General features: G+C 50.8%; 33 protein-coding genes and 1 non-coding gene across 34 annotated transcripts; 17 read left to right on the forward strand and 17 right to left on the reverse strand.

Annotated features, from left to right (window-relative positions):
• Window positions 1-58: 58 nt before the first annotated feature.
• BDW47DRAFT_125960 (uncharacterized protein) lies at window positions 59-429 on the forward strand (the record flags this gene model as incomplete). Its single annotated transcript, XM_024816471.1, has 2 exons — window positions 59-258; window positions 333-429. 2 exons carry the CDS (start codon window positions 59-61, stop codon window positions 427-429), a joined length of 297 nt encoding a protein of 98 aa, XP_024671738.1.
• Window positions 430-1,111: 682 nt separating this feature from the next.
• BDW47DRAFT_33590 (Rer1 family protein) lies at window positions 1,112-2,293 on the reverse strand. Its single transcript, XM_024818777.1, has 4 exons — window positions 2,075-2,293; window positions 1,848-1,965; window positions 1,465-1,764; window positions 1,112-1,374 (listed from the first exon to the last, which is right to left on the reverse strand). The coding sequence occupies exons 1-4, from the start codon at window positions 2,141-2,143 to the stop codon at window positions 1,295-1,297; spliced, it is 567 nt and encodes a 188-aa protein (XP_024671739.1). The 5' UTR covers window positions 2,144-2,293; the 3' UTR covers window positions 1,112-1,294.
• Window positions 2,294-2,745: 452 nt separating this feature from the next.
• Window positions 2,746-4,048, forward strand: echA (enoyl-CoA hydratase echA). Its single transcript, XM_024812724.1, has 4 exons — window positions 2,746-2,980; window positions 3,064-3,201; window positions 3,296-3,841; window positions 3,930-4,048. Exons 1-4 carry the CDS (start codon window positions 2,833-2,835, stop codon window positions 3,977-3,979), a joined length of 882 nt encoding a protein of 293 aa, XP_024671740.1. The 5' UTR covers window positions 2,746-2,832; the 3' UTR covers window positions 3,980-4,048.
• A 102-nt stretch (window positions 4,049-4,150) lies between these two features.
• Window positions 4,151-6,698, reverse strand: BDW47DRAFT_106190 (putative MFS alpha-glucoside transporter). Its single transcript, XM_024812725.1, has 2 exons — window positions 5,692-6,698; window positions 4,151-5,587 (listed from the first exon to the last, which is right to left on the reverse strand). The coding sequence occupies exons 1-2, from the start codon at window positions 6,013-6,015 to the stop codon at window positions 4,205-4,207; spliced, it is 1,707 nt and encodes a 568-aa protein (XP_024671741.1). The 5' UTR covers window positions 6,016-6,698; the 3' UTR covers window positions 4,151-4,204.
• A 428-nt stretch (window positions 6,699-7,126) lies between these two features.
• On the reverse strand, window positions 7,127-8,021 carry BDW47DRAFT_106191 (uncharacterized protein). The gene is made up of 2 exons (XM_024812726.1): window positions 7,913-8,021; window positions 7,127-7,685 (listed from the first exon to the last, which is right to left on the reverse strand). The coding sequence occupies exons 1-2, from the start codon at window positions 7,944-7,946 to the stop codon at window positions 7,465-7,467; spliced, it is 255 nt and encodes an 84-aa protein (XP_024671742.1). The 5' UTR covers window positions 7,947-8,021; the 3' UTR covers window positions 7,127-7,464.
• A 550-nt stretch (window positions 8,022-8,571) lies between these two features.
• On the forward strand, window positions 8,572-10,201 carry BDW47DRAFT_117736 (protein kinase-like protein; the record flags this gene model as incomplete). The annotated part of the gene is made up of 6 exons (XM_024815115.1): window positions 8,572-8,637; window positions 8,707-8,954; window positions 9,002-9,333; window positions 9,395-9,693; window positions 9,767-9,932; window positions 10,014-10,201. 6 exons carry the CDS (start codon window positions 8,572-8,574, stop codon window positions 10,199-10,201), a joined length of 1,299 nt encoding a protein of 432 aa, XP_024671743.1.
• Window positions 10,202-10,245: 44 nt separating this feature from the next.
• BDW47DRAFT_33635 (gamma-glutamylcyclotransferase family protein) lies at window positions 10,246-11,362 on the forward strand. The gene is made up of 2 exons (XM_024818778.1): window positions 10,246-10,430; window positions 10,512-11,362. Exon 2 carries the CDS (start codon window positions 10,677-10,679, stop codon window positions 11,262-11,264), a length of 588 nt encoding a protein of 195 aa, XP_024671744.1. The 5' UTR covers window positions 10,246-10,430; window positions 10,512-10,676; the 3' UTR covers window positions 11,265-11,362.
• Window positions 11,363-11,382: 20 nt separating this feature from the next.
• On the forward strand, window positions 11,383-14,348 carry BDW47DRAFT_33666 (VPS9 domain-containing protein). Its single transcript, XM_024818779.1, has 2 exons — window positions 11,383-12,133; window positions 12,242-14,348. Exons 1-2 carry the CDS (start codon window positions 11,784-11,786, stop codon window positions 14,094-14,096), a joined length of 2,205 nt encoding a protein of 734 aa, XP_024671745.1. The 5' UTR covers window positions 11,383-11,783; the 3' UTR covers window positions 14,097-14,348.
• A 407-nt stretch (window positions 14,349-14,755) lies between these two features.
• BDW47DRAFT_117738 (uncharacterized protein) lies at window positions 14,756-18,199 on the reverse strand (the record flags this gene model as incomplete). Its single annotated transcript, XM_024815116.1, has 2 exons — window positions 14,756-16,399; window positions 16,880-18,199. 2 exons carry the CDS (start codon window positions 18,197-18,199, stop codon window positions 14,756-14,758), a joined length of 2,964 nt encoding a protein of 987 aa, XP_024671746.1.
• A 1,898-nt stretch (window positions 18,200-20,097) lies between these two features.
• BDW47DRAFT_117739 (uncharacterized protein) lies at window positions 20,098-24,000 on the forward strand (the record flags this gene model as incomplete). Its single annotated transcript, XM_024815117.1, has 4 exons — window positions 20,098-22,059; window positions 22,113-22,388; window positions 23,258-23,659; window positions 23,761-24,000. 4 exons carry the CDS (start codon window positions 20,098-20,100, stop codon window positions 23,998-24,000), a joined length of 2,880 nt encoding a protein of 959 aa, XP_024671747.1.
• Window positions 24,001-28,958: 4,958 nt separating this feature from the next.
• Window positions 28,959-31,740, forward strand: BDW47DRAFT_33702 (putative C6 finger domain protein). Its single transcript, XM_024818780.1, has 3 exons — window positions 28,959-30,258; window positions 30,309-31,102; window positions 31,158-31,740. The coding sequence occupies exons 1-3, from the start codon at window positions 29,167-29,169 to the stop codon at window positions 31,414-31,416; spliced, it is 2,145 nt and encodes a 714-aa protein (XP_024671748.1). The 5' UTR covers window positions 28,959-29,166; the 3' UTR covers window positions 31,417-31,740.
• A 1,010-nt stretch (window positions 31,741-32,750) lies between these two features.
• BDW47DRAFT_117741 (uncharacterized protein) lies at window positions 32,751-38,850 on the reverse strand (the record flags this gene model as incomplete). The annotated part of the gene is made up of 5 exons (XM_024815118.1): window positions 32,751-33,540; window positions 33,610-36,265; window positions 37,312-37,680; window positions 37,742-38,267; window positions 38,335-38,850. The coding sequence occupies 5 exons, from the start codon at window positions 38,848-38,850 to the stop codon at window positions 32,751-32,753; spliced, it is 4,857 nt and encodes a 1,618-aa protein (XP_024671749.1).
• A 1,093-nt stretch (window positions 38,851-39,943) lies between these two features.
• BDW47DRAFT_106210 (Yip1 domain protein) lies at window positions 39,944-41,595 on the reverse strand. The gene is made up of 4 exons (XM_024812727.1): window positions 41,340-41,595; window positions 40,822-41,230; window positions 40,584-40,736; window positions 39,944-40,514 (listed from the first exon to the last, which is right to left on the reverse strand). Exons 1-4 carry the CDS (start codon window positions 41,425-41,427, stop codon window positions 40,265-40,267), a joined length of 900 nt encoding a protein of 299 aa, XP_024671750.1. The 5' UTR covers window positions 41,428-41,595; the 3' UTR covers window positions 39,944-40,264.
• Window positions 41,596-41,789: 194 nt separating this feature from the next.
• On the reverse strand, window positions 41,790-44,631 carry BDW47DRAFT_106211 (pentatricopeptide repeat-containing protein). Its single transcript, XM_024812728.1, has 2 exons — window positions 43,812-44,631; window positions 41,790-43,736 (listed from the first exon to the last, which is right to left on the reverse strand). The coding sequence occupies exons 1-2, from the start codon at window positions 44,409-44,411 to the stop codon at window positions 42,033-42,035; spliced, it is 2,304 nt and encodes a 767-aa protein (XP_024671751.1). The 5' UTR covers window positions 44,412-44,631; the 3' UTR covers window positions 41,790-42,032.
• Window positions 44,632-45,722: 1,091 nt separating this feature from the next.
• BDW47DRAFT_106212 (uncharacterized protein) lies at window positions 45,723-46,735 on the reverse strand. The gene has a single exon (XM_024812729.1). The coding sequence runs from the start codon at window positions 46,140-46,142 to the stop codon at window positions 45,834-45,836; it is 309 nt and encodes a 102-aa protein (XP_024671752.1). The 5' UTR covers window positions 46,143-46,735; the 3' UTR covers window positions 45,723-45,833.
• On the reverse strand, window positions 46,286-48,963 carry BDW47DRAFT_33762 (putative C2H2 transcription factor (Con7)). Its single transcript, XM_024818781.1, has 5 exons — window positions 48,378-48,963; window positions 47,770-48,317; window positions 47,330-47,510; window positions 46,713-47,060; window positions 46,286-46,537 (listed from the first exon to the last, which is right to left on the reverse strand). Exons 1-5 carry the CDS (start codon window positions 48,412-48,414, stop codon window positions 46,509-46,511), a joined length of 1,143 nt encoding a protein of 380 aa, XP_024671753.1. The 5' UTR covers window positions 48,415-48,963; the 3' UTR covers window positions 46,286-46,508.
• A 7,619-nt stretch (window positions 48,964-56,582) lies between these two features.
• On the forward strand, window positions 56,583-56,994 carry BDW47DRAFT_106223 (uncharacterized protein). Its single transcript, XM_024812730.1, has one exon. It carries the CDS (start codon window positions 56,639-56,641, stop codon window positions 56,804-56,806), a length of 168 nt encoding a protein of 55 aa, XP_024671754.1. The 5' UTR covers window positions 56,583-56,638; the 3' UTR covers window positions 56,807-56,994.
• A 1,650-nt stretch (window positions 56,995-58,644) lies between these two features.
• Window positions 58,645-58,716, forward strand: BDW47DRAFT_t87. The gene has a single exon. It is a non-coding gene; the product is annotated as a tRNA-Ala (tRNA).
• Window positions 58,717-59,621: 905 nt separating this feature from the next.
• On the forward strand, window positions 59,622-60,712 carry BDW47DRAFT_106224 (MscL family protein). Its single transcript, XM_024812731.1, has 4 exons — window positions 59,622-59,903; window positions 60,006-60,206; window positions 60,306-60,450; window positions 60,524-60,712. Exons 1-4 carry the CDS (start codon window positions 59,767-59,769, stop codon window positions 60,587-60,589), a joined length of 549 nt encoding a protein of 182 aa, XP_024671755.1. The 5' UTR covers window positions 59,622-59,766; the 3' UTR covers window positions 60,590-60,712.
• Window positions 60,713-61,757: 1,045 nt separating this feature from the next.
• On the reverse strand, window positions 61,758-64,658 carry BDW47DRAFT_33827 (DEAD-box ATP-dependent RNA helicase DBP2). The gene is made up of 6 exons (XM_024818782.1): window positions 64,459-64,658; window positions 63,999-64,234; window positions 62,966-63,934; window positions 62,797-62,904; window positions 62,161-62,289; window positions 61,758-62,102 (listed from the first exon to the last, which is right to left on the reverse strand). Exons 1-6 carry the CDS (start codon window positions 64,503-64,505, stop codon window positions 61,891-61,893), a joined length of 1,701 nt encoding a protein of 566 aa, XP_024671756.1. The 5' UTR covers window positions 64,506-64,658; the 3' UTR covers window positions 61,758-61,890.
• On the forward strand, window positions 64,540-64,931 carry BDW47DRAFT_33848 (uncharacterized protein). The gene has a single exon (XM_024818783.1). It carries the CDS (start codon window positions 64,629-64,631, stop codon window positions 64,848-64,850), a length of 222 nt encoding a protein of 73 aa, XP_024671757.1. The 5' UTR covers window positions 64,540-64,628; the 3' UTR covers window positions 64,851-64,931.
• Window positions 64,932-65,063: 132 nt separating this feature from the next.
• Window positions 65,064-72,203, reverse strand: BDW47DRAFT_117744 (DNA-directed DNA polymerase alpha catalytic subunit POL1; the record flags this gene model as incomplete). The annotated part of the gene is made up of 14 exons (XM_024815119.1): window positions 65,064-65,191; window positions 65,280-65,495; window positions 65,566-65,674; window positions 65,741-65,806; window positions 65,864-66,014; window positions 66,081-66,625; window positions 66,688-66,770; window positions 66,824-67,005; window positions 67,080-67,206; window positions 67,619-68,549; window positions 68,603-69,343; window positions 69,405-69,965; window positions 70,017-71,744; window positions 71,814-72,203. The coding sequence occupies 14 exons, from the start codon at window positions 72,201-72,203 to the stop codon at window positions 65,064-65,066; spliced, it is 5,958 nt and encodes a 1,985-aa protein (XP_024671758.1).
• Window positions 72,204-72,530: 327 nt separating this feature from the next.
• BDW47DRAFT_106237 (uncharacterized protein) lies at window positions 72,531-74,766 on the reverse strand. Its single transcript, XM_024812732.1, has 7 exons — window positions 74,545-74,766; window positions 74,224-74,481; window positions 74,043-74,167; window positions 73,946-73,990; window positions 73,746-73,893; window positions 72,762-73,693; window positions 72,531-72,708 (listed from the first exon to the last, which is right to left on the reverse strand). Exons 1-7 carry the CDS (start codon window positions 74,679-74,681, stop codon window positions 72,665-72,667), a joined length of 1,689 nt encoding a protein of 562 aa, XP_024671759.1. The 5' UTR covers window positions 74,682-74,766; the 3' UTR covers window positions 72,531-72,664.
• A 257-nt stretch (window positions 74,767-75,023) lies between these two features.
• On the forward strand, window positions 75,024-77,116 carry BDW47DRAFT_117746 (putative DNA repair protein rad9; the record flags this gene model as incomplete). The annotated part of the gene is made up of 7 exons (XM_024815120.1): window positions 75,024-75,137; window positions 75,192-75,347; window positions 75,401-75,536; window positions 75,600-75,815; window positions 75,871-76,445; window positions 76,495-76,637; window positions 76,795-77,116. The coding sequence occupies 7 exons, from the start codon at window positions 75,024-75,026 to the stop codon at window positions 77,114-77,116; spliced, it is 1,662 nt and encodes a 553-aa protein (XP_024671760.1).
• A 1,751-nt stretch (window positions 77,117-78,867) lies between these two features.
• BDW47DRAFT_106247 (putative MFS phosphate transporter) lies at window positions 78,868-81,697 on the reverse strand. The gene is made up of 3 exons (XM_024812733.1): window positions 80,918-81,697; window positions 80,690-80,857; window positions 78,868-80,636 (listed from the first exon to the last, which is right to left on the reverse strand). The coding sequence occupies exons 1-3, from the start codon at window positions 81,232-81,234 to the stop codon at window positions 79,124-79,126; spliced, it is 1,998 nt and encodes a 665-aa protein (XP_024671761.1). The 5' UTR covers window positions 81,235-81,697; the 3' UTR covers window positions 78,868-79,123.
• A 7,335-nt stretch (window positions 81,698-89,032) lies between these two features.
• BDW47DRAFT_106254 (mannitol-1-phosphate 5-dehydrogenase) lies at window positions 89,033-90,667 on the forward strand. Its single transcript, XM_024812734.1, has one exon. The coding sequence runs from the start codon at window positions 89,263-89,265 to the stop codon at window positions 90,427-90,429; it is 1,167 nt and encodes a 388-aa protein (XP_024671762.1). The 5' UTR covers window positions 89,033-89,262; the 3' UTR covers window positions 90,430-90,667.
• Window positions 90,668-90,737: 70 nt separating this feature from the next.
• BDW47DRAFT_125988 (enoyl-CoA hydratase/isomerase family protein) lies at window positions 90,738-91,674 on the reverse strand (the record flags this gene model as incomplete). Its single annotated transcript, XM_024816472.1, has 2 exons — window positions 90,738-91,363; window positions 91,446-91,674. The coding sequence occupies 2 exons, from the start codon at window positions 91,672-91,674 to the stop codon at window positions 90,738-90,740; spliced, it is 855 nt and encodes a 284-aa protein (XP_024671763.1).
• Window positions 91,675-92,238: 564 nt separating this feature from the next.
• Window positions 92,239-93,951, reverse strand: adaB (chromatin-binding transcription regulator ADA2; the record flags this gene model as incomplete). The annotated part of the gene is made up of 3 exons (XM_024816473.1): window positions 92,239-92,307; window positions 92,358-93,752; window positions 93,859-93,951. The coding sequence occupies 3 exons, from the start codon at window positions 93,949-93,951 to the stop codon at window positions 92,239-92,241; spliced, it is 1,557 nt and encodes a 518-aa protein (XP_024671764.1).
• A 1,057-nt stretch (window positions 93,952-95,008) lies between these two features.
• Window positions 95,009-97,480, forward strand: BDW47DRAFT_33980 (serine/threonine-protein kinase). The gene is made up of 5 exons (XM_024818785.1): window positions 95,009-95,141; window positions 95,266-95,412; window positions 95,505-96,695; window positions 96,761-97,125; window positions 97,191-97,480. The coding sequence occupies exons 1-5, from the start codon at window positions 95,114-95,116 to the stop codon at window positions 97,386-97,388; spliced, it is 1,929 nt and encodes a 642-aa protein (XP_024671765.1). The 5' UTR covers window positions 95,009-95,113; the 3' UTR covers window positions 97,389-97,480.
• A 1,104-nt stretch (window positions 97,481-98,584) lies between these two features.
• BDW47DRAFT_106260 (coatomer subunit beta') lies at window positions 98,585-102,028 on the reverse strand. Its single transcript, XM_024812735.1, has 6 exons — window positions 101,811-102,028; window positions 101,643-101,705; window positions 101,569-101,590; window positions 101,478-101,509; window positions 100,155-101,423; window positions 98,585-100,098 (listed from the first exon to the last, which is right to left on the reverse strand). Exons 1-6 carry the CDS (start codon window positions 101,826-101,828, stop codon window positions 98,932-98,934), a joined length of 2,571 nt encoding a protein of 856 aa, XP_024671766.1. The 5' UTR covers window positions 101,829-102,028; the 3' UTR covers window positions 98,585-98,931.
• Window positions 102,029-102,212: 184 nt separating this feature from the next.
• BDW47DRAFT_106262 (complex I NDUFA5 subunit family protein) lies at window positions 102,213-103,422 on the reverse strand. The gene is made up of 3 exons (XM_024812736.1): window positions 102,788-103,422; window positions 102,617-102,721; window positions 102,213-102,555 (listed from the first exon to the last, which is right to left on the reverse strand). Exons 1-3 carry the CDS (start codon window positions 103,330-103,332, stop codon window positions 102,495-102,497), a joined length of 711 nt encoding a protein of 236 aa, XP_024671767.1. The 5' UTR covers window positions 103,333-103,422; the 3' UTR covers window positions 102,213-102,494.
• A 168-nt stretch (window positions 103,423-103,590) lies between these two features.
• On the forward strand, window positions 103,591-106,520 carry BDW47DRAFT_34035 (putative disulfide isomerase). Its single transcript, XM_024818786.1, has 4 exons — window positions 103,591-104,182; window positions 104,249-104,330; window positions 104,381-105,907; window positions 105,966-106,520. Exons 1-4 carry the CDS (start codon window positions 103,950-103,952, stop codon window positions 106,323-106,325), a joined length of 2,202 nt encoding a protein of 733 aa, XP_024671768.1. The 5' UTR covers window positions 103,591-103,949; the 3' UTR covers window positions 106,326-106,520.
• Window positions 106,521-106,979: 459 nt separating this feature from the next.
• Window positions 106,980-108,115, forward strand: BDW47DRAFT_106264 (cytochrome b-c1 complex subunit 10). The gene is made up of 5 exons (XM_024812737.1): window positions 106,980-107,066; window positions 107,267-107,334; window positions 107,608-107,661; window positions 107,754-107,901; window positions 107,959-108,115. Exons 1-5 carry the CDS (start codon window positions 107,064-107,066, stop codon window positions 107,965-107,967), a joined length of 282 nt encoding a protein of 93 aa, XP_024671769.1. The 5' UTR covers window positions 106,980-107,063; the 3' UTR covers window positions 107,968-108,115.
• An 860-nt stretch (window positions 108,116-108,975) lies between these two features.
• On the forward strand, window positions 108,976-111,215 carry BDW47DRAFT_34055 (amino acid permease). The gene is made up of 3 exons (XM_024818787.1): window positions 108,976-109,551; window positions 109,621-109,732; window positions 109,785-111,215. Exons 1-3 carry the CDS (start codon window positions 109,287-109,289, stop codon window positions 111,115-111,117), a joined length of 1,710 nt encoding a protein of 569 aa, XP_024671770.1. The 5' UTR covers window positions 108,976-109,286; the 3' UTR covers window positions 111,118-111,215.
• Window positions 111,216-117,637: the final 6,422 nt, after the last annotated feature.

Here is a 117,637-nt window from a genome sequence, read left to right on the forward strand (position 1 = left end):
CCCCCCAACCTCTCTCTCCCCCAAATCCACCAGTCACACTAACCACAGCCCCCAGATCATGGACTCCATGGACTGGTTCGACCCAGCCAGCACAGACGCCTCCATCCAAACCCAAAAGCTCAACCACGCCCTCAAAACAGGCGGCCGCATCTTACTCCGCTCAGCCAGCATCGAACCCTGGTATATCCAGCGGTTCGAGCAGAACGGGTTTGCGGCCCGCCGTGTGGGCGCTCGCTTCCCGGGGAGTTGTATTGATCGGTATGTTCTTTCTTTCCGCCCCTTTTTGTAGGTTATCTGGCTCTGTGAATGGTTTCTAACATGGCTGTTTACAGAGTTAATATGTATGCTTCGACGTGGATATGCACGAAGGTTAGAGATGTCAAGGAGACGCCAGAGAGGGCGATGTCTGTGGAGCATCTTGAGATTTGAGGTTCTTTAGGTTGGTTCTACGGGGTGGTTTGCGTTATAGGTCTTGTCTGTTTTGTGTGGTTATTCTTAGTTCGTGTGTTCTTTCGTTGGTTTTGATTCTTGGTTCTTGGCTCTTGGTTCTTGGTTGATGAAAAGATTTGATATCCCGATGAAGTTATGTTTTTGCTATTCTTGTTATCTACATGGTATTTTCCATTCATGGCGTATCTTGAGATCGGAATGAATGGTAGATGTCATGTACAGAATTCCAAACCCATGGTATAAAGCGTTCTATGAAAACTATCTCAGCCACGAGCTGAGATCCAGAAGACACAACCACGACATTGGATTTATAGCCACGTCAACACCGACAACTCTTCATTTTATAATACAGAGGTGTATGTCGCATCGTGCAGATCAATTTTGTCTATATCATAAGTATACTGAAACAAACATATATGTAATACAACAACCACATGACCCGCTCTCCTCAGAACCGCGAAGAACCAATCAACAATAAGATATAAGATATAAGATGAGATGAGCAAAACAGAAGAATAAAAGAAGGCAGGACTAAAAGTTCTGTACAGAGATAAATAAAGTAGTGTTCATGAGATAGATGGGTTGTTGAGTACACGATTCATCAGTAATTAGAAGCGTCTAGAGTTTGGTTAAGTTCCTTCCTCCACTCCACCGGTCAGTCAGTCCCCAGCCATTTGCGAACCGTCATTTGGGTGGGGCGGGTGAGCGGGTGGGCGAAAAAAGGTCGAAATGACAGCGTGGCGAGTCGTACAAGGTATAAGTTACCAGGTATAAGAATTCAAGAATAGGTCGGTTGGTTAGAAGGAAAGGACGGCTGGAACAGGGAAATGGATCCAGTCGACCATTATGCCTGACCGTACCGCGTCTTGCCGAACGAGAAGGGCACATAGCGGTACTTGATCATGTGCTGGATCTGGCGGCGCACTGTAAAAGGGATTATAGTTAGCAGCTGTCTCGAGTCATAGCCTAGATTGAAGGGCCCAGATTGGGTCGGGTTGAAGGGAAAGAACATACTGGTCAAGACGAAAAGGATGATCCAGTACATGACCAGAACAGGCCAGAAGACGGGGATATCGAAGAAAGCGAACCACGAGCACAGGAAAGCGATGGCGATGGCCCTGGTAGCCGAGTGCCAGAACTTGAACTCAGGCAGGCGGCGAATGAAGGGCCGGAACTCCTCATCCTGCTTCGTGGGAAGGCTGGCCGCGGCGTCGCCGTCTTCGAGGCCCTCGTCGTGCGTCAGGGACGGGTCGAACTTGGGCTGGAGGAAGAGGAGGAACAGGTTGAGGAGGTAGATGCCGAGCGTGTACGCCACTGTTTGTTTAGCCGTTAGCAACCCGTCTGGTTTCTGTTGACTGTCGGGTATTGTGGCGGGTAGGGTGTGTGTGAGTGCGTACCAATATACCATCCCTGGACCAGGACAATCCGCAAGAAGAAGATGAGAAGGAGAGCGACGGTGCCTACCCAACGGTAGGTGGTGAACGGGGTGGAAGCATCGAGGCAGGCTTGGTATTTCTGTGAACGAAGATCAATCAGTACGGTTTGTTCCACCCCCGACCGAGCCATAATATCCAGTCTCTTTGTCTGACAGCCTCGGACGCCATCCTCAGAAAGTGTAACCCACCCTGGTGATCTTCGATGTCTGCGCCGTCACCGCAGTGAACGGGGTCTGTTCGGGCTCAGGAACGTCCATTGTGAAGCGCGGGCGAATAAATGACCGATAACAAGAAAAGAACAAGTACACTCTGCTAACCAGCGCGCATGTACCGTATAGTAGACAGCGGAGGTTCTGAATCACAGAAGAAGGAGTAAGAGGAGGGGCGCGATAGATACTAGATAGATCGATACCTGGCGATGGAGTCCTTTCGCAGGAAAAGTGTCCACTGCAGCGGCCACGGTCGGCGTGATGACGCTAAACTCTTTTCAGCCCAAGGGGCAAGGCACCAATAAACTATGCATTGTTTGTATATCTTGTATGGTTTGCATGTCTTGTCTTGTTTGCATATATTATTACTAATTAATGACTCAGCTCCAGTCTAGATTCACGTGCATCCATTCTCCCGAACATGAATTGAAGCCATACTGTTGTCATGAAATTGAGATCATTGTGAAAGTCATGTAAATATCCTAATCATGTATAAGACATTCTATGATAGCAATCTGAAAGAAGCAAATGATCCAGGAGTGTCGCGACCAACCCACCATGAAGCAGCTCGGTTCCCGTCGGCGTGCGGGGAGCGTCATAGCTCGGTAGTTCCGCAACCCGCATCCGCATGCTACATATAGGGTGAAACCTTCCTTTCTTCTGCATCTCCTCGAGACCTTGTATTTTGACCGCATCTACTCCCATTAGCCTATCAATTGATTCTATATTCTCCCATCATGTTCGCCCGACAGTGCTCCCGTCTGGTGTCCTCCCGGACCGCCATCCCTTTGACCTCCTACCTCGCCCGCGCGAGACCCTACTCCTCCGCGGCTTCGAGCTACGAGCTCATCCTTACGTCGACTCCTAAGCCTGGTGTAGGACAGAGTATGCAGTGCCCTTATTGTGCTTAGTTTCATTTGAAGCACATTCTATGGGGTAGGAATTGAATACTTACATGTTCACGACAGTCACCCTAAACCGCCCCAAAGCCCTCAACGCCCTCTCCAGCCCCCTCTTCAAGGAAATCAACGACGCTCTCACCAAGTATGACGAAGATAAGGATATCGGCGCGATCGTTATCACAGGCAGCGAGAAGGCCTTCGCCGGTGCGCCCCCCTCCCCCTTCCCACATCCCACATCCCGCCCCTCAACATTACCTCGGCAATAGGACACCGGAAAGCTAACGCATCGGATACACAGCGGGAGCGGATATCAAAGAAATGGCGCCCCTAACCTTCTCCTCCGCCTACAGCTCGAACTTCATCGCCCCCTGGTCCCACCTCGCCAACAGCATCCGCAAGCCCGTCATCGCCGCCGTCTCCGGCTACGCCCTCGGCGGCGGCTGCGAGCTGGCCCTCATGTGCGACATCCTGTACTGCACGGAGAAGGCCACCTTCGGGCAGCCCGAGATCAAGCTGGGCGTGATCCCCGGCGCGGGCGGCTCGCAGCGGCTGACGGCCGCGGTGGGCAAGAGCAAGGCGATGGAGCTGATTCTCACGGGCAAGAACTTCAGCGGGAAGGAGGCTGGTGAGTGGGGCGTTGCGGCTAAGGTTGTTGATGGGGGGTTGGAGGAGTTGCTGCAGGAGGCTGTTAAGACGGCTGAGACTATCGCCAGCTATAGCCGTGTGGCGGTTGTTGCTGGCAAGGAGGCTGTGAATAAGAGTCAGGAGCTGTCGCTGAGGGAGGGCGTGGAGTTTGAGAGACGGATTTTCCATGGGTTGTTTGGGAGTAAGGATCAGAAGATTGGTACGTCTCCTTTCTTTTTTTTTTCAATACCCCCGCTTTCGCATTGCTTTTATTGTGGCCCATGGGCCAGTGCTGACTTTAGCTTCAGGTATGACCGCCTTCGCCGAGAAGAAGAAGCCCGAGTGGTCCCATGAGTAGATTCCGCTGGCGGATTGCCAGGAACCTGTTATCTAGCTGAATGAATACACACAGACTATGATATCTACTGCTTGCAGTGCTAACGTAGATAACGTAGAAACGCATGAATACACTCAAACAAACAACAGCGTGATCATAAAGCGTCAATCGTATTCGTTATTAGATATATACAAGAGTATTAAGTAATATTTCCCTTTCCCAGACAGTATTAATCAGGTAAACCCATCAAACAGCAGACCTCTTCTCCGAAGTCGTAACATCGACACCCTCCTTCTGCGCTAAATAATCCGGCAGCGTGGAATTCTCAATCGTCTCATCAAAGACATCCACAGAGGTGCTCGCGAACTTCCGCGCGCTGACATTCCGCTCGAAGAGCAGATCCAGCTCGGCAAAGGAGCGGCCCATCGGCTCAGGCACACGGAAGTAGGTGTACACGATGCAGCAGAAGCAGATGCCGCCCCAGAAGAAGCCGGCGTAGTTGCCCCAGTCCCACGCGTCCGGGTTGAGCATGTAGGGCGTGAGCACGCCGCAGATGATGGCCACGACGTTGTAGAGGTTGCGGCCGAGCACGACCGTCTTGATTTGCAGACGGCGGGTGGAGAACTCCGCGACGAGGGAGTATGCGACTGTGCCGACGGTAAGCTGGTAGAACATGGCCCAGATGAGCATCATGGAGCCGGTCGCGAGAGCGCTCTGGTCGCGGTGTTCGTCGGGGACGAGGCCGAGGAAGCCCATGACGATGAGCATGACGCAGAGGCCGCACAGGCCGTAGAGGTAGAGCGTGCGGCGGCCGAGCCCGATGGTCATGAGGAACCAGGCGCCGAAGACGCCCGCCATGTTGATGCCGTATTGGCCCATTGCGAAGGCGTAGGCCTTGGACGGATCGAGGCCGGCCTGCTTGAAGAAGTACGTCGAGTAGTTGGAGAAGGTGTTGCCGCTGAGGTTCTGGATCGCCCAAACCATGCAGACGATCTCGGTGCGGCGGCGGTCGGTGCCGCGGAAGCAGTCCATGTAGCTGGCGCCGTGGGTGATTTGCTTCTCGAGGGCCGTGGTGTGGACCATCATGGCGATGGTTTCGTCGGCGTCAAAGTCGGACTCGCGGTTTACGCTCGTCAGTCGGAGCAGGGCTTGCTTGGCTTTTTGCGCTTTGCCTTTGCGGACGAGCCACCAGGGGGACTCGGGGGCGAGGGCTATCCCGACGAGGAGCGGCGCCGGCCACATCCACTGCAGACCGTACGGGATGCGATACGCCCATTCGTCGGTGCGGGGGATCATGGCCTTGATCACTCCCACTCCGATCAGCTGTCCTAGACCCCAGCAGAAGTTGACATAGGTGGTCAGATACCCGCGTAGCGCAACGGGGCAGACCTCGGACGCGTAGGTGACGGTCAGCGTCTGGAAGACGCCCCAGGGGATACCCGCGAGGATCTCGGCGGCGAGCAGCGCTTGCACGTTGGGAGCGGTGAAGAAGATTGCGGTCCACGCGGTGATCAAAATGAGACAGGCGATCAGGGTGTAGCGGTATCCGAAGCGTTCCGACGCCCAACCGTTGATGAAGAGACCGATGATTTCTCCGACGTACGCACCGTTGCTGAGACCGGCTTGCCACTATGGTAGATGAGGAGTCAGCGAACAGTGTTCGTCCAAGCGCATCGCAATCCGGAATAGGGGTAGAGAGTGAAGGGAAAAAAAAAAAAAAAAAAAAGACGTACCCGTGCTGGCACTTCGTACTCTCCTTTCGACGTCAGTTCACCGTACTTGCGATTGAACTGGTCAAAGGCGTAAAAGTTGTTGACCAGACTAATGTCGTAGCCTTCCATGACAATACAGGTGGAAATGAGGACGCTCCAGGCGACGGCCTTGGGGTAGGTCTTGATCCCCTGTAACAGGGTCATGCTCCGTTCCTTTTCCGTGGCCGCCTTTGCATTTTCAATGACCTTGGCCACGGAGGAGGTCGAATCCCGACGATCTTTCGCAGAGGGCTGCGGCGAGTCGTACGCCGGCTGGACGACATCGTCCGCCTTGGTGGAAGCCATGGCGAGGGTAAATTGCGGTCCCCAAGCAGTGCGGAGGGAGAAAAGGAGACCGGGCTGGTGAGCGGGCGGGGTGGGCTCGAATTGAGTGTTCAACGGCCGTGTGGCTAGAAGATTGACCGAAAGGCTAGAGCCCAGAAAAAGAAAAGTAAAGAAGAGGTTGGCCCGGTCGAGTAATTCAATTCTTCGGAACCCGGCGTGGACAGAGTGGGACTGAGTTGCCAGACTTTCAAGATTTTTTATGGAGGCGGCGGGGCTTCTTTAATAGGGGAAGAGACCCTTCGTAGCGGAGTCTCAGAACCAGTCTCCACTTGCACCCAGGCACATCGTCCGCACGTTCCAGAGTCAATAACCGATGTATTGAAGAGTTCTCTGGATCCGACATTTGGACTGCATGGGCGCAGGAAGAGACGATGGGAGGAAAAGGAAAGGCTTGAACGCTAGTCCCCGACCCGTCTCCAATGCAACCCGAGCATCCGACACGAGGACTGGGGGTGTAGATGCGGGGAACGGGTTAGCCTATTGAAGACAGAAGCATTAGCCGTTAGTTTATTTTTGATTCTTGTCAAGTGACTTGGTTCGGGTGTCGAAGGTAGACGTCTGAATGTCTGGGTAACATGTCTGAATGTGTGAATGGGATGGTTAAGAGTATGACAGGATGACGGTGAAAGACAGTTGGAAGTAAGAAGTCATGCATGTCTCACCACTAAAACCCTTTCACTCCTTGCTTGCTTTTAGTTCAGTTGATTCCTGACTATCCCGACGGAGTTTTTCTCTCTCTTCTCTTCCATTCCTTTCATTTCCCTTCCTTTCTTGCTTTTCCCAAATAGGATGGTTGAGTGTAGTGGCAGCCTATCATTCCCAAATTCGCCTCAAACCTCGCTTAGAGCTCCTCGGGATGGAAATATACGACCGTGATATCTTCCACTGTCTTCTGCTGTCATATTAAACGTCTTCGATCTTATAGGTTGGGAGGGGATCTTCGGCAAAAGCCGAAACTCAGTCAGACCACATCTTGTGATTGTTGAAGTCGCACATTTGCCTCTTGACTATTTTACGAAGACACGTGCGACTCCTATTTCTTACAATATCTATAGAAATTCATCAACATATCTTTCGTCTTCTTCTTTTTCGTCTTCTTCTTTTTCGTCTTCTTCTTCTTTTGACTAGACATTCAAACGAGAGAGAAATCAGTAAACAAAAATCAAAATAGGGACGAAATGTAGTCCCCTATCTACCTATTACACCTTGATGTCCATCTCCATGCAGGATGTACTCCCTAGGATATGTCCCCTGCAGACATGCCCCAAGTCTAATACTGATCGACAACAGATGCAAGATTGTGTTCAAGATAAGATCGCATAACTGATAGACTTCAAAAAATCAAAAATGAACCCCCCTGTCAAATCCAACTAATCATACAGCATTAACATAACCACCCAGACAGGTCAACTAGTCTTTCTTCCCTTGAGCACCCAGGGTCTCCCCCGCCGATTTGCCCACGTTGCTGGACGTGTTGCCGATTCCCTCGGTAGCGCCGGAAACCGTCTTCCCCAGGTTTTCGGTCGCTCCACCGGCTGTCTTGCCTACTCCACCCACCACCGTGCCCAGTGTGCTTGTTGTGCCTTGGACAGTTTGGCCGAGCGTGTTTCCGAGGCCTCCCAGGAGACCGGCTAAGAGTTGATTGGGTTAGCGATGAACGATGACATCGTGTGGTTTGAGTGGGGTGTGTATGGGGGTAGGAGATAGTAGGGAAGTGGATATGCAAGGGATATGTGTATGACTCGTATGCTGATTACTGAATAAATGTGGACGGAAGATGACGAGAGAGTTTCTGGTGGTGGATGGGTGGATGGTGCATGCTGGATCGTATAGATACACTGGGTCAGTGGCTACTTACGGTTTTTATTATCGTTGCCGTTATTCGAGGACATTGTGGTAAATAAGAGTTTGAATTTTCGGTTCTCGCTGGTATTAAGAATGCAAGAATAGAATTGATGAAGATGGATCTTATTGAAGTGACTGTCTACAGCTTTGCTTCCAACTTTATATGGAACGATGGGTTATGATATCATCCTCCACTCTAACAGGGCAGCGTCACAAACAACCAATGGCATCCGACAAGAGACCAAACCATGGTTATTGATCAAATTGGGTGGCAATAACATGACTTACACTGCAGGACATACCTACCTATACCAGGTACCTAATAGGCTGATCCATTGGTTTGTTGATATTCTCACGCTGGTCAGCAAAGTGATCATCCCGTCTTACTCAGGTCGTCATTGGAAGAAACAGGAGATTGTATATTAAGACATTATCATAATGACGTCGCGGGTGTTACTACAGGAGAAGGACTGATGGTGATAACAGAGATGATAGGACGGCATTATTGTTAGAAAGAGGTCTTTTTACTTCGGCTTTTAATAGTTATAGTGTTGATTGTTCGAGGCGTTGTGGGTAACGCAGGGATGACGCATACTCTGGAGTGTAAATAATCACGGCGCGTACGACTACACTTGTTTACAACCCACAGACTGCCATGTTGGGTTCCTAACAATGACACCCTTGAGACAATTACCTATTCTAACAGTTGGCCTAAGACCGAGCAATATTTGCCCAAATGTACGTACTAAAGCTATTCTGTTTCGGAAAACAAAGGTGTCTTCCCCATGGACAGTGGTCACGTTGAAGCCATTCTCGACCCAGTCTTCTGTACAACCGACAGCGATAGACCCTCCAGAAAAGCCACGCGCACTTCCCATCACAGGCTTCAAAACGTTCGACATTGACCAGCCAGTCGAAGAGGAAGAATTGTCTGATTATAAAGCCGACCGATTCTATCCAGTCACGCTCGGGGAGGTTTTCCAGGATCGCTATCAAATCATCTCGAAGCTAGGTTTTGGGTCTTCGTCAACTAATTGGCTGGCTAGGGATCTGAAGTGAGGATGTATAAATCTGTTACATGATCCTTGGCTGATACGTGCAGATCTAATCTGTATGTCACGCTGAAAGTGTATGTTCATACCTCGTTAGTCCATCGTGAACTCGGCGTTTATGACCACATCACCCATCGTATGGCGGAAACCTCATACCGAGGACGAGGTAACATCCGGTGGCTGTTCGATTCTTTCGAAGTAAGTGGTCCCCAAGGACTGCATGTCGTCTCTGTCTTCGAAGCTGCGCAAATGAGCCTACGTGATATGCGATCGTTCTTCTTTCAACGAGATGGATTCTTTGAGGAATTTGTCCAGGGTGCAATTATTGAGCTTCTTAAAGCTGTAGATTTCCTTCATACCCATGGAGAAGTTGTACACACGGGTAACGCTTCTGATATCATCATCTTCCATAAATTTATGTCCTGTTAATATGTGCATTACAGATATCCATCCTGGTAACATGCTCCTTGGAGTTGACGATAACGAACTACTAAGGGCTTTTGAGGAAGGGGAGTTTTCGTCTCCAGTATCTCGCAAGCAAATTTCACAGACACGGTCTATATATCGCTCACGCATCATCCGACCCAAAGTAGGGCCGATGCTACTATCGGATTTTGGCGAGGCTAGGATAGGCCCAGGACCCCACGGGGGCGATATCATGCCGTTGCAATATCGGGCTCCTGAAACGCTTCATCGTCTGGGGTGGAGCTACCCTGTTGACATTTGGAGCGTCGGCCTTATAGTATGTTGTCGTCAAATTGTTGATGCTCATGGCCATATCCCTGTCCATCTCAAGCTAACAGTACTTGATACAGGCTTGGGACCTTCTCGAGTCCAGGAGACTCTTCACAGCACGGGATGAGGACGGAGATCTTTACGATGCTGCTCACTTGGCACAAATTATCGCAGCCTTAGGACCGCCGCCTCCTGAGTTTCTCGCCAAAAATCCAGAGAGAAGGGCCGACTTTTGGGACGAGCAAGGTACGCTACACTTGAATGAAGTCAAAACGATCGGCAAAATATGCCGTTTTTTCATGTCGATACTGACAATTGTTTTGACAGGAAACTGGCTGGGCCTTGCTCCCATACCCCACCATCGGACAATGGAAGCTCTTGAGACTCGGCTGGAGAATGAGACGGGCTTCCTACGGTTTATAAGAAGAGCTTTGACCTGGATGCCTGAGGAAAGGGCGACTGCCAAAGAGCTTCTACAAGACCCTTGGCTAGCAGGTAAAGTGGCATCCGACTAGCATCGATGTTACTTGCAAACACCCAACTGCAGAACGTAATAATTCATTGCAATAACCACCAGTGTAAGACTGGCATGAAACCCTTATTAATACTCTAGAAAACCAAATCAACCTGAATACCTCTCCTTAAACATATACTCCCTGACATGAACAAGTACCGAATCGGTCAGTAACCAAGCCGTATTACTGGAGAGTATATGAACCTGTTCGAGATCTAACTTTGACAAATGTGAGTGCGTCATGCAGTCAATCAACTCTGCTATAGCCAGACAGTCTCCTATATATTCTTTAGACCCTCTGACTATGACAGTTATTGCGGCAGGTCTGGGGGCTTGGCGGGGGCTACATCATACACGCACTGGGCAACAATAGAACACAAACCACCAAGTTGGGAGACCGAAGCTTCTATCCAGTTTACCATCCCTCAACTCTCACCTCCGTCTCATAGACCCCCTGTTGATGGTCAACCGAAGAAATGTCCGAAAACCAAAGAGACGAGGGAGCCGCTGGCTCTGCCCCCCCTCCTCCTCCTCCGCCCGAAGATCCAAGCTCTAAAGTCTCCCCGTTCATCATGAAACTGAGGTCTGCTTCGCCTGACTATTTCTTCCAGCCCGAAAGGCCACCGCCTTGGACAGATCCGTTTGCTGCGCCGACCGGCCCTTATTTCTTCTACGGCACCCTGTCCAATCCCTCTATGCTCCGTGATGTCCTTGGCTTAGAAACCGAGCCCCAACTTCGATCCGCCGCCATTACAGGCTACGAGTGCAAGCTATGGGGCCAGTATCCAGCGCTCCTCGATGCCCCTGAAAAAGTTGTTCGTGGCGCTGTCTATCATGTCCAGGCGGAGGAGCATGGGGAGAGGCTTGCCAGCTATGAGACGGACAACTATCGGGCCGATCCGTGCCGCATCAACTATACCGACGGGAATAAGCCTGTGGATGACTTTGGTTATGTGTTCAAATTTGTCGGCAATGTTAGAGACTTGAATGACGGCAACTTTGATCTGGGGACTTGGTTAAGGAGGTCGAAGAGGGTAGAAGAGGACGCATCAGGTGTTAAGTAGGTTGCAGGCAAGAAAGTCATGTACCTTGACTCCTACAACCATAAAGCATCACGTTATAATGAGGCAGCATATACAGTTGTTCCTGAAATCGAAGTATAAATACCAACCATGACCTTGAGTTATGTACTGAACCTAGGCGGCCTCAGGATAGACCGTTAGAATGCGTGATTACGTCAAGACCAAACGGCGGGCACACGTGACTCTCCCCAGTCGCGTTGACAGCGGGTCTCCATCCTACCGTCCTCGATACCACCCTGTCATAATTATGATATCTTATATTCGCCAACTCTCGTTATTAGCGTCACCTCGAACGATGCCCACTCTCATTCCCTAGCCCACCCCCCGGTCTCTCTTTTACTCTGCTATAGTCCAACGTGGCTCCTCCGGCGCAGTGGGGCTCTCCTGACCGTCACGCCGTGATCTGCACGCACCGATCAGCTGAACTTCCGTGGCGGGACACTAAGTCCGACTTAGGCGTTAAGTCCCATACAGACAGCAGACCCTCTCTCTCGCAGCGCCATGTCGTTGAATGGGTCTGGCATTGCGCCGCCACAGCCGCGTCTACACTCCACTCGCTCCTTTCCCAGGATGGATGATGGTTCAGACGTCAGCCCGCTCTCTCGGGTGAGGGCCAAGACGGTCCAGTCGATGGCGGTCCCTGAGCCTGTCGACGGGGATGCGCTTCCAATCCCCTTAACCGAGGACGATGCAGGGCAGGATGCTGGCCCCGACCTGTTTGAGAAATCGAGCTCCTTTGATTCTGGTACTGCAGATGACGGGCAACAAGGCGAGGAAGCTTCTGTGCTGTCGCGAAATGTTGAGGATGACCCGGAGGAATTACCCATTGAGTTGATTAGCTTAACAGACAGGTAGTGACCTTCTTTCCCTCCCTCTCTTCCTTGCTTTTTTTTATTCTTTCTTTCTTCCACTATTATCTCAGGTTACACAATCAATGGCTAATCCCTTTTGTCCACCAGATTTGTCAACTCGTTGACCGCGAAAGTACACGCTTCCCCTCCCAACATCGAACAAATCTCGAACCTCTTCCAGGAGTTCTACGAGCGAGCGGAATCGCACATCGCAACGCACATATCGGCTCTCGCGTCTCGTATACACCGTGACCCTTCTCCATACCCTCCCGACCAACGCTCCCGTGCTAGTACCCAGACCAAAGCGAACAAGGATGCGGGCAACACCCCCAGCCGGCAGATGCTGACCGCGTCGGAAGTGGCGGAGAGGAGAGCGGCGCGGAAGCTTCTTGCTCATAAACAGGTGGCTCTGGAGGAAGCTATCGAACGGAGAGCCTGTGAGAGCATTTACCACAAGCTTTGGAGGCATAAGAGCACCTTGGATGAGGCGCGCGATGAACAGCTACGCTCAAAGACGGCAGCCTTGCTTCTACTTGGAATCAATCTCAAGGATCTCGGAATCGATATCGACATCGCAGCCGTGGATGAAGTCAAACAGAAAGAGACAGACGAATGCCTGGCGGTGGCCCGGGATTTTCTTGCAAGAATGAACGACGACAAGTACCCCTTGGGAAAGCTACGTCACCTTGCATCGGCGCACAAGGCGATCGTTGATGCCTTGACCAAATTGCTCCCGTCTTCATCCTCGGCCGATGAGATCTTACCGACCTTAATCTACTCCCTCGTTACGTGTCCCACCGAGGGGATCAACGTTATTAGCAACCTGTTTTTCATACAGCGGTTCAGGTCGGCCAGTAAAGTCGACGGTGAAACAGCATACTGCCTAACCAACCTCGAAGCGGCGATTAGCTTCTTAGAAAATGTGGATCTGTCCGAGCTTCGCGCCGACGACATGCAGGACGGACAAGCCAAGTCGCCCAACGACTTATCAAAGCCCCTTGATCCAAAGATAGGGAACAAGGAAACGACAACGGTCACCGTCACGCAGGTCGCGTCGTCGCCTGAATTTTCGAAACCAGGCGGCACAGAGACAGCAGCAGAGACGCTCCCCAGGTCCCAGCTGTCTACATCAAGCCAACGACGTCTCAATAGCTTGTTCCAACCACCGTCAAAGGTGCTCGGTGCCGCCAACGATGCCGTCCGCAATACCGCCGACCAGAGCATAAAGAACATCGGCGCAACCCTCGATAGCAGCTTCAACTTCCTTTTCGGCCGCCTAAAAGAACTCCAATCCAGCGAACTTCCCGGCGGCGACGGAAAAAGCTCGGTAGTACCGAAGACGCTAGCCGACGCGCGACGCCTGATCACCTCCCCAGCTACCGACCAAGAGAATCAGCCCCCCAACGGACCCGCAGCGCCTCAGCTAAGACGGATCGGATCCAAAGCAGAAGACACCTTCCTGGGCCTAGTAGGCGGACAACGGACCCAGCGCGATCGAAGCGCAGACAGTACTCGAACCCAAGGCTCCAGGAAATCCAGCACGATGCCACTTCCAACGAAAGACGAGCCATCACCGAACCACTCATCGCAAGCATCCCCCACAGGCGCACCAATCGCACAAACCCCGCTAGACTCAGTCCGCAATTTCGGAAACACCCTCAACCCACTCAACCACATCCCAGGTATGATCCGCAGTTTCGGCCGCGCCACGCCTGAGCTTCCTGGAGGAGCATCAGCCGCCTCTTCCCCCTCGGAACGAGCCAAACCACCTCCCGCCTCGCGGGAAGTCTCCTCCTCCAGCCTCCCCGGCCCGCCCCGCAAACCAGATCCACCCATCCAGCGATTCGTCCAAATGCAGGATTTTAACGATCTCACGATCCGGGACGTGGCCGTCCTCTTGGAAGACTATAAGAGGATTGCGGCGGTGCTCCAAGAGCAGACTGCGGGACGGGGTTCTAAATAAAATGAGCGCTGCTGCTTGCGCTCTCATCCATAGTCTTTATCCTCAAGCGCACTTCCTCCCTTTCTGCTTATTTTTCCAAACAGGTGTTCTTGGGACTGCTATCTAGAGCAGTGGTGGCGTTGGTATTGGCATCTATGCATTATTGTTCTCCATATACCTCTTTGTTCATACCATTTGTCGATGTGATTCACCATGATATCTAAAGTTTGAAAGTTAGTTAATGAGGACTAATCTGGTATATACTAATACTACCTACTATCTATTCCTTACACTATAATATGTTGTTACCTAAAGAATGATCTCTATAATTATGTAGATTCAATACATAGAATAGAATAGAGATAAGACTACTTCTAACATAAGGGGTAAAACTAAGATAAATAAGTAAATAAAATAACATCGTAACACTCATTAAAACATCGTGAGTTTAAGCCTTGGTATCAGATCACTCCACGTCCACATCCACATCGGGATAAATATTCTGCATATGGATTAAAGATGCAATGCAATGCAATGCTGCTATCGATATCAACACCTGCGAATACGCCCCTAATCACCAGGATCAGGGAAATATACCTAGGCAGGTAGGCAGATACCCACCAGGTAGATAAACGAAATGAACGATCAACCACCAGCAAGCGATAGGAGCTGTTAATGCATCAAGGCGTCCGACCACGCAACACCTCCGCGCCCCCAGACCGCATCTCCTCAAACTTCCTCGACAGCTCCTCAGACTGCACCTCAACAGTCTCATGTCTCCTCTTGACCTCCGCCTCAAACACAGCAGCCGTCTTGCGACGCGCATGCCGCAAGTCCTTCATCTTCTTGAGCATGCTGCTGAACTGCTCGACGAGGACGTCGCCGCAGTCCTCCCATTCGTCCATGGTTAAGTTGGAGAAGTACGCGTCGCGGTCGGAGTTGGAGAGTCGGGAGAGGAAGGTCAGCTTGTCTTCCGGTGAGGTGTTGTTGGGGGCTTCGACTTCCTGGGTGGGGTGGAGTGCGCGCGCTGCGGCGGGGTTGTGGTCGAAGGGCTCGGATTGGAGTGAGTCGAAGGTTTTTTGGTGCAGTTCTTTGGGGGGGTAGTCTGCTTCGAAGAGGCGCTTTTTCTGGGCGCGGATTGATGATGATGATGGGTTTTTGCTGTTGGTGTGGTGTTCGTCGTTGTGGTTGGGCTCCACAATGCGCCGCACTGAGCTGCGTCTGGAGAATGGGTCGTACTCGTCGTAGCTGTAGTCGTTTTCGAGGCCGTCGAGGTTCGTCATGTCGAAGGCTGTGAGCGAGGGGTTGTTGCTGTTTCTGTTGAGGCCAAAGTCCATGGAGAAGGACCCCAGGTTGGCTTCGTCTCTGTCGGCGTCTGACGGGTCAGGTGCGGGCATGCTTGACTGTTGTCTGCTGGGCTGGGGCTGAGGCTGAGGCTGAGGCCGCGGACCGGAGCTACCGCGGGTGGGGGTGCGGTCACCGAGCTTGTCGAGGAGAGAGGGCTTGGGAGGGCTGAATCTCGTGCGTGGCGTTGTGCTCATCGTGTGCGGGAGAGCGGGCTTCCGGTTGGTGCTCACGGGGATGTGGCTGGTGATTCTGGGGTCCGACGACGTGGACCGGTCGAAGGCCGGGGTTTTGGACGGTTCCGGGTGCTGCTCCTCCTGGTGGTGGTCTGGTTGCGCCTGCGGTTTCCGACTGGCGTTCCAGAAGCTCTGGAGTCGTCTGCTCAGGGGTTCATCTGCGTGGCGGCGTCGGTGGAAATGGTCAGGGGATCCATTGGTGGCCTCTGATTGTTCGTCGTCGCCGGCCATCGACGTCAGTTGGCTGGCGTTGTCGTCGCCGCCGTCTTCTGAGGAGAAGCCAGCTGACTTCATGGCCTTGTCCCCGAGGTTGTCATACCACTGGGGATCAAATCCGTGGGCGCCTTGATGATACTGGTATATAGGCTGCGGGTCTATGCCCTGGCGTTGCGCCGTCGCAGCGGGCGACATTTGCGGCCGCAGCTCGTCGATCCCGAGAATGCTGGTGGCAGCGATGGTCGAGTCATCCACACCCTCAACATCAGTGTCAAACATGTCTCTTTGCTGGATGGTTTCAGCTTCTGAGTGAGGCGGACCGTCAAAGGACGCGGCCCCGTAATTGTCCCGCTGGAGGTGTCGATTGAGGGGCATCGGTGCCGGCGCAACCCTCGTCGTTGGTGGGATGTCGAATCTTGCCTGGTCCGCTAGTTGCTGTCTGGTTCGATGTGGCGGTAACTTGACAGATGGTCGAAGCTGAACCGCTTCTTTTGAGTGTACATAGTCCCCGACACCCATCTTTCTTGTCTGGAATGACGTGAAAGGTCGGTCAAGTGAAACGGGTGAAAAGAGTGTGATAAACCGTTCAACCGCTCGCTCAGCCAGTCTTCCCCGTGGATGTCTCGAATAGACGACCTTATCCAGCCGAACAATGGTCTCGGTAGAGTTGGGTAGTCACACGCGGGTGAATGTTCATCATGAGAGCTCGCGGTGGGAGAATTGGCCAATGGCGAGGCCAACGCGTGGATCGCTCCCCGACACACGATCCCGCCACGAGGTCACGTGCCTATATCATCGGAGTATGAACAGAAGCATCTATCTTCAGTTTCCAAACGCTTATGGATATGACTTTCCATGTACGAAGGTAGCTCGAGTATTAATGCTATTGTCTATGATGGTGCGATACGAGAAGTTCTCCCAAAGTAAAAGTCCAGCATACTAGGTAGTAGTCTCCAATTAAGAGATATTAAAGATGAATTATGTACTGTCATTATGGTCGTCCAAAACGCTGTCATCGTCGATATGAAAGTCCTTTAGAGTCGATGTCATACCCTTGCCACGTTTCTTCGCTTTCTCGAAGTATTCTCTGGATTTGCGCACTTCTGTCTGCCGTTTCTCTGACGCGAGCCTCCTTTCCCGTCTGTCCTGGACGGATTCCAGCGTCTCTTCCACAGGCATACGATCCTCATCACTACCATCCCCTTCATCAAGATCATGACCATGAACCCCTGCTCCTTGAGGTAGAGAATACACGTAAAGATCGCCGATCCAGAGTGAAATCATGCCACGAAGCTCCAACAACTCGGGCGAGTCCGAATACGGAAACGACATGAGAAGCTCATCCAATCTCGCCGCGATCTTCCCAGCTTCGTCCAATTCTCGGGCGCGCACCTCGGCCATGAGAGCTCTGGTCTTCTGTTTCGAGCCAGCCTGGCCGCCGATGTCCGATGCTGTGTCTTCTTCCTCCGAAAATCCACCAGCATCCTCGTGCTCAGTGCGGATTTCCTCGCGAGCGAATTTGCTCTCCTCTTGAGTAACATAAACCCAAAGGCCGAACATGGCCGGGTAGAATTGCATGGAGCTCACGGCATCCGGCGCAGACTTCCGGAATGGATGCTGGACTACCATCCTCTCGTAGTACTCTTTCGCTTCCTCGAACCCCTTTCGGGTGAAACAGAGTCCGGCCGGTCCACTGCCGCGGCCGGTATCATCATCTGGTGCTCTACCCGCCTCGTTCGAGATTTGACGGCCTCTTTGAAGCAAGATTTCGGCACCGATGCCCCATCGGCCTCCCGTGCGCACATCTACAGGGACACCACGGAACTCTTCGCGGATGATCAGACCCCACGCCCGGCCGGCGCGAACGTAGTCCCTTTCAAGGAGGCAGCGGTGCAGGATGTTAGAGAGAACCGAAATATGCTGAAGCCGCAGGTTCCCCCGGTGCGCTGCCGACTGCGGCGGGTAAAGCGGACTCGACAGTGACGATAATTCACGCAGGAGATCATTGTGTCTCGCTCCCTTGGCGCGACCCGCCTTGGCGGGACCATGGGGGAAATGGCCTCCCGGGATCTCCTGGTCAAATGAGAGGCCCGCGATGCGATACTGACGGGCCTCATCCGGAGATAGTGTCAGAGACGGCGCAGGAGGAGCTATCTCGGAAGCCGCATCTGTTGTTTCGCCATTGTCGTCGTCGTCCTCGTCGTCACTCCACCCGTCACGGTCCTTTTTACGTTTTCTGGACTCGTATTGAGCGGCGCGCACGCTGAGAGGTTGTTGCCATGATGGCAGGGGCAGGGAGAATGCGGATGCTGAGGGAGCAGATGCCATGGAGGCTTCAGCGATCCAAGAGGGATTGTGACTGCCTAAAAGATCTTGCTATAGTTTCCATGGATGTGCGAGTGGGATGCGCTTTTCTCAGTTCTTCTTGTCTCTATATTTTGCGTCCTTTGGTTTTTGACTTTTTTTGCTTGTCTTTTCACTTGATCCTGAGGTCGCTTTAAACACAACTCTTGACAAAGCCAATCAATGGAAATACAGATATTAATAATCTTCAGACACAAGAAAGACAGCCGGTAGTTCCACAGCGAAGAACCGAAGCACCCGAAAGAGAGAGGGAGAGAAAACGAAAACAGGTGATACTGCCGATCCTCAGGCCGCCGTCGGATCCACGGTGCCGTTTCCGAAAGGCGAATAAAGACCGATGATCTTTCTTTACTTCTACTTCAAGAGGTGTTCAAAGCCATTCAAATCCAGTTACAGAATGGATTAAATAATGCAATACATGGAAGGCGCATGTAATATGATTACCTTCGAAATGCGACCAGTGATGATAGAACCACCGGGATAAGTACTTGTCAATAACAATACTTCGTAGTCAACAGGGTCAGATGGCTGAAACAACCCCTCATGGTAGTCACCCCCATGGCGCCCAACGGAGATTACGGAACTCTCGAGAAACTTAGAGAGACAAGGACGGCAGCCAATATCTCAAGTGGAAAAGAATAGTAAAATATCACCCATTAAGTACAAGAGAGAAGGCTCCCTTGAATCCACCGCTAGTCCTGATTGAGATAGTCAGCCCAGTGTAGTGAACCCACCCGTGTAAGCAAGCCGCCCCGTTATCATTCTCCATTTCCACTAATGATCCCTCCGTCATCGTCCTCTTCATCAACCATCGGCTCCCGCACTGTCGAGTCTGGTCATCTTGAGCCTCACCCCAGGACATATCCTTGACGCGCGATCTTTCTGAACTTCCATGAACGACTTCAATCGACCTGTTGACTCTCCATCGTAAACGACCCTATCGGTGACAGGGTTGGCTGTCGTGGGGTCTATCCCCAGACGTCGTACGGGGCCAAGAACCTCTCAACGTCTGCCTGTCTTGCTACAACCACTCATTCGTCAATCCAGCACTTGATCCTACGTCTGTCAACTTTTGGATTCACATATTCTTGGATTCCACGCCGATCGGAGAAGAGCAAACCACGTCATTGTCGCTGTCAGTCGTGGCCCTTGGACGCCAAGCTCACGAGACAAGGTCTCCAAGGCACGCGATTTCTCCAACATCTTCGGCCATAAATGCTACTACGTCTTGTCAAAAACACACGGATCACCGCTGGGGACCGGTCAATTCTAGCTTTGTTGATTTAAATCTGTATGCTGGTACGTATGGCTTGATGTCGGGCGGTTTTCAGACGTCGCACCTGGGATGACTCGTGCTGTCTCAACCACTCGACCCCTTTTCATCATCTCCTTTCCTCACAAACTGTTCCCTTTCTACGCATCTCCCGCGGTGTTGAGCCTTTCCATTTGATTCAAAGATATTCTATCTGACTAATTCCTTGTTCCTTTAGTCATCATCTCGTCGATGGATCTAGTCAGCTTATAAAACGCCCATCGCCACCTTCCAGATTAGCACCGTTGCTACTATGGGCCAGGCTCCTTCCACACACAGAGACCAACGTCAAAGGATCCATTCGCAACACTTCTCCCCCCTCCAAGCACGTCGTGGTCGAGTCGATAGGCATGAAGATATGAACGACGGGCGGAACTTCGAGCTGAACTTCGGGCAGACGGGACAGTCCCAGTCCCCGTCGGGACCGTCCGGGACGGAGGGGAATCAACATGGGGCACAAGGGTTCCTACCGGGTCAGCCATTTTCAGCGCCGGGGAGTTGGCAACCCGGCGCATCTCCTTATGGCGAGCGATCGGCGACGACGGGACCCATGGGGAGTATTGATGAGGAAAGCAGTTCGCAATACGAACACAACCAGCGCGAGTACCGCTCTGCAACTTTTGCTCGCATGGCCGCTCGAAGGCAGTCCACAATGTCCCGGTTAGGGTCGAGAATTTTACCTAATTCTGTTATCCGCGGGCTTCTGAGCAGCGAGGAGGAAACACCTGCGGAGGGTCATGCTCATCGACACGGGGTGGTATCGAGGTCAATCCCGAGATCTGAAGTCACGCAAAGCAGCGGTCGCTTCAGTCCATTCAGCTCTCTTAGTTCCAGGGGCATTTCGAGACGACGCTCGCTCCGCGGCCCTTATTTCATCCCCCGCAATGAACCGTCACTGATGCCGAGCGTCACCGCCCCGTTCGATCCTACCACAGAAAATGTCCCTGATCCGTCTCGGGGGTCGTGGCGGCGAAGTGCCCGGTTGCACCGTGTCCGAAACTCACTATCAAACCCGATCTCTCAGATGTTCGGTCAGCCGAGCCACCACAACAATCGCAACGCACAACCGCCGACGCTGCCCCTGGGCTTGGGGTCCGATGAAGGAGCCACCGGTTATATTCCTCATCTGAGACCCATAGATACCCGAATGGATTTCGATGAGCCCCCGGAACTTGACTCGGTAAACCCCGCTGCGGCGAATACACGTCCCACCTCGCCTATGTCGACCCAGTCGGGCCACGGACGGTCTAGTCTCCGGCAGCTACCCGGTCTCTTGAGAGGGAGGCCATCTCGAGCTTTGCGACGGGAGGATCAGACCCCTCTGTCCCGTGTGCTGCAGCTAGCCGCTGCGGCCATCGCCGCTCAGCTTTCTGGCACCGCCGGTCCTGTCATGCCAAACATCCAGGCCTTGGGCAATGATGGCCTGGATGGTTCGTTGGAGAATTTCATTCAAAGTTTGCAGCACGCCACATCAGCACAAGCGACTCCAAGCGAGACACCAAATACTACGGGAGATACCGCGCCACCGACTCCGGTTAACTTTCTACGGGTTTTCCGGTTTGCCAACTCGGAGGGTATCAGTCCTTCGGGGCCACCAAATCGACCGGCGGAACCTGATGGTGTCAGTCTCAGAGACGGTATGGATATCGATAACGGCGGCGGCGGCAGCAGTAGCAGCAGCAGCAACAACATCAACAATAATAATAATAACACCAACACCAACACCGACGGCAATCATGACAATAATGGCGACAATCATGACAATAATGCTGACGGGCCAGTTGAAGGACGGACTGTTACCTTGGTCGTGGTTGGCGTGAGATCGGTCCCATCAGCCAGTGGACCCGGCGGTGATCAGCAACCCGGCTCTGGTGGCCTGGATGCTTTGCTTCGTCTGCCCTTCTTGACACCAGGAAACCTGTCTCGCAACCAAGATGGTGGGATTGGCTTACCACCCCGGCCCGAAGGTCGGCCTAGATTCGCCCCCAGTCGTCCTCAGCCTGGAGCTTCTGGCACCCTTTCTCCTAGTGATGACCTCCCACAACCAAGCCCCGGAAGCTCATCGCGCAGGCCATCAGATACCGGGAGTCGTGGCCCACTATCATCAGCGCCTTCCATCCTCTCAGAAAGTCCTCCAGGCCCTCACCCCCCTCCGTCCACGCCAGCAGAGCCCGGGATTTCAGCTGTCTCGTCGGGTGCTTCCACCCCCAGTCGGCGGCCATCATCTGCCTCCGTCATGTCTCCGGGTGTTTTGCCACAGCTCAGCGAAAACCGGCCCTCTTTTGAATCCCCCGATGATATCATCCCGCCCAGTACGTCTCGACAGCGACGTCGCAGTGATTCTGAATACGCCCGTCATCGGGACCTAGGGTCCGGGTCTGTCAGGCGGAACGGCGTCGTGGAACCCGACAATGCCACACCCCCAGCCGGTCGAAGCTGGCTGATCTACGTTGTGGGGACGAATCTTTCAGAGAATCACCCTGCATTTGCAACGCCAAGCCTCTTCACAGATGTAAGTTCATGCCCTGTACTTTGTCGATGGATTCGAGCTAATCCAACGACCAGAATCCGACATATGAAGACATGATATTACTGTCCTCACTTCTAGGACCAGCCAAGCCTCCTGTCGCATCACAGGAAGATCTCACTTCGGCGGGTGGACTATTCCACCTTGTGAGACAGGCTGACTCGCTGGTCGCAGCGGCATTAGACGGCACCATTACCGTCCCGATTCCTGATGGAGACCGCTGTTTGATCTGCCTTAGCGACTACGAGGTGACCGAACAAGTTCGACAATTGACCAAATGCCAACACGTCTTTCACCGTGATTGCATAGACCAGGTTCGTTCCCCCCCCTATAATTGGCAGCTTCCCAGTCGTCTGTACTAACTTTGCCAGTGGTTGACAACCGGTCGCAACTCTTGCCCGCTCTGTCGAGGCCAGGGCGTAGCCGAAACATCAAATCCACCCTCGGCACCCGAAATGCCAGACCCGGCCGCAGCATAATATGCCGCGCCACTATCGCTGCGACGATGTCGTCGCCATTTTGTTTCATTGACTTCCATATTACCCAGTATTAGCATCAGCGTCGATTTACGATTGGTTACTCTCTTCTCATGCCTTTATGGATATCCACTGCAGCATTTGTCCCGTTTAATGTGGTGCATATTCTGATGCTCTTCGAGTAGAATGCTCGTTACGGCTGTGCCGTGACTGTGTCAAGGGCTTGCATTCTTCCCGTCTTGATTTAATGATATATCTATCTGATTCTATCCTAGCCTGTATTCTTTCGTAGTGCATGCGTCTCATGAGTAGGACATGATACTGAGAACAACAGTAATGTATGATAGAGCGAAATCGGAGTGCCCCACTTCCGCTCTTCAACAGCGCTGACTCAGCGCACGGTTCGTGCCCCGCTCTTCATTCGGTGATTGAAGCTTCAGATTCGTCCCAGGAACGTTTACCATTTTTAGAGACTGTTTTATATTCTCGGCTGAAGTCTCATTCTCCGGTGATATTGGACGTGGAACACGAGCTTGATTGAATTGAACGAATCCCGCGACATCATATTTCAACCCGCACCCAATACCAACACACCCCACGTCTCACTTTTTCCTCCGCTCCGCAACAACCTCCGCAACAACCCTCCACAACCCCCCTCTACAACGACTCAAAACCCCCCCCTCCTCCAAAGGGAAACACCAAACAAGATGGCCCCAACCCGCCTAACAATCCTCATCTCCGGCAGCGGCACCAACCTCCAAGCCGTAATTGACAAAACCGCCGACGGCACCCTCCCCACAACCATCGTGCGCGTGATCTCCAACCGCAAAAACGCATTCGGCCTTGAGCGCGCGCGCCGCGCCGGCATCCCCACCCAGTACCACAATCTCGTGGCTTACAAGAAGCGACACCCGGACACGCCGGAGGGCGTGCAGGCTGCGCGCGAGGAGTACGATGCGGAGCTGGCGCGGCTGGTGGTGGCCGATGGGCCGGACTTGGTGGTGTGTTTGGGGTTTATGCATGTGCTTTCGGGGAGGTTTTTGGAGAATTTGAATGGGGTGGAGATTATTAATTTGCATCCTGCGTTGCCGGGGGCGTTTAATGGGGCTGTATGTTTCTTCCCCCCCCCCCTCTCTTTGGCGTTTTGCTCCGTTTGTACACTATGTGTGTATACTGCTTGTGATGGAAAGGGAATGGCTAACTGTTACAGAACGCGATTGAACGCGCGCACGCAGCCTGGCTCGAAGGCAAGATCGACAAAACGGGCGTGATGATCCATAAGGTGATTTCCGAGGTGGACATGGGGACGCCGATTCTGGTGCGGGAGATTCCGTTCGTGAAGGGCGTTGACGAGGACTTGCATAAATTTGAGCAGAAGGTGCATGAGATTGAGTGGGGGGTTGTTATTGAGGGGATTCAGATTAGTATTAGGGGTTTGGGGAGTCAATGATTTCGATGATTGGCGGTTGATGATAGGTAATAGGGAGCGGTGTGAGAGGGAGGTGGGGGAGGGGGGGTGTATGCTATAGAAATGACTACGACTACTGCAGCAAGGCGAGCTATACCCAGGTCATGGTTGACTATGATTTACGAATTGCATAGAAAAGAAATAACATATCAAGATGAAGGAAGTCTGGGCATGTTAGGTACTTACCTACTACTTGTGTTTTGTATGAGGTTCTTACTACGTAGTTCCGAGGAGAAGGTAGAGTAGATCCCTAACTAGGCAGACCAGCTTCGCGGGATTTGAACCTGCATCAATATCAGCAGTCCTGCAAGGGGTAGTCTTCATGTGGTGGATTGGATTGACACATCAGATGTCTGTGTCTGTGTCTTATCTGCAACGATCTCGCCATCGTGATACTCCGTCTTTTGCCTGGCCGTTTTATGTGGGGCAGGCAGGCTTTCTTGTCGTACAAAGGACTCCGTGATCTAGGTATAGATGTACGGTATACGTTGGTTCAAACAGGTCACAAGATGATGCTGTGTGACCGGCTACTGCGGGTTAGGAGGTTGTGCTGCCGTACAACTAGGGATATTTATACAACCTTATCTATACTTGTTTCTGTGTATCTATCCTGGGTGTCACCATCTTGGCATTGATAACGATAATGATAACATTATTCATCAGAAGAAAGGAGCAAAAAGTAGGCAATTTGGGATAAAGTATACAGGGGTGATGATCACCATTGGCGTCGATCTGTAAGATCGGTGGCATTTCATGGTAGGTCCCTAACCTAGGTACCTAGGACGACCAATGTCAGAAGACAATGAAACTCAACATGGAATAAGGTACGTCCCGGGTAGACAGCGGCAGTGGCGTAGTATACCAGACCGAGAAACTCCAAAATCACTACCTAGGCATCCCTTCCCAGAACTATTTACTCGGTACGTAGATAGTAGAAGTAGATAGTAAATACTATAAAGACTCAAGAAACCATATCATGTGACGGGTTACTATAAATTGCGGGAACGATTTACCCACTAGTAAATAGTAGCAGGCCGACCAAATTACCCAAATAGGTGAATGCACAGTCACGCCTGATCTACATCTGGCTTTCTCCCTTTTCTACGGGGTAACCTTGAGCGGGATTATCTTCTCTTGGCCGTTGAAGGCGTCAGCAGATGCGCCACGGGATCTAGAGTTACTATTGGACTAGTAGTCGTAGTAGTATTCTGTAGTAGCGATTGGTGGTTGTCTTCAGGAGTAGGAATTAATAGTGTCGAGACAATTATAGATATACGTGTACAAACTATCCACCATGAGGTAGTATTAAATAGTAGATACTAATAGTCAGAAAGAGCCTCCTCTCCCCCGTCTAGGTCCTAATAGAACCCGCAATCCTAGCCTTTTTGTGAATTTGGTGGAGGGATCCCAGTCAGCGCTACATTCTCAAACCGGGGGCTAAGCCACATTCATCTTTGATTGATCCTTGAATTTTGAATTTGTTGGGGGGTGTCGTATAAATGGCTAAGGGGACGGAAGTAACGTAGCTATTGTTTAGCCTCCTCCCATTTTTGCCTGACATGTACCTACTGCATGACTAGTACTACCTACAGTAGTCTAACCCCTTCAATTTCATCCGAGGTAGCCTGTGACAGACTACTAGACAACAAACAAACAGATGAACGTTTGGGGTTGAGGATCTGGATCCTACTACGTGGTAACTTGTAGGGAACGAACTACAGCACGGGATGTTGTAACACTTACACGGCTCCCAGTGTAGACAGTGGACAGTGGACACTACATAGTACGGAGTACGTACAGTGAACCATAGGCTATACCCCCTCCACAAAAGAATGGAGAAGGTGATGGTCACGGAATGAAAACCTTCCGGCCGAAGTGGAGATCTTTTTCCCATCCAGGGAACTGCCAAGGATCGACCCCCCACAGTACTAGCTTAGGGGGCACTCTAACTGGTTGACGGTTATGGTGTCTTCATCCACGGCCTAAGACTACTAGAGTGTTATTGTACCCAAGGTACGGACTCGGAGTAGTGTCGATTGACTGATGATTGCCGCGCTCACACAATAAGCCTGAGCCAATCCTGGGGGCTTGGTGGCCAACACTAACGGTCAATCAAGATACAGATAGAGCGATGGTTTATTGACTAGGGATAGTTGACTGTTGCTGTTGTCTTTTCATTGGTGATCCCCTCTGGTGATCCCCACTTTCTCCAGTCGCAGATTTAGGGAATCTCCTCAGATGCATCCATCCATCCCCTTTTCCTGGTATTCTGATACTGAGTATTATACAAAGTGTCGAGATGGGAGTATGAATCAGCGCGGACTCTGAGCCTGACACTACGAAGATAATGTCAAAACACCCAATGAAGATGACGATCCTCTGTAAAAGGTGAGGGCTGATCGACCATAATACGAAATCGATACGGTACGGACCCGTCATCTTCCACATTCAGCCCTAATTTCCCAAATTAAGTTCAGCCTAGGGTACCCTAGTATCAGTGGCCATTCACCAGCCTCATCAACAACTGTCAAAAATAAAAATAAAAATAAGATAATGAAAAACGAAAATGAAAAAAATCATCTGTCGATCAGGAACATCCGACACTGCCGGTTTCCTTTCCACTCTGTCCGTCGTGGAAAGGAACATTCTCGGCTTGAGGTTTCTTCTGATAACCATCCGTACTGGCTAAGACAATAATTAGGTAGGAGCTATGAGGTATGTACTGGATTAGGCACTGACCTAACCAGACTGCCCAGATCCACACCAAACGAACGTCTCGGCAATTTTTGCCTAGAAGAGTCATGGCTTGGTTTCAGATCTGCCGGTGTTTAAATGCAATCAACAATCGATACCTAACTATTATGGAGCAGGATCTTGACTATATTATGGCTTTACACGAAGGAAGTCAAGGAACAGGGCTATATGGTCAATATCATAGTTATATACTAGTTGAACCCTCAAGGTGTAGGAATCAATAATGCACTTTCATGGCCTGATGTTGTCCAGCTGTCTGTGGGATTTGCACAGGGATGGGACTTTTTCTTTACTCTCCCCTCTTTTGTTCTCCCGCCGGGCGATCCCTCGGGATTGAGTCATTGATATTGGTTCCGTGTGGAGCAGTAACTAGCTAGCACCTGAGGAGTGAGTAGTAGAATTTTGCCGGTTTGTAGATTTTGTTCTTTGGCATTTATGCGGTTGCATGGTAGGAAGAAATATACAATTATGAAAATATGAGAATCAACAAAAGAAAAAAAAGTAAGCATCAAGTAAAAGAAAAAAGAAAGAAAGAAAAAGATGATCTCTGAAGGGTGCCCTTCAGGAGCTCCTGGCAGGGTCAGGTTGATGCGTGTCGGGATCCACCCAGTCTTGGCTCTGGAGACTAGCATCGCCGGTGGGATTTGACTGGTCGAGCACGATGGATGGTCCAACCACGGGCGTTGGTTGCCTGTCCACTTGGATTTGGTGGCTTGGGGGATCCTGAGTGCAGGGGATTCATGGAGGGGATGGGATGTTCCACCTTGGGTTCTCTGAGTCTTGATTGTGTGGAGTGAGAGATCGGACCGGCAAGAATAGAGAAATAGGAAGGAAGGAAGGAAAGAAAGAAAGAAAAGGAGGATGAAAAGTTAAGAATGAAATAAAGACAGAAGTTTCACAGCAAGATCGTGTCCTGCAGACACGGATGAAGCCGTGGCGGTTGGAAGGAGGAGATTAACACAGCCGCTTCTTGGCCTTCCCTAATATTCTTTATATTTACTTATCATGATATTTGTAATTGTATTGATCATGTTATTCTACTCCATTCCCTCGTAACCATTGATGAAGATGATCATTATCAAATATGATTCTTGATTCTTGCATCGGGATCAGTATCCACACCCGCACATACCAACCCGCGGGGCCACTAGTGAGATTAGTGTTGGGGCTTGCGATGGATTGCTCTGTCTCATTGTCTATGCTGTCCTTTGATGAAGGGTCTCTCTTTGATAATAGATGGAGTTATTCCTCCAGCTGCTCCTGTATCATACTCCTAGTCTAGTCAACAACAGATAGGAATAGCGAATCTATCTGGATCAGGAGAGAAGAGAAAGGGGTCCAGAGATCTCCCATCAGATCAGGTCATCATCTCCGTGATGATCTCCGGGATTTTAAATATAGTTATTTAACCAGGGAGATCAGTGGAACATGGTCCTCAAAGACTAAGGACTAGAGGACTAAAAGGGGGAGAACTACCAGAGGCAGTAATGCGGAGTAAGCCGTCCAATGTGATTCATTCGACCATGGTTGAGGATGAAGTCATGTAGTGGGGAGACAAGAGGGAGAAAGTGATGTCGTAGATGGATGATAGCTCCAAATCTTTCCAAACAACTCTAATTTCCTCTTCTCTTCTTTCTCCCCTCACTCTCTCCTCGGTCCTCCCCATCCTCCTGACTCTGATCGATCGTCTCCACGTCAATCCGATTGCTCTTCTTGATGCTGACTCTCTAACCTTGGATCCCCTATGCTCTCTTAGGCTAGACTCTCTCTCTCTCTCTCTCCTTCTCTCCTTCTCTCATCCAATTCTCTTGACTCTCTTCTCTTTTAACTTTTTCTCTCTGTTTCTTTTCTTTTTTTTTTTTTTTGGCTTGACTATCTTATTTGTTCCCCTGCTCTTTTCTTTTTTTTCCTTTTTCCTTTTTAATTTTTCTATCTTTTCTATCCTTTCTTTTTTTCTGTTCTGATTTGATCCTATTTCTTACTTGTCCCATGCTGATGGACTCATCTCCCTTCCACTTCCATCCTCTTCTCTCTCAACACTAGTATTGGACTGATCTTCCTGATCTCCCCCTTCCTCCCTCTTCCTACTACCCTACCCCCTCTCCCCACCCTTTACTCTTTTCTCTCTTCTCTCCTCCTCTTTCCCTCCCCTCTTCCTCCCCTCCGACCCCCCCCCCCCCCCCCCCCTCCCCCTACCCATCACTATACCCTCCATCCACATCGTGGGTGCTCACCTTCGTCACTCCTCATCATCGACACCCCCATAACTAAATGATGCCCCTAGCGAGGGTCCTCCTCGTGTGGTTTCCCCAAGCCTTCAATTGATCGCGTCTACTGCATGCCGATCCTCTCCCTCTCTTGCGCTCGTTACATGCAATTCGCCTGGTGCCCACTATGGCGAACCCCTACCACCCGCCCCAAGCCTCCATGACCAGCTTCCTACAAAACTCCTTGCAGCATCCCCAGGATCCCGTCCCGCTATCCGCCTTCTCCATCCTTGACCCCGGTCAGTTCCCCGAGAGCGTCGCCTTCTGGCATGACCCCACCCAACCACCCCACGGCCTTCCCGCCACCTCCCCCTCCTATCCGCCCACCTCGAAGCCGCTCCTGCAGCCCATCTCCGACCAGAAGAAGCACCGTCGCACCCGCAGCGGCTGCTTCACCTGTCGCTCCCGCCGCATCAAATGTGACGAGACCCGCCCCGTCTGCGATCGATGTCGCAAGGGCAACCGCGATTGTGTCTACCCCTCTCCCTCCGCCCCGGGCTCCGGGCCGAAGCCGGGTTCGCGTCCGACCGCCAAAGCCCGCGGCACGCGTCCGCAGTCGCGTAGCAGTGACTCGCCCAGTCAGGCCGGTTCGGAGGACTTTCACGTGTTGGAACCTATTGCGGATGATGGGGAGGAGGAAGAAGAGAGTGTCGGGTCCCATCTCTCCCCGTCCGGGGCGTCCAGTTCGATGAAGTCCCTACCGGGAGGCGTCCCCCGAAAGCATAGTGTCCAGTCGCTCCGCCAGCATGGCGCCAAGCAGCCCTCCGTCGCCACGTCCGAGACTTCCATGTCGCACCTCGACACCAGCAGTTCTCCCTCCACCGAAGCCTCCTCGCGATATGAGTCCATGAGCGCACGGTCCGCCAGCGTCGGTTTATCCACCGAGCCCCTCAGTTTCGACCATCTCCCGGAGGATCTCCAGTTCTATCTCAATTACCACCGCGAGTTCTTAACCTTCCACCACTACTTCATGAAGTCGCGCGGGGATCCGTTCATCCATCGGACCCTCCTCGAGTTTGCGCTCCAGTACGAGCCGCTCCTCTACGCCGTCGTCGGGTTTGTCGCCTATCACCACTGCGTCCAGCTCGGCACCGGGAAACTTTTCTCGTTCCTCAAATACTACAATATGGCCTTGAAACTGTTACGGCGATCGTTGGCCTCGACCAAAACCCACGGTGAAGCGACGCTCATGACGGTGTTGGTGCTCACCAACTTTGAGGTGAGTCTGGACTATTCACCTTACCTTTCGTGCTCCGCTGATATCTCTAGGAATGCGTCGGGGACTGGGTCAATCTGATCGATCACCACCAAGCGGCCCATGCGTTAGTCCAGGAGGTATTGACGTTAGATTCCATCACAACGAATCCCCTCCATGGTCATATCTTCCTGTGGTATAGCCGGTTCGATCTGATCGCGGGCATCTTGGCGGGCAACGAGGTAGTCTTGGGTCGGGAGTGGTATGTCGCCAAAGAAGACCACGACGCCTTTGTCGCCGCCCGCTCGCCGGACGACCCCGACAAACAGCTGGCCCTGGTCGAATCAATCACACGCCGATTTGGACTCGAAATGGCCTCGTTATTCGCCAAGTTACGGCGGAACTTGATCCAGCTCGACGAGTTCAACCGACAGAGCAAGTATCTCGAACAGATGCTGGACCGGATACACGGGATTTTGGAACTACTCCGCGCGCCGGAGTGGACCGTCCAGGAGTATCCGCACCGGGTCCCCTTGACCGACGATGACGTGGTGGATCCTTACGTTCCGGGGGGCTTGCTTTACGGGCCGTACTGGGATGTCAATTACGCCTGGATCGAGTATCATTCCGTGAAAGCCATGTTCAAGTATCAGCTCTCGTCCCTGACGCATTCGCCCGTGGAAGAACTGAAAGTGATCGAGGTGGAGGTGTGTCGACTGATCGAGTCGATCCACCGATGGCCGGACAAAGAGAATGGGTACATGTACGCCTTTAAGAACTGCTTCGGTCTGAGCGCCATGCTTCTCCACGACAACCCCAAATATGTTGCGTGGAGCTGCCACAAACTCGCCCTATTGGAACAAAACGGGTATGTCACAGACTGTTTTACTTATATTTATTTTCCAGCACTAATGGACTTTCAGATATATGATTCCGCCCAAGTTACGATCAGGGCTCGCGGTGCTTTTTCAGATGCCGGAGATCAACCATTGGTGGCTTCCGAATGATGAAGGCTATCCACCGATCATCCGGGAAATACGTGCGATGACCGAGGAGCGAACGAACAACCCTCGGGATCACTTCCGGGAGAGCGTCCGCGATCTGAAGACGTTATTCTACAAGATCAACATCGACGATACCGAAAGCGAAGGCAGTCCCGCTTCCATGGGGGATAATCTATAACAGTCTTTGTGCCTAGACTTCGCAGTTTGTCTGGAAGATCTATGTCCGAACGATACCCACCAACCGTATACCACTACCCATATAACGCCTCGTCACCTCTCCCACCATCTCCGCGGCGACTCTCCACAGCGAGTGACCGGCTTTGAACCCCTGAACTCCCCCCTCACCATAAATTCCCATATTTAATACCGCATATACCCCTGGCTTACCCATTAACGATCTACGAACTATATACTGTTGCTGTGCTGTGACTTGTGATTGTGTCTGTGAACCTTAGAGTTGGATTAGAGGAGTGAACGATTGACGATTGGCGGGAGGCTTTCTGGAAGCGATAGCCATCAATATATGGTTTATACATATATTTACCACGTTCAATGTACTATTCTCCGTGTCTTCATGGTGGATATGTTAGATGTAATATTGTAGTCTATTCGCTGGCTACCTATAGCAGTATATACCGTCCTATCCAGGTACCTAGGTAAGAAAGTACTCCATATATTCCTGAGTTTTCATACCGCTCTAATCTAGTTGTAGAGCAAGCAATGTATAGAATCGTGTACAAGAGAGGAACATAGATCCTCGCCAGCTGCACATACCCATGAGTCACCGATAGTTACTACTCGACGCCCGTCATAGTTCCAGCTAAGCTGTTTGATTGTATACAAACAAGTCAGTAGTTATCAACAGTATATGACTAACCCTACTACAAGATCGAATATCAAAGCAGTGTCTAGTTAAATATCATTCATGTAAGTGACTGCAATCCATTGGCATATCAGAGATCTGATCGGCTCAGTTATGGAACATCATTTGAGGCACCCGGCTGAGAAGTATTATACACAGTGATTGTCTTGGGGCAATAGCTGGAGGGCTTTGTATTACATTATACAAAAACATATCGGAGAGAAGATGATAGCCATTACGGAGCATACAGAGTAGAGGAATATGTCAGTGACGGTGAAGAGCCCTGGACTGTCAACTTAGGCGGATGGCTTTGTGACAGTGCACCTTTTACTATTTGACTAAGGGGAGAGAATCAACTCACGTGGTGTACATAGATTTATCTATTGCTCTGGTTCTCCTATAATCAGCGTTCTGTCTTTCCTATCCATTATTCGTCATCTCAGAGCCAAAATATTGTACATGATCCCGTCACGCCCATTATCACATTACGCTTTGGGAAAGGCTCTTGATCGGGCGTAAGGAGAGATGGAAACAGGGTAGAAGAATCCTTCCGTCTCTTTGATATTCATGAGGGTTGCAGTTCTTGTTACTCCGTCCCAGTTCCCCCCATCTGCACTGAGCGTTCTTCGTCACCCATTGATTTCATGTGATTATTTGGATACAGAAGAAGAAGCAGCAGGAACCTCCCTCGCCAAAACAACAGTCTCCAACCCCCCAGCCAACTCCCCCCCACCACCACCATACTCCCCATCCGCCTCAGTCTCTATCCCCCAAGGCAACGAATCAACATCAACCTCCCACCCAAGCAAACACCGCAGCACGACCCCCGCCCCCGCCTTACTCATAACAGCATTCATCTCCTTGCACCGCTCGTAGCAAACACACTCCACGCATCCTTGCGGATTAAGACACGGACAGCCCTCTATCCTCGCCACCGCGCGCTCGAGTAGCATGTCGATGAATTCGAACGCTTTGGCTGCTATCCCCGACCCGCATGGTCCGCCCTTCGCGTCGTAGAAGGTTAGACGCGCCGGTCGTTGGCGAGCGGGTGGTTTTAACAATTTCTCCACATTATCTTTAAGATTACCCCTGGCAAAGCCAGGACGAGAAGAGGACTGTGAGGCGAGGCGCAGATTCTTACCCAGCTCCTTTTTCGCAACCTTGCACTCCGTGCGGACGTCGCCAGGGGAGGAGATCACGAAGGTTGGAAGCAGGGAGAGCACGGCGTGTTCGGCGGCATGGATGGCTGCTGCTGCGTTTAGGTTGTGCGAGGAGAGGATGGAGAGGGCGCGCGCTGGGATGTCGAGCCACATGCCTTTTGTGTGGATTTCGATTGGGGGGTTGGAGACGGGTACTGCGTCGAGGATTTGGCCGATTTTGTCGAGTTTGAAGAAGCCGTAGACTATGGCGTGGATGCGGACGGGGCCGTAGAAGGCTTTGCTGGGGTCTGAGTCCTTACTGTTGTTGGTGTCTTCTGGGGGTTGGTTGGTGGGTGGTTGTGGTGATGACGGCGATGGCTGTGGTGGAGAGGCTAGGATGGGACGCATCATCTCCGTCTCGATCGGGTCGATGTCCGTATAGTCGCGCTGCATGGTGGTCCAGCTGACGTGGACGCGGATAACGCGGGCAAAGTGCATGTCTGGGTTGAGCTCTTGCACTAGATAGGTCTGGCCCTGGTGTAAAAAGATCCCCCCTTCATAGATGGTGAAGAAGGCTCGCGAGGCCTCTACCTCTTCTAGGACCACGTTGCGCGCGTTGGTCGTGTCGATCACTGCAAAGTGCTGGTCCTCAGTATCGCGGATCGAGACGCTACGGGACGGCTGCGGCCGGAAGCGCTCGTGGCAGTGGTAGAAGCCTAGTCCGTCGCGGGTGAGCCGCGTGGTCGCGAGAGTAGGCAGCTGGGGCCCAAAGTAGACGGTGTCTTCGTCAGGGCGAATGGGCATCTCGAAGGCAGCGCACTGCACGTGGCCTTCTAGGATGAGCTCGTTGGCGAGGTCAACCTGCAGTGCACAGTTAGGCTGTGTGAACAGCTCCTCCGGATTGCGCATGTAGTACTGGTCGGTTGGGAAGCGGTCTCCGACCAAGACGGACAGCGAGTCCTTGTTGCGGCGGCCGGCGCGGCCGCTCTGCTGTCGCAGGTTGGAGATTGAGTACGGGAACCCCATTGTGATGACTGCGTCGAGCGAGCCAATGTCGACACCGAGCTCGAGCGCGTTGGTCGCTACGACGCCCATCAGCTGGCCTTCGAACATCTCTTTCTCGATCTGTCGACGGTCCTGCGCGCTGTAGCCGCCGCGGTAGCCCATGACTAGCTTTCCAACTTCTTCGCGCCGCAGGACCCGGAACTCGTTCCGTACGGCTTGCAAGAGGCTCTCGCAGAGGCGCCGCACTCTGCAGAATGCGATTACTCGCACGCCTCGTAGGATCAGTTGGCAAAATAAGCGTGCGGTTTCAGCTACGCTGTCTGCCCGTCCGGACGTCGGGTCGTGGGGATCTTTGAATGGCGTGTTCCAGCAAATGAATTCCTTCTGGCCTGAAGGGGAACCGTCAAAGTCAATCAGCTTGACATCGTCGACGCCGAATATCGCCTTCATGTGGTCTTCCGGGTTGGCGACGGTCGCCGAGCATGAGATGAACCGGACGTGTCGGTTACCTACGGCAGCACAGATCCTACGCAGCCGGCGCATGATAAACGCGACGTGGGACCCGAAGAGGCCGTCGTAGACGTGTAGCTCGTCGACCACGACGAATTTCAGGTTCTGCAGAAAGGAGCGCCATGCGCTTTCCTGTGGTAGAATCGTGATGTGGAGCATGTCGGGGTTGGTAAAGACGATGCGCGCTTCGTCGCGGATGAGGTTGCGGCTCTCCATCGGGGTGTCTCCATCAAAGGTCTCGACCATTGTGTCCTGGAAGCCGTCCATGTACTGTAGCAGCTCTTTCATGCTGCGTCTCTGGTCCTGTGCCAACGCCTTTGTGGGGAATATGTACAGTCCGCGACTGAGGTGGTCCTTCTCCAACTCATGCAGCATGGGGACCTGGTAGATCAACGACTTGCCGGAACTGGTCGAGGTGGAAATAATGACATTGTGGCCTTCATACAAATGGTTGATCGCGTCCGCCTGGTGCGAGTAGAACTGTGTAATCCCCTTAGTGTTATACAAGGCATTCACCAGGCCCTGTGACAGCTCGAAATTCAACTCCCCAAAAACTGCCTGCTGGGCATCGAACACCCGATGTCCCTCTGGGACGATCTGAGTCGTGTACCAGTCCATAGTCCTTATCTCCTCAATAATCTCAGCAATCGACTTGCGCTCCGTCGGTATGCGAGGCGGCGGCTTCGATTTGACCACCGCATTGCCGCCATCAGCAGCTTCCGGAGGAACAGGAACATAGGCATTCTTCTCTGACTCCAGTTCCTCGACAGGGTCCTTGCCTTCACCCTCGCACCGCACCAAAAAAGCATCAATAGCGTCCGCAAACTTCTTGTTCCGCTTCTCAATCAACGCCAGCATCTGCTTCTGGCTGTAAACAGGCATCTTCAAATCTTCATCTCTCATCTTCCGCACGGGTTTCGCAGGCTCCCCAGTCTTAGGCTGCTGCACCTCCCGCTTGAGAACACCATCCACAAACTCAAAAAGCAAGATTTTCCTCTCCAGTTCCTGGTTCTCCACATCCTGGGGCGAGTCACCATCCACAGATAACCCATTCCGCCCATACGTCTCCAGCACCTCCTTCTCGCCCGAATTCATGACCTCCAACTGAGACTCATCTACATACTCGAAGCGCACCGCGCGCGGGACAAGGGTTTTCACCCTCGCGATGTCCTCGACCGTTAAGCTCTCCCCACCCAGCTGCGCCTGAACGGCATTTTTGATATTCTCAAAAGTAGTGGCAAAGTGCTTCCGCGTGCAGCAGAACGTATACACGAGGTTCAGCGCGCGGTGGGTCCGAGATAGCTTCTTGAAGGGCTCAGGCCAGGCGCCCGAGGGGGTCTGTTTTTTGGGTGCGGCGGTGGGGACTTTGGGTTTACGACCGCGTTGCTTGGGTTTCTGAGTAGACTTTAAAGATGTTTCGTGAGTGCTGGGCGCATCGTCGCTGGTGACGTCGCTTGTTGCTGTATTTTGAGCTGATTTGCTTTGCTCCGGCTCGGGAGTGGCTGAGCTTTCTGTTGCTTTGTGAACCGAGCTATCAACTTGATTGTCTTCTTTGGTGGAAGCTCTCTTTCGCTTTTGTCCAGAGTATGGCAGTGTCGTGGGTGAGGCTGGGGTGGTCATCTTGATAGTGCCTCATGGTGTCTTTATAAGAGACCAGGGAGGCTCAGTAGGTACAAACTGCCTGGAGACGAGTCCATTGATTCCGATAACAGAATTTTAGTGTACCACAAGGTCGATTGAGTGTGCTCAAGAGGAGGTCAATATATCTTCATCTCTCACCGTTCGATGGTTGAAGAGGCGACAAGTATGATCGATCTACACCATGGGTCGGATTACAGGTCTAACCCGTTTTGGAATCTAAATCACGTGGATCAGTTGAGATATATTTGTAGGCAGCATGTAGCCTGTATTCTAGTTTACATCGAGATACGCTTTCAATGATTTGAGTTCGAGTTGGGCATACCACTGCCACGTCTGCAGATATTTATAATTAGGTACAGTTGGCAGTAAGCGTGCATACTGTGCGGGGGGTGGCTATGAATCAAACTAGAAACACCATCATAGTATGTACTCTACACAGTTCGCTATAGTAGATGAAAGCGAACATATAGACGTGCTATAACTGAAGACTGTACAGTGGGGCGCCGCAAACTCATGTATATTCATAAAGAATGGCGCAGCAACAAGAACAAAATGAACAGAATTAAAAAGCCAATATCAAGGACAAATAACCTTGATATCGACTACCAAACGCAGAGAGCCACACTCCCAAAGCCCTAGTCGGCACACACTCCTTGTATACTCCTCTTCCTAAATGCAAAAATCCTACGTCCCAGATCCCCAAGTCCCCCACTCCCGCACGCCAGAATTCAGGTGAGGGAGAAGCCTTGATGCTTTTAGACCGACGAGCTTCTCGGCAGGCTATCGTTGGCTTCAGCGAGGGCGCCCCTACAGCGAATTACAGACTGGTCGCGCCGTCTGTGCTGTGGGCCGGCTTATTGATGCTCGAGGAGGCTGCACACCACCTGGTAAAGCTCCTTGGTTTGTTCTTCGTTACCGGTCTGTGCTGGATTAGCTTTCCTGATTTCGATTCTCGTTGGTAAGGGGTTGGAATATACCCGTAGCAAGGTCGGGACGGATCGACCACTCTCAAGGCTGGCGAGATGGATCTGCTTCGACTTGGGCTCTTTGCCTGCGGCATCACCAACCGTCATGCCCTTGAAGATGGGCGTGTTCAACATGACGCGCCCAACGCCGTCAGCGCGCATGATCAAGCGGGCTGCCTTCTTATTCTCCTTTCCATCGGTCACCTTGACATTGACTTTGAAGGTGCCGACTCCCCGCTCCCGCCATTCTCTATCAGAGAACTGGAACAGCTTTGCCTTGCAAGCAAAGTATGTCTTCTCTTCTTCCTCGCCCGTTTCAACTATCGAGAAAAAGGTCTAGTCAGTAGGCGTACGTGCGATATTAAAGCCGTGGGTACATACTCGGCCGCTCAAAAAATCTCTCATCAGTCTTGTCCTGCTCAAATTCGCCAGGGCCGGTGTCTTCCTCTTGTTGAGCTTCGTTCTCATCTTCCTCCTCCTCCTCGGCAGCCCCAAACGGCTTGTCCTTACTAGTACTGGTACTACCAAGGACGCTAGGCCCACCTGGCGAAGCGAAACTTGTGAGGCCGCCTGTCGTCCCAGCGGACCCGAAACCGCCACTGAAGCCAGAAAAACCGGACCCCAGACTCGCAAATCCTGAAGATCCAGCTCCAGATGCAAAACCAGTCGCGGGGGACTTTGCAGGCTCTGTCGAAGCCGGCGACTTGAATACAGATGAGCCAGAGCTTCCTAACGAGCCGAAGGGAGACTTCTCTGAGCCTGCAAAAGCGGACAGGCTAGATGCTGCGAAGGCGGATGAGGAGGTAGCAGCGGCTGGTTTTGCGGATTCCCCTTTCGAATCCGAGGCACCAAGCGAGCCAAATGGTGAGATAGTCGAAGTATTTGCGAATCCACTAGCTGCAGGCACCTGTTCAAACACAAACACAATCAGCACGAGCTCTATTTCCCCAAAGCTCGAAGAAACCAAAACTTACCGAGCTCTTCTCTTCGTCTCGGTGCCGCTTCTTTTCAGGCTCTCCCTCCACATCAGGCTTGTCTTGGGCCGCACCGTTCTCCACGGAGCCCTTGTCGTTGGATTTCTCGGCCGCCTCTTCCGCCACGGGCTCATCTTTATCCAGCTGATCCCTGCTTCGCTTCTTCTTAGGAAACTTTTTATCGGCGCCCTCGTCGGCCATCAGGGGCTTCTCCGCCAGGGCGTTGTCCTCGTCTTCGGGGTTCGAGTCGCGCGACCGCTTCCGTCGATGCTCAGGGTCTTCCTCCATTTCAGGCTGATCTTCGTTAAACGACCGCTTCCTGCCCCTACTGCTAGCCCGACTGTCCTCACTCCCGGGCGCTTGATCACCAGAGCCGTTGGTTGGATCCTCCGATACCGAATTCGTAGGGGCGGAAGTAATGGTCGTCTCCTTCAACTTGTTCCGAACGGGCCGCTCGCCACTGCCGTCATTATCGGATGTCTGGGAATCTTCCGCAGCGACCGCTGGAAAATGCATCGTCAGCACGAATAAAAAATCACGCCAGTCGAATCGCAACTGTTTGGGACTTGACGGGGAAAAATCGCATCGTGCGGACACAGCGCAACCCCGTTACGTCACTTTCATACCTTTGGTATCCATGGGCTCGTCCTTCAGTACAACTAACGTTCCGCAAATGTAAGCATCACCCTGTAAGCAAGACACACCCGTCGGCTTTGCCGACCAATGTGGTGTGATCCCTCTCCAACTCACCTCCATATCGCGGTTCCGAAGTCATACTGGGGTAGACCGTTTCAAAATGCCGCCAAAAATTCCGATCGAACCAAAAGTACCAAGTGGGGGGGAAACCAGTCGATCTCAAGCGAAGCCGATCGCAGGGGAGCAAGACGTTTTAAGCCGCGTCGGGGTGGGGGATCGGGAGTAGGCAGGATGTATGGCCTGTGAGTAGACAACAAAGACGTCAGCGTATGAACGAGGCCTTCCAGGATCCAGACAAGTTGCGTCGGAATCTAAGTTCGAGCCCAGCTCAACCCAATGCAGAGCAGGCCGTGCAAAGCAGGTGAAAAACGCAAAGCGAAAACCGGTCCCACCAGCCAACGCAGTGAGGAAGAAAACCCATACCAGTTTCTGCGCCCGTTGTAGAGATCGCGAACAGGACTTGTCGACTTCAGAGATTTCGTCGCTCAAGTCTCCGTAGCCAGTGCAGCAGACGTTAAAGATAGCGCTTTTGCTCACGGTGGGCGGCAGCCAAAGCTTGATAGGTGAGCGGGCGCCTCGGCAGAGCTCGTACGAGCGACCCAAAGCTTGGTATTAACCGACAAGAAGGGAATTAAACGGCTGAGGTCCCTCACTCAAGGTTGCGAAAGTGACAGGACGGTAGACTGATCTGACGAGGGAGTGGTGCGAGTCGAGTCGAGAAGATTCAAGTGTCGAGTAGACGAACGGGTTGCCAGCAATCAAGCGGCGCTGCTTTGTTGTCGTTCGACGGACCTGTCGCCCGGTCACCGCCCCGCCGCATTTAGTATGCGTTGTGTATGGAGGGGGGAACTTCTCGGCACTGATATCACCACCGTTTTCATTTGTTTATTACATGCTAGTAAGCCTAACGAAATTCAGATGCGCAACGTTCCATTGGATATCTTCTGGTCGCTAGGATGGGTTCTAATATCAAGACATACAAACATTGAGGCATGAAAAAAAAAAAAATAGGAAATAAAGGGGAAAAATAAAAGGAAAAAAGGGAAAAAAGGGAAACAAGAGAAATGGTAAGAGATAAGAAAGTAAATAGAGCAACGTTGAGATGAACGACACACCACATGGGATACACTTTGGTCTATTCATCTTTTCTTCTCTGGCATACTCATCCATACAATGGTGCTGGTCGTATTACCAGGAATCCTGCCACAGCTACCATACCAACTCACCCCTCCGTTTAGCTGATGAAACAGAGGCAACCGATCGCAATGTAAAACACGAACAACGGATATACCGCAATACCCACACGGTTGCGAACGACTCCCGAGCCGCCCAGAATGCTGACACCTGCAGCCAAAGACCATGCGACCAAGACGAGATATACCGGTATCCGTGCAATGGTTGGAAGACCGAAGGCACTAAGCAGGGCAGCGATGACCAGAGGGAAGAGGGTGTAACCGATGATGCAGACCGACTGGAAAAAGGAACTAGACAAGCCAAAGTCGTCAGTAATTGTGCCTTGCGCGGTCGCGAGGCGACGGAGTATTGGGACATACATGTTTCCGCCCAGTAATTTGATCTGGAGAGTCACAACCATTTCGCCGAGCCAGACAATACAGAAGACGCCAGAAAAGACGACATCGGTCTGCTCGCTCGAGGCCCGCATTGACAAGAACATGCTCAGCAGCAAGCAGAAGACCAGGGGACCCCTAGACGCAAAGAAAAAGAAAAAGTGGTTAGCAAAGCTGTAGCAAGAATGTCCCACGTTGTAACTCCCTCCCCGCGCTCACTTACCAAAGATCCCAATCGCGCAAGCCCTCACTCATCCCACCCTGCAAGACAACATCGGCATCAGGCCAACGACCCATGATATTCCTCAACCCGCCGCCAAACCCAGTCGCCTCTCCTCGCTCGGCAGCGCCAATGCCTCCGCCCCCACGCTGCAACATACCACCGATCAGGTACTTAGGCCAGAGGACCTGATGCATCTTCTCCCACACGGCGCGAAAGTCGCGCGACAGGGTATCCCACACACTCTCATCGATGGTGTTGTGAGGGGCGCGACGGTCTTCGCCGGGGATGGAGGACGTCAGGTAGTTTCCCGAGAGGTTGCCGCCGCGAGAGCCCGACGAGTCAGACTGGATGTTTCCCCTCAGGGGAGCGGTGTCGGAGGTATCGTGCAATGGGTCGTCGGCGTCGATAGCTGTGAGATAAGAATTGAGCCGGTCAGTCAGTCACATGGCAAGCTTCTCGAGACAAGAAAAGCGGATCGCTGATTGAAAGGAGGCAAGCATGCGACAAGAAAATCTCACCATTGTCAGCTTCGATAACATCATCATCAAGAATTGATTCATCGTCGTGCGAGTCCCTGTGGGGATAGTCCGCTGCTGCGCTGGCCATGATGGGTTATATTGTGGTGATGGTGGTTGTTGTGTCCAGGTCTGTTCGAGTCGCGGGAGTATTTAGCACCTCGGGGACATCGCCTATTGCGGCGGAAAGCGTTCGAGCGAATAGAGCTGTCGGATAGAACCAACAAGGCTGTCGAGAGGATTCGAGCAGAGAGTGCTTGACGGAGTAGCTTGTTGTCTACTCGGAGAGGCTAGAGTGGCATTACTACTTACGTACGCGGCACGGGCTGAAAGGGGAAGGCGGAACGTGCCCGGCGATTAATTATCAGCTTGAAACATCACTTGTTACAGCAATTCTTGAATATCTAATTTCATATGCTACAAAGACTCCATCTATAAATACAGTGTATATCTTTTTGAGGCGCCAGCTAAACAACTCCTCCAACAGCCGTGACTATGGACAGACAAACACAACATATCTCGAAATCTAGAATGTGCGACCCAGCTGTAAGTAAAGGTCACCAGTAGTATACACATGAGTAGTAAGACATCAACATCAACGCCTGTATATGCATGCATTAAAGAAAGGAGGGGGGTAGAGTCGACCAAGAAACAATGTCGATTATATCAAAACCGTTGGTGCATTTTGCTGAGTTCTTAAACCTCAGCATGAGAGTCGCCAACCTCCTCGGGAGCAGCGTCCGCATTTTCTCTATCCTTGAACTCCAATATTTGATCCGGAGTCGGCGCCACCAGCATCTTCGCGTACTTCTTCTCCAGCTCGGCCTTGGAGTATTTTCTCAACTCCCTCGACTCATTCTCCAGAGCCTTGCGCTCGTCTTTGGAGACCGAAGTCGCGTGTTCCGGCTTCAAGATATTATCCATCAAGCCTCGATACTGGATCAACACCTTCACGGACAGAGAGCCGTCCACTGCCTGCTGAAGCATGTTCCGCGGCAGACGACGACCGATGGGCACAACCTGTCCGTGCTCGAGAGCCGTGGCCAGCTTAGTGACATGTGGTCGCAGCTGTTCGACAGCCACCTTCTGCAAGGCGATCTGTAACTCTCGACCAAGATTCCCCAGCTTTTTGGAGGCCTTGTTCGCGTTATCGAGACCATTCAGCGTGACGAGGGATTGGGGATTGCGCTCCAAAGTCCGGATGAGGTCCAGGTATCCCTCCAAGACGCGGGAATCCGGCAGAACAAGAGCCTCTCCCATGAGTCGGATGAGTTCATTGGCGTGTTTCAGGACATTCATGTTCTTTCGGTCGCGACGGCAGCTGCTCAACGCAATGTGGAATGACGTTCCCGATACTACCTTCGCCGGTACCATCTGATCGCGCACGACTTCAGCAGCTAAACGGCTCCCACGCGCAAGTCGCAGAAGTCGCAGGTACTCGTGGTAAGCGCCCATGTCTGGCTCGACCTTGTAAGGGTGGTCTTCTTGCGTAAGGTGCTGCCAGTAGCCCTTGCCAGCCCCCAGCGCTTGAGTCATCTCCATGCAGGTTTGGAGAATCAGTGTAAGTTCTCGATTGCCAACCGGGATGTGCTTTGGGCCCGAAGCCTCTGCAGTCCTCCCATTTTCCGGGGGAGAAACGTCCTCTGGAAGAACGGGGTTGAAGAGATCGTCGAAGTTTTCCTCCTCTTCCTCCTCCTCGGGCTTGGAGATCGCCCTCGGCCTGTAGAGCTGTTCTCCCTCATCAACAAAAGGTACATCCTCCACTTCTTCACTCTCGCGAAAACGCCCAGCCTGCAGTCTCGATCCCGCAGCGCGGCGTCCGCGAATCTCCGTAGGAGGTTTCTTCGCGAGGATGGGAATCCCCGCAGTCTGGTTCAGCAACGCGAAAACATCGTAGCAATCGCGATCGGTGGAGCCTCCCTGGAGCACCTTGGCCATGGCGCTCACGAGACGGTTATCAAGCTCCATCTGGCCTTTCCTCCATCGGTACACCACGTCCGCCCAGATCCGCTTACCCTCCGTCACGCTTTGTGCCTTTCTCGCCAGAGCCCGGTCGGTGTCGGGGGCACTCTCAACCGCCAGGTCCTTCTGAGCAGCATCGTATATAGCTCTCAAAATAATAGAGTACGTAGTCGGATCTGGCGAGTTCGGCCCGTCCTCGGGCAGCTCGCCGGCCACTTGCCAGAGGGTCTCCAAATCCGTATGGTAGCAGCAGACCTTCAGCATCGCGTTCCCGTGGATGATATTCTGCTCGACGAACGAGTTGGGCGCCGAGATGGACCGGTAGATAGAAAGCGCCGTCTTGACCGGGTCGAGTCCAGCGTCTTTCCCAGCCTGACTCAGCCCATCTAACATGATCGTATAAGTCCTCGACGTCGGCTTCCGGCCTCTCTTTTTCATCTATATTCGCAAAAAAAAAAGTCAGTCAGCCACAATCCCCGATCCGACACCTCACCAAACGAAAGAACAACACACCTCATGATAAAACTTAAAAGCCGCCAGCGCCCGCCCACTCTCCATACAATACTCCAGCAGACGATTCCACGCCACCGAGCACTCCATGCGTTCTTTCTGCGCCTCGCGAACCAACGCCGCCGCCAAAGCGACATTCCCCGCGCCCAGCAGCCTCGCAACTCGGTCGGCCAGCGCCCGAGGGTCCTTCAACCACTTGATCTCCATGTCGACGACCTTCCGATTAACCGGACTGGTCAAGTCCACCCTTCCGCGCGCTTTGAGTGACGTCCCCGCAGCTGCGATATCGAGGAGCGGATCGGCTTCTGCATCGTTCGTGTGGCGTGTTCTTGTCTCTGGGGCATCGGGCGTTTCCCTCGGGGTAGTGTCTCTGTTCAAGGCGTCCCAATCGGAGGGTTCGTGCTCGGTAGAGAACTTCCTGATGTTCACTGGTGACCCAATGCGTCTGGAATTCGCACTCTGGGAAATGCTCAGCGCCCTCTGACCGAACACGCCGCGGATCCCGCCGGACCAATTTGCGCACGCGCACGCAGAAACCCTCATTGCCATATTATTGTTCCTGAACCCCGTTCGCAGAGCGCTGACATTATTTCCGCGAAGCATTTAAGTGTTATACTGACTGATATCCGCTGGTCTCGTGGCGCAGGGAAGATTTTTCGAGTCGCCGCTGGATAGAAAAGATGTAATGAATATAATACACCAAACGAATGTGGCGAAAAGAGAAAGAAAAGAAGAAGAAAAACAATATGCAGGTTTATACAAAAACCACTCAAATGCAGACCCAAAAATCTCTCCAAGAAGGAACTGAGAACTGCGACAGATCGAATACCGTCCTATGGCTGCAACCGCAATCGCATCTGATTTCATCGCGCCCCCAGACACTTTTTGGATGAGTAATCTGATCAGCACAACTTGCCTCAGACATTAGTGTTAGTCAGCGGGCATAAGTTACAGCTCGACACCTCAGGCAGCAAAGCGTTCCCGCTACTTAACTCAGTCAACCAAAACTTGCAGCCATTATAACTATGTGAAGATCATTGGAACTACTAAGATCCGGTTGAATTTAGAGCTAAATTATTGAGATACATACTCCGGAGTGCTCTCCCAGTTGTTAGTTCGCTCACGACCCATAAATTAGTCAGCTCCTACCAGACCTCGAGAAGTTGCTCCGTATCCATAAAGCCCACTAAATTGATCTCAACCAAGATCTATAGGAAATAGTACATACTACTAGTACTCGGTAGTTACCGGGGATCTTAACCCTCGCGCCAAATCCAGATAACCTTACAAATTAATAAACAAATAAAGTATAAGAAAGGCAGGTAAATACAAACTAGAAACAAAAAAGAAAACCTGGATAGCTTGGTGGATGGAACAGCTACTAGTAAGAAGGTTCCTTCCGCACGTTAGTACAGGCTCTAAAAATGGTCGGTTGTGGCACACTATAGTGTATACTATCTAAGCCTTAGACATACCCGTGGCTAAATTAGTTCCCTTTCCCTTGTCCTTGGACTTAACTAGTCCATGTCCCATACATACATATACATGTCACTTACATACCGTAGTACCTATCTAGGTAAGGTACTATTGTTAAGTAGGTGCCTGGGTAGGTATATGCTATATTTGTGCTACAGACTAGTCAGGCCTAGATGCATAGTGCATGGTATACCATACCACTAGTTAGTGCTTGACAAGATCATGGCTAGTAATTGTCCGATTCCTTCCCGCGAAATGCATGTACGTACCATGTACTCCCGCGGTCCAGAGTATCCTCGTGGTTGACAGGAAGTACGTACTAGCATAGCTCCATTTAAGACTGCGCCAGCTTCTTATCTAACGCACGAAGTGCAGATTCAGTCTGTTTGAATTTTCGCTCCCAATGACGTACGGGGTATAAGTATTGAGCTAATGAACCAGATTCAAACACATTTCCCTCCGGCTTCCACTGCTTTGTACAAAGTGGTTCTTCTGGCTCGTTACTCTTCAATTCCAACCACATCGAAGAGAGGACGTATATCACCAACTCTAGAGATAATATGCTCTCGACCTCCCGCAGATCAGTCCCCCAAGGTTGGTGGTGATTCGAATCAAGATATCTTCGCCGAGACATTCGGTGACATAATAAAAGGGTAGAACAATAGATACGATTGGCAAAAAGACTAAAGCCACCAGACCGTGACTGCAACAGTCGAGTCGAAGCCATGTACAGCAACATGCACATGTCGGGGACCAACACCCAGGGTAACATAAACATTGGCCAAAGGATGGAAGAATTGAAAGGTAACAGCGATCCACACAGAGAAAGAAAGAAATTAATTGAACAAAAGGCTGCATAATCAACAAGAAAGGAAGAGAAGAGAGGGAATTCAGCTAGCACAGTATACCCCGCCAGACATCCTAACCTCACCCTAGAACCGTGTTCGCGCAAGGGATATAGAACAAGAATACCTCCCAGCTAGGGCATCCATTTTGCTCGAGCAATCTAAATCAAGAAAGATAAAGGACGAAGAAAATGGAAACAAAGAAGAGTAAAAAGGCGAAAACAAAAAGACGATTGAAAGACAAGGGTAGGTCGTAAGGCCAGGAAATGGTATCATGTGCGCAAGACTTTAATAGAATTAGATCCAGGGCGGCGATATGGGAATAGGAGACATTGATATTAGAGTATGCAACATGAGAGGCGTGAGAGAAGTTGGATATCTATTGCGGGTAGCTGGCCGATTGGTTTTCTGTATGTGCATCGTTGATTAGCCACAGGTCTGGTGCCAATAGATCCGAGGACCTCCTGCCTTGAACCAATCCATTGTCTTCACAGCTGGCTTTCTTTCTTTTTCTTTTTGGTTTTGATTCTTCGTGGCTCGGTCCTAGCAATATTTGCAGATGCAACGAGGGCGGACTACTTACGTTGTTGATACACTTGACCGCCCTGGCCGTAAGGAGAGTGAGGGTAGTTGCCGGGCGGGTACATCTGTCCGTTGCTCTGATAGACCATTCCTCCAGCAGGGGCTCCATACTGGCCAGGCACTTGGCCGTCGGCAGGCTGATAGCCAATCGGCGGCAGTTGAGGACGGACATTGCCAGGATAGGTGGGAGGCTGGGGAGTCTGCGACGGATCGGGAGCGCCAGGAGCATCCACCTGGCTGGCCTGAGCAGCCTGAGCCGCAGCGGTGCGCTCACGCTCTTCAGCAGCTTTGCGCGCGTTTTCCTCCTCCTTCTTCCGTGCCTTCCACTCCTTGCGGATCTCCTTGAACTCTGCAGTAATGAGGTGGTCAGAATGGCTTCGGATGAAGAAAGAAAAAAGGAAGTAGTAATAATCGACCACGCCGAGCGACGTCACCGGCTTGAAGACGGAGGGAAAGCAAAAATAACCTCCACACCGGCGAGTCACGCTACTGTGATCCGCCCGCGCTAAAGTTGTGTAACTTGACTAGTGCGGGAGCCGTCCGCTAGTCCATATCGGATCTACGGCGGGCCCAAAACACGAGTAAAAGAAAAACAAACAAAAAAAGACCGAATCATACCTTCAGGGGTCCGTTTGGCTCCATGAGACTGCATCGTCACATGGGCGTTCAAATGGTTGAGGGTACCATATGCCTTCTCACAGCCGTTCCATCCACACTTGTACATGCGCTCAATCTCCTCATATCGGCGACGAGGTCGCTTGTGCTGTTGCGCACCGGGAATCGGCACAAAGGAATAGACCTAGAGAACCATCACCGCATCAGCTTCTGGACAGGGAAAATAAAAAGACAAAGAGAGGTAGGTGGAATTGTGCGCCGGATTTCTCGCGTCCCTGGAGGCAGCCTCTGACAAAAGGCGGCTCCCACTCCGAGGAGGGGGGCATCCCAAGACAACAATAAACGCAGATGCGCAAAGCCGTTGGAAACAGATGCCAGAATCATCAAAAACATACCTGGCCAGGGCGCGGCCCTGCGGTGGTTGCAGGGGAGGCGGGACCAACCGTTGTGGCAGGAGTGGTATAAGGGCCAGGAAGACCATGCTGGTGTTGTCCATATCCATGCGACCAATCCGGACGCGTATACATCTGGTGCGGGGGCGGCGGCGGGTGACCTTGATACTGGGCCATGTCATGACCCGACGGCTGATAAGGCGAGTAGGGAGGAGGATAGGTAGGGCTGGAGGCCGCGATTGAAGGATCTATAGGAACGTCCGGGTCAGACTTCACGTTCGAGTGATTTCGATGGCCATTGTGCTGCCCATCATGGAGGGTTGTCATGGACGGACTTGTTGCTTGAGCCATACCTGCCGCACCACCAGGCTGAGTGTTGGGCGCGTGATGGTACTGGGGAGGTGGCCGGGCGAGGTAATCGGGATAAGCTGGGGAGCGCGCGGCGGGCGGCTGGTTCAGACCGTAGTCTGACTGCGGCGTGTTGGAGGACGAAATATTGGCGGCGGGGCGCACCTCAGGCTGCGGAGTGTACTGGTGGTTGGCGCGGACCTCGGGTTGAGGTGTGTAAGGATGAGCAGTGGCTGCAGCAGAAGTCTGGTCTGCAGCTGAAATTTCAGAATGTGTCGCAGCAGGCGGCGGTGGATATGGAAAGGGCGAACCTGGCTGCGCGTACTCGGAGGCAGGTCTGTGGTCCATATAATACAAGGTGCAAGTTACCGGACGAGATCAACCCAAACAAATCCTTCCAGTTGAACGCACGTGCCTGCTCAAGGGACGCGTCGGAGGATACAATGAGCTTTGTGGACACCAATGAAAGGAGAAAGAGGTGCCGAAGAGGATATAAAGTATAGGCAGGGGAGGAGATAGGATCAAATATAACTGAATAAGACACCAAGACCGATTGGTTTGAGTGATCCTTATTATTTCCTTTTTCCTTTTTTTTTCCCTTTTTTTTTTGTTTTCAACTTTTGGAAGGGTGGTAATGCTTAAGCAGTGAATTGAGGGGTGCTCAAGTCCGATCGGAGCACGGGGGATTGGATGGTGACTTGACCAGACGAGGAGTTGGTGGTGTCGGTGGAAAGAAAGTGAAGTAAAGAGAAAACGAGTAAGGTGATCGACGCGTAATTCTGTCGCGTTATGACCAGGTTTTTCCTCTCCAATACAGGACAAAGGAAAACAAGAAAAAATAATAATAATAAAAATAAGAAATAAAAAATAAAAATAAAAAGAGCACAAGACAAGACCAGTGCTAAAAGGGGAAGAGTATTAAGAGGGTAAAAAAAAAAGGAAAAAACGAATAAATGACAAGTGAGGATTTGTAGTCACTCGGAGACAGGTGGTGCTGGCTCACGATGCTTAATTGATTTAGTCGCCTTTAGGGTGACGGAGAATGCCTTGCAGGGTGGCGGAAGGTACAGCAGCACGAGGAACCAGCAGCCAGCAGCGGGAAAAGAAATAGGATAGTCGTATCCTGCACTGGAACAAGCTTGGGAGGGGAAAATTAAAATCAAAAAAAATAAAAGAGGGTTTGAAAAGCAGCCAGGACAAGGCCCGTACTTAGCGGTATACTAGTACTGTGGCCTAGGGCGATACACTAGAGGAAAAATAAGAAGGGGAAAAAGAAAAAGAAAAAGAAAAACGGGGGAGCCAAAGACGATGGAGATAGAAAATCAAAAATAAAAAGATTTATCCACCAGGTTCAAAAAGGTGATAGCGCTAGAGACGATGCCTCGATACTAGGTGGCAACACCGTAGGACAATGACCCTGAATCGCGACAGAGGGGAAAGTAGTTGTTCAACTTGGCCCGGAAAAAAAAGGACTGGGCAGGACAGGCGACCTAAAAGGATTTGAATCAACGGGAGCATGGGCAACAGAGGTTTTTCGGCAGAAGGAAAAACGCAGGTTTAGGAGAGCACCTCGTGGGATCCGAGGGTGCGGTGGAGCGCGTGGACCCGTAATTTTCTTTCTCTGGGCAGGTTTAAGGGAGAAAGGTAGAGAGTATGTAAAGTGAAATCAAAAGAAGAGGTAAAAGAAAAGAAAGATAATAATCAAATAGAGGGAGAAAATTAAAACATAATACAATATAATAGATAGATAAAATAGAAATAGAATAATTAAATCAAAAGGTCGACTGTAATAAGGTGGTAACACGTATTAATCAGACGAAGGGGGGCGGTTTTGGTATCACTAATACTGAGAGGGGGCCACCCCCGGAGGATAAAATGTAATTTGTTCGTTGTTACTTCACCCTCCCCTTCTCTGTCAAAAACTTCTTGCTGTTGCTTTCTGGTGACGGGATCCGTTGCCAATAAGAAAGCTGCTCTGACCCACTTCTTTTTCTTTTTTCCCTCGATGAAATATCAGAGTGGGCCCAATATGAACTCTTTCTATTACGGAGTACAGAATGCTTCAGAGTATGATACTCTTTGGCCTTACTTTGTCCACCATACCTACGTGTAAAGTCGTTAAGCTTTCCTTTGTCTGTCTGACAAGGAGGATAAGTAAAGAAAAAAAAAATCATTTAACAAAAAAAAAAATAAAAAAGAAAATAGAGAGAAGGAAAAATAAGGAAGAGGAAAAATGAAGTGGGGAAGAATTTCTTCTTCTTTATTGTTTTGGCTTCCTCTCCTGAAATGCGGGCGGTACAATCCGCGATATGGTGGCGAAATAAATGTATTGGAAGAGTGGGAAGAGTGGGAAGAGAGAGAAAAAAAAAATAAAAAAATTTTGCTTGGTATCAGCTCTCCTTTTTTTTTTTTTCTTTCCCCCCCTTTATCTTTTCTACCTTTTTTAATTATTTGATTTTCTTTTTATTTTTCTCTATTATTCAATCTCAAAGGTTCTTCCCGATTTTTCTCGTATTTTTCAGATTTTTCCCACCCCCCTCTTTATCACCAGTTGTGATCGCAGGAAGAAAGAAATCCAATATCCATAGAGATCCAAAACTGACGTTGAAACAGACTCGCTAGGCCGTAGGACAAAGCTGTTGACAGATGGCTTTAGCTTGGATAGCCTACCCGCGATTCGGGACGGGCGATAGATGGTGCGCGCGTTGTTCGAGTTTGGTCACAGGGAGAGGTTAGTTAGAACAACCGGTGCGTGAACCTAGCGTGTATGCGCCCGTGGGCTGCGACCAAGATCTTTGGCCAACGCCCTGGGCTTACAGTACTATAGTAGGTCCTCGGCACACCAGCGAAGATGGTGGCCCAGGAATGGCGTGCCCGAGGAACGGCTTGAACGGTTGGCGACAAGGCCCGGATAGTGCGGCACTAGTGAGAAACAGGGTGTAGCGCAGGTCGGGGGAAGCGAAGTCTCCGTAGTGGAGACTGGTTAGCAGATGGAGGTAACTAAGTAAAGTATAATATGTATAGTATCGGCGAAAGATGATACTGACCGTGTTGGTAGTAGTAATAGTAGTAGCTGACCGGTGCTGAGACCAAGTCCATGATGATAATACAATCGATCGAATCGATACTCTGGCGATCCTCTAACTAAAGACTGCTCCAGCATAGAATCTTGAGGTTTGGAGCATCAGTTGTTCTTGAACGGTGGAGGGGTGATTGTACTGTAATGGAGTAAGTAACAGTATGTTTCAATCTTCTTGGACCCGTCCCCTCCCAGGAGAGCGGGGAAACAAAATCAATCATCCAACCGAGATGATATTGTTGTTCCCCCGTGGAGTCAACGCAACTGTGTGGCTAGGCAGAAGTCAATTGTTTATTGCGATCAAGATGTGTTTGGCGCTCTTGTCTATTCTGTCTGTCTTTCAATTCTGGCCGTTTTTGTCTCCAGTTGCTGTACCTATTCACAACTACATTGAGACTGAAAGGTCCTCCTGCCTCGATGATATGTAATCAATGGTATAGTACGCACTCCCAGTACTCCATACTGAGTACAGACAAGTTTCCTGGTAATGTACGGTAAACCACATTCGACTAGTCACTAGCGCCATCCATTGCACAAGTCAGGAACGCGTCAATGGGGAACACGAGGGTCACGACCCAATCGACACCACGGAATTCATAAATCTGTTCGGATATTAGCTTGGTTTTTAAACTAACAGTACACTCGGGCACTAGTCAATATGTATTTTATATTCCAAACAATGAGCCCTGTTCCACTGGCCATCTATCTACTAAATATTTGGCGGGCGGGAAGAGAGGGGGGGGTTGTAGATGGTACCGATCGATCAAGCATTGATTTTCTAAGCGGAGGGGAAAGGATTTCAAGAGGGAGGGGAAATTAAGTCAAGTCAGTGACAAGGAACCAACATCTGCCATACATCAGAACAAGTCAGGTGAAAGGGCTATCAAGATAATCTTTATTACCGCATAGTGTGGCACAAGGTACTTTTGTCATGACTTGTCTCCATAATCACCTAGTTGAGAGCTTTCCCCATAATTATATCTGACGAAGTTCTGACATAGCCGGTCATTACTAAACTGGTTCCCGGACAGATTGACGAGATATTAATACCACCTCGATCGGAGGTAGAGACCATAAAACAATTGATTTGGAGTTACGATGGCTCATAATTCGACCAACTGTTTATTGGAGTCTCCACCAGTCAACACCCGGGATTGGTCAACAACTCACAGAGGTACCCTCACAATGGCAGGTGGTAGATAAGGACCGAGTGATTTTATTACCGTCGCAATGGACACCCTAATTGAATCTCTACCATGCCGATAATATTAAAAATGGACAACGGCTCGGTAAGCTCCATTGCCATAAAATGACAGCACGGCGTACTCCGGAGGAATATCATCCTGAAATAACGAGCATCCATCAATCCGAACCCAGATGGGGGGGGGGAGAAACAAAGAAGTACCTAGGATACATTGGATGTCATATCACGGAATGGCTATTTGATGTGAAGATCCTTACTGCTTTAGTTGGGGAGAGGGACATGCTTTTCCCACCTTACGAAAAGGGGTAACGGCGGATTTGTTTTTGATAGGAAGACCGTACCCCAAGGCAGAAAAGAAAATACTAAAGGGTCGGGAACAAATGCAGGGCTCCAATCTTGGTAGGACTTCTCTGGGCGGATGTGGATTTCTTTTGGTTGATCCATACCCCGCGCAGCGGACCCAAACATCGGTGTCTATTGCTGCATTGCACCCTGCTTCCCGGTGAAGAGCAACATATTGGATGTGAGTTCTACCCTGTATATCTCGCCTACCGTGTAAACTGTATGCATCAATTGTATCTTGTCGGGTACAGTCTGAGCATAAATAGCATTTCATAACAGGGATCATAAATCTTAGATAGTAAACGGAGTAGACGCATTTGTATCTAACATTGCACCCAGTAACTGAATTGGCCAGTGCAGCTGATAACTATACAGGATGTGTCGGGCGAGAGCACCCACTGTCAGGTGATAACAAGTGGATCAAAGAAAACAGACCTCCGTAGTGATATGGTAATAGATTCGTTTCTCGGTATCAAGTCCGAATGGCCCCTTTTCCTTCCCAAAAAAAAAAAAGACCAGAATTATAATCACAAGCTCACATACTCTATCCCCCCTCATACCCGGTATTATCGATGTCTCTCACAATCAAAGAATATATCGTATAGCACAAAGTCCGGTACGAAAGCCTGCAAACGATTGCAGGGAACGGAATCAGGCCATTCATCCCCGAACGAAGATATGGGGTAATTAATACTAGATACCTACTAACATCACGGTACGATATACAACATTGTGTTTCGGATGCTGGCCGATTAGTACTCAAGGCCCACGGCTGGCCGTCGATCGGGTTTAAACACCCCCCTTCTCTAACACTGGTTTCTCCACTGGAGGTGAGCAATGGTATTCTTTTTCTCAAGTAAAAGCCCTTGATCAAGCACGATCCAAACTAGTAGGACCTCGTTCATCCACGCGTGAGGGGGAAAGGGATTGAATGCATTTAGGGATGTATCAGTAAGCATATATTTTGATAGATGCCAAGTGCCATGCATGCCGCATAAGAAACAAGAAATACCAACAGAGGCGTAATGATGTTTTGTATGGAGGTACTCCGTACCCCGTACAGACATAGGTATTGATTACAGGTGATGGGTGGGACCCACATTGACAACACAAAGGAGCCGTCTGACTCGACCTCTTTTTTTATTAATTTTGTTTTCTTGTTGGTAGGAAGAGGGGAGGGAAAGAAAAAGATTATTGTGATGGAGCATCATATGCACATGATAGGGGTAAGTTCTCCGCGGACAGACGAGAATGTGCAGCACGCAAGTTCCATTTCTTTGTCTTTGTCTTCCCCCTTTTCATCGCAGCGGATAATAATATCAAATATGCATAGGGGATATACCTGTCATTATTATGTAGGTTGACCAGCACTTCAGCATCATAGGCGATCACAATGTGTCCGTGTCCAAGCTAACTGGGAACTTGGTGCATAGGTAAAAATCTAGGGGTGAACTAGGTATGATCTCACTATGCTCCACGTGGAACTAATGGCTTTCACCATGATTGCTTGATTGCTCGATTGCCTGGACTGCAGGGCAACAGATAGGGTGAATCAGGCCATGCTGCTCTTCACTATAACCACTACCAGGGGAGCAAGTCCGTTTGACCCCCCCGACCACTGTACCTCGGTACATCAAGGGGAAAAATAAATCCAAATACAACGGCTGATTTGTATTATTAATGACAATTCTATACCGAAGCAACCATCAGTTCGTAATCGTATTGACCCCGAAATCTCCGCAAAAGAGGCAGCAGCAGTCACCATCACGTCGAGCGACATACCCAATCTGGATCAAGGTCAGGCTTGCTCTTCGTTATATACCAAGGTGGAGTCCGAAACAGCAACCAAGGATAGGGTTATTGTTCTTATTATTTTAAGAAAAGGGCGGGCTCATCTCCGTCTCTAAACTCAAAAGCCAAAATGTTCCGTCAGCGCATGGAACAGGCTGGTCCGGGAGCAAGGACCGTCTCCAAGTAATCGCGCCAATAAGAATCCCAACCATGCGCAATACTCCATAACAAAGTGTGGACTTCCGCAGGCACTAAGAGGCTAAGAGCCCGCGTCCAGTCTTGTTAAAGTTGCTCTTGATACGCGGTAAAGGACTCCGCAGGCTGCACTAGAGGCTAAATAGGGAATGCTAAACGGGCACTGGATATCGGTACGGGTACTGAGCTCCAGGCTCCCGAGTCCCCCGTTGATGGCGGCGCGTCGGGAGATGGACATGGCCAGATTTCAGTTCTAGTAGCGATATAACTAGTACTTGTCTGAGTTTCTACCGAATGAGCTGATCGCCGAGCTCGCAGTGGGCAAACGAGGAGAGTAACGATAATTTTCTTAACCGAACATAACGAGGGGGTTTTCTTCCGTCCCGTAAGCATAAGGTATTCTCATAGCACCAAAGCCAAGGATGGATTCAAATTTACTTGAATCTTCGTCGAATGATTGGTGCACAGCAGCACCTTTTCACGGTCAGCAACAGCAGTCGCTCCATCATGATAGATAAGCGTTGACATGGACTCGGTAAGCCAACTGTCCCCCAATAGTTTCCTCCAATAGTACACTACGAATTGTTCCTGAGACCCCTGAATCGGAGAGGTGATTTATGTAAAATCGAGCAAGGAATTTGTCATCGCACCCAGGCTGGAAACCGGGAAGAGTCAATGCTTGACCACTGGGCCCTCGATCTTGTCCGACCAGAGAAACGACAAGCCTCCGGAGCCGATGGCTCGCCAAGAAGGAGTATGGCCCTCCACGGTGACTCCCCAACCGGGCAGGTGGTGGGGACTGCCTGGAGCCCGTGAGGGGGGAGGTCAGCTCGAAGGATCTCTCATCACCTCCTGATCATTATCGTGATGTCTTGTCATTGGTATTTGACCAAGTTGGTATTGACAGGCATTATCGTTATTATCACATTAGCACTGCATAAGACAGCAGAATGTCTTTATTTTTTTTAGTAATTTCCAACAGCACTGCATGCCATGATGTTAACATGTTACATGTTCCATGCATGTTCTACGGCAGCTCTAAAAAGTAAGCCAGGCTGATAGTTAGTGGGAGAATTCACTCACCACATTTAAGGTCAGTTTGGCGGTGGTTGAGGCTTTCCCAGTGCGCGCGCGCCGGTTCTCTGTCTCCTGGTACGTGAGGAGGCCCACGATGCCCCTGTATGGCCAATCTCCTGTTCCCACGGGTTTATCAGCGGATTTTCCGAAATCCACCCACATGATTCAAAGGCTTTGACCTTTCCTGGAACCGCCTTCACCTTACCCTGAAAAGGTAGGTGGTATAATACACTGCAGCACTGAGCAGGTGTGTCCCCCCACCACCACCTCCCTCCTCTCCTCCCCCCACTCCCCCCAATCGAGGTTCTGCCAATCTCGTCCAGAGTCCGAGATACTACTAACCAAATGGGGCATAGGACAGGCGTGTCCAACTTCGGTAGGGACCTAACTTATTCTCCATACAACCCTGGAGCCTGCATATGCTTCGGCCGGGGCCTGGTAAGTTCTGAACTGTTTTGAACTAGTGTATTTTACAGGTTGGGGGCGATTTGGTGGAACTGTCCTTGTACTGGACGGCGCTAAGGTACCGCACCTGATCCACATCCCGGGACTAGGTCAGTATTGGTAAGAGCGGTACGGACACCAGCAATGGGACACTCGGACTAAGGCACTGGGCTACCCGGGTAGGCTATCCGCCACCTAGCGGCCTAGGAATTATGCTTGCTCAAGGTCATCGACTCTACATAAGTTGGCACATGGAGATTATATATGTGCATGCTGCAGGATAGCATATATGGTTTATAATAACCCATATACCGCGCCAAACATCAAAAGATTCTTCAGCAAAATGCCACTTCTGGCTACTCGAGATTTCTTCACGGCCAGTCGGTCGTACCCTGGGAGAAAATGGAAATACACTGGGAGGGATTGTTTTTTTTTCCTGTATGCAGCACGGAAAACTCCGTCCCAGCGACAGATATCGGACTTTGATATCCACACATAACACCGTACACCCACCCCCCACCCAGACAAAAAGCCCGACCCACCCGAAGAACCACGGGCTTTCCGCGCCTTTGTTACGCAAAATCTTACACAAAGATACACTTTGCTGAACCACGGATAGTCAGATCTGGCTTTCCCGGCGGCATGTCGGGGATGGCTTGAGGGGAGAAAGAATTATTATATCCGTGTCAACTGTGTCGATTACTGCGGTTTTGAGTGGACGACAAGTTCAGCGACTGCAGGATAGCACCTTGTTGGATCAGGGGTGTCCTTGTCAGATTATATTATTATAAGCAGCAATGATATTAATAACAATAACAAGAATAATAACGACGTTCATAAAAATCATAAAAACAAAACAAACCAGAAATAAAATAAGAAAGATAGGCGGCATAACTTCCCCAGAAACCACTCACATGATCTCGGCTACGCTACGAGAAAGAGACCCTTCTCCCCCCTCCATCCTACCCGTAGTACATACGGCCTAAGATACCTACCTACCTTGGAACGGGCCCGGTCGGTATTTTAAGTAAACTCCCCAATACCGTAGACTGAACCGGGTTAATCACCTATCAGGGTAGCAGCCGGAACCTCACAACAATCTGATTCTGCCCCGCATTGAGCCTCTATGTACGGATACTAGGTATTATGGTAGGTATCCGGGGGACGCCTACTACTACTGTTACTAGCTTAGCCCGACTAACCTCCCGGTAAGCTATAATTCTGTCAATTTGTTGGAATTGCATTGGGTTAGGGTGTCGTGCTCGCCTATGATCGGTGATATCGGGCAAGATTGCCGTCGGAAGGCATTGCCCTGCTTATGGATTATGGTGCCTTAGGTTCGGCGTATTAGGTAGGTCTATGGGGGTCCTATATGACTCAATGTTTGGTGGATGATTTTTCCGATGGAGTCGGTAGTTATTGTAGCAAAGTACTTGCACTGAAAAAAATATAAACATTCAATTGTCACGGATGTACTTCTATGTGCCTATTCAGGAAACACATTGTCAGCTTACACCCAATACGAATGCGAACTGGCAATGTAAAAGAAAAAAAAAACAACTCAAAGACAGCACGTCCCAAGAACAGCGTAGTGTTACTATACAGCTCCCCCGGACTCCGATAGAATAGACAAAGCAATATCTTTCGGAATAACATCCGCGTAGCTAGCTATAGTAGCTGGCTGGCATGCCCCTGGTCTCGCCATGTGTAGTCTGTCAAAATGGCGTGGCCACCGATCAGCAGCTTGCTGTCAACCAGCTCTCCTGTAATCAATTGGCTTGGATGTTTGCGGGAAACCCAACTGCTGCTGCTGCTGCTGCTGCTGCTAATGGGTTCCCGGTTAGTTCATGGTGCAGGATATGCATGCAGGGTGTATCACAGTATCTCCAGCCATGTTGAGATGCTCTGTTTGGTATTCTGGTCTGATTGGGAGAAATGTGCTGGAAATTAAACTAGATGGCGAGGGATGGAGAAGAAGGGGCCTTAAGAAGGGAGGCTCGCGTACAGAACACATGTTGCATTACAGTGAGATTTGAGGAATTCATATGGTTTTCCAAAAGCAAGATGTTTCGGGCTAGAGAACGAAGCCCGACAGTTGTTGTTTTTACGGACATGTACACCTTATACAATAGGTATACATAAAGCTCATATTAAGTTCAATGTAGTCCGTACAAAGTAAATAATGGAATTAATCAAATCACCTTACCAAAAGCTGCCATATTTGAGCAAATTACCATATACTAGCTCAGTAACACGCTTCACCCTAAGTCAGTGAGCCCGTATATGGCTTGTACTTCTAGGCTATTTGTACAAAGCCACCGATGTATTCAATGTGTTCGTATCAAACTAGAACATGTTGAACACGAGCTGATAACAATAGGGAAGAGAAGAGCAAAAGAATCAGTTAGATGATATGTTTTATAGTCTTGACTTATTATCCGTAATTGGGCTTGTGGTTTAGGGGTATGACGCTCCATTCGCATTGGAGAGGTCCCGGGTTCGATTCCCGGCGAGTCCACTTTTTTGTCAATATTACCATCGACTTAGCTTGTGTTTTTATTTCTCCTTGAAAAGAACCGCAGGGGATTGAATTTATGTCTGGTTGTGAAAAATGGTGGTTATTCTTCAGCTATTCAGCTACCAGTAAACAGTCACGGCAGGGTCAAACGTCGGTTTATGATCACCGTATCTTATTAACCTATGCATGGCTAGACAGATACCGCATGGATATTTTAAGGCTTGGCCTGTGTTTTGTATGTAAATGCTTGTCTATGAAATTTTATATCTTAGATTCCTGTGTATTCAAGAGCATGCGGGCAGTTCTTTGGTAGTCTGATCATTCGAGTATAGCAAGTCACCAACAGAGAACACTTGATTTCAGAGGTTTCTAATATGCAGTGAATTAACCAGTGGATGTTACTTCTGGATATAGAGCGTTACAGCTACTTAACTTAGGGAATGTCCTTGGCTGAACAATCTGATACACAACACCGAATGATATCAAGCGGTGGATACGACAGATCCAGCAGCGGAAGACCCAGCCCGATGTCGATCCTAAATATCAAACATATATCCTCCACATAAAACATATTATTGAAAGGGTTCATCATAAACAGCTCTAGTCCACCCAGAAGCCAACACGCCAGTCCAAAATAACCCGGGGTTTATACTCCGGGCATCATAAAAGCACCATCATTGGCCGGTATCAGCCTCCAAGGTTCATAGGTATCAGCCACGGGAGACAGCCCTAGTATCTACCTAGCAAACACCTATTGCCTATCTAGGTAGATACTAGACACAGGCTACATGGGCACGGTGGAGTCCAAAGCTAAGCCGACGATCTCATCTTTAACCCTACCTCACCTGCATACTCTTAACGCCGGAATTGGCGCATGGCGGGGGTGCAGACTAACAAGCTCGGCGGTGGCTTTTTATCACTTTCCCCTCATCTGTCTCCTTCCCTTCCCTTCTTCCTAAGGACGTCCCCCAATTTGGGCCTCCTCTTCACCCTGCGCCACAAGATCAAATAAGTTTAGATATATCCCGCCAGAGCGCACAGCAGAAACCAATGCCCCGCCTCAACGACCAGACCGTGACATTCCTACGCGCCGGCGCAGAAGCCCGCGATCACATCCGACAAGCATGGGACGGATTCATCAATTTCGCAGCGCGGGACAATGTCCTTGAAGTTGCGTTAGGGTTAATGTAGGCTGTCTCTGTTTTCTCCTTACCCCCGCCATTCAATCCATACCTGCCCATATAAGTACAGGTCACGCGTGCATTTGTTAAGAAAGATGTCCACAATAGCATCGCCCAAGCCTTCACAAAAGTAGTCACCTCCTTCGTCTCAGACATCATCCTCCCAGTTATCTCGCTCCTCCCCTTCCTAAGCCGCAACATGGACGAGAAATTCGCCGTCCTGACGCAGGGGCCGAACTACGCCGACATGAATGGGTATAACACCCTAGAGCAAGCTAGGGAGGATGGGGCGCTCGTGTTGGCATATGGGTATGTATTGGCCTTTCCCAGCTCTCTCACGAGAAAAAAAAAAAAAAAAAAAAAAACACCCAAGAAGAACCCGCAAACCAAGAGAGCTAACCCCCACAGCGTCTTCCTCCAAACGATCCTCAGCTTCTTCGGCGTCAGTCTAACGCTGTACGCCATCGCGCACATCTACACGTGGATCTCCGACGATCGTGTTATCAAACCGACTGTTCGGTGCAGGTACTGTAAGAAGTTCATTAGTGATCAGGTTGGTGCTTCCCCTCCCCGCCTCTCTGTGAGTGAGGCGATATTCTAACCTATATGTTGTTGTATTCGTGCAGGCGACTCGCTGCGTCAACTGCTCTAGTTGGCAGGACGGGAGGGAAGATCGGACTGGGTGGCAATAGGTATATATTTCTCTCTTTTCATGCGTTGGTTTGTATCTTCCTCTGTGAGCCTGTGGTGTTTTTCTGTTCGTGAGGAAGTTATATACTACAATATAAGGATAGTCTGTTTTGGTCCAGGTAAGCTTCTCTTCTTCACCATAATCATCGTCACAGCCCCTATGATTTCGTGTGATACACGAACACAAGGTATATTTTCCAACATCAAGAAATGATTTCATCAGCTTTTCGCCCAGCTCTGGTCTGCACTTCACCACAACTATATATATGTACTTCATGACAGAACTTACCCACACAAAACATCACAACGTCGCACTCTACTATCTAGATAAATACACAAACAACATCCTCCAATAGCCTACCCTACCCGCTCATTCCAAATAATTATATAGTCACTAGGTTTGCATGTAAACCACCTTACCCTACCTATACAACAAGAATACAGGCACCGCGCAAGTATCTCCAAGCACACACTAAAAACAATAAAAAATAAATACATAAAATAAACCTAAATAAACCCTAACACAAGATCTGATCAATTGCCTGGTATAATCACTACATACAAATACTGCCTAGCTACGAACATGTTCCCATTTAGCTTACATTGATATTATATTATGAGAGCTCGCTAGCAAGCGAGTAGGAACTACATCGCACTCATGCGCAGAGTGTCTGTATCTCCCGACGAGACGATACAAATACCGAAATCAGACGCTACGTCCTATGTTATTTATGGAAATGGAAGATCTTGCTGGATGATAATATCTTCCCGTGCTAGATGATGAAGTCTATACGTTAACCCCAGAGGCGAGCGTCTTTGGTACTGGGGAAAGGGAAAGAAGTTGACCGATATCTACGGCTTACAACACAAGATCCCATGAATGAAACCTATTTCGCTGTTACAAGTTACAAGCAAGTTGTTTTAAAAGATACATTTCATAATAGCAACCACTATACTCGGCAGAGCCTATTCACTCTGCCGACGACTGAGACAACTTTTGGATCAAGTAGAGACAGAAAGATAAAAACGCAATATTAGCACATGAGCGTATGATCATATAACAAGCTGAAAAAATAACCTGGAAGCCATCTCCGAGCCAGGTGAGTCAATAGTCCCTGTAAAATACCAAAACAGATACGGAATGAATCGCAACGCATAAAAAAAAGTCTATCGTGACATCGACGAACGCCGCCCGGACCGAGTTACGAAGGAGGAATCTGAAAATATCGCAGAAAAAGCACAAGGTCTACCGATGTGACAATCGTATACAAGCTCATGAACCGCACTGGGCATCAAGATCAGTCTACCAGCGACGAGCGCCGCCAATCGGAGCTGCGTTGGAGGCAGTGAAGCCGCCACCGCGGCCCCGACCGCCGCCACCGCGACCGCGACCTCCCCAGCGGCCGTAGCCGCCGCCGCCACCGCCGCTGTAGCGAACCATCTCGGCGAGACGGGGGTCAATCTGCTGCTTGGCCTCAGTGAGGATAGTGATCAAGTCACGAGCCTGCTTAGAATCTGTGGAGGGAATATGTTAGCAATCAATCACGTTGCCAGTTTGAAGGTTGATACATACTGTCAGTGGTGAAGAACGTGATGGCAGTTCCGTTGGCGCCGGCACGACCAGTTCGACCAATACGGTGAACATAGTCCTCCGAGTTGTTGGGGTAGTCATAGTTCAGAACATGAGTAATGTCACGAACATCTTCAGACACATTTGAGTTAGCAAACAGAGCATTAGTCAAAGATAGCAACGTGGCCTGAGCCCTTTATCAGTCGTGTGAAACGAGATGCACTGCTCCCTGTTTTCTCGGTCTTTTCATATCAAGATCCGGATGCGGTGAGTCCATGGACTGGCAAAAATCGTGGTCCTAGAGCGACCTTGGAATGCAGCTTTGCAAGAAGTTGGAAGAGCAAAAGAGACCCCATCTCTCTACCAACCAAATCCACAAGTAGAGATGGAAAACCAAAACAGAACAAAGTCATAAGTCTGCTACACTGCACTGTGAGTCCAAGGAGCTCCTGGTTTAAGGAACCATTTCAGAAGACCCGATAAAGCCTGGACGAGTCATATACACCAACAGGGGGGGGTTTTTCTTTTGAAAAAATCAAGCATCGTGCCATGATCACACAACCTCAATACGGGTGAGGATGTCTTGGAAGGAAGGGGGACGGGGAGGGGGGGGGAGGGGGAATTGTAATTTTATCATACCGATACCACGGGAAGCCACGTCGGTAGCCACCATGATTGGGCTCTTGCCCGTCTTGAACTCGTTCAAGACCCAATCTCTTTCCTGCTGTTGTTTATCACCGTGGATAGCTGAGTGACACGTTAGCGAGCGTGTTGAGGGGAACAGAAGGTGGGAGAATGGTGAGCTTACAAAGCGCTGGCCAGCCGTCCTGGCGCAGGAAGCGGGTAATTTCGTCAGCAATTCGCTTGGTGCCCGTGAAGATGAGGACCTTGTTGGTCTTCGTCTCCATGATCTTCTCCATGTGCTTAATCATCTTATCACGCTTCTCAAAGTCCGAGACAACTTCGACGATCTGGGTGATACGGTGGTTGGCGGACAGATCCATCGAACCGATGTTGACCTGGATGTAGTCCTGGAGGAAGTCCGACGCAAGCTGGCGAACCTCCTTGGGCCAAGTAGCAGACCACATGCAAGTCTGACGATCGGGACGAATCTGAGAAATGATCTTGCGGATCTGGGGCTCGAAACCCATGTCGAGCATGCGATCGGCCTCGTCGAGAACCAGGTAAGTGACACGGCGGAGGTTGGTGCGGCCAGCCTCCAGCATGTCGATCAAACGGCCGGGAGTGGCGATGCAGACCTCGACGCCACGGGACAGATCGCGGATCTGAGGGCCCTTGGGGACACCACCGTACACACAGGTGTTACGGATGCGAGAGGACTTTCCGAACTTGGTCATCTCAGTCTGGATCTGGACCGCAAGTTCACGGGTAGGGGCGAGGACAAGGACGATGGGGCCATCGCCGGGCGCGAGCAGAGGCTGGGCGTTGATGTGGACGATAGCGGGGAGACAGTAACTCAGAGTCTTTCCGGAACCAGTCTCAGCGATACCGACGACATCGCGACCGGAAAGCGCCATGGGCCAACCCTGAGACTGGATGGCGGTGGGGCGCTCAAAGCCTTGCTGCTTGACTTCGCTCAGCACATACTGAGGGAAGCCAGCCTCATCGAAGGTCTCGACGGGGCGAGGAATGTCCGGTCCTTGCACCACACACTCGTGCTTCTTGCGGAATTCATCCACGTCGCGCTGGCTGCGGTTGGTGACATCGGGGTGTTCCTTGTAGAACGACTTCTCAAACTTGGGGAGCGACTCCAGATCTGTATGTGAATATGTTAGTATGGCGATCGACGATTTGAGTCCAAACAGATCAGATCAACTTACCCCAGTCTTGCTTCTTCAAGCTGGCACCCAGGTTCGACATGCGGTCTCCGCCGGCAGCACCACCACCGCGGCCACCGAAACCACCGCCGCCATAGCCGCCGCCGCCGCCGCCGTAACCACCACCGCCGTAGCTACCACCACCACCGTAGCCACCACCACCGCCTCCGTAGCCACCACCACCACCACCACCATAGCCGCCTCCATTGGAGTAGCCGCCGCTGCCGCCATCCCTGGAGCTGAAAAGGAAGTTAGTAAATTATCCCACATGAGATGAAACGTAGACAAGCAGCAAGATGCCGAGGAGTATTGCGAGTGAGACACAGCGATGGGAGACTGGACCAGGGCGAAGTGCCCGAGGAGTTGGTTGAAGCCAACCCAGTCGCCACCCAACCGACGCCTACATTGCGACCACCCCGACAACGTGTTTCAAAAGACTGCTCGCAAGAGAAAAAAGACATACCGGTAGGAGTCACCACCGCGCGAATAACCGCCACCGTAAGAAGACATGACGATGGAAGATGTGTTTTTCTGATTTCTTTCTGGTTAAGGAAGGAAAGAAAAGTCGGAACTTTATCAACGAGAGAAAACAAAGTACAGGAGTAAAAACACCTGGGTAGTGAAGGAGGGAATATGAGACAGCCTCCAAATGATGATGTGAAGAAAAGAGAGATGAAAGAGATGAAGAAGAGAAGAGTGAAGGGGGGGGAGGATGAGATGAAAAAAGAAGGATGGAAGAAGGAAGAAGAAAGAAAAAAAATCAGACCGACAAAGGAAGGAGAAGAAAAAAAAAAAAAAAAAAAAAAAGAGCCGGCGGATGGGGAGGAGGCGACACTTGACCCGATCGGGCTCTAGTGCAGGGGGGCAAAAATCAAGGGAAATCCGCCGTGACCGACTCTTTTGTTTGCCTAATCAACAGGTTCTTTCACGGTTGATAATGGTAGAAAGGATGAGACTGTTACGCAGAGATGTGAAACGACATGGATTTCCTATCTTTGGGATGTTGTTCTATATATGTAATATGTCTTTTCTGCTAGAGGAACAGTGTAGAACCTCCTCGATGCTTGTTTACACTGGGTCGCCACCCAGCGCCATGTCCCAGAATTTAACCTCTAATGCTGTCGCCCGAATGAAAATCTGGATCAACTCTTCCATTCGACTGGGCGAAACGTTGCGCATGTGGGTCTCTAGCAGTTCTACCATCGGATACGAGATCAGTTCCATCGTACTCTGTACCGCGTGTATAGCTACCAAAAGGAGTGTAGGGAAAAAGAAGATACGTACCGGATCCTAGCCGGACTGCCTTGGTGTAATCATCGGCGACGTAATTCTCGATCCATTGCCAGTATCGGTTGCCCTCTCGGAGGGTCTCTTGATCTGCGTGGAGTCGTCGGGCGATGGCTCCATAACCGATCAAACATGGTGCCAACGCCATCTGGAGCGCAAGCCAGTCCTCCGACTGGCCGACGTCAAGAATGTATCGGCTGTATGCCGTGCATGCTGCATCCAGAATGGGTTTTGTTAGAGATCATGGCAGCTTGTCCGGCTAGGGGGAGACATTATCACGCACCAAGATGTTCCGGAGTCCGCTCCATCTCCTCCTTAGTTAGCCCGAAAGATGCGCAGTAATCGAGATGCAGCGCGGTCTCGCGTTCAATGTGTAGAACGATTTGCGATGACTGCGATAGTACAAGCCGGATTAGTTGCTGCGGACAGATATGATGGGCCCCAGTATAGAGACCTACCGCAGAGATAGACGCCATGGTTTTGGCCTTGTACGCCGCGAGTGCATTGCTTCTCGCAAAGTGAACCTGATATGGCCGTGTCAGCAAACAGCTAGTTATAACCTTGACGACTATGCAACGAACCAGATAGAGATAATCCTGGACTAGATACTGCTTAAAGTTCTCGACAGGAAGTGTGCCGTTGGCCATGCTGGAGACAAACCCATGTTTTGTGAATTTCTCCCATACTGACTGCACATCAGAGCGACCCAACGCATACTCCAAGAAGCGGCCACTGCAAGGACCAAGTCAATAACCAAAGTCACAGCGCACGTAAAGTTCAAAATTGGGAAAGACGTACGGCGCAAACGGCAACGTGTACACGGAATGGAAGTGGTTTATCGGCCCACTGCCTTTCCCCAGATCAAAGCTGGTCCTGATACCAGCCTCAACGAAGCGCACAGCAGCGTGGACAGCTTGCTTGATGCTCTGTCCACGGGCTAAATTGGCAGAAATGGCAGACGCAAGGGAGCAGCCCGTGCCATGCGTGTTCTTCGAGATCAGGAAGCCAGTCTCAAACAACGTGACGTCCGTTCCATCGTACAAGACGTCAATTACTGTCGTGGCGTCCTTTGGATCATGTGGTGTCTCGTGGTCCTTTGTCAGTGGCAGGTGCCCTCCCTTGAGCAAGACTCCTTTGGGGCCCAAGGCGCAAATTTGCTTCGCGAGACTGACGACATCGGCGAGGTTTTTCGGCTCCGGCGTGCTCACGCCGGCATCTTTGAGTAATAGTAGCGCTTCGGGGATATTGGGGGTTAAGATCGTGGTGAACGGTAATAGTTTCGTCCGTAGACCCTGAATTGCAGGCCTTGGTAATAACTCCGATCCGCTTGTAGACACCATTACCTATCGATGGTCTAATCAGAAACTCTACTACCACTTAGAGAGAATAAGACGGGGTAAGCTACCGGATCTAGAACCACCTGAGGAACATGGTGCGAGGCCAATACATCGGCGATGACGTCGATTGTCTCCGCAGACGAGAGCATGCCTTTATCCCGATCAGCATTTAAAAAACAATCAATTTGGAAGGATTTAATATACCCAACTTGACAACGTCCGCCCCAACATCATCTAACCCGGCAAGGATCTGCTTCTTCACAAAGTTGGCGGGGACCACAAACACGTCCTGCACCCCCAGAGTGTTCTGGGCCGTCAGACCCGTTGTCGCGGTGAGAGCGTAGCAGCCATGCACCGCCAGAACCCTCTGGTCCGCTTCTAGGCCGCTGGATCCAGACGGATTGAATTAGTTTCGACCACCCGATAAGCCTAGGACCGGGAGAGGGGGTGATGAACATACGCGCCGCCCGAACTGTCGGACCCTGCGATGACCAGAACCCGCGGAACGGACATGATGATGAAGTCGCTGGTTGGTACGATTGGGAACCCAACGAAGGACGACAGTCGAAGGAGCAGGAATTGGAGGCCTGATCAACCTTTTCCTCAAGTATCTAGAAAGAATGACTGCTATTGGTGCTCGTTGTACCTGGGAGGAGAAATCGTGGAAAGCGGAAGTTCCTTCAATCAGCTGGGTGGGGGTGGGGCTTTGGTTGCTTTCGCCTTGGCCGATAAGATAACATGGTCGATTGTAGGAACATCGAGCTTAATTTATCACCTATAAAAGAACATAGGAAGAAGCAGTGACGTATACGATAGTATCATTCCACACTGAAGATTATTCAAAACACACTCCGCTATCCATAACAACCAACAAGAAAGAAAAAAAAAACAATGCCCTAATGATCCTGGTATTTACAAATGTCATCCCATAACTTGTCCAAGAGTATCATGGCAGCATGAAGCGGAACAAGTTGTCCATCTCGACCCATTGCCGTCCACATTTCCTCAAGTACGCATCAACAACGCCCTTGATGGTCCCAAACCGTGTGCGGTTGAATTCAACCAGCGCTGCCACGCTGTCTTTCTTCTCCCCAGCGGGCTCCTTCTGGACGGCGGACCGGGCCTTATCCACATCCCAAAGCCCGGCAAAATATAGCAGCTGGTTGTAGATTTGCTTCTCGGTGTACTCGTAGTTCATCCGCCCCAGACAGCCTTCCGCATGTCCCCGGGGACCGAGGCATCGGTGTCCGTACACACTGATCTGCCTTGTTCGGTTGCCGCAGGCTGAATCGTCACATACAACCCACCCATCGTAGTATTTGGATGTCTGCGCGCGGATCTGGTTCTCTAGCTGTGCGATAATTGTCAAAACCGAGAACTGTTTCCGACAAGCCGAATTAGAGCAGATGATTCCATGGGCGTTGCACATCTCTGTAGACACGGCCAATCCTTCAAAGGTTGACTTCTCCTTGCAAGAACGGCAGGTTAACGCGAGCCGTGCTACGTTCTCGAAACGTACAGAGTCCGGAATCTGCGACTCTAGCGGGAAGATTTCGGAGTTTTGCTGGTTGCTTCCACTGGACGTGTTGATCTGGTACTTGCGCACATCCAGACCCAGGCACTCGGCCAGCCGAACCGCGTCCGTCCCGGGGATGGGAGCGCATAGACGCTCAATGGGAGGGAAGATCTGCTTCAGAAGGTAAAACTCAACGTCGGGTTTCAAGCCTGAGTCGGTCTTCATCACGTCTTGAAGCGTGTATGAACGCTTCGCAGGGGGAAGCGACGCTGTCTCCGAATCGCCATTGGTGACAACGTAAGATATGACATCGTTGGGCCTGACCATTTTACCGCGAGCAAGCTCACGGAGCGCAACTTGTGCTGGAGGCATGGATTCCTTATTAGGGTATTCCGAAGGACGTTTGGAAAGTTTCTAAGCCGGCCATTAGTATATTACCAGGCGATCAATTACAAGGATTCACTTACCGTGTAAATCACGTATTTTTGCACGGGGATGGTGTATTCCCGCATCTTGTCCGCCAACTCGCGCAGATAGTCGTGAACGCGGTTGAGGACGAGCTCCGGGTCCTCTCCGGAGAGAATCTCGTTCAAGAGCTTCTGAGAGACCTCCTTCGACAGAGCACAGTACTCACGTCGCTTCATATCCAAACCCTTGACTTCCAACTTGTCCACATACTTGCCATCGATCTCAGACATGTTAACAGCGGCGTACTTTTTCTTAGCATGCAGTAGAAGGCGGCGGAAGATATTATCAATATCAATTTCCAAGAGGCGGTACTTTTCGTTGACGGTTTTCTTGAAGTCCTCTCCGACCTTGAGTGCTTCGCTGATGGTGTCCATGTTCGTATTGATCATGACGGAGTCGGTATCACCATATATGACTCTTAGCTGCTGCGACTCTGCCAATTCCTTAGTGCTGCGAAGAATCTCACGACCCTTGAACGTGGTGAGCATCGCCAACGGACGCGCATAGAAACGACTCTGAGTATATCCCAAACAGCCGTACATAGAGTTTGCAGTCAGCTTGAAAGCCAATTGCTTCGTGTCCCACAGGGCTAGTTCCTCGGGTGTCGCCCGCTTGTCTTTCATTAGCTTCTTCACCTCACGTCGACGGCCGACAAGGGTTGCAATAATCTTGGGCAGGATCCCCTTGTCTTGGTCTGAAGAAGGCACCTCGGGTACTTTCTCTTCAATGTCGTTTTGGGCCTGGAAGCATGAATAATCATTAGCACACATGGACACCAACAATACCCGCAGAAGATCTCACCGTTGCAGACCGCTCAACCGTGGTGAAGCAGATGTTGTACTCCTGAATGATACTCGGGTACAGACTGTTAAAGTCCATCACCAAGACGAACTTGTCATAAAGGCCCCTTTCGGGTTCGAAGACAAGACCACCTTTGTACTTGTCCTTTTTTTTCTTATCCGCCGAGTCATCATCATCACCGCCATCCAGTGTCTTTTCTTCCGCCTTTTGCAACTTTGAAGAATACTTGTCAGGACAGATGTACTTGTTGCGATGAAACTCGTGGAGCAGAATGTATTCATTACGCTCGGCGCGAGTACCACTCAAAGTCCGTGCCCAAGAGTTGCCGGCAATGTTGGTCAGCACTTTTGTGAGAGACAACATCTGAAGTTTCAAGACCAGCGCAGCGATGAAATAGGTGTCTGTGTCACAGTGGTTGACGAAATTCATGAGCCCATCTTTTGTGGTGGCCCATGACTTCAATGCCGCTTCTGTGTCCAGTTCCTGGCGTGCGTTGCCCTGTCCGAGGTAGAGATCACACATTTCGGTCAAACTCCACGATTGACACTTCGGCATAAGAGACTGATATTATCTTAGCATGGCCCAGCCGTATTCCAGAGTTGAGGGACTTACCTTGCCCATGTCGTTAGCCACGTCACACATCAACCTCCCAGCGATGAGATGTCTCTCAGTGAAGAAGCCACCACCCTTGTTGAAATTCTTGGGCCAATCTCCGCGCTTTAAGCGCCCGAGACGATGCCAGCCAGGTGTCTTTTTCTCCTTCAGTCGGCTAAGAAGGATGCTGAGATCGACTTCTTGCAGCTGATGGCCCATCAATACGTCAGGGTCCATCCTCTCGAACAGTGCAAGGAATTTACTAAGCAAGAATTGCTCCGTCTTTTCCAGCATGTATGTGCCGCGTTGCTTTCGTGTCTCCGCCTCGAAATTAATCGGATATGACGACCCAATTGGACGCATTACCGTGAAGGTCTTGCAAGGAAGATTCTCGGGGGGTGTTGGGTCTGTTAGGGAGACATTTTCGTACACACGAGCGCTCGCCACGATGATCTCCTGTTTGTTTTCCTTCACGTTCATTTGCGTCTTGAATGAAAGACTCATCAATGTCAGAGGCGGGGCGCCCAGATCCTCGGAATCTGATACAGGGGCGATGAGAGCTGGTTTAGAGACCTGACATTCGAATTTGCACCAGGACGCATTGTTCACAGCTGAGAAATCAGCTTCATCGATCTTAAGCCAGCATGGGCCCATGAGATCCTTCCAGAGAACAAATTGCTCAAACAGCGACGTATTAGTGCCGAAAACGCGTGAAAAGGTCTCCCCCTGAGTATCCATAGGTAGCGGTGGCTTATCGTAGGGGTAAAGTAGCTTGAGGTACTCCGATTCTTTGGGAACACCGGGCAGCTCGAATGCATATTTGCGAGTGCATGGCTTGATCTTATGCATACCGACCTTGAGCCTCGACATCATGTCATCAACTTCGCCGTAGACATCTTCCATATCGACTTCCTCATCTGTTTCTCGGCCGTGCTTATGCCTCTGTTCTCGAGGAAGGAAGTAAAGTTTTCGGAGGATATTATCGACCTTGACGAACGCGCTCGTATAGGTGCCGTTTTGTTTATTCTTCACCTTTCCAAACAAACATAGACTCCCATGGACTTCGGTAAAATCCATCCAGAACATACGGAGGCTTCCATCTTCCTCGACAACGTCCTGTGCGCGAAGTTTGCCGAAGCCCTTGGCTTCTGATGCTGGGCTACTGACGACATTGAGCTTGTTCCTCACGTCGTTCCAGGACGCATCAACAACTTCCGTTGAAGGCTTGACGGGGGAGGATCCCATGGGGGTGGGTTTGATTTCTTTCTTGATCTGGGGGACAGGGCGGCTACCGGACATGTTGACGCTTGTGGTCTTAGCCTCTTGTTGTCCAGTAACTTCAGCGATTTCCATCCAGTCATTATCATCTTCCTCCGGCTCTTCAACCTTGACAGGAACGGTAATCTTCCTCTCCACGGCTTTGCTGATCGGCGAAGATGGCATGGGATCGCTCATTGGGACATCGTCGTCGTCTGCGATCGGGAGTGGCGCGTCTTCGTTGTCCATACTAAACTCCTGTTCTTCCTCTTGGCCAACGGGCGATGCTGGCTCGATGTTTTCATTCTTCCTATCCTGATTTTGTTCGCGTGTCTTATGAGACAAGGGAGGGGAAAGGATGCGGACTTTTCGGCGCGTTTCCGATTTCACTATATTTTTCGTTGGGGGCGGCTGTTTCGAGGCGACGTTGGTATCGACCTCGCCGAGGAGATCAGCCATGAAGGCATCGTCTTCTGCAGTGGCAGTCGGCTGGAGAAGTTGTCAGCGATTTCGACGCATCCGGTTGATTCTCGTCTTGCAGGGGCGCAGGCAACTCACCTTAGGCTTTGGGGCCGTCGCGGTACTACCTTTGTTGAAGTATTTGGAAATCCCATTGTTGATTTTTTCCTGCCTTTGCTGTTCTTCCTCTCGCTTTCTCTTCGCAGCTTTGCCTCGGGCGGGCAATCCGTCGTCATCGCTATCGCTGTCGTAGTATTCGGCCGTCTGTTCGTTCCACACCTCGCGACCGTCGTCGGCGTAACCTGCACCATTATCGTCGACAACAAAATCATCCTCATCAAGTCGGCTCCGGATAACTTTCTTATATCCTTCGTCATCAACCTCCTCATAGATATCCCCTTGATCTTCGACCTCGTACGTCGAAAGACGCTTCTTCCCTGCAGCGCGCAGAGCGCGCAACTCTGCTAATTTTGCTCGTGAAGAAGCCATGGTGTCTTGTCTTCTTTCTCTCTGCTTTTTTTTTTTTTATCCCAGAGAATCGACACCCATGGATAACTCTTTTTGCGACAGTGGACTGTGATCAAATCACGAAAACATCCCTGGGATTGAATCGGGCAAAGGGTGGGTTTGGAGCCGTTTCCAAGGCGGGTTGTGTCGCGGAGGAGAATGGACGCGTAGCGGGACGCGATCTGAACGCGCTCCCGCTAACTAATTTTAATTGATTTCACCGCCGCCATTCTGATCAGCCCCACTCGTTGGCATACACTTTGGCCGCCCAATGAATGGTAATGTCAATTATATTGATAAGTGCCAGTTATTTGCAGATGATCAATTGATTAAGATTACAAATTCTCCCTACAACTGTGCATTGTCTTGGTGGGCAGTGCCCAGGCCATGATTGTTGTATTTGTAACACCCACCTCACTTTCCATTACTCTAGTTGATCAATATCAGTCGAAAATTTCATCATCAGAGTCCGCATCACTATACTCCTCTAAAAATTGTCAGCATAAGTCAGCCTGTGAAGAAAAATCGCAGTGCCCCCACCCTGAGCCAATCCGAAGTCAAATGTCCCATCCAAACGGGTTTTCAAAATCTCGCGGATCCGATTTTGCGCTCCCTCGGTGATATCTGTGTCGGTAGTCGAGTTCAGGATGGACAAACTGAAACCTTTATTGCCAGGCTTGAGTGAGGCGATGAAGTCTATGATGCCCTGTGTCGTGAATTCGCTGAGAGCGTGAATAACCAAGCTCTGGAGTTCTCCTAGACCTCGGAATGCATCCCACACCTCGTCGTTGAAAAAGTCACCACTCACCCATAATCTCTCCAAGTGCGGAAGGTATGGTGTGAGTGTGATGAGGTGGTCAGGTGTAAAGCAGTCCGATATATCCTTGAGTTCCAGTTCACGGAGCTCATTCAGCTGGCCGATTGCCTGGACGAGTAGCTCGTTATCTTCGGGGGACTCGCTACTCTCTCCACGAAGATATAGGTTTTGCAGAGAGGGTTGACTGGCCAGGGCTTGGTGAAAGCCCTGCGCCCCAGCCATTGTATAGCCGGCCAATGAAAGGGTGGATAGACGTAAATTTTCATCGGTTAAAACATGGGATAGCAAAGCCGCATCGTCGACAAACCTTCTGAGTTCGAGGCGTCTCAATGCTTTGCAACCACGGATCCATTCAGCGACTCGCATGATGACGGTATAGAAACCTTCGTCCCGAACGGCCGGTCTTGAGTCCGTCAATACTAGAACTCTCAGTGCGGGCGGCGTTGCTAGCGACGGCAATGCTGCGATTGCTTCAAGGGGGAGGCTGGTTAACTTCAGTTCTGTCAAAGATTCTAAATGGTTGTTCAGGGCCTTAATTGAACGCGGCCCCAGCTGCGAGTAACTAAGCACCTCAAAATACTGTAGGGTATTGGATGCTAGCTCATTTAAAAATTCCTGAGACTCTGACTCCGCATTTCCGGACGACTCATTTTTCCTGCACGAATTGTAAGAAAATGGATTAGAGTATATTCAGCCTGGAGTTATACCATGCATATATTGTGAGTTGCTTGAAATCCGGGCAGTGGCTACGAATCAGGTTGCCAGCATGTTGTTTAAGAGCAGCCCCAGACCAGATGGTCATAGCTTGTAGCAGCGGTAGGTCTTCCAGCCATGAGGATAGCACCGACGGGGGTACTGTAAACAAGTCAGACCAAACTATACCAGCGAAGCCGAAAAGGTGGCTTACTGTTGCAAGACATCTCCCGTAAGGAATTGGTTTTCCTGACGATTGCTGATATCCACAGTCAGTAGGTAGGAAGCATCTCCGACATGGAGGTACTGACCAGAGCCGAATTTAATCACCAGCCGCTCATTTTCAGCAAGAGTTCTGGAAGAGCGAAGCCGCTTACTTCCTTTCGACTCGTAGTCGATTGACGCCAAGTCAATGAGCTCTTCCGTGAAGAAGTTCCTAGATTTCATTAAAAAGGGTACCGGTATTGGGAGTTCATCAAGCTGATAGCTTACTCCTTGATTCTTCCCTTGAACATCGCATTGCCCAGGAGATACGATAGATCATCTAGGTCTAGATAACGGATATAGCTGTGATAAGGCAGATAGGTCTGATCGATGGTAGACAATAAGATGGAGCGCCACATGAGCGCCCACTTTTGAATGACCGCCTCCTGTTCTCTCCAGATAGACATCCATGTGGGAGCTGACCGGCGAGTTTTGAACTGCTCATCCTCGGTACCGCCGCCCTTCACTGGGGAAGTATTATGCAATCTGCATGCTTTGTTATCAACAGCTGATTACCAGCCGTATGCCCTGAGCATGGTGGGTTCATACTTATACAGGACGGCCAGGGCATGTTCAGTGAAGCATCGTGAGGAAACAGCACATTGGTACAAGCTATTATAGTCTTTCTCGTCCCCAAGGATATCCAGGATGATGTAAATGACGTCACCTGGTAACGGAAAGGTCATATTGGCTGGTAAAGGTCACACATTCCAAGATGGGGTCAAATCAATGGATTCAACACGTCTCATCGATATATGGAGGGAGGCAAGGATGAAGTCTGTTTTGATACTTGAGGCGTCGGCCAGTGACGTTGCAGCATGGAGCAACTATTGGAGGACGGGTGACACGGGCCTGGTTATGTAAGCCGAGAGCGTGTTTGCCTTGGCGACGCATGGAAAGATGTAGGACGAACTGATCGAAACACCACACATCCAATATGAATGGCAATAGAGTGTTGTATGCTGACATTGAGTGTTCTTGATTATTGTATAATCTGAGATTGATCTTTGATCCGCTATTAGAAGACTATGACTTCACTGTCGTTTTCACTGGCCCCAGAGGCCTTGGTCCGCCTGCACAACGCTTTGATATGCCTTTCGAAATTCAGCCATCATGTGTCAATTGAAGCGGAATACGATCTGGTAGAGCTAAGGATCAAGTACCTTGATGTATCAACTACGCTAACAATGTTGTAGCTCCGTCTGAGTGCACTCAACCTGACCAAGACCGCGTATGCCGGATTTGCTTTGGACGCGGACGAGTTCTTTCAAACCTACATCTTTGGAGTAAACCACAGCAATGCGTCCACAAGGCTGCGTGCGGATAAATTCAGCTGCCAGATTGACGTAAAGGTAGAGTCTACTGACCGCAAAGTGCAGGCTTTCCGTAAGCTGACCTGAAACAGACTCTTTTATCAGTGTTCAAAGGAAGGACTAGTGGACGCGACAAGGACACCGCAGTCGAACGCTGCGAGGTCGAGCTCCACGAAGATGTCGACGAGACAGAATGCAGACTTGTCATCCGAATGATCTGTGGGCTTGGTAAGCAGGTTCTCCCAGCCCACGGGCTCTATGTAGTACAAGATCTTAACAGCATTGATCTAGGCGTGATCAGGTCATACAAGCTCACCTATGAGCCAACTACTGTTCAACACGCTACCTTTGATAGATCGAATACCACAAATCAGTGGTGTATTGAACCCAAGTTCCTGAAAGAGATAACCGATCATTTTAGTCTCTCAGCAGAGCAGCTGGACATATTTTCTGCCCATGATAAGGCCATCTTTACGAGCTATACCACGAAGATTACGGATGGTAAAGGTAAGGTACTTGGAATCCGTGGTTTATACTGCCATGCTAACCGTTGCACGTGTAGAAATATTGAAACAGCCAGTGCACACCTCTGTGGCAATTGAGAAGAAAGATTTCGAGCATTTCCTGGTCGAGGATAGTCTCCACGTTGTCATCCACCTAAAGGATTTCAAAGCGGTCATCGCACATGCCGAGGCGGCAGGTGTGATGATCACCGCTCGATATACCAACCCATGTCGGCCCTTGCAATTCGCATACGATTTTGCAGGGGTGAAGACTGAGTTCACTTTGATGACAACAGGCGAGTCAGACGCTAGCAACGTTTCTAGTTCTTCTCGAGCGGCCGTACCACAGCTGTCTGCTAGACAAACACCCGCCCCTGTAAATGTGAGCCAAACCAACACTGCTCCAATTACGAGGCAGATGCCTCCTCCACGCAGCCGTTCTGTACGCCCGCTCACGGGAAACTCTGCTCGTGGTACGGCGGAACCAAGCACTCAAAGCCAGCGGCCTCCAGCTTCGATCAACTTCGATAGTTTGTTTGTGCCGGCGGACGATGACAGGCAGTGGGATGTGTCGAACGAAGATGAGAGGGATGAAACTGAGGATATGCTTGGTTGGGATGCAACCACTGACCAGGTTTGGACTCCACAACTGCCTATCGTGAGCCAGTCTAATTTGCGTTCAGGAAACTTTCAGCGCAAGTATGGGACCGAGGTTACGGGACATCGAACCCAGTATGCCACTCCAGGAGGAACAAGCGGTTGATCAAGAGGAAGCAACGGGAATTCCTCCAACGCAGCGCATGTCACAGGTGAGCCGTCTTCATCTGTATGTCGAAGAAAGCTAACACTCCTAGCTTCACGGCCTGGGTCTTTTCGACTGAGCCACTGGTAGACTCCAGTGGGCCATTGAACCTAGCCATTGTTCGAGTTGACATGACTCGCCCAGAGAGTGTGCGCACTGAACATGGAACCACACAATCAAGAGACGATAACCCAGCTGGTAGCACAACCCGCACCAACCCCAACCACACGAGCACCGCCTTCAATCGGCAAAGGAATCCGACTAACCCTGCCCTGCACATTTCCCCGAGCATCAACATCCGGTCCACAATTACCATGCTCTCCCCACCCAAAAGCAATTACAGTCTGGTCGTCAACAAGAGCCAGAGCATGCTCACTCCCAGCGACCAATTCACTTGCTTTCGGGAGATCCCCAGGTGGGAGCTGGCCGCGATCATTGCGGCCCCATGCCACAACAGAATCATCTCGCCGATGTATATTAACACCATGCCAACTAGCAGATAAACCTCGATAGCCGCCCACCAACGACGAAGGCGCAGGCGCACCAGACCGAATCCCCCACTTATCATCGCACGAGCCCAGCACCGAAAACTCCCCTGCAGCCTTATCACCGAGTATGACCGTGAACTCGCGCCCGCACGCTGCACCAGTCGCACCAAACCCCACGCCATCAACCTTCACCGGCAACCAGGCAGTCTTCCTCGCCATAACCGACTCCCCTAACTGACCCTTCCTCGTCGCACCCCATCCATACACCTCCCCACTCGATGACACCACAACCGTATGTCCCATCCCACTAGCAATCGACACCACCCGCGTCCCACTCGGGGGAAAATCAGGCACCGTCGCAGGCGCATCAGCCCGGAGAACATTCACCCCCAGACCCAACTCCCCCTTCGCCCCTGATCCCAGCACGAACACCTTATCCCCCTCCTTCGAAACGAGGAACGTCGCCTCCCACGTCGCAGACACGTCTTTGAATGTGTCAACCACGACACCGGTAGTAGTGTCCTCCACATCGACGCGGCGAAACTCCGTCTGCGACGCTGTCTCGGAGGAAGATCTGCCACATCGCCCGTCTTCGTTACACCCCGCGGCGTAGACGGCTCCGTCGGAAAATAGCACCAGCGTGTGGTTTCCCCCGGCTGCGATGCGGATGATCCCCTTACTGCCTATCGTGTCTGCGGGGCATGAAGAGGGGGCATGTCTTTGGTTGTTGAAAACGCACTCTGTCGGAACGGACACATCCTCCTCATGTCCGATACCCAACTGTCCCGACCCATTGGACCCAAACGCATACAGCTTCATAGCTCCACAAAAGACAAAAATAAAATCAATTATACACAGTGTAACCAAAAAGCCAAGACAGTAGACCACCGCGGAGTAAGTAAACACCCAACAAGCTCGGCTCGGCAAATCCTCAACTCACCTCACTTACCGCCTTCCTCCCCCATCCACCGTCACCACTGCACCCTAGCAAAAGTCACATGACCAATTGCCAGTGGCAAGCTGGGGGCGGACTTCCCAAAACAACTCGGCGATTTCAGCCACCCACCCCGGCCGAGTCTCGCCGCCGAGTTACATACCTAAGTTCTAGGCCAGTGTTACCCACCAGTTACCGCAGATTGAGAGAACACTTGGCGAGAAGTGCATTCCAGGGATCGGAATTTTAATTTGATTTTTTTTTTTATTTTTTTTTTTAATCTAATCTAATATATCTGTTTTTTTAATATAATTTTAGATTTTGTTTTTATTACCTTCTTGGTATGGAGTAGTGAGTGGGTGCACTATAATATACTATAGTATTGTTAGATTGGGGTTTATTACGTTATGTGTATACTTTTTTTTTTTTTTTTTTTTTTTCTTTTTTTCCTAGAGCTACTAGCTAAGGTAGGTAGGTAGGTAGGACCAACGACTCAGAACTGTGTCAAGTGTACTTACTGTACTGCGTTCTGGGGAGGGCGCGTGCCCTAACCAAGATCTGAATAATAGCAGAGCGATCTCGTCCACCTCTATACAGTATCTAGATGGGAATATAATTAAATAAGGCAGTTACACAGTTAGTTATTAGTTGGGCATCAACGAAGGAGTTTGAGTTCAAAGCTGCAAACGCCGTACGGATAGATTTATTTTTTTCTCGAGATTAGATGATTGTGGGGTAGTTATAATATGTCTATTAAGTTTTTGACAGACGCCGACTATGCCGGGGATCTAACTAGGAATCTGGGGTATATCAGATGATTGACTGTTGATCTTGACATGTGTCGACTCTAATGATCATATGCAAACGCACGGCTATGTGCGGGGTATGTATACATGAATGACTGGCTAAGAGCAGGATCCCATAAAAGATAATCATACGAGTTGAAACGAAAACCACAATAAAAAAGAAACCGAAAGGGATATCTATTCATCCTCATTTAAAAAAGGATTCTCGTGACGGGGTATTTATTATAACATGCATCAAAACAATAAAAAAAAAGAAAATAAAAGGAAAAAAGAAAAGGCAGCTCATCGATCTGTCTTTTCATTGTCGTAAGAATCCGAGTCGCCCTCCTGCGCAGCCGGAGGTAGAGCAAAGTCATCGCCCTTGCCCGTGTGTTCCATCGGGCGGAACATGGGGCTCGTGCGGTGGAAGTAGGAGTGGACGTGGCCTTCCAGAAGGCTGTCGTCCGTGTCCATGGCGAGCTGCTCGGCGTTGGTCTTCTCGGTGAACTTGCGCTCCATGGCGGCTTCCCACTCGGCGCGGTACTCCTCGACCTTCTGCTTGTAGTCGAGCTCGGCGTTGTAGTGCTTGCCCTTGCCGGTGCGGCGCTCGAACCACGACAGGTGCTTGGAGTGGACGGCGGGACCGTGGTAGTCCTCCTCGCGGCCCTGGCGGATGTACTCCCAGCGACGCTCCTGCTCCTTGAGGTCCAGACCGGTGGTGTCGGGGAGGAAGACGTAGGTCAGGATCAGACCGCCCAGGCCGAACCAGGGCACGACGTAGAATTTGGTTTGCGTGTCGATGTAGTTGTAGAGGACGGAGGCCAGCAGCGCACCGGCCTTACCGGCGGCGGCGGACATACCGTGGGCGGTGGCGCGGATGGGCGTGGGGAACACTTCGGCCGCGACGAGGAAGGTGACGGAGTTGGGGCCGAACTGGTTGAAGAAGGAACTGAGGAAGTACATGGCCTGGAAGCCCTTGATGTGGGCGGGCGATGTGAAGTATTCATAGTTGAATGCGGGGATGATGAACAGGATGAAATCCATCAGGAAGCCGACGATCTGCATCCACTTGCGACCGTACAGCTTGTTGTCGATCATAAACGACGCGAGGTAATAGCCGACCATCGACACTCCGACGTTGACCAAGTTCCAGAGCCAGGTGGGCATGATGGAATCCGAGGCCGGACTGATGACCTTGATGAATTCGGATTGGAACAGCTTGTTTCCGTAGAAGAAGACATCATTCGCGAACCAACCGCCGGCCGTGGCGAAGATACGGAAGCCAAAGTGCTTGAAGGTCAACTTCAGGGACTCCACATCGTAGCCAGTGACGTTGGACTTCTTCTTCGCCGAAGCCAGCTGCTTACTGGCCGCCTTCATGTGGTACATACGGTAGTAGACCAGCCACAGCGTGCCCACCGCGGGGATCGCGAACGAGACACGGTAAGTCCACTGGGTCGACACGGCGGAGTAAGGGTTGTTTCCACTGCCGTGATGGAAGCACAGCAGCAGGATGATCAGGATCACTTGGTTGAAGAACTGGCCCCAACCCTGCATCAGGAAGGCGCTGGTGACCTTGCGACCACGATGCAGACGATCGTCCTTGGTTGAGACCTTGCCGGAGCCAACGGCGTTTTCCATGCCGCTGGTGGCGGTCATGGGATATTCACCACCGACACCAATGCCGTAGATGAACAAGCACCAGGCATAGCAGATCACCCAGCCGTTCTGGGTCAGACCCCAGGAGGCTGTAAGCATGATCAGACCGAGAAGCATGATAGCCGCGTCTTGAATGAGACCCCATCGTCGACCAACCCTGACAAACCATTAGACTAGCTGAATCCAAAACCGGGGGGAAAACAAACATACCAGTCACCAATAAAACCAACCAGAATCTGGCCCACAATGATACCGACGATCTCCAGGTAATCGATGGCGTTCAGCCATTGCTTGTTGCAAATCTCATGATCTTCCCAACACGCAGGGAAGGTCTTCTCGAACAGCGGTTTTAAGTTTCCGATGGAGAAGAGCACGTAACTAGAGCGTCCATTAGCTTGACGAGCTTTGGGCTAAGAGGTTGTTCGCTTGGCCACTTACCCTTCGAGACCCAGACCCGCACCAGGGAGAACCATGTTGCGGAAATAGTAGGAGATGGGGGACAGAGGGTCCTGCTTCATCATTTCCCAGATGCCGCCCAGTTCGCGCTTGGCTTCCTTGGAGTCGTAGGCGTTGACGAACTTGATACGCTTGAAGATGGGCAGATCGGCCCAGTAGGTGCCGTCTGGGGTATAGCTGTCATCGGGACGAATGAGGGCGTCGAAGGCACTCTTCTCGTTGAGGTCCATGTTCTCGAGAGGATTATGGGTCTCCTCCATATCGGGCCCGTGAGGCGCACGAGGGCCAGAGTCGGTCATGATTGGAGTTTCTGGAAGCTCAACGCGTCCACGAAACGGGGCGAAAGATGCTTTTGGCCAAGAGAGATGTGCAAATTTGGAGACTTGAAAGTCTTAGCAGAACGTTTGGAAAAATGGGGGGGGTCCTTATTATCCCTCTAGGATAGGAGTTTGACGAGAGGACCAAGATGAGGCGTCGTCGCACAGTGCAAGCCAAGTCGGACAGGCCAAGGGTTTAACTTATATTCGACCGGGTTGACGGCAAAAGAAGTCTGGGCGAAAAGGCGGAAAACGAGCCAGCGGGCCACCTTGCCCCAGGCACATGCCCAAATGGGGAGGTCTGATAAGTCAATGGAGAAATGGTTAGATCCCACGTCGTGGCGGGTCCACTCCAGTCGAGGACTCAGTAAGTCATGTTAGTGGTAGACGATCAGGTTGGCAGACCCATTGCCTAGAACTGAGTAGAAGGAACCATGGACATAGGGAAAAAAAAAAAGAAAAAAGAAAGAAAGAAAAGAATTAAAAAAGAGAAATAAGATGAAATTGAAAATGAAAAAGATTTGATTGAATGATTAAATCTACTTGGAAATTCTTTTTTTAATTCTTTTTTTTTTTCTCCGTTCTTTTTTCGTTTTCATTTTCTTGCATTTTTATAAAAAGATTTTTTTTGTTGCCTCCCTCTAGTCTTTGAATTCGTTAGCATGTACTTTGACCGTATCAGAAGGTAGTACTGATACATGTATGGATAATAAACCATCGTCTTTAATTAAGTCATCCTGACTTTGAAGACCGGAAAGAGAAAAGGGAGATGGAGGAGGAATCAGGAATGGTCCGGAGGGGCGGAAACTCAGACTAACGAACTAATCTAGTGCGGAAGGTCGAGAGAAGAACCTTCTGCCGTCCAATCATTGCTGCACGTGGTGGCAGAATCTCACGGGATTCCACCAGATCGACAACCTTACCGCCTACTTTATTTTTTTTTTTCTTTGAGTCTTTCTCTTTCCGACAATCTTTCTTACCGAGTCGATCAGCGAGTCTCCCCCTCATTCTAACCCAGATCAACCACCGCTGCATGGCGGATCATGGTCAGATGACGAGGGTTTGTTGTACAATGCCTGTCCACCCGCCCCGTGGCTTCAACCTCGGGCGAATTTATTGTTGGATGGTGAAAGACAAAAATAGACGTTTGGATCTGTTGAAAATAATGAATACGAGAAAGAAAGTGCCGTAAATTGATACCCCAGTTGGCAGTATCCCATTGCCCCTAATGAAGTTGCCTGGATGTGAAATGACTTGACAGCAAAGCCCGGGGATTTGAACAGCCCTTTGAGGCTATGAAAGGCACGATCTAAATTTATATTTGTATAGTCTCCTTCTAGAAGTATCATCCCTTGCATGTTGAACACTTGCTCCATTTTCACTCGGAGAGAAGAAAGCCCTACCTGGAGACCCTTGCGCAGTAGGTAGTAAGTACCAAATGGCATCAGTGCAACCACAGGTGTACTACGTACTACGTACAACATCAGCCGTTGACTGAGCGGGCCGGAACTCGTGGTTGAATACCTACCTAGTACCTAATAGCAATTCGGACGGCTCGAGGTCTTGGCATCTCCCCAACCAGTCACCATCCGTTCTGCCAGCACGTTTCCCTCCCAGTCAGGCAAAGATTGACCCGCTCTCCACCATATCTCAGAACAGAGTAGCCTCACCCATCGGTCCTGACTCCTGACACGACTGGTAACTAACTACCAGGTACTACCTACTCCGTACTACCTCGAACTCTCCATTGTCTCCGCACCTTTCGTCAACAGAGTCCACTTTCGGAATCTCACCCCATGCTTCAGTGAAGGTCCCCGCTCTGGGACCCTGCGTAATTCTCCTCGTGTGTAATATCAACTGCTATCTCACATGGATGAATTGCCCCTTACTTGGTACCTAGTGGAGCATCGCGTGGCCAGTGGCCACAGACACAACGAGGCTGCCATGTCCCGAGGGTAGCTTATCCAGACCGCAAGTGACATCCTTTCATCATTCGGGGTATACCGCTGGATTTTTCTTTTTCTATTTTCCCAACATGAACAATGCGGTACCCGCTCGGAGAAAGGTCTTTCTTAGGGAAACTGGGGATGCACATCCTCTGTTCGAGGATCTAAACCCTCGGTTGGTGCGTGCCAGAACCTATCACAACCGGCAGAAAATGTATCCGAGTTGTTTGGTCTACGTCAGATTCAATCCTGCACGCTGATCTGAGGGTGTCCATGTCGGGTGAGTGCGGTAAGAATTGGAGCCATCAGCTGGATACTCGGTCAACACTCTGGATGGAGTCCCATTTGAGCCCAACAGGGTCTCCAGTATCTACGCCCATCGCAATTACGTTGCTGGGAGACTGAGCTACAATACAGCCGGAATCGGAGTGTCTTGTATTTTGAGGATATACTTTGCAGGTCAAGCACGGTCGTCGTAATTGTGCTCGTGGTATTGGCCAGCTTCGTCTAGGTCAGAACTTTATTGCCCGACACCAACAGGTAGCCAGGTACGGAGTACTAGACATTATAAACTTAGATTCGGTTGCATAGTGGGTACAAATACAGTGTAGCATGGACCTACAGACCGGACAACCACGCAAACGTAAACACTACTAGAATGGATCAATGCGTGTAATTCCCATCGACACGTCCCATGCACCCAAACTTAGGGCTATGCTGTTTCTTTCCCCAGTCTCATTTTAGTTTACTGCGTCAATTGCTCTGCTGGAAAACAAGACTGCCTAGTAGATAGATTTTACATATGCCCTTTCGCAATCCTATCCTTCGAAGATCATTCTCCCTCCACAGCCCCTTTGATCGACAGCATGCTGCATTGGAACAAATCCCAACACCAGGCAGAAGCAAAAGGGGGGGTATCGTAGCATAGAAAAAGCAGGACAGGACCAGCAGACGGACAATTAAGAAAAAAGAAACAAGAAAAGTCAAAACGACGAGATCGTCGCCACGCGTTTATACCGCATATTCAGATATATATTCAGATATATGTATATATATATATAAGGCCCAGCTTCCATTCCAACAATACCATACGGCAACTCAACCATGCCAAGAACTCACCACACAGTCGCCAGATAAACCAATTTAGAGATCCCATTCTGTCAAAACCCAATAAAGTTATTCATTTCTCTACCCCAGTGGCTGTGCTAATGCCGATCAAAACAGGCAACACCCGTTGGGTACCAATATGATGGACGGAGAAAATGCAACCAGTGTACGACTTGCAACTTGGCAATGCAGGGATCACGATGTTGTTCCGATTCAATGGCTGATATGTTATGCAATGTACATGTCATAAACTGTAATTCTATATTTGGGCTAGGCAGACTTTTAAGATGAGTGATGGGGGAGGGGTATGTATGGTGTTTTGTTGGGTTCCTGGATAGTGGTTGTTTTGTTTGTTTGGTAGGTAGAGAGGGTGGATGGTGAGAGAGAAGTAAGGGTTCATACTTGGCTGTGAGGCTTAGATCCAGGGTCGTATTACTTGATCATTGCTATTCTTGATAACCCATATTCGCAGAGCCAGCTAAGCAGGAGGCAGTGGTAGATATTTTAGGAAGAACTCTCTGTACGGGCAAGCAATGCCTCTTCTATTTTCATAGAGAGAACCAGCAGAGATCAATTTAGGTAGCATTCCTACTCGAACCATGCTCTGGTGCCGGATACAGGGGTAGATCAAGTACAGGACCGACAATAACAGCACAAAGGGCAATCGTGGGATCTATAAATAGTACGATATAGGCACTATAACTCACTATTTCAATAGGTCTAAAACCACCAACTACTTCTACAATCATACAGATCTTATATTTTAATAGAGATGTACACTACATATAATACTCAACTTGTGATTGGGCTCATACTTTAACACATACTAGACAAAGCCCTGCGTGAACAGAAGTATTCTGATCAATATGGAACTGAACGAACATCGAGTAGCTATGGATTGAGTCTCTGAAGATAGTGATATCTAGGCTCTAATTTATCTAAGAAACTACTGACAGATTGATAAGGTTTTATCAAAATATTGTTTTTGCTCTTAGCGGAGATATAAACGAAAGATCCCCGGATTACAATCAGTCTAACATAGCTAGATATGTAGAAATTCCGTCAGTGTATATTTTGCAGACTTTGCTTTCAACTCTTTATACAGGTTGCATTCTTCCATAGATTGAGATGTAGTCGACAGTTTATGAGCTCAAGTCTCTATAATGGCTATTACAGTGTCCTCATCTAAATCATCATTTCCGTCCATATCCCACCCATCCCATGTCTCACCAAGATGACGGTTCCCAGCACATCCACGTCTATCCTATATATGGGTCTTCTTCAGCAGCCATAAATCCACCTGTCAAGTCCAATCAGCCATGCACAGAGGATTGCAAGGTCTACGCATGTTATTTTTTCAAAGCGGAGAACCCTTAAGAAAGAGGGAGCCCTCATGAAGAGAGAACCCCCATGATGAGAATACCTGTATGGAGTGAAGTATTCTACTGACTCAGTGAAGCATTGCCTAATTACCTAAAAAGATAGAGATCATATCAGGGAGAGACCACCTGTATGAGAGAGCTTGCCTGGTAGTTAGAAGTTGACGATAGCCCTGAGAAGGGGAAGGTGGGAGAGAGAGAGAGAGAGAGAGAGAGAGAGAGAGAGATTATCTACGGAATGGCGGTTACTAGATTGAACACTGGAGATTCATTAAACGTATGACGTTTTAATATTCTGCTCATGGATAACTTCAGGTTTGACTGATCTAGAGAGAGAAAGAATCAGTCGTTGGAATTAGCCAACACTATATTTGAATATGCAGCTTTGAAGTAGCAAATTCTGTATATCTCGCTTCCAACCCTTCATACCATTTACAACATTTCCACAGATTGAGATATCATCGATTTCATCATGGTAGCGGCTGTTTTCATCAGTTACTCACATAAAAATGGAGAATCTGATATAGATATCCTGGGGATATATCAATCTAGTTCTCAGCTCCGTTGTTCATGCAGTAGTCCCTTCCAAAACAGAGTATGCCTAGAGCTTCATCACAGCGAGTGCGCAATATGCCGACTGCGAGATCAATTGCCGCCTGGGTAGATGCTCCGGGACCTCGGAGTTGCTGATGGGATAAAGCCGCTATATAATCAGAGGTCACGCTCGGCAGATATGTGCATGATAATAGTTCTAGAATGGTAAGTGAGGTGTCTTGATGTTCGCATGTACTATGCGTAGTCATGCACATGGTCGAGCAGCAGAATGAGAATGATGTCCACAAAGCCTATAGCACGCTAGACGTTGAAGGGAAACTGGTTCCACTTTCCATGTAAAATATCAATTCGGGGGTTAGTTATATCAGCAAGGGCGCTTAAGAACACGAGAGTTTTCTGCAGCAAATTCGATATCGTGGAATTCGTCAGCAAATCGATTGCAGCCAACGGACCCGAACCAGCCCACATTCCATTCTCCCGTCGGCAGACAAATGGACCACCTGATCTACGACGGTTCTTCATTCGTAAGATCGATATAGAATGCTCGGCAGCATTACTAATATCTTCCTCGATCAATCGGATTCTGTTTCAACGTGCCTTTCTCGCACATGTGGATTACACGTGCCTAGGCGAAAAGCGATCGCAGCGATGCGACTTTCTGCCTTTTAACTTTCACTCTTGACCTGCCAGATCATGAAATGCTGTTATTATATAGTGCAGGGACGTGTTGTGAAACAGCCATAAACGTATGAGTATTCCGTTGTTCTGGGCTTGTCGCCGTGGCGTGGGTCCCCCTGACGATCCGAGTTCCGATCTACACGACTTGTCGCGAAGATCAATATGTGGATTTATGATGTTCCTTTCGATAAGTTCTCTGCGCATAATCATATTATTAGTCGTCTTTATTTTGAGTATATTGTTATGTCTTTTGCGGGCTCGTGATCAAGATACCCAATCCCGCGCAGATCTCTTGCTCCGGAAGACATGCCAATTGACCAGATCAATCTTCTGAAATGGTGAAGCTGATCATGAAACTCTCCGCTGGTTACAAAACACATCCATCCCAGCGCGAGAGCGCGGGATTTTCAAATGCTACTCGACCCATGCCATGTCGTATCGCGACGGGAGCCAGGCGGTAAATCGCGGGAGAATACCGGATGGTCGGATCACTCCGTGCTCTTTTCGTTCGGAAGACAAACACTCCTGGCTACACTATTAACCTAGACTGGCCCGATTCGGTCCCGGAAGACTCCACTAGTCGCGCATGGGTGTTTTGACAGGATCCATGGTATATGCAGCGCTCACCGGATTGGTGGCTTTGATGAGGTCTTTTTCTTGCTGGTTATTGCTGCGGACTGCGGCAGTCCGTGTGGAGGTTGTAGCACCACCTACCATACTGGTAAGGCAGGACACTGCTGCCCAATAATATAAGCATGGACAGAATATCGCTCACTCGGGTTTTGACTGCAGTTTCATTTTATAGTTCTCGTAGTCGATCGGTGATTGCGCTCGTGTTTGTCTTTTAATTGGTGGGTTTGATACAACTACCACGGAAATGGCGCAGACGACTGGTAGAGTATGGGACGGGTTGCGTTGGTCCAAGCCTCACCAGTCTGGCGATGGTCCTGGCGACCGGGGACGGATCGATGCAGCCGACGATACTCAAACTACAGGCGTTTGGATCTGGACTCAGCTGGGCTTGGATTACGTATAGTATTCGATACAGTGATGAACACGGGCCAGATCATTACCAGATGGATAGATGCAATGAAGGACGAGAAGAGTCTCGAAGGAGGAAACATGAAGCCAATGTCGCCAAAAGAAGTCCTATACAATTATCAACCGTCAAGTAGATATTGCCCCACTACAACGTCAGCTCGGTCAACGGGTATCGATTGTATGTACGATGAGCCCATAAATATTGTTGATCCTTTCCGGATGCAGGCGATGGTTCACCGTTTAGCGTGCGCCTTATCTAATGCCATTCCTTGCTTTCGGTCCATTGGATTCCATGAAACGGAAAAAAAAAGGGGGTCTGCCGTCCGGTCGGCGACGTCACAGTGGATCCCATTGCGATGGTCACACACCATGGGATGTAGAATGATGACGACCAAGAACTATGACGGCCTGGATGTGGTATCCTTGCAACAAAGAGTGGAAAGAATGGTCATTATAGGTTCTCCAACAATTGATTTTCTCGGCTGTCTTGTAGTGGGTCGGACGTCACTGATCAGTCGCTGATCGGTTGGATGATCGAGAGGATCAACTGTACGATCATACTTCATGATGACATTGATTTGATAGTGTCTAGCAGTGGGATAGCATGTCGTCAGGTCAATATTTCCCATTGGTATAATGACTGCATAGTTTACACCGGTAACTGTCTCAGACGCAAGGTCGGTAGGACAGTGGTGTTCTGAGCGATTTATGTTTCACGGGGAACTTTAGCCAAATAGAGACTTATCCTAGTGCAGGGCTCACGGAACAGACCGGATCGTGGAGTGATTGGACTGAATCCTCAAGTAGACAGAGTGAAAGAAAAGAGGGGAGAAAAGAGAGTGTTGTGATGTTCAGGTGATTTCCTTGGATACCAATCATTTCTAACTGTTCTATCCCGTATCTTTACAGGTTTCAATCCCCCCGCCCCACCCGTGAAGTTGCCAGCACTTTCTTCATTCTTTGCATTTCCATGGCTGCCCGGTTCTATCCCCGCCTTGATCCCCTTGGACCCTGGTAGTGACTTCATGATATAAAGTCACTCGACTCTCCCCTCCTGCCAGTTTTCATTATTCTGTAAATAATCTAAGCCACCATAGCTCAACCACTCATCTACTCTAACTTCCAACCATCCATCTACTACTTCCTCAATACATCTTCCTCAATACATCTTCCACTCTACTACACCTTACCCAACGCAACACAACACCACATCACTACAACACTACTACAACACAACACTACTACTACCCCTCTCTTCATCCCTTCTTCATTACTCTACTCATCTTCTTACGCAAAAAATAACCATGGGCAAGAAAGCGATCCAGTTTGGCGGCGGTAATATTGGCCGTGGTTTTGTCGGAGAGTTCCTTCATGCCGCTGGCTTTGAGGTCGTCTTCGTTGACGTCGTTGACTCCGTTATTGAGGCCCTGCAGAACGCTTCCTCCTACGAGGTGACCGAAGTCAGCGCCGAAGGAGAGAGCACCAAGGTCATCACCAACTATCGCGCCATCAACTCCAAGACTCATGAGAGCGACGTCATCCAGGAGATCGCGACGGCCGATATTGTCACCTGTGCCGTGGGCCCTCGCGTCCTCAAGTTCATCGCCCCGGTGATCGCCAAGGGTATCGATGCCCGTGCCATCTCCACGCCCCTGGCGGTGATGGCCTGCGAGAACATGATCGGCGCGACCGATTCCCTGCATGACTTCATTAAGAAGGAGACTCCGTCGGACCGCCTCCCCTCCCTCTACGACCGTGCCCGGTTCTCCAACTCGGCCATCGACCGCATCGTTCCCAACCAGCCCGAGAACCACGGTATCAATGTCCGCATCGAGAAATTCTACGAATGGGTCGCGGAGAAGACGCCGTTTGGCGAATTCGGCCACCCCGACGTCCCCGCCATCCACTGGGTCGACAACCTGCAGCCCTACATCGAGCGCAAACTGTTCACCGTCAACACCGGCCACGCCACGACTGCATACTACGGGTATAACCGCGGCAAGGAGATGATCGCCGAAGCCCTGGCGGACCCGGACATCCGTCGCATCGTGCACGAAGTCCTCGAGGAGACCGCTTCCCTCATCGTCGCCAAGCATGATATCTCGGTGCAGGAGCAGAAGGACTACGTCGACAAGATCATCAGCCGGATCTCCAACCCCTACCTCGAGGATGGCGTCGAGCGTGTTGCCCGCGCCCCCTTGCGCAAGCTCTCCCGTAACGAGCGCTTCATCAAGCCGGCCTCCGAGCTGGCCGAGAACGGTCAGAGCTACGAGAAGCTGCTGGGTTCGATCGAGATGGCCCTTCGCTTCCAGGATGTCCCCGGCGACGAGGAGAGTGCCGAGCTGGCCCACATCCTCCAGTCGCAGTCTGCCGAGGAAGCCACCGCCCATCTGACGGGTCTCGAGAAGGATCACAAGCTGTTTGCCCCTGTCCTGGAGCGCGTGGCCAAGGTCCAGCAGGAACTCAAGTAGACTCCACCACTTGAGGATCGATCTGTCGGAGACAGCCTTGACCATTTAAATGATCAGTCGCAACATACGGACTGACCAAAAGAGGCCTTCGACCGAGATCAAGGTTCGACCGCAGGACGGACCGAACCGCATGGGATAGGCGAACAAGGACGTGGACGGAGCATGGGAATTCGGATTGCATATGTATTAGCGGCTAGTGCAGGCACGAGCTTACGAGTAACGATAATTGAGTTCACTAAATGACATTTCCTCCGTATCTTTCATACAGTAGTAGCAGTAGTAGTAGCAGCAGTACCTAGTAAGAAGAATCACAACTTACTGTCCACCCACACCGGCGCCCTCTTCTCCACAAAAGCCTTCAACCCCTCCTTAATATTCTCCCCATCATTCAACCTCTTCGCCCACCCCTCAACCAACAACCTCGACCCATCCTCCGCCCCAACCCCCTCCCACCCCAGCTTCACTCCCTCCCGACTAACAACAACCGCATCAGGACTATTCGCCGCAATCACCCCCGCAACCTCCACCGCCCTCTTCACCACCTCTCCCCCGCCCTCCCCATTCTCCCCCCTCACAACAGGAACCAACTCATTCACAAACCCCCACCTCTCCGCCTCCTCAGCCAGCACCCTCCGCCCAGTCAACACCATCTCCAGCGCCCGCTGCCGCCCAATCGTCCGCACCACGCGAGGCAGCGCGCCCGCCCACGCTACCACCCCGCGCTGCACCTCAGGGAACCCGAAGAAGGCGTCCTGCGCGGCGATGACCATGTCCGCGTTGATGACCATCTCGCACCCCCCGCCCAGGCACAGCCCGTTGACGGCACAGATGAGGGGCTTTTTGCCGCTGCGGCGGGAGAGGCCGCCGAAGCCGGTTGGTGGGGGGCCGGGGCGTTGTTGGCCTTGTGTTTGGGAGTTGGCGGTGTCGTTCCATTCTGGTTTGCAGATTAACACTGAAGTATATATAGAGGTTACGAGGGAGGCAAAAAGGTAGGAGGGGGAGGGGGAAATCAATACCCTTTAAATCAGCGCCCGCGCAAAACGCCCTCCCCTCGCCGGTGAGCACTCCCACGCGTAGATCCGGCTCCTCGTCCAGCCATTCCCAGACGGCGTGCAGCTCGTGGTGGCCGGCTGTGTTGATGCTGTTGAGTTGTTTGGGGCGGGAGAGGGTCACGAGGAGGACGTGCGGGGAGGGGAAGGTTAGTTTGGCGTGTTGGGGGGTTGGGGGGGTGGTTTTGAAGGGCATTTTGTTTTTTATCTTTTCTTTTCTAGTAGTAGTATTGGAATTGAATGGGGGTTTTTTTTTCGGAAATAAGTGTTGGTTGTTTATTTAATAGGTAGGTAGGAGGTAGAAAGAGGAGCAGAGCAAGGGGTGTTGAATATAGTATGGAGTGATGTCTGTCTGTTGTCATCTATATGTGGCACGGTAGATAGAAGCTAGGACGGTTATACTATGGGTAATCCACTTGCCGAGGCCCGATCTATGTTTACTTACTCCTCTCGATTGAAGTGCGGAGAAGGATCTGCGGTTGTTTTACCTTCTGTGTTGTATGTATGCTGGAGACCACGAAGTATTCCCGATGGAGTTGTTATTAAATACTACGCGCCTGAACAAATTAGATGTGAGACATTTTTCGGTGTAAAATCGATTGATTGCTGCTGTTGTGTTCGCCATTGCGTATCTACTCAAGCCATGGCCGTCCTGCTGCCATAACGCCTAACTCCTTCAAAACATGGATATAGAGAGTAAAACAAGAGAGTAAAAAAAGAAAACGATCCAATCCACCATCGCTCAATATGTCCATCGCACCTACGCCTTGTTGATCCATCCACTGTGCACCATAAAATCGTAGATGCGGTTCGTCTTGGTCCCGTCAATCTGATCTCGTCAGTAATCGTACAATGTTTTACTCGAGTAGGAAGTCTCACCTTGCAAATCGTCCTCGCGTCTTTCTTCTTCAACGTCCCGTTCTGCTTCATCGATTCCTTCAGTAGGCTCTCTTTGACCACAAGGTACGGTTTGGGCTGGATGTGCAGCACGTTGCAGAGTTCGACCTCTTCCTTCGTCAGCAGGTGCAGGTCCGGCGCCCCCTCGGTTTCAAGCTTCCACGGAATCACCCCGTTCAGCGGCTGCACCACGAATTTCGTCTTGGCCGGCTGCGGCGTGCTGATCCCGTCTCCGTTGCTGGCGAACATCCGATCGAAATCGTTCATCGGCTGGTTGGCCGGCTCCGGGGCCTTGCCCGCCCCCGACGCCTTCTGCAGCCGCAGAGGGAGCTCCGGCGTGGTCAGCTGGCTGGCCGTGGACGGGCCCTCGGGCTGCGGCGCCTGCTTGGGCCGGGTGCTGGCGAACCGATCGAAGGCACCCTGCGGCGCGAGTCGCTGCTGGCGCTGCTGCTTCTCTTGCTCGTATTTTTCGCCGCCCTTGAGATCGCCGATCCCCATCTGCCGCCATTCTTGTAGTTGCGAGATCGCCAGCCGCAGGTTGTGCTCGTACTCCAGGCCCTTGTTGAACTCCTCGAAGTCGTCGTGGTTCATCATGCGCGCGAACGGCTTCGCCTTGTTCAGCAGGTCGCGCTCTTCCTTGGTGCGTTTCTTCTCCAGCGCCGTGTTCTTGCGGTACTCGAGGAGGTTGTGCTCGAAGAGGATCTTTTTGCGCTCCGTCCGCGCGGTCAGGCGCGAGTTGTAAACGTCCACCACGGTCATCTTCAGCTCCATTTCGGGGTCCATCTCGCCGTTCTCCAGTCCGCCGGCGCCGGGCTCGAACGTCATATGCTGCACCGCCTCCTCCGCGTCGTTGAGGAATTCCGTCTCGAACTCCAACCGCCCCGGCATGTACCCTTGCACTTCGTGGCAGGCCGGAACACTCGCCGTCGGCTTCTGCTTCGGGGTTGTCGGCGGGGCCGCCTTGGCTGCATCTTTGCGCTCCTCGATGCGCCGCTTCTTCCGGGACTGGAACTCCTCTTTGGAGATCTCATCGGACAGACGCGTGTCCTCCGGGTCGCCGCGCTCGGGGAGCGGGAAGTTGGGACTATCCACGTAGGTGCCGATGTAGTGGTCGCGAACCTCCTCCTTGGTGCGGTAGCCACCGATGTGGTCCGCAATATCAGCCCACGAACCTAGGCCGTAGATATCCGCGCCCTCCAGGAGTAACAGTTCCTCGTCGGCGCCCCAGTCTGCCTGGAAGATGGGTACTGAATTCTGCTCGATCACCTGGAACGGATGTGTGGAGGGGTCATGGTTTTTGGACCGTTCGCCTGCAGCGAAGCAGGGAACGCAGAGATCGTACTCATGGCAGGACGGATGCGCACACGAGATTCGGACCTAGATTGGTGGGGTACCGGTAAGCTCGAACCATCCGGGGGTACAACAACAATGACAAGCAAATTCCACGCCCCATCCACGAATCGGTGGTAGAAGGAAGTCTTACTGTCGAGGTCACATCCACAGAACAGATATCACAGTGGTATTTGGTTCCTGCTTCGGTACCGCGCGAGGCGGTTTTCTTCCGTATTACACCCATCGGTCGTGGCTCCCTCTCATCCTCCACTCTTCCCTGATCTGTAGCGCCCACACCTAAAAGCCCTCCCCTGGATCAAGAGGGCAATATCCACACAGTATACTGAACGGAGGTTTGTCTTGTCCCGGGGGTGGGGGGGGGGAATGAATAACCGAGATCAAGGGGATGACTCCGCAATAGTCGCGCGAACGGGGGCGACCGATCGATCTATTGTCAATAAGGATAATACGATCTGGCTGATAAATTTGACTCTGATCGAAAAGAACGCGCGTTCAAGTGAACCGTTGGTAATTCGGATGATGCGATTAGGAATGTTGAGTTGGGGTCATCTCAATAAGCTCATGTCGGTAGATGCCGTATCGACCGATCCCCGTCTTGAAGTGATGGGGTTGTGGCGGTGGAAGTGTGGCTCAACCCCAAGTGAATCACTGATTGCACCGCCCCAGGAGTGAAACCTGAATGCCTGGGACAGGAGGGATCCAGGCACTCAGGCAGACAGGCAACCATGTTCCTGAACCAATCAGGGCCGAGTTTAACATACAGTAATTCATAATTTCATCCACCGCAAGACTTAGGTAAGTCACTCATTAATACCGATTATTCACCTCTTTCATCCGTCTTCTTGCCCCCCTCTCTTGTCTGTCGGTCTCTCTCTCTCTCTCCCTCTCGACTCTCTTCTCTTCCTCCTCCCTCCCTCTTATCCCGTCCCTTGTCTGTTATATCGTTTCTTTCTCTCCCCTTCTCCCCCGTCATCCCTCTTCTCTCTTTCTACCCCCACCCCTTTCACTCAAAACAACCTGGGTCGTTGCTACTCTCTGTATTGTCGACCCTGGTTTGTTTTCCCATTCGTCTGGTATTTGGTGTAGATTGCACAATCGTTTCCTCGGTTCCTCTTCCCTTCCCCCGCTGTTCTGGCTGACTAGTCGGTTTCCCCGATCAGCCTCTCTTCTTTGAGTGTGCGTGTGTGTGCGTGTCAACTGCTGACCGCTGTGGCTGTGGCGTCCCTGCATATCTCCCTTGGGCTACTTGGGACTCTCTCATTGACTCTTTCACGCTTCGAAGGATCTCTCCTTCTCCTCTCTCTCTTATCCTTTTAAATCGGGTATCTCCCCCGATTGATCCTTATCTCTTCAACCTCCCTTTCTTGGACTTCCAAGATCCCCTCATGACCATGTCGTGGAAACTCACCAAAAGTATGTTCAGTTGGTCTTCCCCTCCCCTCGAAATTTCCCTCTCCCGTTCGATCTATATAATTCCTCGGATACGAATCTTCAGGTCGGGGTTGCGGGACGAATGCTGACGAGTCGTCCAATTCAGAATTAAAGGAAACCCACCTTGCTCCTTTAACCCAGACCTTTGCGCGGTCCTCCTCGACTTCCACGATCAAGGGCGACGCCGCTGAAGAGGCTCCGACGCCGGTGGCTACCCAGTCCCCAAGCAGCGTGTCCCCCAACAATGGAATCAGTATGTTGCTTCCCATTACCTTTTTTTCCTGTTATCATGCCCACCTATCCAAAGGCTATATCCCATATTTTCCATTGCTAACATGTGATAAGCTGCCTCGGAATCCCTGGTCTCCCCGCCCGTCGCTCCGGTGAAACCCGGTATCCTCATCGTCACCCTCCACGAAGGCCGAAATTTCGCTCTTTCCCCGCACTTCCAGCAGATCTTTGCCTCGCATTTCCAGAACAACAATGCGTATCCCGTGCGCCCCAGTTCCTCTTCCTCCCACTCGGCGCATGGCCAGGCTGCCTCTTTCGTACAAAGCGCTCGTCCTCAGTCCACCAGCAGCGGGATCAACAACGCCCCCACCATCCATGGTCGTTACTCCACCAAGTACCTTCCTTATGCCCTCTTGGATTTCGAAAAGAATCAGGTGTTTGTCGATGCCGTGTCGGGAACCCCGGAAAACCCGCTCTGGGCCGGTGACAACACCGCCTTCAAATTCGATGTGTCGCGCAAGACGGAGTTGAACGTCCAACTGTACCTGCGGAACCCCGCCGCGCGCCCAGGTGCCGGTCGGAGCGAGGACATCTTCCTAGGTGCCGTCAAGATCCACCCGCGCTTCGAGGAGGCGGCCCCGCCGTATGTGGAGGATCCGAAGCTCAGCAAGAAGGACAACCAGAAGGCGGCCGCGGCCCACGCGAGCCAGGAGCGCAACTCAGGCCAGGGCCAACACGGCAATGACTGGATAGACCTCCAGTTTGGCACCGGTACCATCAAGGTCGGCGTATCCTTTGTCGAGAACAAACAGCACAGCTTGAAGTTGGAGGACTTCGACCTCCTCAAGGTCGTCGGGAAGGGTAGCTTCGGCAAGGTCATGCAGGTCATGAAGAAGGATACGGGCCGGATCTATGCTCTCAAGACGATCCGTAAAGCGCACATCATCTCGCGGTCCGAAGTCACGCACACCCTCGCCGAGAGGTCGGTCTTGGCCCAGATCAACAACCCGTTCATCGTCCCTTTGAAGTTTTCTTTCCAGTCCCCCGAGAAGTTGTACTTCGTGCTCGCCTTTGTGAACGGGGGCGAGTTGTTCCACCACCTGCAACGGGAACAGCGTTTCGATATCAACCGCGCCCGATTCTACACCGCGGAACTGTTGTGCGCGCTCGAGTGTCTGCACGGGTTCAAGGTCATCTACCGAGACTTGAAGCCCGAAAACATTCTCCTCGATTACACCGGGCATATCGCGCTCTGTGATTTTGGTCTGTGCAAGTTGGATATGAAGGACGAGGACCGAACAAACAGTAAGTTGCTCCCCGACCTGTGTCTCTGCTTCGTACGCTTTGGACTTGCTAACCCCGTTTCAAAGCATTCTGTGGCACACCCGAATATCTTGCCCCCGAGCTGTTGCTGGGTAACGGATACACGAAGGCGGTCGATTGGTGGACGCTGGGTGTCCTTCTTTACGAAATGTTGACTGGTCTCCCTCCGTTCTACGATGAAAACACCAACGACATGTACCGGAAGATCCTCCAGGAACCGTTGACGTTCCCCAGCAGCGACGTGGTGCCTCCCGCCGCTCGGGATCTCCTGTCCCGATTGCTGGATCGGGATCCGGAAAGGCGCCTGGGTGCCAACGGTGCCGCAGAGATCAAATCTCACCATTTCTTCGCCAATATCGATTGGCGTAAGCTGCTTCAGCGGAAGTACGAGCCCAGCTTCCGCCCCAACGTGGTATGTTTTGATTCTTGTTTTATTTCCCCCCCCCCAATTGTCAAAGGCAATGCTAATTTGTTCAGGTCGATGCCCGCGATACCGCCAACTTCGACCGCGAGTTTACCCAGGAGGCACCGCAAGATTCGTATGTGGACGGTCCGGTTCTGTCTCAGACGATGCAGCAACAATTTGAAGGCTGGTCCTACAATCGGCCGGTCGCCGGTCTCGGGGACGCGGGTGGCAGTGTGAAGGACCCCTCGTTTGGTAGCATTCCCGAGTAGATGGACTTAACCCGGTTAGAAACGATGGCCTGTTTAAGTTCGTTTCTTGGGAAGCGGGAATCGGCTCGAGGTCCATAGAGAGATTGTTTGACACTAGTCTTTCTTAGCCCTCTCCTTTTCCTACCTTACATCCTTCTTCTGTATCCAGCTCAAGAGGCTCGGGTTCTCGCATGTTTGCTTCTTTTATTGGACAACTTCATCCTCCCCCACATCTTTTTCCCCCGAGACAGTGATCTCAGCTGAGCGCTTTCTGTTTCTTGTACCTTTTGCATTTGAGATACAATCAAGGCAGGTTCCTATCAGTCTGTTTTCTGTTTTACACTCTTCTCTCTCTCCCACGCAGGTGGGTGAAGGGGGGCTCTCTTTTGACGGTGTCATATACACACGTATCTATTTTCCTACCTATCATGTCTCGGGTTTGCATCATCATCACCATCATCATCATCATCATCAACAACAACAACAGTTATCTTCAACATATAAACATGCACACAAAACACAAAACACCGCTCGTTTCGTCAGGTTATGCATGGCTTGTGTCTTTGGGAGTAAGAATGGAAAAATGGGATTATACCGTATATGTGTTTCCGGAGTTTACTCCTCATCCACTGTTCCATCCAAGTTCCATCACATGTGATCTTGGTTCGTAGGGCTCTCCAGTCTCGTTGCGGCTGCTTCAACAGTTTCTTGGCCCCAGTGTGTCGATTTGCTCGTTCAATCTGCCTGTGCACGCGCCTTTCCGTGAATTTGATCGAACGCGGGGATGAGGAAAACTACCTTCATTTCTTGCCCCCCTTTCCCAATCACACCCGCTCCTGTTCCTCTTTCCATCTTGGTGCTGTGACTGTTCACTCCGTAGACAGATGATATACGTAGTACATACAATCCGCTGTTGTCACCGTTCGTAGTACAGTATACAGTAGTGGTAGAGTATTATCCTCGGAAGATAGAGTCGAAAATGGGACGAGAAACGATGTATTTTATCTATCACTCGCTATGGAATAGGTGAGGGTGGCTGGGTATTCGATTTATGGTGTATGTTGCATTTTTCTAGAGAGAATACAGAAAATACAGGCCAGCGAGGAAGGGAGGCATGACGTCCACCGAACACGATACAAGATGGTGAAGGGGAAGATAATTATGAAATAGTATAAAATAGGTTGATGTTGATATACGGACGCAGATAATTCTAAAAAAAAAACAGGTATGTCAAACAAAAATAGAAAGAATAAAAAAAAAAGTAGAAGGGATAATGAGAAATCCTGAGCCCCAGCCGGTTTTGCGAAAGTGGAAGAACAGAAGAAAAAAATAAATAGATAAGATAAAGCAAAATACAGATTACCATGTCTACCACATGCTGATATCAAAGGGTGTTGTTGATCTTTCTTTGTTTCTCTTCCTCGTGAAAAAAACTCCAGGGTCCAGTCCAGGCACACTTTATCCATACATTTGTCATTCACGGGCTTCGCTCCACCGCAAGGAGAGAGAAAGAGAAAGATTGGGGGAAATTGGGGGGGGGGGGAATCGAATCTATGCCGACACTTTACGCCTCGGCCTCCACCTCCGGGGCACCGTTCTCTGCTGTCTCGGGCTGACCTTCCTCGTCTTCACCGTTGACGTCGATGAGCGACTCCGAGGAGGGGGGCTGCGGGGCGACGCCCTCCTTCTCCAGGCGGATGTACTCGTCCCACTCGGGGAACAGGTCGTCGTCCGTGGCGGTGGCGTTGGGGGCTCCGGGCGGCACACCGATCAGACGAGAGGTCTTGGATTTGCCGGCCTGGTCCAGGGATGCCTTCCACTGCATGACCAGCTCGGGGGCGCGGGAGGGCTTGTAGGTCTGCGCGAAGAGAACGGCCTCTGCGAGGCGGTTGGTGCGCACAAGGAGATCAATGCTGCCGTCCACGTCACCGAGGGACCAGAGGGTGGAGAACGCAACGTTGTGCAGGCCGGCTTCAGAAGCCTGTGTGGCGAGCTGGGCCAGGCCGTCCTTGTTGCCGCTGGCGGTGTGCAGGAGGAGGAGCGAGCCCAGGTCTTTGGCGTTGGAAAAACATTCCTGCGCCAGAGACAGGTTCCACCCGGCCATTGCGGCGTCACCGACGATCTTCCACTTGTGTTCGACGTTGGCTTCGCGGGCGATCTCGAGGGCAATGTCCAAGTTGTTGAGCGAGAGTGACAGCTCGAAGCGGTGTTCTTGGTCCGTGGCAACCTCAAGCGCCATCTCCTTGTACCCCTGGCCCTCGAGGAACCGGGCGACCTTGTTCATCTGGTCCTGGGGAACGTCGTTCAACAGCTCCGCGGCCAGGTCCATGTCTCCGCGGAGTACCACGGTCTGGTATTCGACCATGCTGAGGGAGAGACCGAAGGAAACGACATTGACGTCCTTGTCGGCGAGATAGATCCGTCCATCGCGAGGCAGATAACCAAGGACGTACATCCCCTGGTCGAAATGCGAGATAGTGTAGGTTTGATCACCCACGAGGTAGTTCAGACGGTTCGTCGAGTTGGTGTAAATAAAGCAGTCTCCAACCCACTCGCCAGTTCTGACAGAGTCGTTGATATCGGTCACCACTTCGAAGGCCGACTCGACTCCGTCCTCGTCAGCTTCGCCCTCGTTCAAGCCATTGACATAGTTCTCCCGCGAGAATCGCAAGACGTAGAAGGATTCCTCGCATGCGAGCGTAACCAGCTCCCCAGACTCGGACCAGTAAACCTGTTCACACTGTGAGCAATCAATTGCCGGATTTGCCGGGAAAGGGAAGATCTTACAGCCTTGGGCTCAACTTCGATACGGCGGACCAGGTTTCCGGTCTCCCAGTCGAACATCCCAATACCTCCTTGCCCCTTCACACCAAGGAGGACACCATCGGTGAGACCTTCGGCTTGGAATCCTACGTCGAGACCACCACTGACTTCCTTGAAATTCTTGAAGATCTTGACGCTGGTGGGGGACTCGCGAATGGCATAGTCATTGCTATTATCCTTGGAGCCCCACGCGAAATCAAGGGCCTGCCCGAAAGCCTTATTCCGCCAAGCGAGAGCAGTGTAAATGATGTATTCTCCGTCGCCGCAGACAGAAACGAACCGCCCGTTGGGAGAGTGGGACAAGGTCTGCGGGTAAACTTCGCAAGAGCCCAGATCCTTCGTCGGTAGGGAGATGGGAGCCCCGTCCTTGATGGTAGGGTCGGACCCCTTGATGACTGTCGAGACCACTTCGCTATGTCTGGCCCAAACAATCTTTCCTGACCCGTCCATGGAGACAGCAGGTTCTTCTCTACCCATCTTCACAACCACCGCACCATCGTCGAAACCCATGGCAACTCCCTGGCGGCCACGCTGATAGGCAATACACCAAGCGCGCTCCAGGCCATAGCTTAGCGATTGTTCCAGCCTATAGGTGTTGGCGTGCCAGATCTTAATAGTCCCATCCTCGGAACCCGAAATGATTACGGGCAGTTCCGGATGGTAGCAGGCAAAGGAGACATTGCTGGTGTGCCCCTCCAGTGTTGCGATGAGCGCCTTAGTCGTATAATCCCATACCTTGACAGTCCTGTCATCTGAGGTGGTGAGGAGGTAGGGCTTGTCCGCCTGCGGGTAGTAATCGACGTGGTTCACGCCCTTGGTCTCGTGAGCCTCCAACGTGAAATTGGCATGGGGGGAGCCAAGGCTCCAGATCTTCACGGTGCGGTCCAAGCACGCCGAGGCGAACGTATTCGTGTCCTTGGGGTTGATCGACAAGCCCATGACATAATGGCTGTGACCCTCGTACACCTGAACGCACTTCCAGCCCTTCTCCCAATCCCACAGCTTGATTGTCATGTCATCGGAGGCGGTGAGGACAAACGGTTGGGTGGGGTGGACGGCAATCGAGCGAATGTAGTCGGGATGGGCCTCGAACGAGGCAATCTTCTCGGAGGTGTTGTAGTTGTAGATACGGAGTTGGAAGTCATCGGAGCCGCAGACGATCCAGTTCTTGCGGGCAATAAAGCGACCGGCGCGAACAGGGACGTCCGTGAGTTCGAAAGTTTTGATGATAGACTAGAATATCGCCGGTCAGCTATGCATCTATCGCCATTGCTTCATCGAGCTTACCTGGGTCTCATAAGACCAGATGTAGACATGGCCTGTCTTGGGGTTAGCGCGTTCCAACAGGCCATTGCGAGTGTTGATTCCTTCTACCCACCACTATAGAGACTCGTCAAGATCTAGACTGCAGTTAGCACCACATACACCTGTGATGAATACGAACACACTCACCCATGGTTCCGTTGGGTGGAAGTCAATACCCTTCACCCGCTCCGACCGGGCGAAGAGTTGTCTCTAGAATTGCGGGAATCGTTAGCCCCCCTGTTCTGTAGCCTGCCAGGACCTGTCACATCTGTCCATCTGCCCAAGCGGCACCCATTCGGAGAGCTGTCCTCGTACCTTGATATCCAACCTCATGATGTGTGGGGTGTGAGAGTCGAGACTCTGTGCGGTGTCGGGGATTGACCTGTAAAAAGGAGCGCAAACCAGGCCACGAGCGGCTCACACAGCCAAACCCGGGACTATAAAGATGTCGTGTTTTTAAAAAAACGGAAGTCACAAACCGCAATGTCGGAAGCAAGTCAAGGTCCCGACTAGAATGGCAAGCCAGGTTTATGGAGATGTTCAGGGACCGATTGACAGCGATGTGTCCACAACAAGTCGGGATCCCGCCTGGACGCCCGCTTCACCGCCTACGCTTTCGGGACCCACCACCATCGTCACCCAAAACGATACGTGGGATGTGGTACGGAGTAGTGTTCGGTCAATTTACATGTGTTGTTAGAATAGAGACATTTGTAAGATGTAATTGCATATTTCAATTGGCCTGGGGTAAAGGTACTAGTGAGGGCATAGTAGACTACCTCACTATCACACCAACATGAAGCCCCCCTTAGAAGCATGATCCCCGGCCTACTCCGTACGTTCAATCCGTCTCCATTCAGATGCCCTAGAAAAAGAGACAGACAAGGACTTTATAATGGATGCTGTTGTATCGAAGGGCATGCTTTTTCTATTCGACACACAATGGGTAATAAATACAGGTTCGAGATTAACGATTTAGGAAAATCTTCCATTAGACCTTTACGTGCGCTCAAAGTAAGTCCACTGGCCAGGGCTAGGCTTCTCAGCGAGTTCCTCCCACCTAGACGAAATGTGAGTACGAGCTGCAACAGATTCGACATGGGTCTCAACGGAACACTTACACCTTGGAGTTGTACATCTCGTCCACGAGCTTGTTCTCGCGCTCCGCAACCTGAATGACCTCCTCGATCAGACCGGCACCAAGCTGCTTCTCAATCTCGGCGACCCTAAAAGTGAACGGGTCAGTAATTCTACGGGTATGGTTCGACAAAAGGACATGGACGATGACGTACTGGTCAGCCAGGAGAGCAGGCTCATTCTCCCACTTCATCTGCTCGGTGTGGAAATCCCAGGGGTCCTTTTCGGTCTTGGTAGCCTCATCAATGCTCTTGGCCCATTGCGCCTCCTGTGCTGCCGTGCGGTGAGGGCCTTCGGTAGTCGGCTCAATCTGCTCACCATCCCACTCCTCGCCACGGGGATCATCGGTCTGGTCATCACGCTGATGGGCGGCATACGTGCCATCGGAGCGACGAAGAGAGGCGAACCGCTCGGGCTCCGCGGCCACGGCCTTCCGGGCGCGTTCTAGCCAAGCATCGAATCCAGGCGGCTTGGTCGACTCGACAATTTGGAGACGGTGGTTGGTCAATGCCTCGGTGGACTGACGGTAGACCGACGATTCGGGGAAAGACTTCAATTTCTGCAAGGTAGAGGTGTAGAGAAAGATCAAAGTCGGGCGGGGACTCGGATGGGTTTGGAGACCGGTCAACCCGGTAGGAGCGAAAGGCTCGAGGTAGCGGGCCTGCTTAACATTGGCCAGCAGCCGAAGTGTCGATCGCATCTTGAATGTGGGATTCGGTTCCTGTCGAGATTCAATTCGGAATTGAATATAGTATATTGGTCGTTCAACAGGTCAAGAAGGGAATTGACCCAAAAGTGGTGGATAGACCCAATGATAGACGGGCTAATGATAATGTGAAGTTGAAGCGCACCGGAGCCCGGGGAAACTAATGTTCCCGGATCGTCACTTTCCCCTTCCCGGCTGGACACTAAAGACTTCTAAGCCTTCCTTACGGCCACTTAGACTATTCTCGGACTTTATCGATTCATACCCATCCCGGTCGGTTGATAGGGGGCTTTCTTGTCAACGTCACCCCTCTATTTTCCTTTAACTCGTCTTTTGCTTCAACGACTGTCGAGGCCCTCCGGAGACAGGATAGGCTTCTCTGTGGTTCAACATCAATTGGTCTTGTTCTCTCCTTTCCACTGCGGTGGTCAAGTCCAACCCGGCTTTGTTGGCCACTGGGCCCGCTTCTAGACCCTCACTAGGCCCATGTGCCACCTTTGACCACCCACTACTTATCTCAACATCTCCCTGAGATCGCTTTCGCTTCGATCCTCTCTTTCACTCTCTATATCGAATCTTCAAAAGCCTTCCGGCTTTGACCTCTACCCAAAATGAGGGCGTCTTTGCTGGCGTGGTCCCTCCTCTCGCTTTTCGCAATTCCCACCCTCGCCGTTCCCTCCAATGACCAGCATGTTGAACCGCGAAAGAACCACCTGGTGAAAAGGTCCCCGCGGTCTGGGGCGGGGGATTTGGATAAGCCAACGACGTTCAATGGTATTGTCGTGCCGCCGATGAAAACGTTAACCCCCGACAATTTTGAAGAGACAGTCAAAGATGGCTACTGGTCAGTATCGCTTGTCCTCTCAGCGACCCCGGTTGTTTCGTTCGATCGCCACCTAACTGTCACCAGGTTCATCAAGTTCTACTCTCCCGCTTGTCCCCATTGCACGAAGATCGCTCCGGCATGGCAGACCCTGTACGAATACTACTACGTGAGTGTCAAAGATCCCTTTTTGGTGGCCCTTTATCTTACGCTGAGTAGACGTCCGATCCTTTGTCCTCGTCTTCCTCGAAACCGGTCGACACCAAGTCGTTGAACTCCTTCCAGGGGTTCTATAATTTCCGTTTCGCCTCGATGAATTGCCAGGTTTATGCGGACAAGTGTACGGAGTTGCAGGTCAACTACTACCCACTCTTTGCTCTGTATCACGACGGTCAATCGGTTGAAAACTACGACGGTGCCAGGACCATCAACGGCATTGCCGAATTCGTTGAAGGAAAATTGGAATTGATCAAACCAGGTTCCCGACCCCCAACTGGTGTTAAGGTGCCAAAGCCGGGTGCCCAGTTCGCAGACGCCGCTGCTGAGCCAGAAATCCCCGCCTCCAAGGACAAAGACCCTGAGGCGGGTGCCAAGGCGGGTGAAAAACACAATGAACAAGTGGCGCAGCTGTCCGCAAAGGATGCTGCCGGGAAGGATGCTCCAATGCAGAAACCTAAGCCCAAGCCCAAGCCCGCCAATCCTCAGGGGCTCTCTGTTCCGCTGACGGCGGAAAGTTTTCAGAAGCTAGTCACCACTTCTCAGGATCCCTGGTTCATCAAGTTCTATGCACCATGGTGTGGTCATTGCCAGGCGCTGGCTCCCAACTGGCAGCAGATGGCCAAGGAAATGCAAGACACCTTAAATGTTGGTGAAGTGAACTGCGACGTCGAGTCGAGACTCTGCAAAGACGCCCATGTGAGCGCCTTCCCCACAATGTATTTCTTCCGCGGTGGGGAGAGGGTCGAGTACGATGGCCTCCGGGGACTCGGTGATTTGATCAGCTATGCCAAGAGCGCTGTCGACATCGGCGGGGGTGTCCAGGATGTCGATGCAGCCGCCTTCAAGGAGCTGGAGGAGAAGGAAGAAGTGATCTTCTTATATTTCTACGATCATGCCACTACCTCCGAGGATTTCGCGGCGTTGGAGCGCCTGACGCTTAGCTTGGTCGGCCATGCCAGGCTTGTCAAGACCAACAGTGCGGCTTTGGCCGAGCGTTTCAAGATCTCGACGTGGCCCCGTCTCCTTGTCGTTCGCGACGGACGTCCCAACTACTTCAACGCGTTGGCTCCCAAGGATATGCGCGACTTCCGACAGATCCTGGGGTGGATGCGTACGGTCTGGCTGCCTATCGTGCCAGAGCTGACTGCCTCCAATGCCCGCGAAATCATGGATGGCAAGTACGTTGTCCTTGGCGTCCTGAGCCGGCGGCACTCGGATGAGTTTGTGCAGGCAAAGAGGGAGCTGAAAAATGCCGCTCTTGAATGGATGGACAAGCAGACCCAGCTGTTTCAGTTGGAGAGGAAGGAGCTTCGGGATGCCAAGCAGTTGCGCATCGAGGAAGCCGATGACCGTGACGACCAGCGAGCCTTGCGGGCCGCCAAGAACATGCGTATCACCATCCGCGAGGATGACAAGAAACAAGTCGGCTTTGCCTGGGTCGACGGTGACTTCTGGGAGCGCTGGCTCAAGAGCACCTTCGGCATCGATGTGGACAGCGGCGAGCGAGTCATTATCAACGATCAAGATGTAAGTGCATCGCCAGTAAGGATGTGGGGTTTTTAGAAATCAAAGCTAACTGTCACAGAACCGTCGCTATTGGGACTCTTCTTCTAGTGGAGCTTCCATCATGGCCTCACGTACTTCTATCTTGGAGACCATCCCGCTCGTCATTCACAACCCACCCAAGCTGAGCTCCAAGTCTACCGTGGGTACCTTCGAGTCGATCTTCTTCTTCACGCGGACCTTTATCTCCACACACCCCATCATCTTCGTCATCATCTTGCTAGTCTCCATCATCACGGCCACCCTTTTGGCCCGAGGGAAGTTCGCCCGTCGCGTCCGTGGTGGTATCCTAGGCGTCACTGGCAGTGCGTCAAGTGGACTTTTCCACTTCGATGGAAAGGACGGTATTTTGAATGGGAACGGAACTGGAAAGGTTGATTGATTGGGAACGCATAGCATTGTAAATCTAGGTCTCTTATACATCTTCTCATCTTCGACCTTCCCGTTTTAGTTCTTCGGAGTTGGCTTATATTTGGTACAATACAAGGCTCAAGGGGTTTTGGAGATTGATACTTGGCATAATCATCTGTCACTATCCTTCTGCTGCTTTTCTCTTTCCTGTCCAAGTTATTGTCTTGTTTACTTTGACCTTCTTGTTAATTTTCCAGGATGAGTGGTGTTAGGAGGATTGAAGCTCTGTGAACCAATATTGTTAGGAAATAATCCAACAGCAAAATACGATACCACTGGACAAACCAATCTAGCCGTTTGATATACCATCCTCTGATAATTGCTGATAGGTTTGTCGTAGTATGCAAGGTTTTCTGTGTTTCTAAAAGTTATCCATTATCTGCGCTCCAGACAGTTTCCAAATAAGCTCTAAAGCCGGTAGACAGCGTGTCAAAAGGGTAGTTATTCCAGAGTTCAAAATCTCCACGAAGATATCCATGCTCAATATCAATACAATGAATAGAGTGGAAATGCCGCTCATCTGATTCGCAGTCCCGTGCCATCACGTGATATGTAACAGCCACCGCTGATTGGTCCTCGGGTTGCCGCAAAGCATTCATCGTCGCGGAGTCTCCCGGTTTTCGTCTCCCGCACCAGCTGTCCACGTCAACTTACTCCCAATCGCCGAATTGAAACCTCGAGTCCGAGTGGCTTTTGAAGAATAGAAGTCATGGTATGTTATTTTTTTTTCTCTGAGGTGGTTTGACTGGTTTCATTGGGACAACGACACGCACGCTATGGGTTGTACGGTCTCGATGACGTCCGGACGAATGATCGAGTTACGGGTTGGCGGTCTATATGCGAAGAGGATTTGAGGGAGGAAGGAAGGAGTTGATTTATATGGTGCTTGTGCTAACGGGTGAATTGTTATAGTTCTCTCAGACCCTTCGCCGTGCTGCGGCCCAGACTGCTGGTGCCTACCGCTCGCCCTTTGCGCCCAAGTGAGATAGACCCCCCGTGTTTCCTAGTTGTTGGAGGAATACCTAGCCGGCACACGCTGTGGACAATGCATGATGTCTGTTGGATTCTGGCTGGGAGGCTTGGTCGGCTTCTGCAGGACTGCTTTTTGGCGTTCTTTGCGGCTCTCGGCCTGGTCTACGTCGTGCGTTTTATTTGGACCGGTGCCGGTTGAAGCGGCCACCAGCTAGGCCTGTCGGATGGTACATTCTATACTCGAACACCTCGACTGACTCTGGTCATCGCTCAATTTTTAGATATACCACCCCTCCCCACTTCCAGGGCTTCACCCCCAGCCTCGCCACCAAGTAGTGAGTACCCCCGGTCTTTCCGGACCCCGTCAAATGGCTGGCCTCGCGGCTACTTCATGGGTCAATGGGTGCTAATGTTTGGGGAAATTCAGTGCCACGATTGCCAGCACCTTCGGTGTCAGCGCCGGTGTCTTCCTGGTCTTCTTCCTGGGTGAAATTCCCCGGGTCCGCAACGACGTCCTCCGCCAGTTCCCCTTCCTGGACCAATACTATGACCGCCGTATTGCTCCCGAGGACAACGTATGTTTTGAGATCTGTGGCTTTGAATTATCTGGTCTGATGCTGACTCTCACCTAGCCCTTCTAAATGCCCTCAAAGGGTGAGGTACTTTCCTGCCGTCCCGCAGTGTTAGCAGGATATCTAGAACAGATTCTGGGGCGGGCAGTTGGCATTGTACTGTGTAGAATAGCGATGGGTTTTGATAGCACATAGAACATGTCCATCTGGAATTTCCCCTTTGTCTTTCAAAAGTGACCCCTGTCTCCGTAATTCGGTCTCGAGCATCCAAATCGACAAGGTGTCGCGACCATGTGGGCGCCTTAGTCAGTACCGTGGCCCTGGTATATGCTAACAGCCCTACTCAGGATAAATCAGAGTTTACGTTTGAGTAGGTTATGACAATAGCAGGTGAAACATCGCGCTAAGATATACTCCTTGTCAAATCGGTCTCCGGTAAAGTATAGCCCCCGATTCAAGAGATATCCTAGATGAAACGGACTATCCAATCAAGCACAAACCACCATCCCTCAACTCCCTAACTCTCAAGTTATCATCCCAGAATGGAGACTAGAAGTTGGTACAGAGGGCTGAGAGAGTGATCTAGTAAGGGGTTGCTTATCTCCCGCCTTATCGGGCGATGGCTGATAAGCATCACCTCCGACTCCATCCAATCTCTCATCCACTCATTTCATCCCCATCATTCGCCGTCTACTATCTGCTAGTCCAAGCTCTCCCCGAGCTTCACGTTACGTCTACCGCATGAAGTTTCCTTGCTGGGCCTAGGTCCTCTTGGCCAATCTTTACGGTTTGACTGTCTGGAAGGCCAAAGATAGCTCTGCTGTACACAGCCAGTAAGCATTAAGACGTCTCGTGAGGGGGTGCATTCCAACCCGACTTCTAGCCCAGAACTGGTCCAATCTGAGTCGCGCTGGATACGATGATCCTTGCCCCCCCCCGCAGGACTTGGGACGCAATCTGACCTCGTGCCGACTATTATCTGCTGTTTCGCGATCCGTTCGGGCCCTATGGGGAAGTGAGTGCTGTCGCGGAACTCCTATCAAGATTGTCGAATACCCTAGGGCAGGGTCTATGCCACTTACTTTGTGACCCCCCTGTCTGGGGGTGATGTATGTGGAGATCGCGATGGATTTATATAAAATGGCGGTGATTTGTCCCCATCGTGCCTGCCAAATGCATGAGACAAGTACTCGGCAGGAAAGGAGCGATTGTGGTTGGCCCTTGCCTTGTTTTTCTCTGGACTGTTTGCCATTCTTTTTACAAGGACTCGTTGTTTGTTACTCGTCTCTCAGAATATCCGCTGTTTTAATTCAAGTGCGAATGGTTCCCTCTTCCTGCCATCGTTCTGGAACGGATATTCTCGCCTCTCGGCGCGAACAAGGATCGATATGGCAACCACGCCAGATAACATGTCAAATAAAGCAAACCCAAAGCGGCAGTTGTACGCTGATGTCGTTCATGATCCCGTCACCAGCGTCCTCCCTCAGGGGGACATTCCCTACACCGACCATGCAATGGACAATGACGAAGCGGTGATCACGGCATTGGGATATAAGCAGGAGTTCAAACGGGAGTTCTCATTATGGTCGACATTCTGTGTGAGTTTTGCGGTTTTGGGGCTGCTCCCGTCGTTCGCGAGCACCATCTACTATGGTTTGTCTCCTCCCTCCCCCGCTCAACCTTTGACTTTCTTCGTGCAACCGTAAGCTGACGCTGCCAAAGGAATGGGATACGCAGGGACGGCAGGAATGGTGTGGGGCTGGATTGTCGCCATGGTGTTTATTCAGTGTATTGCAATGTCCATGGCTGAGCTTTGTTCTGCGATGCCTACGAGGTAAGTCTAGTCGCTTTTCTCGGTCTCTGGCAGGATCTGACACCAGATCCAGCGGCGGGCTCTACTACGCAGCAGCCGTTCTTGCCCCTCCTGGCTACGGGCCATTTGCGGCGTGGATCACAGGGTGGTCCAATTGGATCGGTCAGATCACGGCAGCCCCGTCGGTGAACTATTCTCTATCAGCGATGATCCTAGCAGCGGGCTCGATCTATGACCCAAGCTACACGCCCACTCAGTGGCAGGTCTTCCTTTTGACCACGCTCATGATGATCATCCACACGGTGATTAGTAGTTTGCCCACGAAATGGGTGGCCAGCTTCAACTCCTGGGGTTCCACATTCAACATGATAGCTCTCGTGGCCGTCATCATTGCCATCCCGGCGGGGACCAAGAACGAACCCAAGTTCACGCCCTCAAAAGACGTCTGGGGCACCATCACCAACTTGACTGACTTTCCAGACGGCGTCGCTGTGCTCATGACCTTTGTCGGGGTGATTTGGACTATGTCCGGGTACGACTCCCCGTTTCACCTCAGTGAGGAGTGCTCCAACGCGAACATCGCTTCGCCGCGGGCAATCGTCATGACCTCGGGCGTCGGAGGTCTCATGGGCTGGTTCTTGCAGCTCGTGGTTGCCTACACCGTGCTCGACATCGAGGCCGTCATAGACTCGGATCTCGGGCAACCCTGGGCCTCTTACTTGCTGCAGGTTATGCCGCGGAGAACCGCCATGGGCATCCTCGCCCTGACCATCATCTGCGGGTTCTCCATGGGCCAGGGGTGCATGGTGGCCGCGTCGCGTGTGACCTATGCCTACGCGCGCGACGACTGCTTTCCACTATCCAGGTGGTGGAAGAAGGTGAACCCGCGCACCCAGACGCCCGTGAACGCCGTCGTCCTCAACACCGTGCTGGGCATACTCATGTGCCTCCTAATCCTGGCCGGCGACGTGGCGATTGGCGCTCTATTCTCCATCGGCGGAATCGCACAGTTCGTCGCCTTTGCCATCCCCATCTCTATTCGGGTGTTTTTCGTGGGTCACCGTTTCCGCCGAGGGCCATGGCACCTGGGTCCGTTTGGTCCGTATATTGGCGCGGTAGGCGTGTCTTTTGTGCTCCTGATGGTCCCCATCCTCTGTCTTCCCAGCTACACAGGGCGTAATCTAACGCCCGATGTCATGAATTGGACGTGTCTGGTGTGGGGAGGCCCGATGCTGGCGGTGACCATTTGGTGGGTGATTGACGCGCACAAGTGGTTCGCAGGGCCCAAGGTCAATGTCGAACATAATATCCATCCCATCAGGGAGGAATCCTCGATGATTGTGACTCTGGGGGAGGAGATTGATGGTAGTAGTCAACCAGTGGACACATCGAGTCAGTCTATGTGAGTGGTGGATGAGACTAGCATACCACCTGAACAATACGATCAACGTTAGGCACGATGCCTCGAAGTCCGATAGCCCTTATGCTTGTACCTTTGGATCGAGCAAAGGATCACCAGTGAGACCTGCTACCCATGCAGGGACACCGTCCTCAACACATCTCAAACCATACAACAGGCATGGCCTCGAGCGATCCAAGTGAATGCGAAGACAAGTCTATCAACGGAGCCACCGTTCGTCGACACATCTGCGCCGCCACACGCCGATATTTTTGTTCCGATGGAAGTACACGGATGCTCGTATCTGCTACTATCTGAATCCAGGACTTACCAGAACAGAACTAACATCGATATGGCAAAATTACATATCAGATGTTTAGCATGAAGTGAAATAACGGATGTACAGCGTATACTAATTAGCATAAACCATAAACACATAAAGATGTAGTCCTATCAGAAATTGATAGAAACACGACACTCCTAAATGACAATATTTAACCGTATACTACACCCATATAAATCAATCACAGATATACTGGGTCTTGCAGATATATGCATGTATATCAATCAGTGGAGCAAGTAACAAGTCAACCCAGATCAACCCGTACCATTCCATCCGCCCTCCCTCCACCCTCCACCACCCCAGAGGCAAAGACCCAGCAAGGGCTCCACCAGCTGATCTGAGACGGCGGTTCCCCGTGGATCTATCTGTCGACGCTCGGTCAAGTTGCGCTCTACTCCCGGCATAAGTATTGTTTTGCTTTTCTGGCATTGTGACTTGGGCCTACGGAGTACTTTGGAGTTCACTACAAATCTATCGATGTAGCACACTCACAAAGTGAACCAGATAGTACTAGGTATACAAAGCTAGCCTAACAGTACCAAGAACTGGTTGCTCAAGGGGGTAGGTAGGTAAGTCAGCCCGCTCTGATCCACTGAATCTGAAGAGTCTCCACCGGGGGGAGGAGGGTGTTTGTCATGATGGAGTAGGAGGGGGGGGGTCGGGGGGGTAGTGCGCGATTGAACCTTGTCGGTAGTGGTAGTGGTACCTGGGTATGTGGGTAGTATGTAGGTACTTAGGCAGGTACCTACCGGAGTTAAATATGGGGTGGCTGGAGCGAGTTGCTTATCACATTAGCTTTGTATATGCAGTCAGTATATATGTACGGAGTATGGTTTTATGACTCTACCTGATTTGTAGGGATCTTATCTTAGGAGGCTGGGATTAAGTTATGGACTTGCTTTGGATGGATTTGCTATGTCAATGCTGTGCATAGACGAGTGCTTTCACCTTCGGGTTTAATGCTTCCGTTTCATCAATGGCTCGTCTATTCATTTCCCTGTTTCTTATGTGATTTCTTCTACACCAGTTTGTAGATTTTATCTACCTGTTTCAATTACATATATATAAATCGATAGATGTTCCTATAACACCGTACTGAACAAGGGTCCACGACAAGTACTAAGTAATAAAAAACCAGCTATCAACAAGGTTCGATGGAGAAAACCCACCCCTGAGCAACTACTTTACTTTAGTCTTGGTAGAATAAATATGGATTGACAGGGGGGAAGAGACCGTAGAGAGGAGAGGATTCCACTAATCCGTCGGATGAAACTCCGTTCCTGTCGACTATCTAATCTTCCCCACCTGTAGTATGTATATATAGTAGTTACTATGGTGCATATAGAGCTGGTATACATTTAACTGTGCGTTGTTACAGAGTCATATCACGGGACCAAGACGACCTCGAGTCCATGGTAGTACTGGTCCTACACTACAACCCGACCGCGGTCTATAATCAACCAGTTTCAGACTTTCATGTGGGCGGAAACGACGCGCTTAGCCGAGCGGAACGGAAGAAGGTCAAAGTCAAGCCGCGGTCAGCAGACTCGAAACCATCACTAGGTATATCCTGAGCCGTCCGTCTTCAACTAGACGATACGAACTACGGTAGGAACTGACTAGGTGGTAAATCCTAAAAAGTTACTAACCCATTTCTGCTCATTCCCACTCGGTCAACCTCACGCCCCCCCCCCCATGAGGCAAGACTGAATTGAGTGATTTGCCGCTTGACGATGAGGTGAGTGGCGCTCCTCTTGTCGGATGCGGGTGGACGTCTTTTATTGGTTGACGACGTCTCTACCACCTGGTAAGAGGCATGGAACCTAAGTTTGAGGTAAGCCGGTGCCGGCTTTGACTCCGGTAAGGTTCGGCAAACCTATTTTATGTTTTGTTTTGTTTCTTTTTTATATTTTTTAGAATTTTGTTCAAGGGAGGGAGTACCTAGGTAGGTACCTCGTACTCCGTAGATAATGCCAGATTCCAATAAGGGAGGGACAGTGGCGACTTGTCAAGAGTCAAGTCAAGACAAAAGACGGTCGGAAACCTCATTCCGAGTCATGGACGAGATACCCCCGATTTAGGACCGTGAGACACTGATAATACAGGAGTACTTCCCGGATTCGGCGGAATACAAAAGAATAATATTTTCAGTATCAATAAATAAATAAAACAGAACAAAATTAAAGAGAAAATAGATTAATAGATAATAATCAAGAAAGAAAAAAAGAAAAGAAAAGAAGAGAGGCGATCTGCAAGCAGGACTTGCAGTAGCGCAAATGGAGCCTTTGGAGTGCTATCCAATCATTCACTCACTGCCCTGCCGCATCAGGTTAGAAAAGACATCGTTGTTGGAGATGGAGAAACCTCTAGACACTTTTACTGTTGGAGACACTAGACGGTGGGCAGCAATTCTTCGGGTCCCCATCATCCATCTTCCGTACCCCTGCCGCTGCTTAATTCTTGATCAGGATTCGGATTGTCTGTTTGCTCCCGCACAGTCCCAGGGCTGGCCTTTTGCACCTGCACGTCGGCATCCTACGAGGGATAGTACTAACTAATTAACTCATTATCTAAGGTTGCTGTTATCGTAAGATCCGGCGGTTATGTCATAGTTCTGTCCGACTACGGACTACGGAGTACGTTCGGCTGATTGACTTTTTCGAGATTGATATGGCCACGAGTTGCCCGAGTCAATTCTCGTTTGCCTCGATGGCCGTCTTGAGTAGGTTAGGTAGTAACCGACTGGCGCGTACATGCTAGTCCCAATCTAGACGTTCTACCGCCAGAAAGAAGTATGGGAAAATAATGCCATGTCCGAAAAGACTCTTGACTTCCTCAACCCAGCCAAGCTTTCCAGCAGCATCTTGACGATCAAGCCGGGCATTTCCTTCTTTTTTGCTCCAGTCCATGAACCCAAAGAATAGTTAGGTGGTTATTCTTCTCATTTCTTTCCTCAATTGGTCTACGACTGCGTCTAGGGACGATCATGTACTACTAGATGGGGTTAGTAGGTGATTATAGCAGTAGCAGTAGTGGTTAATCCATTAGTATAGTCAAGTTAAGTTGGTAGTCTAACGTCCTAGAAAGTTCAGTCCTCCACTATATTCCACGACTATTACAAGAGTTAAACCTTACTAGAAGTTAGAGCCAGACAGAGAGAGCCAGTGTTATACTCCGGTCTCCGTGGAAGTTTCCATGAGCGGGCCATGGGGCCAAACCTTGGGTGGATCATACTGCCGTGATCGGACCGACACATTGGGCGAGGTGCAGCCCTGGGATTATTGTGTCTTTAGGGTGGTAGCGCCCGTACCGGGGTTCCTTTTGTCCGTTTCTTCCCCCCCCCACCCCTTCCCTTCCATGGTCCAAGGTGGCAACTCATCCGAGCTATCGTCTGCTGCAATCAATCAGATTGGATGATTGGGCGTATGGTGGTACTTGATTTGTTCTTGGGATTGGTACTACTTTGTTAGGCTTTACGCGTTCCCGTCCTGTGAAAATAGAATATTAGGTTCCCGACTTTGAGAGTTGAGGTGGTGGTTGAGTAGTGTCACGATGTGGCATGACTTTGGATATCCTGTTCTTGACCGCAACTGTGAACGAGAATTAGGAAGTCCCTCACCTAGGTAGTCATTTTTTTTTTTTCTTAATATCTTATTTTTTTATTTACTTTTTTATGATCACCCGCTTGGTCGGCTTGCTTCAGCCATATCCAAATCGGAAGGTCGATGCTGAGTCGGAGCTACACGGAGGGGTGGATGCCACGATCAGGATACTTTCCAAGGTCCATGGCGTTTAGGTTTCGCAATTGAGTTTAAAATTCTGTCACCACATTATTGTATACCTCGTATGGGGATGTGTCTGGAACAAATCCTGCAAATATATCGACAAATCAAAAAGAACGGAACATTCCCCGAATATACCTCTAGGTGCCTTGCCTACCTTGGGTATATGCCATCTACTTGAAAACTTGGAAGTAGACGATATGTACCACATCCGGACCACGGGAGTACTCCGTAGGTACAGACAAAGTACAGCTACTAACTATCTGCATTCTGCACTCTCCCGCCGTAGTCCCCTCCCCCGTTCCCTCTCTTTGACTAGCGATAAATAGCAAGGTTATCCAGTCTGACAATTCGAGGTCCACAATCGAAGCGGGAGAAGCTCTCAGCGAAAATCTCCTGGTGGGGAACAGGGCGCCTGAAGAATTCAAACCATCGGGGGGAAGGGGGGGGTGTTGGATGGCTTAGGGATGGAGGGATCATGTGCCCAAACCAAGCCTTGCTTACGTATCGACGTGGTCTCCGGGTGAGAAGGGCGGCAGTTTTTGATCTGGTTGGATTTTAAATAAATTAATTAATTCGGGGGATTATTTTAAATATTCTGGGTGGGATTATAGTAATCATTAATATGGCAAGCCTCACTTTAGTCTTTGTTATATTATTATATTATATTTGTTATTATTATGATGATGATATTATTAGTAGTAGTATTTTCCCTTTTTGTATGGTATTGACGAAGGTACCAATAACATCCCAAAACAGGCGAACTTTGATGTGATCCATCAGACGCTCTCATCTTGGTAGTCCCCCTACCTATGTAGACATGTACAGATGATAGTGGCAAGGCCACGACGCACCGAACCCGGACGAGTCGTTTTCTTCCCTCGTCTCTTGATCGATGAGTGTGCTTAGTACCTAGAGGGTAGTACCTATCGAACCTCCAAGTGCAGTGCGCAATGCGCACACTCTGCTCAATGCTAGTGGCTTGCGGATTGCATGGATGAAACTGGGAGGGTGTGTGGCATCAGCCGCTGCCCATTGGTTCGGTTTCTGCCGCATGCGGGCAAAAGTACCTACGGGCTCCTCCCATGTCCCCCGACCCAGACTGGGATCGGGGTCTAGAGCTGCGATGTCATTCATGGGTGCTTGGATCCTGGATATTGACATATTGAGTCGGATCGGACGGGTGTGTTGGCATCTTGGATGCTTATTGATGTATCTAGTATTTTATGGCAGTTGTGGGTTGGGGAGATTGGTGGTTGGGTATATTATATATCTCTTATTCGAGGACGAGGCAAACATGGTATGTGTGTTGTTTCATGACATAAATAGATGAATAGACATAAATGGTCTAAAATCAATCATATTTATATATATTTATATATTAGATAAATTGAGACGATGCATGTCAGCCGTTGAGAGGCCTGAGAGGCTGACACCGCAGACACTATCGAGCAGTGTCAACCTCAGGTTGCATGTGAGCAGTGCCGCATTGCTTGAGATGAATAGATGTAGACACAGATATGTGAAATAGATAGATGTATATATATCAAGGTACACATCTCATTATATAAATAGTACATACTATGGCCCCAGGCAAGATGTCATCGAATATGGTTCACCAAGCGGAGTCAAGTGGGCAACCACCCCCAACCCTGAACCCTTCAAGGAACAGGCACATCCCTCTCCACTTGCTGCACCCAGGTCCAACAGAGATAACTCTGATAAGGTTTTCTGCTGCCCCTACTCATGTGGGATTGTGGATGTGCCATGAGGACTGAGCGGCCCCAAGGGGACACCAGCATTGGATTGGATTTGGGGACCCCTGCGGGCCTGTCAACTGCGGAGTAGGGGCGCCTCCGCCCGATGGAGCAAGATCTAGAAATTTGTTTCGATCAGGAATGGGGGACGAAAAATTTCCCAAACCCTTTATTTGATGGGTTTGTAGTGTGTGTCATGCCGTCATGTATATCATGCAGGATGTGTCCTAACTTCCTAACACATAGGTACAAAAGGTGTCCTTGCGCCTGTTTTCGATAGGAATATGAACAGCCACCCCTGAACCGCTTCTGCTTCCGACTACCGTGTGATGTTTCAGCTAATGCGATCAGATCACTGCCTCAGCAAGTACCTAGGTCAGTACCTATTACAGGTAGGTAGCTGCGTTCGGGAGGACGGAATACAGACCTCCAACTTGAATCTCCCTAGGTACCTCCCCGACTCGACAAGACTAGAACAACTCAGGCTTGGTCCGAACAGAAGGAATTGGTCTCTGACGAACCTCTGCAGGGTTGGGAGTCCACCCGGCCCCCCTCCATTAACTTAACACCCCATCCACCATCCATCATCTCATCCTTGGTTCCTCGATTGCATGTCATCATCTCCCTGCCTTTCTCTCCCCGCTA

Source organism: Aspergillus candidus (assembly GCF_002847045.1).
Source record: "Aspergillus candidus strain CBS 102.13 unplaced genomic scaffold BDW47scaffold_24, whole genome shotgun sequence".
Lineage (NCBI taxonomy): Eukaryota > Fungi > Ascomycota > Eurotiomycetes > Eurotiales > Aspergillaceae > Aspergillus > Aspergillus candidus.

Excerpts from the sequence above, each read along its gene's own strand:
- BDW47DRAFT_33702 (XM_024818780.1), top strand. The coding sequence starts at position 29,167 with ATGGCGAACCCCTACCACCCGCCCCAAGCCTCCATGACCAGCTTCCTA. Across the intron at positions 30,259-30,308 it reads TGGTGCTCACCAACTTTGAG|GAATGCGTCGGGGACTGGGT; the intron begins GTGAGTCTGGAC and ends TGATATCTCTAG. Across the intron at positions 31,103-31,157 it reads GCCCTATTGGAACAAAACGG|ATATATGATTCCGCCCAAGT; the intron begins GTATGTCACAGA and ends ATGGACTTTCAG.
- BDW47DRAFT_106212 (XM_024812729.1), bottom strand. The coding sequence starts at position 46,142 with ATGCAGCCTTTTGTTCAATTAATTTCTTTCTTTCTCTGTGTGGATCGC.
- BDW47DRAFT_106254 (XM_024812734.1), top strand. The coding sequence starts at position 89,263 with ATGGGCAAGAAAGCGATCCAGTTTGGCGGCGGTAATATTGGCCGTGGT.
- BDW47DRAFT_106191 (XM_024812726.1), bottom strand. The coding sequence starts at position 7,946 with ATGTCCTCGAATAACGGCAACGATAATAAAAACC. Across the intron at positions 7,686-7,912 it reads CGGCAACGATAATAAAAACC|CCGGTCTCCTGGGAGGCCTC; the intron begins GTAAGTAGCCAC and ends ATCAACTCTTAG.
- BDW47DRAFT_33762 (XM_024818781.1), bottom strand. The coding sequence starts at position 48,414 with ATGGACCACAGACCTGCCTCCGAGTACGCGCAGCCAG. Across the intron at positions 47,511-47,769 it reads ATACCACTCCTGCCACAACG|GTCTATTCCTTTGTGCCGAT; the intron begins GTTGGTCCCGCC and ends ATGGTTCTCTAG. Across the intron at positions 46,538-46,712 it reads CGGTCAAGTGTATCAACAAC|AAAACCAATCGGCCAGCTAC; the intron begins GTAAGTAGTCCG and ends ATGCACATACAG.
- BDW47DRAFT_33980 (XM_024818785.1), top strand. The coding sequence starts at position 95,114 with ATGACCATGTCGTGGAAACTCACCAAAA. Across the intron at positions 95,142-95,265 it reads GTCGTGGAAACTCACCAAAA|AATTAAAGGAAACCCACCTT; the intron begins GTATGTTCAGTT and ends CGTCCAATTCAG. Across the intron at positions 95,413-95,504 it reads GTCCCCCAACAATGGAATCA|CTGCCTCGGAATCCCTGGTC; the intron begins GTATGTTGCTTC and ends ACATGTGATAAG.
- BDW47DRAFT_106262 (XM_024812736.1), bottom strand. The coding sequence starts at position 103,332 with ATGCGATCGACACTTCGGCTGCTGGCCAATGTTAAGCAGGCCCGCTAC. Across the intron at positions 102,722-102,787 it reads CCTGCTCTCCTGGCTGACCA|GGTCGCCGAGATTGAGAAGC; the intron begins GTACGTCATCGT and ends GTTCACTTTTAG. Across the intron at positions 102,556-102,616 it reads GAGATGTACAACTCCAAGGT|GTGGGAGGAACTCGCTGAGA; the intron begins GTAAGTGTTCCG and ends CATTTCGTCTAG.
- BDW47DRAFT_106247 (XM_024812733.1), bottom strand. The coding sequence starts at position 81,234 with ATGACCGACTCTGGCCCTCGTGCGCCTCACGGGCCCGATATGGAGGAG. Across the intron at positions 80,858-80,917 it reads GCGGGTCTGGGTCTCGAAGG|TTACGTGCTCTTCTCCATCG; the intron begins GTAAGTGGCCAA and ends TGGACGCTCTAG. Across the intron at positions 80,637-80,689 it reads GTTGGTTTTATTGGTGACTG|GGTTGGTCGACGATGGGGTC; the intron begins GTATGTTTGTTT and ends ATGGTTTGTCAG.
- BDW47DRAFT_106211 (XM_024812728.1), bottom strand. The coding sequence starts at position 44,411 with ATGCTTCGCGGAAATAATGTCAGCGCTCTGCGAACGGGGTTCAGGAAC. Across the intron at positions 43,737-43,811 it reads CTTTTAAGTTTTATCATGAG|ATGAAAAAGAGAGGCCGGAA; the intron begins GTGTGTTGTTCT and ends TTGCGAATATAG.
- BDW47DRAFT_33635 (XM_024818778.1), top strand. The coding sequence starts at position 10,677 with ATGTCCGAAAACCAAAGAGACGAGGGAGCCGCTGGCTCTGCCCCCCCT.
- BDW47DRAFT_106224 (XM_024812731.1), top strand. The coding sequence starts at position 59,767 with ATGCCCCGCCTCAACGACCAGACCGTGACATTCCTACGCGCCGGCGCA. Across the intron at positions 59,904-60,005 it reads GAAGTTGCGTTAGGGTTAAT|CATCGCCCAAGCCTTCACAA; the intron begins GTAGGCTGTCTC and ends TGTCCACAATAG. Across the intron at positions 60,451-60,523 it reads AGAAGTTCATTAGTGATCAG|GCGACTCGCTGCGTCAACTG; the intron begins GTTGGTGCTTCC and ends GTATTCGTGCAG.
- BDW47DRAFT_106264 (XM_024812737.1), top strand. Across the intron at positions 107,335-107,607 it reads CGCTCGCCCTTTGCGCCCAA|ATATACCACCCCTCCCCACT; the intron begins GTGAGATAGACC and ends CTCAATTTTTAG. Across the intron at positions 107,662-107,753 it reads CCCAGCCTCGCCACCAAGTA|TGCCACGATTGCCAGCACCT; the intron begins GTGAGTACCCCC and ends GGGGAAATTCAG.
- BDW47DRAFT_34035 (XM_024818786.1), top strand. The coding sequence starts at position 103,950 with ATGAGGGCGTCTTTGCTGGCGTGGTCCCTCCTCTCGCTTTTCGCAATT. Across the intron at positions 104,183-104,248 it reads ACAGTCAAAGATGGCTACTG|GTTCATCAAGTTCTACTCTC; the intron begins GTCAGTATCGCT and ends AACTGTCACCAG. Across the intron at positions 105,908-105,965 it reads TCATTATCAACGATCAAGAT|AACCGTCGCTATTGGGACTC; the intron begins GTAAGTGCATCG and ends TAACTGTCACAG.
- BDW47DRAFT_106190 (XM_024812725.1), bottom strand. The coding sequence starts at position 6,015 with ATGGCTTCCACCAAGGCGGACGATGTCGTCCAGCCGGCGTACGACTCG. Across the intron at positions 5,588-5,691 it reads AGTACGAAGTGCCAGCACGG|TGGCAAGCCGGTCTCAGCAA; the intron begins GTACGTCTTTTT and ends CATCTACCATAG.
- BDW47DRAFT_106223 (XM_024812730.1), top strand. The coding sequence starts at position 56,639 with ATGCAGCACGGAAAACTCCGTCCCAGCGACAGATATCGGACTTTGATA.
- BDW47DRAFT_33827 (XM_024818782.1), bottom strand. The coding sequence starts at position 64,505 with ATGTCTTCTTACGGTGGCGGTTATTCGCGCGGTGGTGACTCCTACCG. Across the intron at positions 64,235-64,458 it reads CGCGGTGGTGACTCCTACCG|CTCCAGGGATGGCGGCAGCG; the intron begins GTATGTCTTTTT and ends CTTCCTTTTCAG. Across the intron at positions 63,935-63,998 it reads CTTGAAGAAGCAAGACTGGG|ATCTGGAGTCGCTCCCCAAG; the intron begins GTAAGTTGATCT and ends ATTCACATACAG.
- BDW47DRAFT_33590 (XM_024818777.1), bottom strand. The coding sequence starts at position 2,143 with ATGGACGTTCCTGAGCCCGAACAGACCCCGTTCACTGCGGTGACGGCG. Across the intron at positions 1,765-1,847 it reads GGTCCAGGGATGGTATATTG|TGGCGTACACGCTCGGCATC; the intron begins GTACGCACTCAC and ends CTAAACAAACAG. Across the intron at positions 1,375-1,464 it reads CATCCTTTTCGTCTTGACCA|TGCGCCGCCAGATCCAGCAC; the intron begins GTATGTTCTTTC and ends TCCCTTTTACAG.
- BDW47DRAFT_106237 (XM_024812732.1), bottom strand. The coding sequence starts at position 74,681 with ATGACCTTTCCGTTACCAGGTGACGTCATTTACATCATCCTGGATATC. Across the intron at positions 74,482-74,544 it reads GCCCTGGCCGTCCTGTATAA|ATTGCATAATACTTCCCCAG; the intron begins GTATGAACCCAC and ends CAAAGCATGCAG. Across the intron at positions 72,709-72,761 it reads TGACTTCGGATTGGCTCAGG|AGGAGTATAGTGATGCGGAC; the intron begins GTGGGGGCACTG and ends GACAATTTTTAG.
- echA (XM_024812724.1), top strand. The coding sequence starts at position 2,833 with ATGTTCGCCCGACAGTGCTCCCGTCTGGTGTCCTCCCGGACCGCCATC. Across the intron at positions 2,981-3,063 it reads TAAGCCTGGTGTAGGACAGA|TCACCCTAAACCGCCCCAAA; the intron begins GTATGCAGTGCC and ends TGTTCACGACAG. Across the intron at positions 3,842-3,929 it reads GAGTAAGGATCAGAAGATTG|GTATGACCGCCTTCGCCGAG; the intron begins GTACGTCTCCTT and ends CTTTAGCTTCAG.
- BDW47DRAFT_106210 (XM_024812727.1), bottom strand. The coding sequence starts at position 41,427 with ATGGCCAGCGCAGCAGCGGACTATCCCCACAGGGACTCGCACGACGAT. Across the intron at positions 41,231-41,339 it reads TGTTATCGAAGCTGACAATG|CTATCGACGCCGACGACCCA; the intron begins GTGAGATTTTCT and ends CTTATCTCACAG. Across the intron at positions 40,737-40,821 it reads TTGCGCGATTGGGATCTTTG|GGGTCCCCTGGTCTTCTGCT; the intron begins GTAAGTGAGCGC and ends CTTTGCGTCTAG.
- BDW47DRAFT_33848 (XM_024818783.1), top strand. The coding sequence starts at position 64,629 with ATGAGACAGCCTCCAAATGATGATGTGAAGAAAAGAGAGATGAAAGAG.
- BDW47DRAFT_33666 (XM_024818779.1), top strand. The coding sequence starts at position 11,784 with ATGTCGTTGAATGGGTCTGGCATTGCGCCGCCACAGCCGCGTCTACAC. Across the intron at positions 12,134-12,241 it reads TTGATTAGCTTAACAGACAG|ATTTGTCAACTCGTTGACCG; the intron begins GTAGTGACCTTC and ends TTTGTCCACCAG.
- BDW47DRAFT_34055 (XM_024818787.1), top strand. The coding sequence starts at position 109,287 with ATGGCAACCACGCCAGATAACATGTCAAATAAAGCAAACCCAAAGCGG. Across the intron at positions 109,552-109,620 it reads CGCGAGCACCATCTACTATG|GAATGGGATACGCAGGGACG; the intron begins GTTTGTCTCCTC and ends ACGCTGCCAAAG. Across the intron at positions 109,733-109,784 it reads TGTTCTGCGATGCCTACGAG|CGGCGGGCTCTACTACGCAG; the intron begins GTAAGTCTAGTC and ends CACCAGATCCAG.
- BDW47DRAFT_106260 (XM_024812735.1), bottom strand. Across the intron at positions 101,510-101,568 it reads CTTGACGAGTCTCTATAGTG|GCCATGTCTACATCTGGTCT; the intron begins GTGGGTAGAAGG and ends ACCCCAAGACAG. Across the intron at positions 100,099-100,154 it reads TCGAAGTTGAGCCCAAGGCT|GTTTACTGGTCCGAGTCTGG; the intron begins GTAAGATCTTCC and ends CAGTGTGAACAG.